The sequence below is a fragment of the Canis lupus genome, chromosome 31 (assembly GCF_003254725.2).
Source record: "Canis lupus dingo isolate Sandy chromosome 31, ASM325472v2, whole genome shotgun sequence".
Taxonomy (NCBI): Eukaryota; Metazoa; Chordata; class Mammalia; order Carnivora; family Canidae; genus Canis; species Canis lupus.
This window is the reverse complement of record NC_064273.1, coordinates 26333299-26477477: the sequence shown is the minus strand read 5'-3', so window position 1 is coordinate 26477477 and position 144179 is coordinate 26333299. Positions and strand designations below refer to the sequence as shown.

The following is a 144179-nucleotide window of genomic DNA, read 5'->3' as shown; positions in this document are numbered from 1 at the left end:
AAAGGTAAGCCACTGGTCTAGCATGACCCTCTGAGGACCCTTTCAGAAAAAAATTGCACTTCTAAACTTAGATCCCAGGGAAGTTCCCAAGGCTCTGCTGGAAGATGCCTCAGGAATCGGATCTCAGTATCAAGGAGAGCTGTGGAACACAATGGAAAGCCCAGGGAATCCCTAGGTGGCTCAGCAGTTTGGCACCTGCCTTCGCCCCAGGGTGTGATCCTGTAGTCCCAGGATTGAGTCCCACGTTGGGCTCCCTGCATGGAGCCTGCTTCTTCCTCTGCCTGTGTCTTTGCCTCTCTCTCTCTTTCTCTCTGTGTGTCTTTCATGAGTAAATAAATAAAATCTTAAAAAAAAAAAAAAAAAAAGAAAGCACAGGGGCAGCAGGAAATGGAATCGTGAAACAAAAGAACAGGAAGCTGAGCAGGGCCGGAAGTTGATCTGAAGATTTGCCAGAGATCCCTGGATGAATAAACTTGGAGTTCAGATTTCTGGACCTTTGATTCTCTAGCAGATTATATCATTTAATCTCAAATTTAATATATGGGAATTATTTGCACCATTCTATAAATCAAAAAGAAACTCAAGAGTAGACGTGGGATACCCACTCCCTGGGTCCCTTGGCTGGTGAACATAGTGATAGTAGATTCCTTCCCTTCTGAAGAACATGGCATGTGACTCATTGACTCCACCTCTGCCTCCCCAACAGCTCGCTATGCTCTAGTCCCCCATCTCTGTAGAGCCTCCCTCAGTGCTCCTAGGTGGTCAGCCACCACCCTGAGGGCACCGGCCATGCTCAGCTGCCCCTTGTTTTGTGCCTTTCTTGGGGCCACCAAGTATGGCAAGGCTTTGCTCTGCTCCTCTGTAGTAGAATTGTACCATAGCCATCTCTATGTTTATGCTTATGCCCCATATGGTACGTGGCATAAAGTAGGCACCATTTGTTTGTTACCTAAAAACAAAGTTATTCCTCAATTCCCATGAAGCTATTTTATTCCTCAAATGACATTGCATTAATTAATGCAATTCACTTTAAAATGAACATTTCCTTTGAAACTCTATAATTTTTTTAGGGGTTAGAGAGGATAGAATAGATTAAAAGGGTGCTGAATGCCTGACACTGGGTAAAGTGCTTTCTCGACAATATCTTATTTAATCCTGAGTTTAATATATGGGAACGAGTCACACCATTTTATAACTCAAGAAACAGAAACTCTGTAGTGGAAGTGACACACTCAAGTAAGTTATGGAGTTCAGTTTCAAAGCTAGTTCCTGCTGACTCCAAAGACTGAGCGTCACTATGACCCCATATGTACGATGAAGAATTTTCAGTGTATGATTTATTAAATCCTGAATCAGACTTTTCTCTCTAACTGGGTAAGTCCTCATTTCTAATTCTTGTAAGAACTGGTTTTAAGCATAAGAAACTTAGTATGCATGCACAATATATTTAAAAAGATAAATGTGCCTACAGAAATTCATGCTTGAAATGCAGAAAACTAGGGTACTTCCTAAATGAAATTCTTTCTTCCCCTCTATTAAAAAAAAACAACAACAGCAAAAAGTTTCTTCTCTAAGCCAAGTTAAAAGCCGAGTAAAAGAGAGGATCTTAGTAATGGACCATTCCTTTGAGAAGAGTGATTTGTCTTTATTAGTATTCCACTTTTTAGTATGCAAATTGTATGCACTTTTTCTTTCTGTCATTTATACCAGTAGCAAATTGTAATTCGTTCCCATTGAAGGAATGCCACTGAAAAATGAAAAGAACTTAATCTTTAAAATTAGCCAGACTTTCTCCAATTTGGGTGGGGCTCTAGTGGTCTCCCTGAATGCATGAGGTCAGCTAAAGGACTTGCCAAAGATTTTTTTTCTAGTCTAAGAGCCATTTAATTTTTCTGCTTTCTTGTAATGTTTCCTGCCTCACATTTTAATATTTATCAAATCAGAAGGCATCTTCTTATTGATATAGATGTTTAAGGTGTTGATATTTCTTTATTTCCCCCAATTTCTTTGGTTGTGTCTCACAACTGATGGCATCTTAGAATTGAGCGAATCCTAGGAATCTGTATGGATAATTTGGGAGCTGTTCTGATTCTCTGTAAGCTTCTTTTCCCCCAATGAATGGACGACTTCCTGGAGTGAGGGCTGCTCTGGTAATATTTCCTTCCAAATTTTCTCCTGGATGGGTAATGTCACAACCCTCTATCATCCGTTAGTTGCTTGCCTATTAAATAATATATTGTGATAACCTTCTGCCCCATTACATTTGGAATACTCTTCTTTTGTTGACTACTTCGGGTCTGCATAATTTGGGATCTTTTTTGATCTATTGATGCTGAGTGTGAAGAATCCAAATGCCAAGACATAGAGGTGAACAACACAAGATCCCTGGGCTCTGGAGAAGATAGGCCTCAAGCAAAAACATTGCCAAATTTGGGCCAGCCCAACTCCTCCTGGTTATCATGGTGGTGGGAAGAAGCTAATTCAGGGGACAGTTTGGGAATGGGTGGACACCCCATGACCTCACTCAAGGGCCAGGCTTGCTCTGTGAAACCCACCTGAGCCTGAAACTTACATCAGATGAGTGAGTCAGGTCTACAGGAATCATTTCATAAGTCATCTCTTCTTACTACTGAAATTGGCCAAAAAGCTCTATTGTTTGTCTGAGGCATCATCAAGAAGTGGGAACAGAGCTCAACCAAGGCAGGTTGGGAGTAAGGGACCTAGGAAAATAAGGCCTGTTCCTGATAATCTCATCAAGATCAGCTGTTCAATAAGCTGGTTACCTGGCTGAGGTCACAGATGCAGATGTTAGGGACAAGCTGTCAACCCACACTGCATTGCTTTCCTGAGCTGCATCCACTATTAAGATTTGAGGGCCTGCATCTTAATTCAGAGGCTCCTCACATTTGCTGGTAAGGCATCATTAATTTTTCTTGGAGTGAGAAACAGAATTATGAAATAATTATGAGAAATTATGATAACATGAAACACATAATAAATTATAATAACTAGTATCTGACAATATCAGGAGGCATATTTGGTTGTCCACTGTGGGATGGAGGGGATATTGGGTTCTACTAGCATCTGGTGTATAGAAGACAGGAGTGCTGTTCACCATCCTATAAAGCACAAGGACAGTCCCCTCAACAAAATGTCAATAGTCCTGAGGCTGAGGAACCCTGTATTAGGCCCTCATACCTTTATCACAAGAATGTAGCAATACTACTATGTTTAAAATAACATTTTAATTTTAGAATAATTTTAGATTAACAGAACAGTTGCAAATTCAGTGCAGGGAGATCCCTTACATTCTACATCTAGTATTTATATCTTACATCAGTATGATATGTTTGTCACAACTAAAGAACTAATATTAATACATTATTATTAACTAATGTCCATACTTCATATTTCCTTAGTTTTTACTAGTGTCCCTTTTCTGCTCCAGGATCCAATGGTCCATTTAGTTGTCATGTATCTGTAGGCCCTCTCTTTAGATTGTGACAATTTTCAGGCTTTTCTTGGTTTTGATGACAGTGACAACTTCAAGAAGTACTGATTAGGTATATTGTAGAATGTCTTTAGGTTCTGTTTGTCTGATGCTTTTCTTATGGCTAGACTGGGGTGACAGGCTTTTGAAGGAAGACCACAGAGTTAAATATGATTCTTAGCATGTTGTTTCAGGGGGACTTACTATTCACCTGACTGTCCACTGACATTAACCTTGATCACCTGGCTGAGCTAGCATTTGTCAAGTTTCTTTATGGCAGTTACTCTCTCCATCCTTTCCATGCTGTATTCTTTGGAAGGAGTTCACTATGTGCAACCCACACTCAAGGAGAGGGGAGTTATGTGCCACCTCTTTGTGGAGGGAGTATCTATCTACATAAGTTATTTGGAATTTTAAACTCTAAAGATTTGCCTACCTACCTCCCCCCCGCCTTATTTACCTATGTATTCAGTCATTTATTTATCTGCACAGTGGATTGAATGATGGCCTCTAAAAGTATATGTCCACATCTTAACCCCTGTAACCTGAGTGTGACCTTATTTGGAAAAAGGTCTTTGCATATACAATTAAATAAGAATCTTAGATGAGATTATCCTGGTTTATTTGGGTGGGCCCTAAATCCAATGACAAGTATTCTCTAGCTGACATACAATTTTATATTGTTTCAGGTGTGCTGTGTAGTGATTCAACATTTATATACACTATGAAATGATCACCATGATAAAGGACAAGTATTTTTATAAAGAAAGAAGACACAGACACAGAGGAGAGGCCATGAGAAGACAGAGGCAGAGGTTGAGGGGATGCAACCATAAGCCAAAGGCTGTCTGGAGCCACCGGAAGCTGAAAGGGGCAAAGAATAGATTCTCCCAAAGATCCCCACAGGAGCATGGCCCCACTGGCCCCACTAACATCTTGATTTCCAACTTCTGGCCTTTAGAACTGTGAGAGAAGAAATTCCAATCATTTTAAGCCACCTAGTTTGTGGTCATTTGTTATGGCAGCCAGATTTTATTGCTCAAATTGTTTCAGCTTTGGACATTGGGAGCTCTTTTTGTTGGCTGCAGAAGCTTTTCCTGGGCCTCTTTACCTCCTGTCCTGGTGTTTGTTGCTGAGCCTCTGAGTGCCACCTGGGAGGTCCAGGGCCTAATCCTGCTCGGCAGAGCCTCTGAGTCAGTTCTGCCTGGAATCTGGCCAACTCTGAATCCTAACCAGAAAGTGACCTTAATGCTTTATTATTCTTTAATCATTCTGCCACCTATCAGCTCACCTAGGAGTTTAAGCACCACTTTCCAGAAGGCCTGCCAGAGGAGGAAAGAATTAATCAAGAATGTTGGCACTGTGCAGGTTTTTCTTCACCCTAATTTTTTTTTTTTTTATAATCTTAGCATCATACTTGCATAGCATTAATGAGAGGAGGCAGAAGCAAAAATGTGCTTTCAGATGGCTTCAGAGTTGGCCTCTTTAACTGATAGGTTTTCATGAGAAGACCAAGGGAAGGAAAGGTTTTCTGTTGGTAAATTCGAAATTTCAGGTACCTTAGGTCAGGTGCACACGCACGTTAACTGGGGTGTCTTTAACTAGCTTAAATGAAAGCTAGCATCCTGGTTTCCCTGAGGAATTTCCTTACAGATTTTGAGGATTACGATCGAATGCTCTCCAGATGCAATATGAAGAAACAAAACCTTTTTTTGTAATTTTAGACTTCCTCTCTTTGTAAGCCGGAGGGTTTGGTATCTAGTTGCTACACATCTTGTAGTATTATTATGTATGTCGCCTTCACAGCAGACTGATTTGTTCTGAGAATTGAAAGTGATAACAAGAGTGGGGATGGTACTGAAAGGTCATAGGAAGGTCCAATCTCTGTTCCCCCAAATCTGCACCCCTCAGAATTGCCCATGTTCCTAAACACTCCTGGCTTATTAGCCTTGAGCCTGGGCTGTCACCTTTGGCCACTTCCTTTCCCTGCTCTTCTTCATTCTCCTGCTGCCCCATCCACAACCAAGTGCACGCTATTTTTCATTCTTTAAATTTCCTCTACCTATTTGGTAATTATACTCCTCAGAGCCGTCATCCTAACCTAGACCTTTATCATTTTATTTCTGTAATATTACAAGACTGTATTTAATTACCTGCTTTTAGACTCCCTAGTGTGTTTCCTTATGCACACTAATGCATAACTGCACTTCCTAAACACAGTCCTGTGTCTTGTTATGCCCCAACCCATCATCTTTCAATGCTTCGTCAATGCCTGAGCAAGCATACTCTTTACGGTTACTTTGAAGTTCTCCTAGATCCCCAGCTTAGCATGCCTGGCCAACTCTAATTCTTGTCACTCAAAAATGGCCCAAAATCTTAGTGTTCACTGAGCTGATTATTAACCCCAGGAAGATGCCTACTGTTATTATAATTTTCTCTCATTCTGCCCTCTATCTTGAATGCCTTTTCTTCTTCTTCCCACTAAGTAACCCATCATTTAAATGCCCTGCCCTAAGCCTGTGCTCCTTTCTTAAGGGCCTACATGTTGTCACAGCTTTGGATGATGGCTTCCTTCTTTAAATTCTTATGTCCTCACTGGCCATTCCAATACTTTCCAAACTGAGCTCTGCAGAAGCATGCTATGGCAGTGGTTCTCAAACTTTGGCTTGCATTAAAATCACCTGGGTGGCTTCTCAAACAGAGATTGCTGAGTCCCTGCCAGAATGTCTGATTCCATAAGTCTGTGGTGGGACAGAAAATGGGCATCTCTACTGAGACCCAGGTGCTTTGGATGCTGCCAGTGTGGGCCCCACCCTCAGAGAACTGCTATCCTATTGCTTTAAAATCATCATGTCCATTAGCATCTCTTGGGGTGCTGGTAAAAAAGGTAGATTCCAGGGCCCTCAGCTTTATGGTCTGATGTGGTAGGTCAGGGATGTGCCAGATCTTTTTTTAAAGTCAGACTCAGGGTAGTTCTGACTCAGATGGTCTTCATGTCTGCCTGAGAAGTCTTGTTCTGGAAAATGCAGGAGTTCTCATTTCTGAGAATAGTGGTGATCTCATTTGGCTTTTACCACTTAGCATCTTTGAGAGTTTGGTCCATTGTTTCAATTAGAGCCAGTGTCTTGGAAAGAGTTTCTTTTTATTCTCAGGCTCTAGCACAATTATTCCCATGGGATAGATACTCAGGACAAATCTTTTAGATTTCATACAGTTAGAAAACTAAGTTTTGTGAATTATTAATTCTTATGAATTCTTTTGATGTAAGCAAGGAAGCATTAAATTAAATGAGTAGGAGAGCTGGGGCTGGGCTTTGTGCAAAAGACTCAGGCCATTTTGAATTCCCAGGGTGCCTTCACTTTTCCTGATGTAGGCATATGAAGGGCACACCTCATATCTCTCTTACCGATTGAGGTGAGACCGAAATCGCCATATGCCTATGTTTAAGGTACATTCTGATCTCAAAGTTAAAACCAAGTCATTTTGTTTCTTATGAATGATGAGCTCTAAAAAGTGACTCCAAATGTCACATTCCTTTCAGCTTTAAGAGTAAGAAAGATTGAGGGCACAGGAGAAGTAAGGAAGATGAACTTTTACTTCTATCTTGAGTGATGACTTAAGGTTTGATCAAGAACCATGCATGTGGGATGAAGGGGAGCATGGAGAGAGAGGGGCAGGAGAGCGGGCAGTGCTGCCTGTGTTTGCCCCATGACACTGTGCACATGGCATAGAGGGTTTGCAGTATGAGGTTCTCTCTCTCTGGTGAGGACCAGACTGCTGCAGGTATGTCCATGACTTCTTGGAGAAGCTAGGGGAAGAGATTAGGAAATCTCTTCACAAGGAAATCGGAATTTTAAAAAATGATATATTTAGCTTTAAACAGAATTTTCCCAGACTTACTTTGGTCATTAGTAGTATTTCTCTGGCCAGTCATCCCCAGAACACCCTGTAGAAAATGTTTGTGTAACTGTACATATCAACAACTGAATTTCTGTGTTGTAGTAATGGAAATGTGTTGGCACTTTTAAGCCCTTATTATAATTATATTAAAGGAGTTAAAGAAGTGTGCACATTCCCTGTTTCAAAGAATAATTTTAGAACATCCTAATGCTCCTCCGGAATAGCTCAATGCTTAAAGTTCAAATCCAAGGTAGTTTTAAGAAATTCAATTCAATAAATATTTATTAATTTGACCCAGAAAGTAGTTTGGTGTTTTTCTGAAAGAGCTGAATTTTATTTTAGGCAAATTCTAAATTTTAGAGTTGGAGGGAAGCTTCCAGTTGCAAACTGAGGTCCAGATGAGTGAAGTGAAATGAGTGGAAAAAGCTTGAATGGTCACGGGAAGGAAAAGAGGAAAAGAAAGGTGGGGGGGGGGGAATAAGATAGTGCACCTATGCAAAGGAATCTAACAAATGTATTCAAAAGAAGATTGGCCTAAAAAGGCATGCCCCTTTTTGAATAAAAACAGAGCAAATTACAAAGTAATATGTATAGAGTGATCTTAACTTTGCAAAAGAAAACAGCACCAAAACACCCAAACAAAACAAGAAGCAAAACCACATGTGAAGAAACATGTTTTGATATGTTTGAGCATCAGAAAAAGCGTGAAAGAATACTTCAAAATGTTGGTTCTGGAATGAGGAGGAAGCTTCAGTTTTTCCTTTAAATGTTTCTGTGTTGTTTGCTCAGGGGCACTGACTCTATATTGGTTTTGTAGATAAATGGAAAATTCAATAAGGTATTTCTTTTAAAAAGCATTCAAGAGAGGGAGGCCTTGAAGTGTTCCAAAATATTTTGTTAGAAAAGCTACTGTTTTTTCCCCCTACCCTTTAAGTGATCCATGGTGAGCCATCAAATGTGAAGCAAACAAAAGCTTAGGAAGTTCTTGGATATACTTGCTTTGTTCTCAGATACGGACAGAATGCTCTTTCACGAGATGTTGTTGAAATGGTTAACCTGCCTTATGAAATGGGGACTTTAAGCAAAAGTGGAATTCACTTAAATGCCACCTAAATTATCTAAAAAAAAATTGCTTGAAGTGTTCAGAATATTGAGGTTGGAAATGTTTAATTAGATAATCCCATTTTAGAACAATTTCATAGCACAATGAATCTACTTAATGAGCATTACTATGTTAGTCCCAGAGTGATCCCAACGCAGTGCCCTTAACATTGTCCTTGGTCTCTAGGGAGTTTGTCCTGGGATGAAGAGAAAAGATTAAATACACATAAAAATTAGAGAATGTAGTGAGACAAAATGTAACCTATCTGTGCTCTGCTTACTTTCAGCGTTGTAGACATTTAAAAACTGGATAGATGAGTGAAGCCTGCTGGATTTGGATAAACACAACAATGCAAATTTTTGCATAACTAGAAATAAATAAAAATCTGAGTCTGCAAAATGCCACAATTACTTCAAGGAAAGTGATTCATTCAAAAAACCAGGATGTAAAAGAATCAGAATTCCCTTTAAAATTGTGCTGGTGGACAACATCTACCATTTGACCTTCATGAAGTCCTTCTTATTCACATTTATTGTGATTATGAAGGTGGTTGGCCATGTAGTTGAGCCTTTGGTATTATTTAAATATTTTCTCAGTTTCTTCTTCTTCTTCTTCTTCTTCTTCTTCTTCTTCTTCTTCTTCTTCTTCTTCTTTTTCTTCTTTCTTCTTCTTCTTCTTCTTCTTCTTCTTCTTCTTCTTCTTTTCTTCTTCTTCCTCTTCTTCTTTTTCTTCTTCCTCCTCCTCTTCTTTCTTCTTCTTCTTCTTCTTCTTCTTCTTCTTCTTCTTCTTCTTCTTCTCCTTCTCCTTCTCCTTCTTCTTCTTTCTTCTTCTTCTTCTGGCTCTGAAGGGGAATATTTCTGTAAATATACAAACAAGATTGCTGCTGCAAGTATTCATTAAGGAAATGAAATGATTTCCCTGGCAATGTTTGTGTCTTCTGTGGAACTCCCAGAAATCATCTCAAGAGCTTTGTAGGCTTGCCTTCTATTCTGGGCAGCCATCCAACCAGGGCAGGGATTTGAAACATTTAGTGCCTAGCTCTTTGGATGCTAGTGTTTTCCCTGCCAAAGCTGCATGTGTGTAAACTCCTTTTTGGATGTCGTGATTACATAGAGTACCAGTTGTAATGATAGGTACTCATATCGTCTTCTCCATTTGCAAAGTGCTTTACACTGGTATTCACTTATTATTTATTAGATGTTAATGCTTAATTACAGGATGCCTTTGCCAAGCCTTAGAAGGGTTGCCTGGGTATGTTTGGCTTCTGGGGTGGAGTACCCAGCCCCTTTCCCCTACTGGGCTGAATGAATGTGGGTTCATCCAGTATACTGGATTTCATCAGCACAGTATACTACCAGCCTCTTGTGTGTCTGTGCCCTGATGACAGGAGAGTGGAGAGCAAAGCAGGGAAAACCTGACCTGATCCTGAGCTGTATTAAGTCTTTTGATACCAGGTTACCAACTTCTACTATGAAGATTGGGTACTTGCTACTTTTCTCAGGAGCAAGGACCACCTCCTTTCCTTGGATCTGACAAACACAGTTGCAGTTACTAGGAAATAATTCTCCAGTCAAAGACATATGGATAGTTTAAAGAGTATTTTTAAATAATATAGTTGGAGGTATGTACCATACTGCTATGTATATTGTGCTGATGAATGTATATCTTTTCAAAAGGGGGTCATTTTTCCTCCAAATACACAAAGCCATTCCTCTTGTCTTGTTATCTATCAGTATTAACCGTCAAAATTCATAACCCAGTTGAGCAATGAGTAAACAAAACATTCCTTGTCCAGAGAAGTTTAGAAATGCAGTCTGAGTTTCTTTTAAATTATGAAACAGAAGCAATTGGGAATTGCTCTCAATTTTGATAAACTCTGGGATTGTGAGGGTCCTTTATGTGTGTGGTCTGAGAGAGTCAGAGACCATGTAGCCCAAGGCAAAAGTCAGTGTGTTGACCTCATATAATGGCATTATTGACTAGCCTTCCATATCTGGAATGGTGAGGAGTTGACAAGGAAACATTGCTGCTTTGAACATCTGTAACTGTTCCATTGCTAGTTAAGGATGCTCCAGTTCTGGATCACTTTCCTGCTGTTGCAGAGTTGAAGCAGAATGGTTCTGCACATGTCTCTCCATGCCCTTCATTATTAGAGTGAACATGGACATTTAGGCCTTTCTTCCTTTTACTGAAGCTTAATCCTCTTGCTGTCCTCTACCATTTTCCTACACTACCCAAACTACTACAGTTCAGTGGGACCAGAGCGCCTGTAGGGACTGTCCTGAAGGGATTTCAGGACATGATATGGACCTCGCTGGCTTCAGTTCTGGAAGGACTAAAAAAACATGAAGAAGTGAAGTGCTATTCCTCTATGAAATAAGATTGACCATGGGGCAGTTATATAGTTCTAGGTATATAGTTCCTAGAATCATAATGTTTCATTATGTATTTCCTCTCTAGTGTAATAGTGATATTTGTATTTATTTTGCAATTCCTTGAGAAAGGGGAGGCACCTCTAAAATGGACATTAGTCCAGCATCTGAAAACCATCTCTAATTTGGGGAAAGCTTAAGATTAGTGGATGCAGAACCCTGATTCCCACTGAAGTCTATTCCAGATGCTCTTCTCTCATTCCTTTGCATCTAGGAAACAGGTCTTTGACCAAAGCTAAGCTTATTGTCTTTCCTTAGACTTTGACTCTAGGAAAGTGATGCAAAGAAACAGGAGGGGTTTGGGAGTGAAAGTTTTTCTTCTACCATTTAAGGTTCTTCAAGCTGGTCTAAGAATTAACTTGACATGAGACAGATTAACATGAGAAAAAGCCCCAAAATGTAATTACATGTATGTGGAAGTCCAATAATAAAGTTGAGACCTAAAGAAATGATCAAGGCCGGCAGTTTTTATGCTTTTTAGGTGGAGAGACAAGACATCTGTGGGGAATTGACAGGGAAAATAAAAGTTGTTTGGGACCTTCTATTAGTGAGGAATTCTAAACAGAATTTGGGGTGGGGTAATAAATTAGTAGAAAGTAACAACATTTGTTTGAACACTCTTCTCAACTCCAAATTCCCTATCTCTATTCCTGTGTCTCTTTATCTCCTGGTACAGGGAGTGTACCCTCTACAAGGGAGATTTATTCTTGTTTTCTGGAGACAAACCTGGGGTCAGAGTGTTCTTTTTACACTGGCTGTTTCTTAAGCAAATTTTATTTAAAAATAATCAATATGCCAAAATGGTACATTTTTGGGTGACCTGACCTTGGTCCCCTCCAGGGGCATTCTAGAATTTGACTTAGAGGGATGGCTGTGGCTTCCAGTGTCTAGTGGCAGTGATGCCTGTGGCAGCATTCCCTGTCCAGGGCCAGCAGTGGGGCTGATAAAATGGGGCCATGGTAGGATCCTACATAGAGTCTTCCATTGTCATGATTTTGGTTATGGTACTGGCCACCTTTTTCTGCCCACTTTCTATGTCTGGTTGACTAGCCTTCGTCTGAATCTTGTGATCTATCCCACATCCTGCATACAAATTGCCTTATGCTTTTCAGTAATCAGAGTTTCCATTACGGAGCCAAGAATCCTGAACAGCACCCTTGCTCTGTGCCCAGTATATTGATTACCAAGGTTAGTAGAATCTGTCTGGCCCAGCACCTCTCTGTAACAGTAAGAGAAAGTTTTCTTTGAACTTGGGAGTGAGACTTTGTGTCAGCTAACATATGTTCCAAGTTAAGTCTCTGAAGTAGAAAGACCTTTAGCTACTGAGTTTCTATTATTTTAATGTTTGATGCTCTCAGTGACTAATTGCACATTGTACACAGATGCTGATGGCACAAAATTCCTCCAGATTCTTAATGCTACAGGCTCCTCTAATGCCGCTTGTAGCTCACCCTGCTGCAATTGTCTATGAATTCATGCTGTGATGAGAAAAATTCTACAGATTTTCTTGATTTTAGGAGGGAAATTAATAACTTCTAGTGGAGGGTTATCCAAAGAATATCTTCACCATTTGGAGATGTATTCTTTGGTTTGTCTTACTCCCAAATGCTCATTCAGATTCAAAAGTTGGAAATGGTCTGTGTTGTTTCTCTAGGAATTTGGTGTTTGCTTCATGCATATTTACAAATGGATTATATTTACTTGTCCTTTGTGGGAACTATTTTCACAGTGCTTATTTCACATGACAGATTCTCACTTAGTGACTGGATATTATTTTGGTCCATGTGGCACAGTATCTCTGGATTGGCCTTCCGGGACAGGTGGTATGTCTATTGTAGTTCATTCGTATGTTTAGATTCCTTTTGTATTCCATAGTGCTGCAAATCCTTATTTAAATGAATATAACCATATTAAAAATATGAAAATATCTGGAATTATGTTATGAATTAATACAAAATTGCAATAGGAGATGAAAAATAAACTCTCTGAATAAATAAAACATTTATTCACCCAGTATTTATGACTGCAGCTTAACCAAGTACTAGGCTCTTTGAGCTTAGCAGAATAGCTAATGTGCATCCCACCCTTGAGGAGGTATTTATTTAACTGAGGGAATTTACAGTTTCATTGAGAAGCTTACATTCTCATGGAAATTATGGGTTGATAGTCAACTAATAAGTATGAACTCCTTGTTCATTTACATGTTCCAGACAAATCTTCAGAAGTGGGCATTTGGAGACAGAAAAGTAATATCCTTTTAAAGTTTTCAGGTCTCTAATACAAAAGTCCCTGATATCTCAAAACTAATATTCTGAGGCTGACTTTTCATTTATTTTCATAAATAGGAAACAGCAAGGTTTCAAAAATCTGAGGCCTAAAGAGAATAAAACTAGAGAGGAATTCAGAGCTACTTTGACTAATTTGGTTAGTATAAAGCACGGGTCATGTTGCTTACCAGAAATTCAGGGTTTCAGTTTTTTAAATCATTTGTATGTAAGAAACGACTAAGGCAAATTTCTTGATTTTTTTTTTCTTCCACCCCTTCTCCCTACTCCATTTTATTTTTCTGGCAAACTCAAAGAGATTCCCTGGGGGTGTCTTAATTTAGAGTAGAAGGCAGAGATGCCAATGCCAATTTGGAGACATTGGTTTAAGGAGTGAATTAGAGACTATGGTTTAAGGAGTGAATTGGGACACAGACTACCTCTTCCTACCAATGCAACCTCCTTGTCCATGGCATTCTTACTAATTATAGAGCGATGTTTTCTTTCTCTGTAAAGGGACAGAAAAAATATTCTGGGTTTTGTGCACCATTTGGTCTCCTTCAAGATTACTCCACCCTGCTGTTGTAGTGTGAAAGTAGCCCTAGACAATACATAAACAAGTGAGCATGGCTGGCGGCCAATTAAACCATTTATAGAAACTGAAACTTGAATTTCACATAGCTTTCACATGTCATGGTTCTTTTCAACCATTTAAAAACAAAGTCACTCTTGTCTCATAAGTTGTTCAAAAACAGGCAGCAGCCTGGATTTGGCTGGTGGCCAGTAATGTGTCTGTTTGTGTGGTAGGGAATCATAGAATGTTCCTTGTATGTGCCCTGATGAATCTAGTTAGAATTGGTGCTCAAAGAAAACCAACAGAATGAAGATATAATCATTTTCAACATTATGATCTCAGCATTTTTGAAATCTTTTTTTTTTTCCTCATCCCTGCATTTAGAGATGATTGGTGGTGGACCAGATACCTACACAATGTGACCCTGCTTCTTATGTCCCCTGTCAACCTCTCTTCTATGTTCATTCTAGTATCCAATGTACTGAATTATGCCCCATATTTATTTCTGCATTAAAAGAATTCTTCTCTTTATTTTCCTTTCTCCTCCTATTTGAGATTCTCCTTGGGTGATGTCTGTCAGCATTTGGGGAAGGCGGATGCCTGTTTGTCTAGTGGCCCCTCAATCATTAAGGAAGGTTCCCAGGGGAGAATTTTGGATGAAGCTCCATATAAAGAGGTGACAACGTAGTGGTTGGCAGGGCTTCAAACTGCTGAGTCATCACCATGTCATCATTTATAGGTTGCTGTCTCTATTACAAGGCAAATACGAGGGTGTGTGAATTTACATACACTTTATAAGATCAAAATCGTAATACATTTGCCCATAGCTTTATGCAGGGTGGATCAAAGTAAAGTCCAGAAGCCTAGAGACTGAAAAGAAAAATGAGATTAAGATTTCATCATGGTCCCAGATTTTAGCTATACTTCAAAGGTGTTTGTTCTGTTGGCTTGTTTTAAAAACATGCTTAAGTGGGTTATTATACAATTTATTTCCAAGATTAAGGATTATAAACACTGATAAACTAGAAGCATTATGAGAAAACCACATGTTTTTTGGTTTTGGTTTTTATTTTTTTGCATCTATTCTCAAATAAAAACATTACTAGGTAAATTTAAATGTGTGAGACAAATCGTATGCCTTTGATCAGGACTCTTTCTTGTCTCATTTTTGGTTGAGACTCCAAGGTAATAAGTCTTGTCTTCTCCCGTAGTCCAATAGTGAAAGACTGGGCTTCCTCATCAGGACTTGCAAAGAAGGTAGGCAAAATCCCATTTTGTGACCTTTAACTGGCCACCTATACCAGCCTACGAATGAGGTCATGGAGTCTGAGAGAAGAACCAGGAAGTCGGAGAGAATTTACTTGGGAAACCTGGGCTTTGCATTTCACATTTTGCCCATGTTTTATATCCCTATTATTTTCTACCTCCCAACATTAAAGGGATTTTTCTTTCTCAAGGCAAAAGAGGGGGCTTTAAGGAGTTCATTTGCAGAGTGTGAACTAAGAATCTTGGTTTATCATCTATGCCTACAAAAAAACCTGCATGTGCAAGAGGCTGGCTGAGTTGGCCTTTGGCAGCTAAGGACAGGGCTGTGTGTGGGAGGTGATGCACACTCTCTGATGGCAGGTCAGAGGTTCCAGCCACCTGGGGCCCAGGTGAAGGCCACATGTGAGAGTACCAGCTTGGAGTTGTTTTAGATCTTGCCCTGAGTACTTCTGGGAGAAGCAAGAAGCCATCACCAGAAAGAGGTAGAAGTGTGGTCCCAGATGCCAGTGGGTGAAGGAGCAATCTTCAACTTTCTGTGAGACAATAAATTTGCCCTCACCACAGCAACTGCAGGTGAGAAATCCTCAACTTGGAGATGTTGTCCAAAGAACTCACAAAGCATCCCACAACAGAATCAGCTTTAAGGATGCCTGGGTGGCTCAGTGCTTGAGCGTCTGCCTTCTGCTCAGGGCATAATCCTGGGGTCCCGGGATCGAGTCCCACATCAGGCTCCCTGCACAGAGCCTGCTTCTTCTTCTGCCTGTGTCTCTGCCTCTCTATCTCTCATGAATGAATGGATAAAATCTTAAAAAAAAAAATCAACTTTAAACACCATCTAGATTCAAAACTAAAGCATGGAGGTGCCAGTTCAGTGGTTTCTTCCGTGTTTCCTTCCCTCCATTTGCTTTTGCTCCAATGTCTTTTGCTCCATTCTGGGTGGACGTAGCAGCCACAGTGGAGAGAGCAGGGGGATTGAGGATAGAGGTCCTTTCTCCCTTCACCTTCAAATGAACTCCAGGATTCTAGCTCCTGCCTCACCATAGCATCCCCAGAGCCATCATTGCAAAAAAGTTGTCAGAAAAATAATTTTTAGAGGAAAAGTAATTCCATCAAAATAATGAAAAAAGAAAACAGTTAAACAAGTAGACACTATATACATGAACAGAATTTTCTATCATATTGTTTTTAACTTTGCCTCAGCAAAGTGTAAGACAAGATTTTATGGGTGACGGGGAAGGCACAAGTGGGAAGGTGAGAGGACATCATGACGGGAAAAGTCTAAATGTGAATATTTTAGTATCAAAGTGTGAAAAATAACCTGGAAGCCTAGGTACAGGATTATTACTATTGAGAAAAGAAAGAACAAGTTCTTGGGGAAATGAGCAGAAGCCTGGAGACAAATGAGACAGTGTGTAGGTGAGGTAAACTTATTTCATGCTTCATCTTTAATTTTTCAGATTCAAACTTGAACTTTTAATACAAGAATAAACATGCAATGAATTAAAACAAGAAAAAAAAAACCAGCATTAGAGCTGGTAGTGCAGGGTGATCGGAGTGGTGTTTCCTCTACATTTTTAGGTACTGTACAAAATTTTTATTAAAGATTTATTTATTTATCTCAGAGAGAGAGAGAGAGAGAGGAGGGGAAGGGGCAGAGGTAGAGGGTAGGGAAGCAGATTCCCTACTGAGTGTGGCCCTCCGTGAGGGGATTAGTTCCAGAACCCTGAGATCATGACCTGAGCCAAAACCAAGAGTTGGCTGCTTAACTGCCTGAGTCACTCAGGTGCCCCTGTACAAAATTTTTATGATTAAAAACTGAGCATCTATGATATGAGCTCAGATAATTTCTTATTATTAAGAATAATCAAACCTCACAGAATCTACAAAATTTAGTTTATAATTAAAATTGAGGGCACCTGGGTGGTTCAGTAGGTTATGCACTGCCTTAGGCTCGGGTCATGATCTCAGGGTCCTGGGACAGAGTCCTGCATTGGACTCCCTGCTCAGCGGGGAGTCTGCTTCTTCCTTTTCCTCTCCCTATTTCTCCCTCTCCCTCTGCCTGCCGCTACCACCCCTCAGCTTGTGCTCTCTGTCAAATAAATAAATAAATAAAATCTTAAAAAAAATTGAACCTATAGTTTCAATGAACATCTTTGCCGCATCTTTCCTTAAACTCAGAAGGAATAATACTAAGCAGGTAAATTTTATCTTTCCTGAGTATAAAATTTCCCTTTTGGGATCTCTCTGGATCTCCCTCAGTTTGCTGGATTACTTTGAGTCCACCAGTCATCTATACTAGGGGCTGGCAAACGTTTTCTCTGAGGGCCAGATATTAAAGACCATTATTTGTGTCACAGCTAGTGAACCCTGCCTCATGTCCTTCAGGAGGCCACAGATGCTATGTAAATGAACGGGCACTGCTAGGCACCTAAAGTGACACTTTACTCATGGACATTGAAACTTGCATTTCATATAATTTCCATGTGTCATGGAATAGCATTCTTCTTTTGATTTTCCCTCCCCTTAAGCCATTTAGAAATGGAAAAGCCATTCTTAGCTTGCTGGTTGTACAAAAACAGGTAGTGGGATAGATTTGGCCCATGTGCTGTACTTTGCTGAGCCCTGATTTGGAAACAGGAAGGGGGAAAAAATGAAAGTGAGTTTTTATCATGAAACTGCTATAAAAATTATTTTTTGTCCTTGCAGGATCAAGAGGAAGAATTTTTTTTTTTTTTTTTTTACATTACTGTAATAGTAACAACAGTCAATACTTGCATAGCACTTCCTGTGTGCCTGGAACTTTTTGACTTTACCTCTACTTTACCTCTACTTACTCAATTCTCATGAGAAGGCAATGAGATAAATACTATTATTACCATGCCCATTTTACAAATAAGGAAACTGAGGCACAGCATTTAAATAATTTGCTCAAATTCTCAGTGTTAGTAGAAATAGTAGTGCCAACATGGGAACCCAAACTGTCTCATTCCAGCCTGGGTGCACTTATCTCCAGTTGACCCTTGAACAATGTGGGGGTGATGGGTACCCACCCACCTCTCCTGACACTGTCAAAACTCCATGAATAACTTCTGACTTCTCAAAAGCTTAACTATTAGTAGTCCACTCTTGACCGGAAGCTTCACTGATAACATAAACAGTCAATTAACTCACATTTTGTGTTTATGTATTATGTACTCTATTCTTACCATAAAGTAAGCTAGGGAAAAGAAAGTGTTATTAAGAAAATTATAAGGAAGAGAAAATACATGGACAGTCCTATACTGAATTTATTGAAAAAAAAATCCACATGTAAGTGGATCTGCTTAGTTCAAATATATGTGGCTCAAGGGTCAACTGTACTGTTAGTTTCTCACTTATTTTAGTCACACATCTGGTAAAGCCTGCCACGTGTTTCTCTGCAAGATGCAGACAATTGAGTAGGATGTTTTCATCTGGAACCTGTCTTTGAGGTGGTCTTTGAAGTCAGAGGGAGAGAAAACTGCTGAGCCATCTTTTATTTCAAGTTAATACATATTTTTAAAAAATCATTGCATAAAAAAATTCTTAAGAGTTTTAGCAAATAAGTCAGTCACCATAGGGAGGCTTCCAAAAATTTTTTGAAATGAAAATTAATTGGTCAATTAATTGATTGATACTGAAGATAGGGAAGGCTTCAAGGGTTTATGTCTGTTATTTGAATTTATAATAAAATGTGCTGTTGAGGTGGGGTCCACTGGGGACCTGGTGGGAATGGTTGTCCTTGGGGAATTCCTAGGGGAATACAGGCCCCGAACCAGCAAAATGTTTTAATTTCAATCAAGTTGCAATTCACTCAGTAATCAAAATAAGGGCTATAAACCATAAGGAGAAAATTGGTCATCAAAGACCCCAAGCCTGTGAAAATTTTCTCAAATATATGGCCAATTATAATCAGTCTCCGAAACAAGCTATGTCTTAGGTGTGTGTGTGTATACGTGTGTGTGTGTACACCCTTGTGTGCGTTGGGGAAGGGCACTCTTCGTTTATGTGGGGAAGACAAGATGTGCCCTGTAGAAGCCTGTTGGTGCTGCTAAATTTCAGCTACACCACTTTTGAGTTGATTAACATTTGGCAAATTCCTTTCCTTCTCTAGTGTCCAATTACTTCTCTGAAAAATGGAGATGATAATATTACAAAACTCACAAGCTTGCTGGAAAGGTTGAATGAGATAATGGATGTGCATTGTAAACTATGAAAGAACCGTACATATATTAATCTCTTTTAATAAAGTCAGTGGAAAAAGACAAATCGAGCTGTACCATTTGGTTTAAATGCAAAGGAGCTATATTGCTGCTTGCATCAGCAAATTCAGATAAGACATTTGCTATTTATTTATTTTTCAACAAGAGCTGGAAGGCAGCTAATAATACAACCACTATCGCAGATGGTTTTGGAGATCTGTGAAATTAGAGAGTTGGTGTCACCTCAGAAATGTCTTAGGGGATAGATTTTATTAAAATATTTGTTCTACATTCCTTTTGATGACAAGCATTTTTCTAGTTTTGCTCTAAACTTTTTTAGAAGAAAACTCAAGTACTCAAGTTAAAAATGTGTGTGGTGGCTTCTCGGGGGAGGAGGCATGCTATTTACTAAAAATCTCAATACTTTTGGTGGTTCTTAATCTAGGGTTCAAGAATGCTATTCTAACATTCAAGAATAAATTGATGTTTTATCCTTCTGCTTGGTGTTTTTAAAAACTGCCATGTTTATTGTATTATTATTTGCAATATATAGAAACCAAATTATGGAAGCAGCCCAAGTTTCCATTGATAGATGAATGGATAAAGATGATGTGATATATATATATATATCACAGAATATTATTCAACCATAAAAAAATGAAATCTTGCCATTTGTAAATAAATGCCATGGATGGAGCTAGAAAGTATTATGCTAAGTGAAATAAGTCAGTCAGAGAAAGACAAATACCATATGATTTCACTCATATGTGGAATTTAAGAAACAAAACAAATGAACAAAGAGGAAAAAAATGAGACAAACCAAGAGATACACTCTTAACTATAGAGAACAAACTGATGGTTACCAGAGAGGAGGCAGGAAGAAGGGATGGGGGAAATAGGTGGAGGGAATAAGGAGGGCACTTATCTTGAGTGCTGTGAAATGTTTAGAATGGTCGGATCGCTATATTGTACACCTGAAATTAATATAACACTGTATGTCAATGACACTGGAATTAAAATAAAACTGAAAAACTGCCAAGATTGTTTTTCTTCCAAGGTTAATCTTTATTTTTACCAGCCCAATCCGCTATCATCTAAAATTAAATTACTGGCTTTTTAAAAAACTGTCTTATATTTAATTGATAAAATTTGCCTTCCCCTGGTTCAAGATGGGTGGAGTATACATAGGATTTGGGCTGTGCATTATTTAGAAGTGCAGCTCTTTGGGGATAAGGATCATACTGAGTGATTTCTGTTACATGCAAACACACAGAGAAGAAAGGGAAATGGACACACACCTGTATGTTTCAGCTCAGATTGTCATAACAAAATACCATAGACTGGGTGTTTTAAACAACAGACATTTATTTCTCATAGTTCTGGATACTGTGAAGTCCAAGATCAAGATGCAAGTTCATTTTGTTCCTGGTTAGGGCTTGCTTTCTAGCTTGTAGATAGCTGCCTTCTCATTCTTATTGTGTCCTTGCATGGGAGAATGATGGAGAGAGAGAGAGAGAGACAGACAGACAGAGACAGAGACAGAGAGACAGAGAGAATGTACTTTTTTTTTTTTTTAATAGAGCACTAATTCTGTCATGGGATTCAACTCTTGTGACCTAATTATTTCCTAAGGGCCCCAGCTCCTAATACCATCACACTGGAGAGTTAGGCCTTCAACATACATATTTTAGGTAGGGGAGCACAATTCAGTCCATAGCTGTAGAGGCAGCTTCTTTGCAGCAGATCCTCAAATGGGGTTGTTCCTACTTGCTTTGGAGACAGAACAAAAACAATTACTCTAAAGCTGATTGAATAGTCACTGCAAATTGAACTGATGTGGAGAAACCACATAAAATTTTGTCTACAACTTTTGAGCACAAGCTAAGTGGTCCTAGGACTCCCCTGGTATGAAGATGATTTGGGTAAGCAATAGCTCGTGAATACTGGTAAAGTCTCGTTTTAATGAATTTGAGGGAGTTGCAAGTAGTTTCGTTATATTCCAATTATATTTAAATGGAACCCATTAAACAGAGCACAGAGGTGGTGTTATTTACTTGATTTAGTTTATCTGAATAAAGCAGGCATTTCGTTTCTAGGTCTTAGTTTTGCTATCTCTTTCTTTTTCTAAATAATACTTCTTTTTTTTAATCTCCCTTCCTCTGTACCATATTAAGGTAACTGCCTTGGAGATATTCTATCCCTGACCCTTAGTTCTGGCAATTTCCTCACTCTCATTTCTCCCCAACCTTCTTTACTCCTCTGAGACCCTAATATAACAATACTGTAACAGTATAAAGCACTAATTCTGAACCATAGCAGTGTTTTCATTAAGCAGATCAACTGCTATGTGGACAGGGACTTGTGAACACATCTGTTCTACAGGATTTTTCATTTAATATGATTTTCTGAAACCACATCAGCAAAGTACTATTATAATAAGCCATCCCCAAAGACATGGATATAGTTTTGCTAAACAGAACTCTAAATTAAAATGCTATATAATCATGGGTTTCTGCTCATATTTACTTGCTGCACTCCTTGTATGAAGGAGTGAGCTGTGTTATTTAGATACAGATTTCATGTTTTGCTCTCCTCTGGTTATTGCTCTGGGTCTCTGTGGAGTTGCTTGTTTTCTCTTGCAGGGTCCCTCTGGATCATTTGGCACATAATCGCAAGGCTGTTGGGCTTGGTTAGGGAAGAAACTTTGTGAAAGAACAAGCTTATTTATGCCAAACTATTAACTGGTCCTTTAGAAATTGTATCTGTTTTAACCCCATTTAATAAAATTATGATTGAGTTTACAAGAGCCAAGAGCATAAATAACATTGCTTCAATAGTTTTGCCATTGGTTGGCTTGACTGATAGCATTATTTCTTGAGTAATATCCCTTATTTCTTTCCCAAAGTCTTGTAAAGTGCATTGTAGACCAAAGACACAATACAACTGTCTCTCTGACCCTGAATTTCAGAAAAGTGAAACCCTAAAGATACTGTAATATTTTATATTTGCCTGGAACAAAGGTTTCCCATGAGAAGAAATTTGACTCTAGGTGGGCAGTCACTGAAGTTTTTAGGATGGATTTTAGCCATGTCAGTTTATATCTGTGGTTCTTTTTTCCCCCCTAAGATTTTATTTATTTATTCATGAGAGACACAGGGAGAGAGGCAGAGACATAAGCAGAGGGAGAAGCAGGCTCCCCGCTGGGAACCTGATGTGGAACTCAATCCCAGGACCCCGGGATCACGACCTGAGCCAAAGGCAGATGCTCAACCACTGAGCCACCCAGGTGCCCCTGGATTCATGGTTCTTAATTGGGAGCAACTTTGTTCCTTTCCTCCTCTGCCAGGGACATTTCGCAATGTCTGTAGACATTTTTAGTTGCTGGAATTTGGGGGTGATGGTGTATCTGGTGAGCAGAGGCCAGGGATACTGCTAAACAACCCGTAGTGCACAAGACAGTCCCCCACTACAAAGCATGATATGACCCAAAATGCCAGTAGTGCTAAGGAAGAGAAACTCATATTTTGAGAAGGAGCACGTTTGATCCTTAACAGTCAAAAGGCTGAAAATAGCTCTGACAGTTTATGCTATGGACTATAAAGTGGCTACTAAAGAGTGACTTGGATCCATGTGTTTTAATTTTGTAGAGTCTTGCATGATGTAATAAGTAAGTAAAAGCAAGTTACCGAGTGAAAATAATAATTATTGTAGCCAATCTTTATTGAGATGTTTGTTACCCTTGGTCAGGCATCGTGCTAAATGCTTTAATTACATCATCCCATTTAATTCTTCCAACAATATGGGAAAAGCATTATTAGCAATCCTACCTTATAAATGAGGTCACTGAGGCAGGAGATGTTCGATGAAGTTACCTAAAATCACACAGATGGTAAGGCCTCCAGAGTTCATGTACCTTATCACCTCATCCATATGCATGGAGTCAATTAGATGGTACCAAAGATTTTATAAAAAGCAATAGTCTCTCCCCTACATCTCTCTAAGCAGGGGTTCCATTCCTCAGAGAAAGTCCTTTAATCAATTTTGTTTTACTTCTATTTCTTAAGTCCAAAACTCAAAATAATTACTTCATTAAAAAATTTGGTGCAGTTTATTGATTTATTTATCTCAGTGATGATAAAGGTTTAGCTCACTCACACCATGTGATCCCCTTGTTTCTCTCATCTCAGTGCTTTTGGGTATTATTTACTGCTATTGGTCATCGATGTAACCTTAAATTATAGTGCAGTCCTTCATTTTTGCATTCCATAAATCTTATCACAGCTCCCTTCTCTGTATATTATATATTGTAACACTCCTGTCTGTTCTCCAACTTATTCCCTGGTCTGGTCACATCATTGCCAGAATCCTTAACTTTTTTTTTTTTTTAAGATTTCATTTATTCATGACAGGGAGAGAGAGGCAGAGACGCAGGCAGAGGGAGAAGCAGGCTCCGTGCAGGGAGCCTGATGTGGGACTCGATCCCCGGTCTCCAGGATCACACTCCGGGCTGAAGGTGGCCCTAAACTGCTGGGCCACCGGGGCTGTCCTGAATCCTTAACTCTTATATTGTTCTGCAAACATCGTGTTCTGCGGGTGTCTGGAAGTTGACATGGAAAGGTGAAAGCCACTAGCTAGAGTTTACATGGCTGTGAGGAGGAGTTATTCCTGACCTCTGCAGGGGCTAAATTACATTTCCCTCCATGTTCAATGTCTCAAGCCTGTGCAGAATTGGGTGAGCAGGGTTTGGGTGCCAATAGGTGCTGTTCAGTGTAAAGACCATTTAGGAATCCCCAGTTTTCAGCCCATTTCCTCCTCCTGTTCACTCTGCACTCATATCTGCAGGCCCCTGGATTCCAAAAAAGCCAATCTTCTCCAGATATGTCTGTGGTTTCTTCATGGGCTTAGTGCTTTCAAAAACTCTATTGGAATATGTATTTTACTTTCTTTCACTAATATTTTATTTCTTCACATTTAAATTATTTTAATGGATAACAAAGTGTGTAGGAGACAGCCTCGATTATAGTCTCCCAGAGGGGAGTTTCGATGTCTTTTTTCCCTCTGATTTGTGAGCCCAGCGTGGTCCCTTTTATTACTTTGAGAGAATTCCTCAGGGTCCTTTTGAACTTTGAAGAAGTCTCTGTGGAGACTTGACAACCACACTTCTAAGATTGTTGCTTTCGGCAACCATTAAATTAAAAGCTGGAGTGTTCCCTTAAGATAGCAGCATGGTGCTTCAGAGGATTCCCAGGTGAAGGGGATTTGGCTCTGTACAGAAAGTCTGTGCATGAAAGCTTTGGAGTCCACTGTGCATCAGTTCTGACCTTGGACCAGTCTCCACGTAAGCTATGTCATGCCCCCATGTAAGCTATGTCATGCCCTGCAAAGTGAAGGAAATCACACCAGGAGGAGACCCCTGGGGTCAGTTTTCACAAGTTTTCCTGTCAAAAACAGGGGTTCCAAAAGACTTCTGTAGGGCTCTGGGAAAGGAGACTTGAGATCTATCTGTTCTAAAGTGGGTGATTGTCAGTGTGGGAGGGGATATAAACTGGCTAGGGAGATGTTTCTGTTCCTGTTCTTCTACCCCCACTTGTAAATAATCCTCTATAATGATTTATAGACATTCTATCACAATTCTCCTGACATCAGCAGAGCTTGAATATGTGCATTTAATTTTTAAAAAAATATTTATTTATTTGAGTGAGAGAGAACTAGTGCAGATGGGGAGGGCAGAGGGAAAAGGAGTCCCAAGTGGACTCCTCACTGAGCATGGAGACTGATGTGGGGCTTAACCTCATGTCCCTGAAATCATGACCTGAGCCAAAATCAAGAGTCTGACACTTAACCTATTGCATCACCCAGGTGCCCCAAATGCATTTAATTTCTATTCAGAAAGACTTTCAAAGAGTTTCCTAATATATAGAACCTTTTTCCTCCCTGTGGGGGGAAATCTGGCAATGATTCTCTCTAAAAGGAACTTTAGAGTAAAGTAGTGGCTTACCTACTAGTTTATTTATCTAGACAACACATAGTAAACTGTCACAAACACAAAAAAAGAGACTTGAGAACAGAACACATATGATATCCTGTGACCATGCAGAGCTCTGGTCTCCTGTGAGGAGGTCTCTCAGTCCTGGGAGCAGCAGAAGAGGAACTTTTGTTGAGTTCATTGAGGAGAGCCAGCCGCCATCTTGGGGGAGCTGGAAACCATCTAGCAAGAATGACAGTCATGTGAGAGACAGGTCATCATCGGAAACCCGGCTAGGAAGAGCTTATTGAATCTCACAATCTGATCCTGTGCTAAATTACTGCTTGAGATGCCCACCTGGAACATTCTTACACCTGTGGAACTTTCCAGAGTAGCATCCGTGCACCAACACATCTCCCCTCACTTTCCCTTTACACTTTCTCTCTTTTGAAGTTGTAATCCTTTGGAGGTGTTTTGGGACACAGTCTCCAGTCATCAAAAATTCTCTAGTGAGAGGACCAGGGGGAAAAAAAGGAAAAACTCTCCTACTTTGTAATTTTAAGTTTTAGTATCATGTAATTAAAAGACCTCTGACTTTGAAAAGCCATTTCTCTCATGTTTGAGGTTAAAAGTCCTTTTCGTAGGCTCCTGGAAAAGCAATTTTGATGGAGGCTCAGAGTAGGTAGTTGCTCTTACCTGAGTGAATATTCTAAGGAGAGCTTATGAGCTTTCAGATTGACTCCTGATTCTGCTTTTTGGTAAGACCACCTTGGCATATCCAGAGCAATAATTTTTTGACCCAGCTGCATATCAGAATGACTTGTGACACTAATGGAATTCTCAGGTTGAGAATACCCCTGAGACCCAGATCTACTGAATCAGAATCTCCAGCTTGTGGGGCAGGAACCTGCACAGTTTACAATATCCCCAAAGATTCTGAAGTGGAGATATTTGTAGGTCGCTGTCTTAATATATATTAATCCCTGCTAGCAATCTGTTTATAAGCCTCCAAGATCTGGATGCCATTTGATGAGCTTTTGAATTTTATTTACTCTAAGCATCGGGACTGACTACATAATTTGTAGGGCCCAGCGCACAATGAACATAGGGGCCCCTTTTTTAAAAAGTAAGAATTTCAAGATGGGAGCAGTAGAGCATTAAACCAAGTGCGGGGCTTGGGGCCACTACACAGGCAGCAAGCCTATGAAACCAGCACCGCTAAGCATCTAACAGCTGGCAATGATTATAGGAGACATGAAGGCTGGGATTAACAACACTTCCAAAATTCAATTAGCAGCAAACCTGGAAGGTGAAGACCATTTATCTATGGGCAATTTTCATAGAAGATAGCTCCCTGTGTGAGCGAACAAAGTATTTAGCCAAGTCAGGCTAGCAGGTAGGGCTGGGTTGTTCTGCTGTGTGTTGCTCTAGAGGATGTCAATCTGTGTGATGTCATCCTCTTGTGTATGCAGTGCTCAGCCTGCATAGCCACACAGGGTAACCCTGAGTCAAGATAGATGCTGACTGGTAACCTGTGGGACATGGCTGGGAAGGAAAATGCATGGATGTCTCTGGTCAAGGTTAAGATGGATCGATTATTTAAATTTAAAGTCCTTATTTATTTACTTCTGTATTAGATAATTAACCAAGACTTCACTGAAAATGATTACATCCCCTTCAAACTTGTTCTTTTAAAGTCTGACCAGTTGTGTAACAGGAGTTTAGAAACTATAGGGAGAGAGATTGAGCTGGACACAAGATATAAAGTTTCTTTAGGAACGTTTCAAAACCTAAAGAAGATCCAGTACTGTGCTTGAGGTATTTTGGAAAGGGCTTCTGCACTAATAATACCAATTGAGATTCACATGATACTTTCAGGATGTTTTCTTCTTATACCATCTTATTTAATTATATCTATATCATATTTGCCATTATCTCCTTTTGATAGATGAACAATCGAAGGTTCAGAGAAGCTAGAGTTTAGAGGTTAAGCAACATCTGGAAGGACTCTAAAGCAAGCGGGTGGGAGATCTGGGGTAGGACCTGAGACCCCCGATACCAGACCCATTTCCTTCCCTTTTAGAAGGGATTTCTTCTCAGCGAGGGCAGTTGGCTCATCCACTTTAAAATAGCAGATCAATCATAAGGAACTGAATAAGACTTCAGGAAAAATCTCTCACCATGAAAAGAGATTATTTAGATCTTATCCAGAATGGTGGGTCTCAATTCTTGCCAACTTAATTTATCCCAATTTAGAAACCCTCTGGTATAATCCTCTTGGACTGCCTGTAATTGAACTTCACTTTATGTCTTAGCCCAGGCTGCTATAACAGGTATCACAGGCTGGGTGGCTTAAACAACAGACATTTATTTCTCACATTTCTAGAGGGTGGAAGTGAGGTGCCCACAGATGTGTCAGATGAGAACTATTTCCCTGTTTAACAGACCTTCTCAATGTGTGCTCATGGGTCCTTTCCTCAGTACACACCTGTGAACAGAGAGAACTCTCCGTCTTCCACTGCTTCAAAGGGCACTAATCTCACCCTCAAGACCTCACCTAGATCTAATTATCTTTTCAAAGCCCCACCTTTGTCCAATACCATCATCCTGAGGGGTAAGGCTTCAACATACGAATTCTGGAGGTGGGGAGGAGCAAATATTCAGCCCAGGGCACTTGGTTCATACACACGTAAAATTTCTCTGATCCCAGAATTGCCTTATCTACATTCATTTTTGCTTACATTTACTGAGTGCCAACATTGTGACAGATTATTTTATTTTTATTTAAATCTTAGTTAACATACAGTGCAATATTGCTTTCAGGAGTAGAATTCAGTAATTTACCACTTACATGCAAAACTGTGTGCTCATCACAAGTGTCTTCCTTAATACCCATCACTCATCTAGCCCATTTCCCACCCACCTTTTTCCATCAACCCTCAGTTTGTTCTCTTTTTTTTTTTTTAAAGATTTTTATTTATTTATTTATTTATTTATTCATGACAGACAGAGAGAGAGAGAGGCAGAGACACAGGCAGAAGGAGAAGCAGGCTCCATGCAGGGAGCCCGACGTGGGACTCGATCCCGGGACCCCAGGATCATACCCCTGGCCGAAGGTGGCACCAAACCACTAGGCCATCAGGGCTGCTTCCTCAGTTTGTTCTTGATTGTTAAGAGTCTGTTATGGTTTATTTCCCTCTTTCCTTCCTCCACCCTCCCATATATTCATCTGTTTTGTTTCTTAAATTCCATTTGAGTGAAATCATACAGTATTTGTCTTTCTCTGATTTATTTCACTTAGCATAATACACTTTAGCTCCATCCATGTCATGGCAAATTGCAAAATTTCATTCTTTTTAATGGCTGAGGTAGTCCAAGTAACATTATCAAGAATAGCCAAAGGTCCATTGACTGATGAATGGATAAAGAAGATGTGATATATATATAATATTTTATAATTATATATAATTATAATTATATATTAATATATTATTTATATATTTATATTATAAATATATAATTTATTATAATGTAAATAAATATATAAATAATATATTAATATATAATTATATATAATTTATATATATGATATATAAATTAGTATAATATTATTAGAAGAGATGACATTTTGTTTTGTTTCTTAGCAACACTGTCCTACATGCAGCCTGATGTGTGTGTGTATATATATATATATATATACACATATATATATATCATATGTGATCCTTTGGGTAAATACCTAGTATTTACTAGCACTTGCTGGATTGTAGGATAGTTCTATTTTTAACTTTTTATTTTATTTTATTTTTATTTTTATTTTATTTATTTATTTATTTTTTATTTTTAACTTTTTGAGGAACCTCCAAACTGTTGTGCAGAGTGGATGTACCAGTTTGCATTCCCACCAATAGGGAGAGGGTTCCTCTTTCTCCACATCCTCACCAACACCTGTTGTTTCTTGTGTTGTGAATTTTTGCCATTCGGACAGATGTGAGTGGTATCTCATCTTGGTTTTGATTTATATTTTCTTGATGATGAGTGATGTTGAGCAGATAGATAGATGTTTTTCTTAAGTACTTAGTACTTTATGCACATAACTCATTTACTTCCCATGACACGGCTGTGAAGTAGTTCCCATTTTTATCCCCACTTCAGGGATGAGGACATTGAGGCATATAGATTAAGTGACTTGCCCAAAGTCACACAGCTAGCAAGTGTTTGAACCAGGATTTGTACTCAGCTTTTAAAAGCATATATATTGGAGTACCTGAGTGGGTCAGTGATTGAGCATCTGCCTTCAGCTCAGGTCGTGATCCTGGGGTCTTGGGATAAAGTCCTGCATTGGGCTCCTCACAAGGAGCCTGCTTCTTCTTCTGCCTATGTCTCTGCTTCTCTCTCTGTGTCTCTCATAAATAAACAAATGAAATCTTAAAAAAAAAAAAGCATATATAACAACACTACTTCAGAATCATCATCAATAAAGACAATCTTTTAGCAAATCAAATTTCAGTTTTAAGAGGCAAAGAATAGTGATTCTCAACATTGGTTGCACATTAGAATTGTCTCAATAGCTATTAAAAAATACCTATGCTGGTGCCTCACCTGAAACTAAATCAGAATCTCTAGTGTCTTAACTTTCATTTTTTGAAATATGAAATTTAAATAATTAGAATAGCTGTTGGATTATTTGGTGTATGCACAGCTGCATTTAATGTCCCATTTCATTCCCTTTAAGTATACCTGGGCTGGTCACACAATCACACTGTGGAAGAATATAAAATCATCCGGAGATAAATGTACTTCGTTTCCGGGATCCCTGTAGATTAGTATATCCCTAATCTGAGTATACATACAGATTGCTTGGGGATCTCATTAAGATTCAGATTCTGATTAAAGAGTTCTGCAATGGGTCTGGGATCCTGAATTTCCTAGATGAATCCAATGCTGTTGGAATCCATAGCAAACTTGTAACCAGATTTTGCTTTTCTACTTCTAGTCTTACTTCCTTTGATTCATCAGCCCTCTTTCCCCCTTGGTTTGGCTCCACACTTGAACTTCCATTCTCTTTCTGTTCTCTTTTATTGATGAATCTGTTTGCACTTGATATGCCTGCAATATTTTCATAGCACATAAATTCTAATATAACCATCTGGTTCTAATACTTTACCAGGCATCTTAGTAACATCACCTCATGGCCATCCTAGACACTGTTTAACTCCTGCCAGTCCTGCTTTTTATCAGTCCTCCCCAATAGGGGAGAAGAATGGCCCAGCCAGAGCAAATAGGGATATAGATATACTTCTTTGTACTGGTGATCAGATTTTTGTATCAATATATCAGTCAATGTTATTGATCCTGGCTGCACATTTGAAATCACCTGGGGAGCTTTAAAAATGCTTTATGCCCATTAAACTTTTAGACATTATGAAACAATTGGTCTGAGGTGGGGTCCTAGGCAGCCATAGTTGTAAAAGCTATCCAGGCAATTATGTTGTGCTCTCAGGGTTGAGAATCATTGATCTATGCAAAGGCTTAAGAAGCTACTGAATGTTTGGGCTTATTAACAATGGATTAGTCAGCTACTGCTGTGTAACAGACATCCACAAAAATCTCACTACAATAAGCATTGTCTACTCATGTATGCATCTCTGAGGGTGACTGGGCAGCCCTCATGATTGTGGTTGGCTTCAGACCACAGGTTTAGTTTGTCTTGGGTTCATGTGACTCTTATTCTTTGGAGACCTGAAGGTTATTCAGAGCATGCATTCTTCATGGCAAAGACAGAATTGCTAGGAAAGTGAGTAGAAACGCGTGATGTCTTCTAAGGCCTATGCTTGTACTGCCACACTTTCACTTATGCTCATGCTCGACTGGCCAAAGTAAGTCACATGGCCTAGCCTAACAACAGTGGGCTCTGCAATCTAATAGTACTTTTTTTTTTTTAAAGGATTTATTATTAACCAATACGATTTAAGGTTCTTAACTAATTCAAGTAAATGTAACTTCATAACTAAAATTGTAAATATAATTGTTAGATAACAACATTTAAGTGGAAGTTCTATTGAATGCCCTCTGTGACCTCAGAACATTTATGAATATTTAGTTTTAATCAAGGATGATACATTTCTAGATAATACTACTAAAATGAGTTTTTTTAAGTCAACTTTTGTCAAGAATCTTGACAAAAACTTTTTTTTTACAATATCAAACAAAAGGATTTATTTATTTAGAGAGAGAGAGTATGTGAGCAGAGGAGGGGGAGAGGGGCAAAGGGAAAGGAGAGAATCCCAAGCAGATTCTCTGCTGAGCATGGAGTCTGATGTGGGGCTCAATCCCAAGACCCTGAGATCACACTCTGAGATAATGGCCTGAAGTGAAATCAAGAATTGGACATCCAACTGACTGAGCCAGCTAGGTGCCTCTAATAGCTCTTTTAGGCTACATTCCTTGGCTGTGGCCTCACTGGAGATATTTTGAGCAGAGCTACAACTGAGTTATTATCTCATGCTGCAATTCCCTCCCAGGCTTAACAAGATTCCAGGAAGGTAATTATTGTTTCTTCCATCTAGTGAAGCTTGTAATTTAAAAATAATCTCCCAAATCACCATCTTTCTACAGCCATGCATTCACCCTCCTTTTTTTTTTTTAAATATTTATGTTAACTCTCCATTGGTCTCGTCCAAAACCATATTGGATCCTGAAGCAAAAGGAAAAAAAAATTAGTAACACTAATCCTGTGATTATTATGATATTTCATCAGGAACTTATTTTCACCACTTTTTATTTTTTTAAGTACTGCATTAAAATATTATTTATTTTATGGCTGAGTTTTTCCCTCTCCCTTAGTTTAGGCCCTGTTCTTCAGAAATGTATGCCTGGGTGAATTGTGGCTTCCAAGGATCTGATGCTGCTCCCTCTCAAGAGGATACTGCTGAGTGTACCCAAGAGATTACTTTCTACCCCAGCTTTTTATGTAAACTGCTTTTCTAGAACAAAACTCTGAAGTCTTTTCATCTGACAAGTAAATATGTTCATGTGCTATGGCCCCCCTTTCTGTGTTAAGATGAGACAGGACACCCTCCCTCATTCACCACAAGGCTGACTTCCAGAAGTTCTGGTGTCTGAACTCAGGAATCTGGAAAACTCAGCAGTCAGTTGACACAGTTCTTCATATGTCCCTCCACAGGGCACCAGGGCATATGGTAGGTACAAATTAAACATGGTAGTAACCTGGATAGCTAATTATTCCCTGAGGCAAATATGTAGATGAAGCATGCTGAAAACGCTGGGTTACATACTTAAACCCTTTGCTGTTAACTTTATGAAATATATATATAGAAAATCTTCATCATTTGAATAGCCCTCAGAAAGGTGACTCTTGGATAAATAAAGTCCCGAGGTATGATGACACAACATGGATTTTGGAGTCAGAAAGAGAAGAGTTTGTATCTTGGATCAATCAGGTATCAAGTGTGTGACTCTGAGAAAAGTTCTTAACCTCTTTGAATCTCAATTTAGTGAAGATAATGCTCTCTCCCTCTGAGGAGGAGGAATAGGTACATAGCTCATGGCATATGACAGAGCTTAAGAAATGTTAGTTATGAGGTACTTGAGTTTTTGACCTAGAAAAAATATTGTTGATTTAAGCATCAAAGCTTCTTAAAAGTATAACCCTTTAGATAAAAGTCCTTAAAAATTCATTACACATTCGCTTTCCTCCTTACCTAGAATAGACTGAGTTTACTTTATCTCCATGCTCCAAGGCTGTTAATAAGCACAGCTGTTCTTGAGCTCTGATGAAATGCCCCAGGACCTATTGATTCATGAAGGCCAATTTGTCCTTGTGTACATCGTTTAAGATGTCAGTGTGCTTATCTGCTTTTTCTGCTCTTTGGCCTTCTCCCTTGCTGTCACCAGTCTGCTGTCACTCGTCCTTGCTACCCTATTTGCCTCTCTTTACTTGTGAGTCCTGACTTGTGGTAGGTTTGCAAACCAGATGGCTAACTTACTATGCTTATGGGCATTTCAAAAGCATTACTAGGTTATGAGTAAGGACCAAGGGAATCTCCTCCAGGTAGGGCATGCATTTTGTGGCATCTATTTTATAAGGAGTTTGCTTCTTGGCTGGTTCCTAAATAGATAAAGCTGTCAGGCATTGGGATTGGGGAGGAGGAAAGTGGAATTATTTCATGTGGTTTTGAATGGATGGAAGGGCTTAAATAGTTTCTTTTCTTTTCTTTTTAAGTTTTATTTATTTATTCATGAGAGACACACAGAGAGAGAGAGGCAGAGACATAGGCAGAGGGAGAGGCACACTCCATGCAGGGAGCCTGATGTGGGACTCAATTGCAGGTCACTCCCTGAGCCAAAGGCAGATGCTCAACCGCTGAGCTACCCAGGCATCCAGGGCTTAAATATTTTTTTCAGTGAGGCAGATGGCTGCTTCATGAGAACCAGGACTCTGCTTTGTGTCACTTGCCATCATTCACAATGCCCAGCATATTCTGTATTCATAATCATTGTTAAATAAATAGTTGCTGTCTTAAAGTAATTTTAATATACTTGTCTAGAGAAAAGTAAATGCCCTCAAATCATATTAATAAAGAGTTATAAAAAAAGAGTTATAAAAAGCATAAATAGTTTTAAAGGGACTTACTTCTTCTTTTGAAAAATTTAAAAGTGATTTAAGAGAAACACTGTTTGTGAAATAGTGTTGATGGGTACAGAGATGCCACCTCTTCACCATGGTGTTCAGTTTGCCACTAACTGTACTGACTTATGTGGGAATGCCCCAGGCAAAAGAAATTTTAAACTAGAACAACACGTAGATCAAATATCCTGGCCTTAAATTACTTCCTGTATGTATTGCTAGAGGTGGGTAAAAGTGAGCTATTGAGCTGTCTTGGAATTCAGGTAAAATTCTGTGCCTAAATATGCTTCTAGAGAAACTCATACTTCTTGAAGAGACACATGTCAATGAATGTTCCCAAAGGGAGATTATGTAAATGTCCATCAATGGTGAAATGGATAAATCATGGTACATTTACGCTATGGAATGCCATGTAGTTATGAATATTACATATAACATGATTGAATTTCAAAATATAATATTGAAAAGTCACAGCAGAGCATTCACCACACTTGCTTTTATGTAAAGATAATGGGCAAGCAAATGGAACTATATTTTACTGCAGGTGTACTTACCGGTGATGAAGCTCTATTGAGAAACCAAGGGTTGTATCAATCAGTGTATCCTTTATTCTCCTGCAGCCACCAACAACCTCAAAACTTCTGTGGCTGGAAATAAATTTTACCACTCTGCTTTCACATTATTATCTTCATTTTAGGATCCACACTGATGGAACAGCCACCATATGAACCATCGCCTGTGGCAGACAGAAAATGAGAAGGTGGCAAAGCACACACTGACTTTCAACACTTCTACCCAGTCCCTTCTGACCACATTTTATTTGCCAAAAAAGTGATATGGCCAAACTAAACTTCTAATGTGTGGGCAAGTGCAGTCCTACAGTGTGGCCAGAAGGAGAGAGCCAGCATAATTGTGAGCAAATCTGACAACAAACAAAGGGATGATTTACCTAAAAATCAACATACTTTTAGAGGCTATAAGTAAAACACAACTTGGGAGGGACATCTGAGGGCTTCTGATATACTCAATGGTCTCATAATCTGGTTGGTGAGTTTATAAAAAAGAGTATTCTTTAAGCTGTACATATATATTTTCTCATATTCCTCAATATCCTATTTCATAACAAAAGATAAACTATAAAAGAAGAACTGTTCAAGATATATAGATTATATATATGATAATATAGTTAAAGTATTTGAAAGTATTTAAGAGATACTGTTAACTCAGAGAGGGAGGAGGTATTGGGAGATGAAATGGAAAATTTTGCATTTCATAGCTTATGCTTCTGTCTAAACTTCTTTCTTATGGTGTATATGGTTTGCTTATACAATGAAAGACTGATTTGAAAAAAAGAATGAAAAAATCAAGACATGGGATAAAAATACGTTCCTGGCCTCTGTGTGAGACATGTGTTTGCTCTCCAACTCTAGATGATGACTGGTGCTGGAAGAAGATGGAAGAAGGCTCTGAAAGTGTTTCTTGAAACTAAGAGGAAGGAGTGGACAGTCTTCACGGTGGATGGGAAAGTATCATAACAGCAGGAAGAGGGGTGGATGTGATTTGGCACCAAGCCATCCCAGAGTGTGGACCTCTGAAAACCCATCCTTGGGGGTCACTGTCCAACAACTCAGAGCCTCGCAAGTCCACAGGATGTTGAAGATGAAGGCATTGGTCAATTTGTGAGGATGGGTATCCATCTTCTGGCCCTGGTTGACTGAACCACATCAACTGGAAATTTCCTGCTGGAGCAGTAGATTTATTATACCTGTAATGAGAAGTCAATTTACATAAAAATAGCATTGAGGAAAATTAAAAACAAAATCTTTATTTAGACATTGAAATTTGAGCCCAAGATGTGGAGAGCATGACTTTTGAATTATTCCTTGAAGTCTGCATATGTTTTATTTTTGAGAAATAGGGCGGGCAGAGTGTGCTAGTCAGGAAGGCATGGTGATGGAGACATGGGTTGTATGACAGTGACAGGGATGCCACTGTGGCTGTCCTCAGGGGGCTTGAGGAGGAATAGAGAAAGAAGGAGGGCTTGACTCCCTGTATTAATTTCCTGTGGCTTATGTAACAAATTACCACAAACTGGGTGGTTTCAGAAACAGAAGTTCACTTTCTCATGGTATTAGAGGCCAGAAGTGCAATCTCAGTTTTATCAGGCCAAGATCAAGGTGTCCACAGGGCCATGCTCCCTTTGGAGGCTCTAGGAAAGAATCTGTTCCTTATCTCTTCTAGCTTTTGGTGGCTGCCAAAATTCCTGTATCAAAGGTGATACCTGCTTGTACCTGTATCACTCTGAACACTGCCTGTCTTCACATTGCCTTTCTTCTCCATGCCCAATCTCCTTTTCCCTTCCCTTTAGAAGGACACTTGCGATGACATCTGGAGCCACCTGAATAATCCAGGATCATCACTCCACATTGAGATCCTTGGCTTAATCACATCTGCAAATATCCTTTTTCCTTTTTTTATTTTATTTTTTATTTTTATTATTTTTTTTAAATTTATTTTTTATTGGTGTTCAATTTACTAACATACAGAATAACCCCCAGTGCCTGTCACCCATTCACTCCCACCCCCCGCCCTCCTCCCCTTCTACCACCCCTAGTTCGTTTCCCAGAGTTAGCAGTCTTTACGTTCTGTCTCCCTTTCTGATATTTCCCACACATTTCTTCTCCCTTCCCTTATATTCCCTTTCACTATTATTTATATTCCCCAAATGAATGAGAACATATAATGTTTGTCCTTCTCCGACTGACTTACTTCACTCAGCATAATACCCTCCAGTTCCATCCACGTTGAAGCAAATGGTGGGTATTTGTCATTTCTAATAGCTGAGTAATATTCCATTGTATACATAAACCACATCTTCTTTATCCATTCATCTTTCGTTGGACACCGAGTCTCCTTCCACAGTTTGGCTATCGTGGCCATTGCTGCTATAAACATTGGGGTGCAGGTGTCCCGGCGTTTCATTGCATCTGTATCTTTGGGGTAAATCCCCAACAGTGCAATTGCTGGGTCGTAGGGCAGGTCTATTTTTAACTGTTTGAGGAACCTCCACACAGTTTTCCAGAGTGGCTGCACCAGTTCACATTCCCACCAACAGTGTAAGAGGGTTCCCTTTTCTCCGCATCCTCTCCAACATTTGTTGTTTCCTGCCTTGTTAATTTGCCCCATTCTCACTGGTGTGAGGTGGTATCTCATTGTGGTTTTGATTTGTATTTCCCTGATAGCAAGTGATGCAGAGCATTTTCTCAGGTGCATGTTGGCCATGTCTATGTCTTCCTCTGTGAGATTTCTCTTCATGTCTTTTGCTCATTTCATGATTGGATTGTTTGTTTCTTTGGTGTTGAGTTTAATAAGTTCTTTATAGATCTTGGAAACTAGCCCTTTATCTGATATGTCATTTGCAAATCTCTTCTCCCATTCTGTAGGTTGTCTTTTAGTTTTGTTGACTGTATCCTTTGCTGTGCAAAAGCTTCTTATCTTGATGAAGTCCCAATAGTTCATTTTTGCTTTTGTTTCTTTTGCATTTGTGGATGTATCTTGCAAGAAGTTACTGTGGCCGAGTTCAAAAAGGGTGTTGCCTGTGTTCTTCTCTAGGATTTTGATGGAATCTTGTCTCACATTTAGATCTTTCATCCATTTTGAGTTTATCTTTGTGTCTGGTGAAAGAGAGTGGTCTAGTTTCATTCTTCTGCATGTGGATGTCCAATTTTCCCAGCACCATTTATTGAAGAGACTGTCTTTCTTCCAATGGATAGTCTTTCCTCCTTTATTGAATATTAGTTGACCATAAAGTTCAGGGTCCATTTCTGGGTTCTCTATTCTGTTCCACTGATCTATGTGTCTGTTTTTGTGCCAGTACCACACTGTCTTGATGACCACAGCTTTGTAGTACAACCTGAAATCTGGCATTGTGATGCCCCCAGCTATGGTTTTCTTTTTTAAAATTCCCCTGGCTATTCGGGGTCTTTTCTGATTCCACACAAATCTTAAAATAATTTGTTCTAACTCTCTGAAGAAAGTCCATGGTATTTTGATAGGGATTGCATTAACCGTGTATATTGCCCTGGGTAACATTGACATTTTCACAATATTAATTCTGCCAATCCATGAGCATGGAATATTTTTCCATCTCTTTGTGTCTTCCTCAATTTCTTTCAGAAGTGTTCTATAGTTTTGAGGGTATAGATCCTTTACATCTTTGATGAGGTTTATTCCTAGGTATCTTATGCTTTTAGGTGCAATTGTAAATGGGATTGACTCCTTAATTTCTCTTTCTTCAGTCTCATTGTTAGTGTATAGAAATGCCACTGACTTCTGGGCATTGATTTTGTATCCTGCCACACTACCGAATTGCTGTATGAGTTCTAGCAATCTTGGGGTGAAGACTTTTGGGTTTTCTATGTAGAGTATCATGTCATTGGCGAAGAGGGAGAGTTTGACTTCTTCTTTGCCAATTTGAATGCCTTTAATGTCTTTTTGTTGTCTGATTGCTGAGGCTAGGACTTCCAGTACTATGTTGAATAGTAGTGGTGAGAGTGGACATCCTTGTCTTGTTCCTGATCTTAGGGGAAAGGCTCCCAGTGCTTCCAGCATTGAGAATATTTGCTGTGGGCTTTTCATAGATGGCTTTTAAGATGTCGAGGAATGTTCCCTCTATCCCTACACTCTGAAGAGTTTTGATCAGAAATGGATGCTGTATTTTGTCAAATGCTTTCTCTGTATCTAATGAGAGGATCATATGGTTCTTGGTTTTTCTCTTGCTGATATGATGAATCACATTGATTATTTTACGGGTGTTGAACCAGCCTTGTGTCCCAGGGATAAATCCTACTTGGTCATGGTGAATAATTTTCTTAATGTACTGTTGGATCCTATTGGCCAGTATCTTGTTGAGAATTTTTGCATCCATGTTCATCAAGGATATTGGTCTGTAATTCTCCTTTTTGGTGGGGTCTTTGTCTGGTTTTGGAATTAAGGTGATGCTGGCCTCATAGAACGAATTTGGAAGTACTCCATCTCTTTCTATCTTTCCAAACAGCTTTAGGAGAATAGGTATGGTTTCTTCTTTAAACGTTTGATAAAATTCCCCTGGGAAGCCATCTGGCCCTGGACTCTTGTGTCTTGGGAGGTTTCTGATGACTGCTTCAATTTCCTCCCTGGTTATTGGCCTGTTAAGGTTTTCTATTTCTTCCTGTTCCAGTTTTGGTAGTTTGTGGCTTTCCAGGAATGCGTCCATTTCTTCTAGATTGCCTAATTTATTGGTGTATAGCTGTTCATAATATGTTTTTAAAATCGTTTGTATTTCCTTGGTGTTGGTAGTGATCTCTCCTTTCTCATTCATGATTTTATTAATTTGAGTCTTCTCTCTCTTCTTTTTAATAAGGCTGGCTAATGGTTTATCTATCTTATTAATTCTTTCAAAGAACCAACTCCTGGTTCTGTTGATCTGTTCCACAGTTCTTCTGGTCTCGATTTCGTTGAGTTCTGCTCGAATCTTTATTAACTCCCTTATTCTCTTGGGTGTAGGATCTATTTGCTGTTTGTTTCTCTAGCTCCTTTATGTGTAAGGTTAGCTTTTGTATTTGAGTTCTTTCCAGTTTTTGAATGGATGCTTGTATTGCGATGTATTTCCCCTTTAGGACTGCTTTTGCTGCATCCCAAAGATTTTGAACGGTTGTATCTTCATTCTCATTAGTTTCCATGAATCTTTTTAATTCTTCCTTAATTTCCTGGTTGACCCTTTCATCTTTTAGCAGGATGGTCCTTAACCTCCACGTGTTTGAGGTCCTTCCAAACTTCTTGTTGTGATTTAGTTCTAATTTCAAGGCATTATGGTCTGAGAATATGTAGGGGATGATCCCAATCTTTTGGTATCAGTTCAGACCCGATTTGTGACCCAATATGTGGTCTATTCTGGAGAAAGTTCCATGTGCACTTGAGAAGAATGTGTATTCAGTTGAGTTTGGATGTAAAGTTCTGTAGATATCTGTGAAATCCATCTGGTCCAGTGTATCATTTAAAGCTCTCGTTTCTTTGGAGATGTTGTGCTTAGAAGACCTATTGAGTATAGAAAGAGCTGGATTGAAGTCACCAAGTATAAGTGTATTATTATCTAAGTATTTCTTCACTTTGGTTAATAATTGATTTATATATTTGGCAGCTCCCACATTCGGGGCATATATATTGAGGATTGTTAAGTCCTCTTGTTGAATAGATCCTTTAAGTATGATATAGTGTCCCTCTTCATCTCTCACTACAGTCTTCGGGGTAAATTTTAGTTTATCTGATATAATGATGGCTACCCCTGCTTTCTTTTGAGGACCATTCGAATGGTAAATGGTTCTCCAACCTTTTATTTTCAGGCTGTAGGTGTCCTTCTGTCTAAAATGAGTCTCTTGTAGACAGCAAATAGATGGGTCCTGCTTTTTGTCCAGTCTGAAACCCTGCGCCTTTTGATGGGGTCATTAAGCCCGTTCACATTCAGAGTTACTATTGAGAGATATGAGTTTAGTGTCATCATGATATCTATTCAGTCCTTGTTTTTGTGGATTGTTCCACTGAACTTCTTCTTAAAGGGGAATTTTAAGAGTCCCCCTTAAAATTTCTTGCAGAGCTGGTTTGGAGGTCACATATTCTTTTAGTTGCTGCCTGTCTTGGAAGCTCTTTATCTCTCCTTCCATTTTAAATGAGAGCCTTGCTGGATAAAGTATTCTTGGTTGCATGTTCTTCTCATTTAGGACCCTGAATATATCCTGCCAGCCCTTTCTGGCCTGCCAGGTCTCTGTGGAGAGGTCTGCTGTTACCCTAATACTCCTCCCCATAAAAGTCAGGGATTTCTTGTCTCTTGCTGCTTTAAGGATCTTCTCTTTATCTTTGGAGTTTGCAAGCTTCACTATTAAATGTCGAGGTGTTGAATGGTTTTTATTGATTTTCGGGGGGGATCTCTCTATTTCCTGGATCTGAATGCCTGTTTCCCTTCCCAGATTAGGAAAGTTTTCAGCCAGAATTTGTTCAAATACATATTCTGGCCCTCTGTCCCTTTCAGCATCCTCAGGAACACCAATTAAACGTAAGTTTTTCTTCCTCAGGCTGTCGTTTATTTCCCTTAATCTATCTTCATGGTCTTTTAATTGTTTGTCTCTTTTTTCCTCAGTTTCCCTCTTTGCTATCAACCTGTCTTCTATGTCACTCACTCGTTTTTCCACCTCGTTAACCCTCATCATTAGGACTTCTAGTTTGGATTGCATCTCATTCAATTGATTTTTAATTTCTGCCTGATTAGCTCTAAATTCTGCAGTCATGAAGTCTCTTGAGTCCTTTATACTTTTTTCTAGAGCCACCAGTAGGTGTATAATAGTGCTTCTGAATTGGCTTTCTGACATTGAATTGTAATCCAGATTTTGTAACTCTGTGGGAGAGGACTGTTTCTGATTCTTTCTTTTGAGGTGAGGTTTTCCTTCTAGTCATTTTGCTCAGTGCAGAGTGGCCAAAAGCAAGTTGTATTGGGAAAAGGAGAAAAAGAGAGGAGAGAATGATGGAAAGAAAAGAGAAAGAGAAAAAAAGGGAAGAAAAAAACGAAAAAAAAAAAAAGAAGAAAAAGAGAAAGAAAAAGAAAGAAAGGAGAAAAAAGGGGGGTGGGGGAAGGAAACAAATCAAAAAGCAAAACAAAAAAAAAAAAAAAAAGAAAGAAAGAAAAAAGAACCACTGGGGAGTATCTTCTGATTCTGTGTTAAGTCCCTTGGCTTCCCCTGGAAGTTGTCAGTCTAGCTGGTCTTCTGGGGGAGGGGCCTGCTGTGCTGATTTTCAGGTGTTAGCAGTTGGGGGAGCTGCTGTGCCCCTGCCTGGTGCAGGGCTCAGTGGGGGTTTACCCCGTGAGGCCCCAGGAGCAACAGCCCTAGTGGCGGGGCCGCTCTGGAAACCTGGAGTCAGCTCCCGCAGGAACTCCGGAGCTCTCCGTCTGCAGGGCCTGGAGGCTCCGGGCGGGGCCGCTGATCTGCTCAGCTGGGGCAGGAGCGTCCTCGCGGTCCTGGGCCCTCCCGGCCTCTGCCTGTCCCGGGGGGAGGCCGGATCCTGGGCTGTGTCCCGGCGCCCTGTGCTCCGGAGCCTGCGCTGGTGGATTCGCGCTCCCGCCCCGCAGCCCCCTCCACGGAGCCGCCCCCGAGCCCCCCGAGCTGCTCCCGCCCCGCAGCCCCCTCCGCGGAGCCGCCCCCGAGCTGCTCCCGCCCCGCCCCCCCTCCGCGGAGCCGCCCCCGAGCCCCCCGAGGTGCTCCCGCCCCGCAGCTCCCTCCACGGAGTCGCCCCCGAGCCCCCCGAGCCCCCCGAGCTGCTCCCGCCCCGCAGCCCCCTCCGCGGAGCCGCCCCCGAGCCCCCCCGAGCTGCTCCGGGTCCCGCCGTGCGCGCTGCAGCCCTTAGGGAGCTCGGCGCACTCCCCCGGGGCGCAGGTGCCTGTTAGCGTCCCCGGAGCCCGAGGGCATCCCCGCCCTCCTGGGGTCCTGCTCCACCTCCCTGCGAGCCCCTTTCCACCCGGAAGGTTGGTGCAGCTCCTGCTCCTCCGGGACGGGGCTCTCCTGTCCTGGGGACTCTCGCCCCGGCCTCAGCCCGGCTCCTCGCGGGGCCCCTCCCCCTTGGAGGCCTTTGTTCTTTATTTCTTTTTTCCCGTCTTCCTACCTTGATAGAAGCGCGAACTCTTCTCACTGTAGCATTCCAGCTGTTCTCTCTTTAATTCTCAGGCCGAATTCATAGATTTTCAGGATAATTTGAAGGTTTTCTAGGTAATTTGGTGGAGACAGGTGATTTGGAGACCCTACTCTTCCGCCGTCTTGCCCCTCGTCGTCCTTTTTCCTTTTAATGTGACATTTATAGGTTCCAAGGATTAGGATCTGGTGCCTTGGGGACCATTATTCAACCTATAAGAACCCAGATCATGAAAGTGAGCCCTTGAGCTTTCTGTGCCTAGAAAATGAGGATTTGGACCATGCAAGGATTTATGAATGTTATTATAATGTCATCTAGTAAATAAATCCTTCTGCATTCACCTTGGACAGGTACTTTTTATTGGCTTATTGCACCTACCTTGTGCCTTTGGGCAACAACAAGTATGTGGCCCTTGGACCTTGTAACCCCTTCAAGTTACTCTATGCCTGAGAAAGAGTTTTTATTTGATAGCTCCTGGTACTATTATTATTTCTTTAAAAAACAGGGCAGGGGACATTTGTTTTAGACTCATTTGGGAGCCAGCTGCTGTGTACATTTAAATGAAAGGGCACAAATCTTTTCTGAGTTCAGTTTCCTTGTAAGTGAGCATACAGCATATTTATTTAGAATTATAATTGCATTCCTTGGCAGAACCACACGAGCTGGTACAGGACGCTGGGGAGATCCTGGTATACATATTCCATTTATTTCTATCTCAGTTGGAATCAGTAGTGCAAATCACAAATAAGAAAAAAAAGCAATTTTACTAAATGTGTTAGTATGGGAAGATAGTTAAGTGTTGAAAAAGAGAATAGAACAATTGTTTGTAAGCAGGGGCAAGTGATATATATATTTCACATCGTGATCAATTTTTGATTCAGTAAAAAGTTGCTGCCTCTTCCATTATTGTTTCTGATGCCTCAATCTTTCATCCCTTCTGGAAGTGATTTTGTTCATCTCTCAGTTGAAAGTCTTCTTTAAACTTCTAAAATAGTATTGTTGGCAGTATTGTGTGTGTGTGTGTGTGTGTGTGTGTATAAGATTAATAAGGCAGAAATGGAATTAGTTCTTGTTTTCAGTGTTTCCTTGGTTACAGTGTTTAAATGTGCATTCCTTTTGCATTTTCAGGGTTTGCAAAGTGCACACCAAAGACTCCAGAGAAGACGTTGCCAGTTCATATCACAAATGTTGTTCTCTTGAAGCCCATGAGTGAGTGAAAGAAGGTAAGACCCTGTGTGAGGCCACAGAGTGGAAGGGACAGCCCTTGTAAAATTACCAAGTCCCAGAAGATGTTGCATGCAGCAAAGATATAAAATTAAAAAATGCTTCAATATCATGGGAAAATAATTTGATAAATCAGCATCAGGGAAGAATATTCTTAACATGTTATCCAGTTTACAAGTTTCTTTCATATATGAATATATTATAGTAATCTGAATATATACAGTTCTATGAGACAGGTAGAACCCAGTGTTCTTTTCACTACATTACACTACTGTGATGGTTGACAAAACCCTTCTCAAAGGCTTAACACTGACACACACACACACACACACACACACACACACACACCCCTACCTCTGCATTTCTTGTCTGAATGCTTTGACTGGAATGTACAACTTGCCCCAGTAAGAATGGCATGTTATAACAGGGAAATGATCTTTGTTGTTTAATCCAAAAAGATAGTGGGGCAACACTGCGTCAAATGATAAAGAAAAGGAATACTTTCTTCCTCAGATAAGTACCCCTCAGGCATAAGCTGGGATGCTTACTAAACATTAGGATTTTTCTTTGTTGCCCAGACCTCTGAAGCAGACGGTAATTAAGCATACTAATATTTGAGTAGCACTGTCCTTGACTAACTTGCTCTTTGGTTGATATATGTATATATATATATACTCTCCCTTCCCTATTACCTACCATGTCCATTGAAGATACCAATGTTGCTATGGTAGAGATCAATTACAGACTTATTTTGCTGTGGGCACTTAGCCCATAACTCCTTCATGTTTAACTAGTGATAGGAAAAGGAATTATAGTCTGATCTAAAAAACCTGCAAAGGGTGCTGAGTTATGCCCTAGACATCCATGTGGCTGCATCCCCGAGTCTGTCTCTTGAGTGCATTCCACATAGAGGATGGAGGTCAGACTTTGATGGGGAGAGGGAAGATAAGAGGGAGTCTCAGAGAGACTCTGGTAATTATCTGGGGACTGAGATCTGTTTTGATTCCTATGTGTGCTTTTTGTAAGTGGTGTCCTTTTAGATAAAAAAGACAAATTTTCTTTTGTTTATGTGACTTATGTTTGGGATTATTGTTTTTTTTTTCTATTAGCTGTTCTGCTACTACTTCCGTATCAGATTACTCTCCATCTCTTGCCTCCCCTCTCCCTTGTTAACCAAACACTATCTTGCACAAGTTTCTGCTCTTTACATGAAAGCAAGTGTTAGAATCAGCCACAAGGAATGGAAAATGGTTGGTCTAAGTCAATCAAAGAGGATCTGTGTCTTTGTCAAAGATTGGTCTAGGCAAGGTCATGTGACATCATTCTGGTCAATGCCATACAAAGGGAAGTCTGTGGAGGGGGTTTCTGGAGAAATGTTTTCTTCATTCTCAAAAGCAGATGTTCATGAAGAAGCAGATATTTTCTGCTGCTGACATATTTCTTCCTGCATGTGTTGCTTGGAACTGTGGCTATCATCTTGAGATAATAAAGGAACTAACCTGAGGAGACCATGCTAAGTATGACTGAGCGGAAACATAGAAGGAAACCTGGGTCCTTGTCAAGCTCATGGGGCTTTCTGATTGACTAAGCCTACAACCTCCTCATCTCAGGACCTCTTGTCATATGAAAATCGATTTTGATTCATGATCTGAGTTGGAAAGAAAATGGCACCTACTCACATTTGGAGTTCATGGACACAGCTCAGAAGTTTGAGGAGACAACTTGTACGTTAGCATGGAGATTCCAGGGCAGCATTTCCAAAAACTTAACGTGCATTTGAATCTGAGGAACTTGTTAAAGCACAGATCTGATTGAAGAGTTCTGGCCTCAGACCATAAATTCTACATTTTTTGTGTGGTCCCAGCAGATACCACTGCTATTAGTCTACAGACCACGATTCCAAACATTGGAGGCTAAAAACCCATTCAACTCAACTTTCCTCTACCAGGGTTCCATTTAGGTCAGGCCACCAAACATTGAGCCAATTACTATTCTGGAAAAAAAAAACACCAAACCCCTTTTTTTTTTTTTTTTGGTAGAAAGTTTGAGATTGAGTTCTCTAGGATACAATACTGTAGAAATGCTATTTGACTCAGAGAATAGAAACCTGAGAAGTCTCATTTTGATTTTATGCTATCTTGTATCTGTGACAGAGACAAACTTCACCCCTCCTAAAAGGAGAAAGATTTTGAAAAAGTAATGCTCTTTTCCTTCTATGCATAAAGTGCAATAGGAAATGAGTGAGCACACGCCAGCAATTGAATGTAAATGTTTAGACAGCCATAGCAAACCTAGAATAATGGATGTTTCAACTTTAAGAAAATATGTTGTCATTTAAACTCAGGGATAATGCCACCATCAGTCCCTGCAAGCAGCACCTTTTCTGAATAGTGGTGAGGGAATGACACAGAGTCATTTAATATGAAATCTGACTTGTCTCATGTAAGTTATGAGGGCATTGGACTGGTCAAGGGTGCAGATGCTGCTGTTAAGGAAAATGTGACTAATGTGTCTATATGAATCTTGAAAGTGTCACTTTAGTCTCAGGAATACTCTGGTTCAACTAAATTACAGTCCTTCAGTTTATTCATTAATTCATGGAACAAATATTGAGAATTTTCTATGTGCCAGATACTGTGCTAGGTGCTATAAAAAGCTATAAACAGATAAGTTCTCTAATCTTTAGGAATTTAAATACAAACAGTGAAAAACACTGACATGGAGGTACATTATAGTAAGTTATAGTGAAGTTATAGTGAAGTTATAGTATAAGGCAGTCTGTGGATGTAGAAGCTGTGGGGTTCTGGAGAGTATTTGCCTCATCTAAAGGCACTCAACGGAAATGAAAATTAAACTCTGTCTCCCCATCGTATGCCTCACAGCACATCCGTGGCAGGATTTGGCTGATAGGTTTGTTATGTTTTGGTTACTCTTTTGGATTAATATTATTTTAAGGAGGAATATTCTGAAGTTAATACTATTTTGTTTGAGGCTAGGAGCATTAGGAGGCTTCAATCAGGAACTTGAGGGGCCTATTTTGGACCCTGTGATTACATTGGAGTCTAGAGATAAAATCGAGTGGTCAGAAACCTAAAACCTACATTGGATTCAGCAGATTGGCAAATGGTATCATGGCTGTAACTGGGGTCTTCAGATTTTAAGCTAACATTCCTACCCTCTACTTGCTTGGAAATAAATTTAATAACCAGCCTCTCATCACTGGAGTCACTTGGTAAAGCAAAAACCAACTTCTGTCTCAGAATGTTTTAGCATTCCCCCGGGTAATATGCAGGATTTCCTAAGTCTGGGTATCTGACTGTTCTGCTGGTAGGAGCATGGAGATGGGACCCAAATGTCAAAAGGGCTAAATCCTTCAGTGCATTTGAGAAGTGTTAGGGAGAGATTATAAGGCAAGTGTAGGAATGGACCTCCTCAGAAACAGTCTGTGGATACCTACAGTGTTAAATAGGTGATGGGGTTGAAAGAAGGCACCTGTGGTGATGAGCAGTGGGTGTTGTACGGAAATGTGGAATCACTGTATTGTATATCTGAAACTAATATTACACTGTATATTACCTAGCTGGAACTTAAATAAAAACTTAAAAAAAGAGAGACACTTGCAATAGTAATGTGATCTATTCATTCCACCGTGAGCTACCCTAAGGGATGTGTCTTTAGGGACTTGAATCTGGGAGAGATTGTAAAACGTACTGGAAAATTTTTTTTTTTCTTTCTCATAAACTTTGGTAAAATTATCCATTGGAATACAGGCATATCTGATCTCCTGTGCAGTTGTAGGCACTAGGATATTAATCAAGTCCAGTAGGTTTTCACTATCTAAATCTGTCTCTGTTTTCACTGAAGTTGTCCCAGAAATCTGCAGGACCACAAGCCACAAAAAGAGGATCCATGCACTGCTGGAGAGTAGGGCTGCCAGATTTAGAAAATAAAAATATGAAACAGTCAAACTTGAATTCCAGAAAAATAATAATTTTTTTAGCATAAGTGCATTCTACATACTTCATTAGACTTCGGGTCATTGAACATTATTGTATTCTACAGAGTTCTACCTAAGAGAAATTGTACCAGAAAGCCATTTGGAAATTGACTTTCACCTAATATGGGAATTAGCTATCAAGAAGTTCCTGGAGGGATCCCTGGGTGGCGCAGCGGTTTAGCGCCTGCCTTTGGCCCAGGGCGCGATCCTGGAGACCCGGGATCGAATCCCATATCGGGCTCCTGGTGCATGGAGCCTGCTTCTCCCTCTGCCTATGTCTCCGCCTCTTTCTCTCTCTCTCTCTGTGTGACTATCATAAATAAATAAAAATTAAAAAAAAAAAAAAAAAAAAGAAGTTCCTGGAATTATAATTACCCATTGTAAACCAGAAGCCTTTCCATCATTCATGTTCATAGAAGGAATAAACCTTTTATGCTACAGAGGGGCCTTTATGAAGGAGAGATGACCTGACTTGTAGAAAGTGTAGGAGTCAGTAATTAGGATGGTTTTATGACCTCCTTTCTCAGGAAAGAGGAGCAGTTGACAATTTGGCTTCTGATCCCCATTTACAAAAGGTGTCGGAAGTTACTGTTTTGAGGTTTATAGCATTAACAATTTTGTAAGACTTCGAGAGTCTTTGTGATTCCTCATCTCTTTTATTTTAGTAATCTCTGATTTCCCAGAGCAACTGGCAGTGAAACCCTTAAAAAAATTAAAGAGTGGGTTTCTGGTCCAGGAAGCATGGCGAAGTAAATTAACTAAAAATTCGCTACTACGGTTTTCAGAAGTGTGGGGTAACATCTAATGCATATTATTCTAAATGCATAACTGAGAAAAGCAAGAAAATAAAATCTCAGGTGTTGGAAACTAAGCTAGAATGGGAAACCAGAGCAGAAAACATGTGAATTGCTGTGGCTGACTGAGTTGAGGCTGTCAGCTTTGATGTTACAGCATGGATTTTAACCCTTGTGAAGTGAAAGGGGATAAGTGTTGCTCCTTTGTGAGGTGGCTCTTACACATCTGCCCTAAGTTAGACACTTAAGTGACCCACCTGTGGACTAGAAAATTATTTCCCACTGGGACAAACAAAACACAAGGTATTTTTCCTGTTTGTTGGGTTCTTAGTAAGAAGTCAAAACTATGGATGTCAGCCTCCATCGTTTTGGGGTTTGAGTTTTATAACCACTGTAGTCTGAGACTTCAATTCTTCCACTATACAAGTGAGCAAAACAGATTTTGGTGGATATTTAAGCAATTTCCTCTGCATTATTCTTTTATATTTTAATAATTTCAGATTGTGGAAGGCCATTTTTATATAAGTTGCAAAACCCCTAGGCCATAAAGAGAATTGATTAATTTAGCTCTATAAATATAAAAAAATTATTATCTAGCAAAATCACCATGAAGAAAGTAAAAAGATATGATTAATCTGGGAAAAAATAAAACTCATTCTGTTAGAGAAGGTTCTAACTCCCAGATGTATGAGGATGGCCTGAATCAAAACAAAAGAACTATGTCTATGTATTCTTCTAAGGGTTTTATAGTTTTAGTTCTTACATTTAGGTCTTTGATAATTTTCTGAGTTCATTTTTGTATATGGTGTGAGGTCGGGGTCCAACTTTATTCTTTTGCATGTGGATATTCATTTGTTACAGCACCATTTGTTGAAAAGGCTTTTATTTCCTCATTGAATTTTCTTGAAATCTTTGTCAAAAATAAATTGACTATAAATGTAAATATTTACTTTGGATACTCAATTTTATCAAATTGGTCAATGTTTGCCCTTTTGCTAGTACCACACAGTCTTGATTATAGTAAGTTTGTAGTAAGTTTGAAATGAAGAATTATGAGTCTTCCAAATTTTCTTTTTATTTCTTTTTAACTGTTTTAGGTATTTTGGGCTCCTTGCACTTCTACATGCATTTTAGGATAGGCTTATTCATTGCTGCAAAAAATATAGCTAAGAGTTTAGTAGGGATTGCATTGAATCTGGGATTAATATGGGAAGTATTGCCATATTAACAATATTAAGTCTTTTGATTAATGGGCATGGAATGTCTTTCCATTTGTTTAGGTCTTTCATTTCTTTTAACTTTTTAAAGAAATTTTCAATGTAAAATTCTCACACTTCTGTTGTTAATTTTATTCCTGTTTTATTTATTTATTTATTATTTATTTATTTATTTATTTATTTATTTACTTTTTATTTTTGAGAGAGAGAGAGAGGGAAAGAGAGAGAGAGAGTGTAGGTAGGGGAAAGGAGCAGAAGGAGAGGAAGAGGTACAGAATCCCAAGTAGGCTCCATGCCCAGCATGGAGCCCAACACAAGTCTTGATCTCACAACCTTGATATCATGACCTGAGCTGAAATCAGTAGTTCAACACTTAAATCTATTGAGCCACACAGGTCCCCCATTTTATTCTTTTTGGTGTTATAATAAATGAAGTTGTTCTCTTTTCTTTTCTTTTTTTTTTAAGATTTTATTTATTTATTCATGAAAGACAGAAAGAGAGAGAGAGGCAGAGGGAGAAGCAGGCTCCATGCAGGGAGCCCAAGGTGGGACTCGATCCCCAGTCTCCAGGATCACGGCCTGAGCCAAAGGCAGGCGCCAAACCGCTGAGCCACCCAGGGATCCCCTGTTGTTTTCTTAATTTCATTTTCTTAATAATAGCTTTCTTAATTTTTTATTGTAAAGGTGTATAAAACTTCAATTGATTTTTGTATATTAACCTTGTATCCTGCAAATGTGCTAGATTCATTTGTTAGCTTTACTAGTTCTTTGTGGATTTCTTAGGATTTTCCTCATACAAGATCACGTAGTTTACAAATAGAGATAGTTTTACTTCTTCCTTTGCTTATCTTTTTTTAATATTTATTTTTTTTAAATATTATTTTAATATTTTAATATTATTTTAAATGAGCAGAATTCATTTATTTGACAGGGAGAGAGAGAGAGAGAGAGAGAGAGCACACAAGTAGGGGGAGTGGCAGAGGCAGAGGCAGAAGTAAGCTCCCCACTGAGCAGGGAGCCCAGGATCATGACCTGAGCTGAAGGCAGGGGCTTAACTGACTGAGCCACCTAGGTGTCCCTCTTCTTCTTTTTCAGCTGGATAGCTTTTACTTATTTTTTACCCTGGCTAGACTCTCCAGTATAATGTTGGATAGAATGGCAAGCATAGATATCTTGTTTTGTTCCTGATCTTAGAGAAAAGCACTTTTAGTCTTTATTAAGTATGATGTTAGTTATAGCTTTTTTGTAAATTTCCTTTATCAGGTGAAATTCTCTTCTATCCTTTGAAAGTTTTTTTTTAAATAATGGAAAATGTTAGATTCTGTCAAATGCTATTTTCCGTAGCTATTAAAGTGATCACGTGATTTTGTTCTTTATTAATATAGTATATAGCATTGGTTAATATTTGCATGTTGAACAAACCACGCATTCCTAGGATAAATCCCACTTGACCATGGTTTATAATCTTTTTAATATGCTATTGGACTTAGTTACTGGTATTTTGTTGATAATTTTTCATCTATATTCATTAGGGATATGGGTCTATAGTTTTCTTATAATGGTTTTGTCTAGTTTTGGTATTGGGATCTTCTATTCTTCATAAGAATTTGTGAAAGATTGGTGTTAATTCTTCTTAAACATTATGTAGAATTCACTAGCCATCTGGGCCTGGGCTTTTCTTTGTGGGAATTTTTTTGATTACTAATTGTTTCTTTACTTTTTTGTGTTTCTTCAGAGTTTTATTTCTTTTTTGGGTCAGTTTTAATCTTTTTATATGTCCAGGAACTTGGCCATTTTATGTAGGTCATCTAATTGGTTGTCAAGTAACCATGATTAGCATCTTATTTTCACAGGCAGTTGTAAGAGTTGCTGAAGGTTGTAGTATGGGAACATATGATGAAGATAGTTATGGATTAGGGGAAAATAAGAAAGAACCCACCAAAATTGATTTGTCTATAAGCGATAGGGGGAAAAGTGTAACTATGATATTTAAGAATGTTTTGGAATAAATATGGTGCTCACATGCAGATGCCATGCAGTTGTACAGGTGTATCAGTTGCCCAGTCTACATCCATGGGAAGTGAGCTTACTTTCATTCTGATTGGTTAGTGCCTGCACTGTACCAATCTTAAATTTTTAAAATATGACTCTTGGATAAATACTAGAAGCAAATGTAGGATAATTAGAATAATAGTAATGTTCATTTAATAGAATGCTTAATTCTAGAGTATGTGATGTGAAGAACTAGACATTATGAATTCTCTGCTGGACAAAATGAGAATGCACAAAAAGTTAGACCATTGATAGTCAGAAGTAGGAGAAGCTATTGCTAGAAACTAGAGCAATAAGGAGCATTTAGAATAGGTAGTCTTGTTAAAGGAGAAAATAAACAGTGACTAGAAAATAAAATCTTTTAGAACTTCAGAGAAATAAATGTAAGATGGTAAATTAGTTTAGAGTAGATATAATGGAGATAGCAGAGTTGATTCTTGTTTTATATATTGATGAGCTTTCCCAAGTAGGGTTTTCCCTTATGTATGACACTTAGAATTACAGAAGGGACATCTGAGGTCATGCAACTCCTCCATCTCTGATGAACAATATATGTTTGTAGTTATAAATACCAGCTCCTGACTTCCACACTTTCCATACTGTGTAAGGCAATGTGCTTCTGGTTCTCACCTGTGGTTGAAGGATCTGTTAGCCTTTTTGCTTTATGCTTAATATTTCTTGAGGCCTTCCAAGGAAAAAGCCATCTTTGCTATGATTTCTATATAAGATTAACATATCAATTATATTCTTAGACTGGATTTAAGACAGCTAAGAAAATGATCCCAAAGCATTTTGTGATTGGTCCACTTCCTAGGATACCTTACTTGTCTTAAATCTTGAAAAATTGAGCTACTCCATGTAACTTAAGTTTTCCCAAATGTTATTTAAGTATCATACTTTTTAATTTTAAGCATCTTAAACAGCATCTTTCTGAAATCTGTTACACTTCTCAGCCTTGTTGAATAGAATATATAGGACACGATTTTATCTTTTTTTCAGAAGAAAAAAGATTTTTTTATGATTATATAAAATATTTTTTATGATTATATAAAATTTTTTTTATTGTTCACACCACTTAAAAGATTGTATACTATTCACTTGCATGAAAATTTATAACTTACCAAAGAGTTTTTTTTATTGTTGGTTAATAAGTCTATTTCAACTTTTTTCCCTCCTTTTCATGAATGCTATCATGATGAGCACCTTTATATAGGCTATTATTAAGCATATATATTATGTGGTGTTACTTAAAATCTGGTGTCTTTCAAGGTCACTGAAGAACATGGGGTTACTTGGCATTACCCTAAAGGTATAGTTAATTATGCTTTTATTCTCATAATTTCCTATTTTAATGGTTTTCTTTTCTCCCTTGATGTCAGACTGTTCCTCCCTCCAAATGTTCCTGTTTTCTTAACATTTATCTCCTGAATTCTATTTTTTCATATTTCAAATTAGTTGTAAAATGGGAAACCAGGTAACTGAGTATGATATACTTGCATATGAAGAAAGGTAGGTATAGTGTAAGGAGAAAATTACTCATGTTTTATTAAATAGAATTATTTACCCAGACTAGAAAAAAATTTTTAAAACAAAACTTCTGGTTTGTTGGATGAGGTTCTTGTTACTTGACAAAATTAAAAAAAAAAAATCTAAAAATAATAAGAAGGTTTCAGTTGAGGCATGCCCCTGGTCACAAGAAAGTCCGTTGAGATTTGTGAGTGAGGAGAAATATCTTATTTTTATGACCTGGTGAAGTGGTGTGAATCCAGGAGGGTTTAGGAAGAAGGGAAGCATTAGAATTTATGGATTTGAGGAGATTGGGATGATCTGCTTGGTTGCACTCTGGCACTGCTCACTCCCTAGATGTATAAACTGCCACCTGATTTAATGTGTCGTTGAATAGTCATTTCATCTAGGGCTCCATGACATTTGTTCCATGACACACAGGCCTCTATCTGATCTATTTGGAATGTAATATATTATCAGTCATGGCGGCTAATGCTAATTGCTGAATATCAAAGCTTATAAGCTAGCTTCCACTTCCTAGGTGATTATCCCAGCAGTTCACAAGGGAAAGTACAAATGTACAAATCATTATACATGACTTTGAACTCCCTTGCAAAAACCCTGGGGTGGTATTTTTGAAGTAGATTTGGCTGAATACAGGGCACAGAATTGCCAAATGTAAATTTGAAGATTGGATGCCAGGGGGTTTCTTACATGGCTAATGACACCTAGAAAGCTTTTCCATGAGAAACCAGGATGTATCTTCTAGAATAGAGTTGACCAATAAGGCAGGCTGGGATGGCCAGAGAGTTCATATGGAGGCTGTCTCTTGTCCTCGGTAGACCCTGTGTTTGGCAATCTCTGTTTTACCCCAAGATGCCCCTAAATTCATTTGGGTGGGGATATGAAATATGACATCTCTGAGTGAAAATGATACGAGAAAATGTTATATAATATGAGAAGACAGCTTTTGAACTATTTTACTAAATGTGAAACTCACACATATATAGAGACACACACACAAACAGACAACACACACACATACACACTCACACGCACCAAACCAGAAGATCTGAGTTTTAGTCCTGGCTATAGCAATCATTTATTCTTTGATCTTAAGTCACTTAACTTCTCTGTGTCTCATCTATGATATAAATTGGAATAGATAATGGGCAATAGTTCAGTTTATAATAGATTAGAAACCATGTGCTAACTAGGGAGTAGGTGAAGTAGTTATAGCAAAAAGATGTTACTGGACTTCCTTTAAAAATTATGGGGGCACCTGAGAAGCTCAGTTGATAAACTGTCTGACTCTTGGTTTTGGCTCAGGTCATGATCTCAGGGTCATGAGATGGAGTCCTGCATTGGGCTCTATGTTCAGCAGGGAGTCTGTTTCCCACACCCCGTCCCTGGGCTCATGCTCTTTCTCTCTCTAACAAATGAATAAATCTTTAAAAAATTATGTAAAAGCTTTGATTTCCCCAAACTATATTTCATAAAATTTCATAGTACTCACTAGAGTGGTCAGTCTAACAGAATGCAATGATAAGATATTCTTTATTGACTTTGTGTTCATCCATTCTTTTTTTGATTCTATATAAAATAATTATATTCACAGATTCACTTATCTTAGTACATGCAGATTTACAATCCATACTCATGTTAAGGTTCTGCTCACCTTTTGTGTTTACATTATTTTGAATTCCATCATTCATAGTCCTTTAAAAATATCTACTTATGCACTTAAAGGACCCTCCTTTGAGTCAGTGGTACATGTACTTTAATTGGGAGAAAAATGTAACCTAATGGTAATGATTAAAATAAAAAATTTACCCTCAAATATAAGCTAAGGATAGGAACCCCACACCTGAGATAAACTGCATCTTGTTAACTAAATCTAATCTGGAGCATAGTGACTAAACTAGTCCTTGCAGGGTATGCATAACCTTTGAGAAAATGACAATTAAGAAATTCATGAGATGTCTGTTGAAATCCTAAATACATTTACATTCAAATTTGTAAACCATAGTTGAACAAAAGAGTATCATTGCCTTTCTCCTCTGAAATCATCCCTTTATCCACCATAGTCTGGTTAAGAAACACCGGTCTTCACACAATACCTTGAGACAAACAAGAAGCTGCATTGAAGGCACTGCTACAGGTCACATGGTTGAGTCCCACATAAACCAGTGGTTCTCAAACATGGCTGGATGGCAGAACCCTGGGGGAGCTTCTAAAACATATGGATTCCTGGATCTTATTCCTATCTTCTGAGTTCAAATCTTGGGTTGCTGGGTCTAGAAATTGGTACTTTTTTAGAGGCTGGAGAGCTAGCCTAGCCCTTAGCTGCATGGAAAGAGGGGCATACACATTATTTTGAAAATTCTATAGGAACTTTTTAGTTTCCTCAGATATCTTTGGCTGCATGACTTCAAACTTAACAACTCTTATAGTTTGGAAATTCTTTTTCAGATCTAACCCATGTCCTTCATGCTCAGATTAAGTCTATTTTGTTTTGGAGACTAAAGAACAACTGATGATATTCAGGCATCTTTTGCATACGGGAGCCTGGCAAGCCTCACTATTTCTTTTGTTTAGATAGCTAGTTTTATTTCCTTTACTGTACTTTTTGCATATCATTTCTATTTCCTAACTTTTAAATTATTTAATATTCTCTTTCAATGCCCATTCTTCTCCAGCTGGAGAGAAACAGGGGGAGTAGAATAAGCAAGAGACAGGACTCAGAAAGCCTTCCATGTGTAAGTTGCTAGGTATCTTACCCTTGTCAAGTCATTCATTTAATCATTCATTCTTTTGAAAAATATAAATTGGCTAGCTATTGCTAAATAACGAACAACCACAAAAAAAAATCTCAGTAGCAGATAATGAATGTATTTGGCTTACATATCCATGGTGTCTGTTGATCTCTGCTGAGTTTGTTCATTTTCCTGTGGGTTGGTTCAAGGTTACCCATGAATGCTGGGTCCAGCTAATGTGGTCCTACAATACACATCTCTTGTACTCCTGCCTGGCCCAGTAGACTGACCTGGACATGTTCTTCTCATGGAGATGATAGCGGGACAAAAGACTAATGGAATTATACATTGTCTTCCAGCATTTGGAACTGGTAATGAAACAATAATTTAATTTGCCTCAAGTGTCTACCATAAATGTCTTCCAGGGCCATTTCTTTTTTTATCTTTTGTAAAATTGAGACAGTGATGCCTGCTTTTGATTCCCAACCTTGGAAGTTTTTTGGATGAAATCTGAAACTGGTTCCTGTATGCAGAAGACAGAGAGAGGCCAAAGAAAGAGACCACTGCAGATCCATAGGTAGCAGGTGGGTTTTTTTGTTTGTTTTTTTGCTTGTTTTTTTTTGTTTGTTTGTTTGTTTGTTTTTGTTTACAGAGAGGGCAGAGAGGAAGACAGAGAAAGGGAGAGAAAGGAGGGACAGAGGGAGAGAAAGAATCCTAAGCAGACCTGTGCCCAGGACAGAGCCCAATGCAGGGCTGGATCTCACAACACTGAGATCATGACCTGACCCCTGACCCAAAATAAAGAGTCAACACTTAACTGACTGAGCCACCCAGATGCCCCTATAGGTGGTATATTTAGTAAGTAAGGAAGCTGACACATGAGGGTTATTTTGGGGGCTGCAAGATGAGTAGATGTCAGTACCCACCTGCCAGATCTTAAGTTTATATAGAGGACTTAATGGGGTTAATTCATGTACACGGGGCAGATGGACTTAATAACACATTATTCTCTCAAGGCTGCATCTTTGAAAATGGCTCCAGCTATGGGGATGGTGGGTAGAGCATCCATTCCAAGGACAGGGGCCAGGGTGGGGAACCTGTGATTGCCTGTGTGCAGCTCTAGTGTCAACTAGAGGTCATGTCCTCTCGATGTCCTCCTTCAATACCTACTTTGGGAACTTCATTGTTTTGTAATAGGATTGAATGCGATGTTAAATAGCTTAGTCAGCTTTTTTACCATGGAATCTTTGGGCTTTCCAGACCTGGTTTTCAGCAGAGCCTACTAAGGACAGTGGAGGGAGGGCAAAGCTGCCAGACACTAGGTAGATAATGGTCAGGATGGAGGCCTCTGACTTCATGGAACTTATAGACAGACATGCATCAGAGAGTCATAAATGAAACGCGCACACACAATTTAAGGTGCCAGGAGAGTATATATTGGGAGTGATTAACCTCCCAACACAGAGAGGTCAGACAGGTGTTCTCCAGGCCATTGAGATAGAGATGAGCCCTTAGAGTTAACTAAGACCTCACTTAATCAAAAAGGTTGTGCTGGGGAGGGGATTGGGAGCCTAGGAACATGGCCAAAACTGATAGGTGAGAGGGACCTACAAGGCATGAGGCCAGGCAGGTGAGGCGGGGAGGAATTTGAGGGACATAGATGGGCACTTTTGTCCTGTAGCGTGAATCCTAATGGGCTGTTTTCTAGATTGCATGCTGAGGTGCTCTGGGATGCCGTGATGAATTCACAGGGGTGTCGTGTTTTAAAATCTTGAGGGAAACAGCAACCTCTGTTGGACACCATGTGAACTACTACTCTAACTTGCCTGCACCTAATTATTTGATAAATGGAGCAACTAGGTATTCTTTCTGGCCTAGGGGCTCTGGGGAAAAAATGCTGGGACATAAAGTCACTGTGAGCTGAGCAATTTGGGAACCTGTCCTAAGGGTGACCTGTAGCCATAGAGGGTGACTTTTGTTCTAAAGAGGATGCTGATAAGATTTGCATATGGAAAAGAGGACTCCAACTAAAGGTGGGGAGTGGCTTAAGGGGAGCTGATACAGAGCTGATGTGGAAGCACAGGGATAATGAGACAGAAATAAGAATGAGTCTGGCCTGGGAGGCCCTGAAAGCCAGGTCAAGGGTACCCTTGGCTCTTCCTCTATGGTCCAACACATAGGTTCTAATCCTTATTTGACCTGCACAGAGCATGTGTCCTAATGGGTTTTTTTTTTTTTTTTTTTCAAATGGGAAACTTTATCTTGGGTGTTTTTTCCTAGATATAACCTGAAGTTGAGTCTAATTGGCCTATAATAGGCTTGCAGAAAGTTCTGAGTTGGTGCAAGTTCCTATACCCTATGCACAGTCTTCCTTTACCCATAGTAAGGAAAAGGACATGAGATATATGACATATTCCAGACCAGATCACATGAATTGAAATTCCAGCTCTGCTACTTACAAATTCTGTCACCCTTGGGATGTCATTATGCTCTCCTGCCTCATGCACTTCACAATTGCAAAGATTAGAAGACAGCCACATGAATTGCTGAGAGCAGAGTCTGGCACACTGTTAAGATTTTGCAAACATTAGCTATTGTCATTGTTAGAATCATGCTTACCTCCCCTGGATACTTAGGTCTCATAAAAATTCCAGAGGCATATAGGGGTGCCTGGGTGGCTCAGTTGGTTAAGCGTCTGACTCTTTATTTTGGCTCAGGTCATGATCTCAGGGTCATGGGACCAAGCCCCGCATTGGGCTCCATGGTGGATATGTATCCTGCTTGGGATTTTCTCTCTACCTTTCCTTCTACCCAACCCCTCGCTGTCTCTCTCTCTCAAAAAGAAAACAACAACAACAAAAACAAAAACAAAACAAAACAAAACCAGAGGCATATAATACCACGTACAATCTCATCCACAAATGAGAAATAATAGTTGGAATGGGTATAACAAGATTGGAGTACCGTGTTATGGGTTTTGATACCAGTGATCTGGGATGCCTTTCTTCTAGGTCAGGTTGGAGCAGATTCTTCTTGAGTTTGTGGTGCTCACACACCATACTGTGGTAGAGGTGGCCATCAAGACTCCATGTTCACTGCAGTGTAGGCTACAGGTTTGGGCATTTTCATCTGGGCAGCCAGTTTGCTCAGCTTTGTAAGTATGAGACCATGAAAAATCACGTCTGTTGTTTTTTTTTGGGACAAACACATTACTGCGTTGCTTTTGATCTGTGAGATTACAAAGGATGCTGTACTGTGTCCATGTAGTTAAATTAGGTAATTGTGATGAGTGGGAAACACCAGGCTCCTCACATTCTGTATAAGGTTGAACAGGGATTAATTTGAATTTTACCCAAGCATCTTTACTTCCATCAATCCTTCCCCCAAACCTCTTTAAATAAAGGGAAAACAAAATAAATTTCCTGATACAAAAAGGATAGTAAAAATGCTTTAAGAATAAATCCTTACAATTGTTCCTAATATTTAGATACATAAAAGATGTCAGATAAGACAGAGTCTCAATATATTCTGGTCACAACTGGTGGGTTGAAGACTCGCTTTTCACTGTTCTTTGTTCATGACCTTGTGACCAAGATTAAATAGTGTGAGAGTCAGCAAATGCCAAGGGTGACATTTTGAGCGGGTTGGCCTGCCAGTGAAGTGCCGTAGCGCGTCTCTTCACACTGTGCAGCTCCTCTCAGCCTCGGCCAGCTGCTTGGCTGTTAGATGTTTTTCTTGTGAAAAAACCAAACAAACAAGCCTGACCCTTAGAATGGTAAATAGGAACAGGCAATCACTGAAAACACAGCTAAAAAGAGAAACCATTTGAACAAATTCCAAGAGAACAAATGGCCTTGGACATATTCTCCTCACATATGGAATGAAGAGAATTATGTTTTTAGAGTAATGGTTCTTAACCCTGGGGCACATGTTAGAATCATCTAGGACTCTTACAGAGCACCAGTCCTGGAGCCATAGTGCTATGAAGTCAAGGGATGGGAATGGAGGAGTGGGAGGGGGAACAGGGGCACCATGTTCTACTGTAACTAGGGTTGGGTGCCCCCTCCTGATACAGGAATGTTTATGGAAGTAAGTAGTAACAGACGATCGAGAATCCTGAGATCTCCAAAATAGAGGGGCATGTATTTAGCATCTTGGAGTCTAAATCCTTATTCAGCCGATCATTACCCGAGTTACTTTGGGAAATTGTCCAACATCTGTTAGCTTCAATTTCCTCCTCCAAAAAATGATAATGATTGGCATGAGAATGCCTATTCCAACAGGTTTTTGGAGATGCCCATGAGATGTGGCCAGGCAAGTCTCTGTCCTCACCCCCCCCCCTCCCATATTTACCACAAAGCAGGACTCTGGCATTTTCTGTACATTGTTGCACACCCCAAAGCAAATCTAAAGTCACACAGCATTAGCAAGGGGGGAAAGATTTTGCTGACAGCCTCCCAGAGGGTAAGAATGATGTGGGAAACAAAGGAAAAAGAAAAATTAAATTTCCTACTACCTACAGCCCACTGACAAGTCCTTGAAATAGGCAGAGTGACCTTCCTCTAGAAACTCAGCTGCCTTCAAGTTAATACTTTGCTAAGGGCAAAAGGCAATCTTAGCCCAACCCCCGGGATCCTGTAAGTCTACTTTAACATATAAAAATTCCTTTGGAAACTTCCTTTATCTCCCCTCCTCCACCCCAGAAATGTGCTGGCAATCATCCTCCAAGGATACGACCCACTGATATACCTCTGAAGGGTCTCATGACTCAGGTTTTATTAGACAATAATATCTAACCTTCTCCCAACAATAACTAGCCTCCTCCAGATCCTGGAAACCTTGCCTCCAAATTCCCTAGAGACTTAGGCTATCCCTAACCTCCTCTTAACTTGAAAGGATATAATGGGCCACTCCTCATGACCCCAGGGCAGCTCTTTCTGCCCAGGGGTCCTGTCCCCATGCTTTAATAAAACCACCTTTTTGCACCAAAGATGTCTCAATAATTACTGATCCTAGGCTTCTAACTCTAACATCTTTCCTGCATCAAGAAGACATGGCTTTCGTCTTCTTCATGTAGCAAAACTTAACAGTAACTTCTCTCTGACCTCTCTGACCTTCTCCAAATCCCACAGCTGTCCCACCTCCTCAAATGTCCCTCCTCCAGGAGATCCCAGTCTGTTTGGAAGCCTCATGGCTATCTGCTCTGTACCCCCCCTCCCCACAGCCCAGGTAGCTGGCTATGTGGTTGTTGGCCTAGAGTAGAAGAAATGTGAGGTACAATCTGAGAAAGTGGAAGGTCTGGAAGTTTCCTCCTTCTATTTCTTAAAAGTTTGGGAGACTGAGGGACATGGAGAACACATTTTTCCTGTAGGGTGTGGTTTCTCAGCAGAGGCACTGTTGATATTTTGGAGTAGATAATTATTTGTTTTGTGGGGGATGTCCTGTGTGTTTGTATTGGTTTTCTATGGCCATATAATGAATTACTACAAACCTAGTGGCTTTAAACCACATCCATTTATTATCTCACAGTTTCTGTGAGTCAGAAGTGCATATGGCTGGGTGCTCTTCTCTGGGTCTCACAACGCTGCTTGGGACAATGCTCACCTGAGGCTCTGTGGCCTCACGGTTGTAGGGCAGTGGCCTCTACTTCTTCCTGGCTGTTGAACAGGGCTTGCTCTCAGCTCCTTGAAGCCGGGGGCAGTTCCTGCCTGATGGGTCCCTCCATGGGCTGTTCTCAACACAGATGTTTGCTCCTTCCAGGCCAGTAAAAGCATGTCAGCTGCAGCTCCAGACCCACATGGATATTCTCCCCTTTGCTCAATTCAAAGTCAGTTGATTAGGGATGTTCATGCAAAAAATTCCTTGTGCTATATCAAGAAACAATCATAGGAACCATGTCCTATCATATTTGTGGGTTTCCTCCTAGTTAAGTGGAGGGACTGATGTAGGACATATGTAGCAGCAGATGGAAGTGGTGTCCACCACAGCATTCTAGAATGTTCAGCAGCATCTTTAGCCTCTGCTCCCTAGATGTGAGAGCAAACCCTTTCCCTTTCCAAGTTATGACAATGAGAATGTCTCTAGACATTGTCAAATGTCCCCTGAGAAACAAAAATACCACTATCATGGAGTCTAAAATGAAATTACCTCAAAGATTTCCTCTTCACCAACCCAGGACAGACTAGCAAAGCGAAAGCATATAGAGATGCAAATGGGTTGAGCTTTCCTGAAGCATTCGTGGCAGGCACAACACTCATAACCTCTTCTATGCACCCACCTCTACTGGAAGGGAACCAAGAGCCAGTCAGCCTGCTGGGTGGGGCAATGCCAGACTGCACCTGAGGCCAGATACTGCCTGGAGAGCACTAGAGACTCCAAAGTCTTAGGGAGTGAGATGGTTCAAAAGTCCCATAAGGTAGTGGTCAAAGCAAGAGGAATGAGACTTTAGATCACACCAGCCACCAAATCCAGCCATGCGTGCCAACAGGAGGACTAGGAACATTGGCCTAGAGACCACAGGAGCCAGAAGACTCCTTCACCCCATTGCCAAAAAGTCACATGAGCCACCCATCTTCAAGAGAGTGATGCTGAGACACAGCACTATAGTTAAAGAGGCTGAGAAATCCAAGAGATGTGATTTAAACCGGCTTTGATAGGGATTGGACCCTGAACAGACTAACCAAAAAGAGACAATTTCAACCAGAAAAGACCAAAATGTTGATTGGCTGTTCTGATTTGTGCCTTTGTGCACACAAACATCATTTAGAAGCATAGGGGGTAATAAGGAATAGGGGGCTTTTAGTGAAGAAATGCTGACATGCATTTTTTTCTGAAGTTTTATGTGTAGTGTGAGTAACTTGTGACCCTGTAACAGTGTGATAAGTATTGTTAGAAGAAAAGTTCTGTGTAATAAACAATAGAGAGATAATGCTCATTGAGTTTTTTTTTTTTTTTTTTTTTTAAGATTTTGTTTATTCATGAGAGACACAGAGAGAGAGAGACAGAGGGAGGAATATGCTCCTCACAGGGAGCTGGATGTAGAGCTCAATCCCCAGATCTGGGATCATCTAAGCTGAAGGCAGACTCAACCACTGAGCCATTCACGCATCCCTGCTCATTAAGATTTGATACCATTGCTTTGTATTAATCCGGCATCCTTCCAGTTGAAAATAACAGAAAACACACTAACAATAGCTGAAACAAGTGGCTTCCAAGTTTAGTTGCATCAGAATCACCTGGAGGACTTGGTAAAGCATGGAATTCTGGGCTCCACTGTCAGAGTCTCTCATTCAGTAAGCCTGGGGTGATGCCCAGAAATTTGTATGTCTAGCAAGTTCCCAGGTGTTGCTGATGCTGGTCTAGGTACTTAATTTTCAGAACCACTGGCTTAACTCATTGGACATTCATGGTTTAATTAGCAAGAAGCTGCAGACAAGTGATTCTCAGAGTTGGCTTATCAGCTCAGTGATGCATTGGGGACCCAGCTTCTTTCTATGTTTTGAGTCCACCAGGCTTCATGTGCTAACTTTTCATGTCACGCATATCCTGTGACCGTTACAACACAGCTGCTGCTGTGCCATCATGTGGTCATCACACTCTTACCTGGCCTTCAAAGGCAGGAAGAGGGGAAAGGAAATGGGAAAAACCCATAAATATTTTTCAGGCTAGTTCCCTGGATACATGTGTAACTGGAGATAGCTAATGAGGCCATTTTAGGACTGGCACATTATCACACCTTGGGCATGTTTTCCTTGTCAGAGAGGGTAAAAATTGGGTTATTAGTTGATCTATGGTCATGTTGCTTTTATGGAAGCCACATTTACCTCCCCTGCTATTGTTTTGGAATTATGAACTATTGATATCCTTGAAGGAACTGACCCTGTCAATAGCTTCCCATAAGTTAGAGTCTTTGGATCTTTTTAATATAGCCTTGAGAACATCCTTGAAATGCTATTTCTGTCCTTATCTTGAACAGACATTGATTGAATTGGGAAAATAAAACCTCTTTGAGAAAACCTCTTGATACATGTACTAAATTTTATCATATGCCATATCTTAATATCTCATGTTTTTAAATCAGAAAGTCTTTGGCTTGTTTTGGTTTTGCTTCTGATTTTTCTTATCAAAACACTGTAAACATTTTTCTCTTAATCTGATCAAAACTGGCTAAGTCTGAAATTATAAATAATTCTTGTTTTTATATGTTTGGGATGTCATAAAATTGTGCTGTAGGCAGAATGCTATGGACTGAGAAGATAAGTCTGCTTGAAAGGGAAGGAAATATATGGTCTCTGAACTCCATCATTTCCTTAAAGGAAAAACTGACCTGTGCCTTTAAGATTCTGATTAATTCATAGGCTTCTGTTCAAAAATTTCAAGGGGGAAATGTGTCTTTGGGTTGGGTGTTTTGCTTCCTAGTTTGGGTTACTGCCAACTGGAGAAAATGCTGTTCTAGCAGTTTATAGGCCAACTGGAAGCACAGGATCTGTGTACTCTCCTGGGAAAGTATTGTCTTGAAATTCCCAGGGGTTGGTGTACATTGAAGCTAAGAGATTGACAGGAACATCTGGCTGGAACTGGTGTGTGTTTCTCTGCTGGGGGAGCCCAGCTAAGCTGGAGCCAAGTAGTATGTGCTCTTAAGGTGCTTACATGGGACCCCTGAGTTGGCAGTGGCTTTGTCTGGGGGCCACTGAGGCAGGGACTGTGCTTGATTCCAGCCAGATTTCTTTCTGTGCTCTCAGGACACTTACCGGCAATGTTTCTTTAATGGGCCCATTGCATCTCCTAAATTGGGAGTGGGAAGGCTACTTCTGAAGATGGACTGGGAACTTGGCTTCTCATTTCCAGTTAAAGTCTCTGCTTCTCAACCTAATGCAAACTCACAGACAAGGTGTGTCTCCTCTTCTCTTGTTTTATTAGCTCCTGTGGTTAAAGACATTGGCTATTGATTGAAACGATAGGAAAGAGGACAAGACCCTCAAACTTACAGACTGGTGGAGAAACTTGGTATGGGAGATTTGTAGATTAGAAGCAGGAAGGGTGGTGGGGAGACTTCTCTGGTGGAAATCAGGAGGAATGAGTCAAGAGTAGCATTCTTTCTAAATTGTATTTGTGGAATTTGAATCACAGGGGTGTTCTTTTAAAACAAAACAAAACAAAACAAAAAGAAACCCACAAAGGATCTTTGACCCCTGTTTCAGATTAATTGGATCAAAATGTGGGGGGTAGAGAGGAATATCTTACAGGCTGAATTGTGTCCTCCCAGAATTCATATGTCAATGCCAGCCCTGATCCCCAGGACCTCAGGATCTGATTGTATTTGGAAATGGGGTCTGCAGAGAGGGAAATGAATTAAAATGAAACCATTAGTGTGGGCCCTAATCAAAGTGATCTGACTGGTGTCTTTATAAGAAATGGTAAGACCACCTGAGGACACTTCGAGAAGGTGGCCATTCAGAAGCCTAGGGGAGAAGCCTCAAGAGAAACCACGTCTGCTAACACCGTGATCTTGGACTTCTAGCCTCAGAACAGCAAGAAAATAAATTTCTATTGTTTAAGCCACCCAGTCTGTAGTACTTTTTATGACAGCCCTCACAGACTATTACAGGTGGAAATGCATTTTTAAGATATCAAGCAAGTGATTTTTATGTATGCTAAATTTAAAGAATGAACATTTTAGGGTTTAGAGAATGGAATTGAGTGGAGCCCCATTTGTTTTTTAAATTCACCTGGGCAGCTGATTAAAATGATCAAGAAGAGTAGAAGGTCGAGGAGGGGTGAGGACACTCAAGCTCACAAATCCCTATTGAGTAATGGCAAAACACAGGTCCAGGATTATGTGGGGTTTGTTTGGCCTTCAAACCAAGAGGAACCAGGAATTCAGCAGACACTAGAACTTGGCAAAACACAGCAGAAATAAACAATTGGCAGTGTCCTTAAAGGTGGATGGGCTGGTTCGTGTCACACCGCATCAGGGCTTGGACCAGGAAGAGGCAAGCAGGTGACTAGGGCACAAGATTTCAGAGACAAGGTTGGACAAATGCCGACCACCTATGTATACACCAAAAAGCTTGGGGCAGAGAATATAAAAAGACACTCACTTCCAGGGTCCTACAAGGACAGGGTAAGCCCTAGTGTGACCTTGCCTTTTTAAGTTGCAGGATTCCTCACCTGCTTGTCTCATCCTGGTCCAGGGCCTGGCACTCCTGGTCCATTTCCCTCTGAAGAAATTGCCCACTGAATGTTTATTTTTGCAGATAAAGAAGGCAGTGTGTGGATCTGGCTGAGTCATAGAGGGTGGCAGGGACGTTGTGTCCCTGGAAGCTGTGTCCCTCTCAGTGTTGTGCCAGGGCTGGGTGTCTGCTTAATCCCCAGTTCTTTTTGGAACTGAAGACCAAACAAAACTCAGCATGTTTGTTGACTGTGTTCAGGTTAAGTGACGGCTTAGGGAGAGGTAGGGACAGTTCCTCACCCATTCTTTGTGCTTTGTCCTGGCGGCATCTTTGCCATCCTACCTGCTAAGTTTAAGAGAGTGCAAACAAAAGCTGGCAATGGTTTTTGTGGAGTTTTCTGTTGCCTGGGGTGTGTTTCTCCCACAAGGTAAAGTGTCATCTAGGGATTATCCAGTCCAAGGACCAACCCCAAGGAGGTTTCCAAGTTCATCTCAATATCAGCTCTCACAGTAAAGGATTCTAGAACTTTAAGGGACCTTAGGGATCATTAAGCTGATCCCTTCATTTTGTGGATGAGATCATTGAGACAGAAGGGAATCAAGATACCAAGCAACATAGTGGAAAAAGAGGGCCTCACAGCTACATTTAGACAGACCAATATCGCCTGTCCTACACTAGGCAGAGTCAGACCAAGCAGACAACCAGGTGGCTTCTTAAGGGATCCAACTGATATCTTTATATGTTAAGGCCAAAACAGAAGGACATACTCTGTGCCTTCCTGATAGGCCTCAGAATCACATGTCTTCTCATGGGAGGTGCTTCTGAAATACTGTTGAATGAGTTAATGTGCTACGTTCCCTCTCAGCTGTCACCAAATAGGTGATTTCTTCTGAGAGTAAGCAAATGAATTAATTCGTCAAGAATGAAAGAATTGTCCTTGAGTACTACCCTAGAGTATTGCACCTAGAGACTCACGATTGCCCTAGAGCCAGGGGCTCATACCCTGCTGCAGGCAAGGAGTCTCTGGGCCTGTGGAGACCATATGGACACTGTTGTATGTTTTGCAGCTTGGGGTTCTGTTGGTGAATCTTTTGCATCAACTTGACTGGGCTAAAGGGTGCCCAGACAGCTGGTAAAACATTATTTCTGGGTGTGTTTGCCAGGGAATCTCTGGAACAGATGAGCATTGGCATCTGCAGACTGATAAAGACGAGGCCTCACCAGTGTGGTGTGTCTCACTTAATCCATCAAGGGTGTGAATAGAATAAAAAGGCAGATGGTGGGATTCTCAGCTTCCATAACTGCATGAGTTAATTCCACATTAAAAACAAAATAAAACAAAACCTTTGTCCAGGGGTGCCTGGGTGGCTCAGTCAGTTAAGTGTTTACGTTCAGCTCAGGACATGATCACAGGGTTCCTGGATGGAGTCCTGTGTCTGGCTCCCGGCTCAGCAGGGAGTCTGCTTCTCCCTCTGCTTCTCCCCCTGGCTCGTGCTCTCTCTCTGTCAAATCAATCAATCAATCAATCAATCAATCAGTCAATCTGCTCTCTTCCTCTCTATCTCTGTCAAATCTATCTATCTATCTTTCACAAAAAACCCCGAAAACCTTTGTCCATTCTATATATATATATATATATATATATATATATATCCTAGTAGTTCTGTTTCTTTGGAGAACTCTAATTCAAGTTATTTCTTTATTTGCATTTTCTTCCTCTTCAACAGCACTGCGCGTGCCTTCAACAACAACACTTCAAAATCATGCCACAATTAACAGAAGCAAAGTAAAGTTTTATTTGTCTTGTGGATGCTTCACTTGGGAAGGTGAGGCCCCTCCCTGCCCTCAGTGTGTGGACTTAAGTGAGTACCCTTGGACCTGAAATGAGGTGCAAGCAACCTCCTGGGCCTCAGCTAGGAAAGATGGCACCAGTGGTGCAGTGGAGTAGAAAAAGAAGAATATCTGATCAGGGTACAAGGGCTTCCTGGTACGCATTCAAGGTGACCTTGCCTCTGATTGAGAGACAGCCCGTTGGGAGGAGTAGGGAAAACTGCACCATTTTCTGAAAGCTGACTCTGTTTGAGACCAGCTTTGTCACCAGGGAAAACTGTATGTTACAGTGGTTTCAAAGTGTGGAACAGAGAATTAGATTGATCGGGTCTCAATCCAATTCTGCTACTAGTTGGAGAGGTAACTGGGACAGCTTATCCAGCATCTGTGTACCTTTAATTTCTTATCTGTGCAGTGATGACAACCCTAGCACCTATACCTCACTTGAGTGTCCTGAAGCTTAAGTCAGTGACAACACAGAGCTTGGTACATGGAAAGCAAACAAACATTAGCTGTTCAATTGCAAGGGACAATGATGTACATGTACCGATCCTGAGGGGAACCATCATTAGCTCTATAAAAATATATAGTCTTGTCAAGGTTTACGTGTCGTTTTTATTTTTTAAATTTTTATTATCTACATTTTTTATTTTCTTGAAAAGACTTTATTTATTTATTTGAGAGAGAGCACAAGCGTACAAGCAGGGGGAATGGCAGGCAGAGGGAGAGGGAGAAGCAGACTCCCCACTGAGCAGAAGACCGATGTAGGGCTTGAACCCAGGACTGCAGGATTATGACCTGAGTCGAAGGCAGATGCTTAACCAACTGAGCCACCCAGGCGCCCCATTTTTTTTTTAAGATTTTATTTTTAAGTAATCTCTATACCCAATATGGGGCTCAAACTTACAACCCTGAGATCAAGAGGCAAATGCTCCACCAGCTGAGCCAGTCAGGAGCCCCTACACCTCAAATTTTCAAGTTAAATTACTTTATTTTATGCTTTCAGTAAGATAGTTTGGTTTGATATATTAAAAAAATTCTCATTCTGAGTAGCAAAAAGCATTAGAAAGGGGCCCATTGTATTAACCAAATGCATTACTTTGTCCTCATAACTTGGATTCTCCGAAAAGAGGAAAGTCTGGTGGCAAATTTAAGTGCTTGTTTCTAAGATTGTTGAAGTGTTATTTCTCAATCAAGTTCTGGCAGCATTACTGAAACCACCGAACTCTCCAGGGCAATTCTCTTCATCTTGCTTTTGGCCAGCGTGATGCCCAGTGGGCAGCTGACACGCTAGCACTGCCTCCTTAATCCTCCACAGAACTCTGTTCCCGTCTTCTCTATCACCCGCAAGCACCAACTGGGATGCAGTTAATTAAGTTTGCCCTTTGGAAAACTCCAGAGGTCAGGAAATTTAACCTGCTCTCTCCCCTCTTTGTTCAGGTAAGGGACCCAAGCTGCCAGGTTTTAGAACACTGAAGCATTTTGCGCCATACCACCTGCTCCTTAAATGTCAAAACCAGCAGCGGTGTTTACAGTTCTATACAACAGATATTCTCTAGCAACCCCAAAAGCAAATTTCAGGGCGTTATGTATCCACTGCCAGGTGAGAAGGTTAAAAGACTAAGAACCACGAAAGTAAATATTTGGCTCTCTATGTACACATAACACAAAAATCCTCTTTTCTTCACAGTAGCAGTTTTAAACTAAATTGTTTTATTAATGCTGATAAAATTAAATGATATATTTCTTTGGTGTTTAATTTTAAGACATATAAGAAGAAAGCTGGGGTTCTGTATTTTGCTATTGTATAACACTCTTGTTCATTTTTGTCCTTTGCTTTAGGCCTGGGCAGAGTCAAGATAGTGCTGAAATTTGGGGAAATGAATGTCTTTCCAATGCTGCCTCTGGTTTACTGATAACACTGATGCAATGAATAAATTCTCATGCTATTTTGTGTATCCTTCTTTGACCCCAGGAGAACCTTCCAATTTTATGTAGTAAGTCTGTACATCACAGGTGCTGTTGAAAGAGAGAGAACACCTGGGGACAGAGACCGGCCAGGTATCCAGTCTGCCAGCCTTCTGCATGGGTTTTGGGAGCCTGCAGAGAGTTGCTTGGGATGCAGCAGTGGTTCTGATGCTCGGAGTTCAAGGTGAGGTCAGATACTTACTTCACTTTCTTTCTTCCATGGGGACGGTGTCTCTGTTCTGGGCTGCTTGGGCTTGGGGAAGGGAGATAGAGGAGTATGAATCTATCAGTGAGTCCTTTCTTATCCCTGTGCTTCTTCCCTCACCTGGAAACCTCGGCTTTTGTAAAAGTATTTTTCTTCACGGCTAGTTGTTTGTGGTAATTCTGGGATTGGGGAGAGGGGAGAGAGAAAACACTGGAAATTTCTATGCTACCATTTTGCTCACATCACCCTTGTACATAGATTTTTGAGAGAATGTTGGAAGCAGCAAGAACTGATGTAGTCACAGAGTTTCAGGGCAGTGGTGGGGCTTGAATCAAACCTTGAAGAGTAATTAAGACTAATAGGAATATAGGAAGGAAGAAAACCTTTTGGAATTGAGATCAGCCTGAAGAACAGCCTGAGAGTGGGAAATAAGATGAAGTATTTTGAGGAAGATTATTGATTAGAGAAGAAATTGCATCATGAGAAATAATGGCTGATGACAGATTATAAATAGCCTTGAACAATCAGGCACAGTTGTTTGGAGTTTGTACAGAAGAGAAAAGGTGACGCTTTGGGTTCTTAATATTTGGAGTGATGTGAGAAATATTGTATTTTAGGAAGAATACTGTGAAAGCATTACTCAGAACATATTTCTAATGACGTGGTGGGGAGGATCTGGGATAGAGGGTAGAGAGACGGGTAACAAGAAGATAAGCATAACATCTGTCTCCCTGAAGCAGCAGTCTTCCTAACCACCTAATTTATATCAATTGAAGGTACTTTTACATCTTCTAGGCAAGAAAACTTGGAATCATCTTTGCTTCTCTAATCTTTATTTTCTGAGTCAGTGGAGTCACCAAATAGTTTAAAGTGGCACTTTGGCACATACATCTCTCTTTCCATTCCCAGTGTCTTGGATCATTAGTTTAGTTAGGATGAGAAGTTCATTTGAAAGTTCATTGAGGGCAGCCCCGGTGGCTCAGCGGTTTTAGCACCGCCTTCACCCCAGGGCCTAATCCTGGAGACCCGGATGGAGTCCCACATGGGGCTCCATGCAGGGAGCCTGCTTCTCCCTCTGCCTGTGTCTCTGCCTCTCTTTCTCTCTGGGTCTCTCATGGATGAATAAATAAAATCTTAAAAAAAAAAAAAGAAAATTCATTGAAAGTTTAGTTAGGATGAGAAAGTTCATGAAAGAGTTTCATTCAAAAGTTCATTTGAAAAATCACATCGAGACTGGATATCTAAATGGAGAGGTCCTCTAAGGAGTTAGAAATATTAGGTGTAATCATAAATCATATTTTCAGACTAGAGATGAAGACGTGGGAATCATCCACACACCCTGCTAAAGGAGTAGATACATTTATTGGAGAGTGTGTATGCAGGGGATATTTGTCCTGACAGACACCTATACAAAAGCATGTGTAGAGAGGGCAAGGTCCAGGCAGATAAGAGAGGAAAGAATATAGAATGGTTAGAGGACTAGAAGGACCATACAGAGCAAAAAGAAAGGAAAAAATAAATTGAAAATGCATTTGATGAAAATGAAAAGGAAATCTCGAGTAAAGAATTAAGAGTTGAATGTTTCAGAGAATTTAGGAAAGTGATGATGGAAAGAATACTGGGTTTTATTTATTTTTTAAATTTTTAAAAAGATTTTATTTATTTACTCATGACAGAGAGAGAGAGAGAGAGAGGCAGAGACACAGGCAGAGGGAGAAGCAGGCTCCATGCCAGGAGCCCGACATGGGACTTTGATCTCGGGTCTCCAGGATCAGACCCTGGGCTGAAGGTGGCGTTAAACTGCTGAGCCACCAGGGCTGCCTGAATATTGGGTTTTAAAACAAATACATTTTTGTTCTCCAGCAATGAACAAGGCAATTTGAATTAAACCTCATGCTAAGAACAACTAGAAAATCTGAACAAATATTTTTTTAATGATTTATCTATTTATTTTTTGGCATAAATATATTTATTTATTTATTTTTACATATATATATTTAATTGGAGTTCAATTTGCCAACTATAGCATAACACCCAGTGCTCATTCCATCAAGTGCCCCCCTCAGTCAGTGCCCGTATTTATCTATTTAAAGTCATCACAGAAACAACAGGGTTGACTCATGCTGAAAGGTGAGCCTTACATTCGGGCTGTTTTTCCCTTAGACAGATCTGCTAAATCTGGAAGAGATAATTGAGAAGTGAGGATACTGGGCAGAAATTTTGAAACCATTTGTGGTGAGGGATAAGAAAATTAAAGTTCAGAACCTTCTGGTAGGACATGGTAAAATTCCTTTTTTGGGGTTGAGAACCCAAATGATTAAATCCTGGGAGTTAAGGGGAATTGGAGGTAGATCAGTCTGGGAAGCGACTAAAGTCATGCTTTGGATGATCTCAATTCATGAAATTGAATCAAAGGCAATTCCATATGGAAATTAAGTACATGGGAAACCTACAGCTGCAAAATGCAAAGTGAAGTATGAAGAGTTAAAATTAGAAACAGGAGAAGAGAGTGTAAACAATACTGCAAAAGAGTTGGAGCCCCTGGAGCAGTGAAGACAGATAATGAGCCAGAAACACTGTGCAATCTGATCAAATCTGAGAATTTTCTAAGGTTAGCAAAAAGTATTGTCACATATTCAATCATCTTTACAGACTCCAAGCAGGAGAACAACCAACAAAACAACCAACTTAGGCTCCTTAAAATATAGCATCTGAAACCAAAAACAAAGAGGAAATCACAAAGGCATCCAGAGGATGGAAAAAGCCAAACTACTCTCAAGGAAGCAGCTATTAGAATGACAAGCTGACTTCAGAATAGAAACAGTCAAAGTTTGAAGGTAATGAAATGTTATCTCTAAACTGTTCATGGTAAATAAATGCTGCTAAGAATTCTCTTGCCAGTGAAAATACCTTCCAAAAATAGATAAATAACATTTTCAGATAAGTAAATACTGGGAGAATTTATCACCTGTAATCTATACCAAAGACAGAGAGAACATTATTCAGGTTCCAAATTTGAGATACCGGAAGAAATAAAGTACAGTGAAAATGAGAAACAGATGAATAGGTTTAAATGAATAATGACTATGTTAAAAATAATAGTAGAGCCTTATGAGAAAATATGACAATATCACAGAAGAAGAAAGGGAATGAATACAATTAAAATCTTCCAAGTTCTTTGCACCGGTCTGGAAGAGGGAAAAAATACCAAAGAATATCAGACTTTGATAACTCAAGGGTGAGTATTGTCATCTTTAGGGACATCACCAAAAGAATTTTAAGGGCAGATATTACTACTAAAATAATAGTAAGAAAGGAATGGAATAATAAAATGCTTAATCCAAAAGGAGAAAAGAGAAAAAAAATAATGAGGAATAGGTGAGGCAAATAGAAGGGACTAAGTCTGAAAGCAGATGGAAACCCAGATATGTCACTAAATATATTAACCATAAATGAACTAATCCTCCCATTTGAACACAAAATTTGTCAAATGAGATAAACAGTTAACTATACAGCTTATAAGAAAAACATCAAAAATACAAAATTAAAGATAAAAAGAAAGATGAGAGAAGATACACCATGCAAACTCCAACCAAAACAGAGCTTGTGTGTGTGTGTGTACACACACATACACCTGACAATATACATTGTAGGCAGAAACATAAACAAAAGAAAGATAGAGGGTTCAAAATAATATAATACTTCAATGAGAAGATATAAAAATTCTATTTCTGCGTACATCGAATAACTGAGACATGTAAGGCAAAAATTAACAGAAGTGGAAAAATTCCCAATCATAACAGAGAATTTTATTTTTATTTAAAATTTTTAAAGATCTTATTTATTTTAGAGAGAGAGAGAGTGGGGAGGAGGGGGAGGAGGAGAGGGAGCGGGACAAGCAGACTCCACACTGAGCATGGAACCCAGTATGGAGCTCAGTCCCATGACCTGGAGATCAAGACTTGAGCCAAAATCAAGACTTGGATGCTTAACCATCTGAGCCCACCCAGGCATGCTGTAACAGAGATTTTTAAAATGCTTTGTTCAAAAAATGTTTGAGGAAGCAGACAAAAAGAAAAAAAGTAAATGGAATATTTGAAAAATGTAAATAACTACTATACTTCCTAATTAGAGATATAAAAACTGTAACCAACAACTATGAAGAATATACATTTTTTAAGCACACAAGGAAAATTTACATAAATTGACCATATGCAGGGCCATAAACCATTTTCAACAAATTTCAAAGCACTAAAATCATATGGAAAATGTCACTCAATACAGAGCAATTCAACTATAAAAATAAGTAACACAAAGTTAACTAGAACATCTCTAATTTGGAAATGAATACAGTCCAAATGACCTATGGCTCAAAGAAGACGTCATAAGGGAAAATAGTACATCTTTTGAAATAAATAATAATAAAAAATACTACTTATCAAAATTTGTGAAATGCCATTAAAGCTGTGTTTTAAGGATAGTTGAGAGCCTTAAAAACACATATTTAGGAAAAAAAAAGTTTGAAAGTCAATGACATAACTATTTCCAAAACATGTATCTGACAAAAGGCTTGTATCTAGAATGTACAGTGACTTCTTACAACCTGGAAACAACCTGAAAGTACATCTACAGTATTATGGGAAAATTGTGAAGTAGTCAGTTATATAGTACAAATGCCTGCAAAACTATGAAAATGGAGGAACTTGTTCCTTACATACAGTGGGATGGGTGCATCCAATGGCATAGGTGAATCTCGCCATCAGAATGTTGAGTGATATGAGCCAGACACAATTCCATGACAAGGCCGACACATGATTCTGTCCATAAAAAACTGAAAAGCAGGAAAAACTAACCGCAGAGGATAAGGATAGATATCTTTGGGGAGGAGGAAGGCATTAGTGATTGAGAGGAAGCATGAGGGATTGCTTATGGGAAGTTGACAGTGTTCTATTTCCTGGAAGGTGGTGCACGGCTGTTTTCTTTGTGATAAATTATTGATGTTTTTGTTTTATTCAATTTTCTGTTTGTGTTATACCTTACAATAAAATAAGGAAATACTATAGGGCAGTCATTGGTGATCTTCAAGAGAATGATTTCAGCAATGCTACAGAGACAGCTTCATGAAGGGGAAAGCTGGGCAGAATGTAGAAACAATGGTGAGCCGACCCCTTTCACCGGTGTTTGGCAGTGGAAGCAAAGGACAGAAAATAAGATTTGCTCTATTCATTATTGTGGAATGTTTTAGTTTTTAGTAAACTCTTTTTTTGTCCAAGAGTGGGAAGACATAATTCTGTGTTTTTACTTCCTGATACTTTTCTGTGAAATCTTAATGCTGTTGGTTCCTTATCTTTTATTTGAATGCCTACTTAAATCGCACTAATATTAGATTTTGGAAGAAACAGACTTTCTGTTATAAAGAGCTATTTGCTGTCATATAGAATGAGCGTAATTTTGCTCATTCTGTATGACAGTGAGGACAGAAAATTGAGGGAAGGCAGGGGATATCTCAGCTGCACAAAAGAAAGATAGTTGCTCAAATTTTTCCATTTTTCCTTTGAGGATTGCTAAAAGGACCTAGTATTCCTAGTGTTGCATAGGATTCTCTCTGGGCGAGGAGACTTTGCTGTATCCGATGGCCCCTGAAAGCATCTCAGCTCAACCAGCTGTCTAAAACAATCCGTGTGCTGATAACAAGGGAAATTGAATAGAAGGGTGCCTACTGTTGTTAGGGCTTTTATCACATTTTATTGTATGAACTGCTTCCATATTTAAGTCTCGGAAAAAAAAAAAAAGGTAAAATGAGAGTTAAAATTGGTTACACAGCAGTTTCTTAGAGAAAGACTTCTATCCTGGCTTGGAGATGAAAACAAAGTGGGTCAAGAAGAAGGAGAAAAGAAACTTCACAGATCCCCAGCTAGAAAAGAATTGAGCCAGAAATGGGTAGAATTCTGAGGGCTCAATAGAGGAATTGTTTTATTCAAATTCCTTTTGGTTGAAAGGAACCATCATTACCATGACTTTACTGTTTTGATCAGAGTCAGAAAATATTAGGAGATATGCAAAATCTAATCAATTGTCATTTAATTGTCTCTATGTGGTGAGGCCCTGCCAGCCAAAATTTCATCTGACCAAACATCTAGATCAGGTGACTAAATTAAGAATTTTGCCAGTGACCAAGAAAATTTATTACGGGTTTTATTACAAGAACATTAATATTAAGAATTTGATTTATTCCATCATTTTGTACCATGGAAGCACTGATACCATTCCAAGCAATTTGGGCTTCCTATCTCAGCAGATTGAAGTAGGAAATTCATTCTAAATTATAACTCAAAAACTTATTTCACCTGAAATATATGAGTCATCAACTTTTCAGAGATTAAGTTTGATCTTAAACAACTCCATGCAATAACTAAGGACCTATAGCTAAGTATTCTGTGTTAAACATCAAGCATTTAGATGGAGGGAACAGAATTTGTTTCAAAAACATTCAGTGCAACTTGAGCTATGAGAATCCTTAATGCACTGATCTTCAGTCAGTGACACATTCCTAACCATTATTGTGAGGAAAATATATCTTTGATTTCTAATTTACTATGGCACATCATTATTTAGAATCCTGGTGACCTTGCACTGCACTTCTAAGCGTTGATTTTATGTTGTCATTTCAGAGGACCTTACTTTGTTGTTTCCATGTAACTTATATATGTCTACCTCCAGGTACAATCCTGATCCAACTCTCGTTCTTGTCCAGGACTTGCTATTTTGTTAGAGAATAATCTTGCATTGCATCAGATTAGGGCAAAGATAGATTTACCACAGTCTCATGGGTTACTGGGCTATGAGCTAATTGTGTTTAACTATTGGTAATTAAATCTCATCTATTTATAATCATGATTATTCAGTGACTCAGTTTCAACTGTTTTGGGGTGAGTTGACCAGATGTTCTCATTTGAGTGAGTAGTGCTAGATTTTAGGGCCCTCAATCAGGGATGGGATGTGTTAGAAAGTAATCATTCAGCTGAGGATCATGGTTCAAACAGTAGAGGAACTGGCAGAAGGGAGTACAGTAGACTGACGGCATTAATGGCCTCATTCTACACCTCTCCCAGTTCCCACTCCTTTTGCCTTGTCACTCTGCAGTGTCCTCTTGATTGGGCATTCTATCCCATACCTCGACTCTGGGCTTAGCCTATGTCTTGCCTTGGACAATGGCATGCTTGCAAATGTGACCCCCCCCCCCCCAGCCCCCACGTGGAGATCTGAACAATGCTTACATATTTTTCCTTGTTCTGTTGCTCCTCTCTGATTGTGGTGACCAGGTGCCTGGCTGGCCTGCTGTGAGGTGGGACATGTGGTCCAGAGCCCAGTTGTTCCAGACATCCCAGCTTGACCCCAGAGCAGCCAATAACCTGCTACCACCAGACTGGAGAAATCAGCCTAGCTGAGGCCAGAGCTGCTCAGCTAAACCCAGCCCCAATCAACAACACACACACACTCTTAAACAAAATAAGTGCTTATTATTTTAGGACCCTGGGAGATTTGCCATATATCATTATTGTAGGTAACTGACAAAAGGTAGTACTGTCAACATTGAGTTTTTGGTTCCGTTGGTGGTGTAGCACTTCCCAGACTCATTCATTCTGCTTACCTGATGGTCAGAGAGGGCGAGTAAGGACCTTCAACACATTTGAAGCTTAGTCACTTGGAAGTACAGAAACGTAAGGCAGAGATCATTTTGCCCCTTCTCAACCTAGCTTAGTTCTGGGTTTGGGGAACAGTGGGTGTCAAGTCAGATGAAGGACTCCTCCCCGAAGCTGTAGGCTTTCTTTTCAGCCCACCAGCAAGTCCAAATAGAAAATGATTGTTCTTCCTTTGTGTTTCATGGGCTCCCTTCTTCATTGATGGCTCAGAAGCCTCCTTACTTCATGTGAAGAGGAAACCACCAAGAAGCATTTGAAATGTGTACATCATGCCTTTCCAGTTGCTAAATAACTATTCCAGCTGGTTCAGTACATTATGGGGGACCTAGGATCACATACATTTTAAGATTTTAGATTTTAAGAAAGATGTTTAAGTCCATCTCGATGTTTTTACAGTGTAATGTGGAACATGGTGCAAATGAATTTCTATAAGTGGATTCTTATTTAATGATCCTAATAATACTTATCTTTTTTTTTCTATATTAGCACCATAAATTTCTGCATACTCATCTCAGTTAAAGTTATCAGGGAGAAAGGAAAAGCAAAAGCTCAAAATAACCCTGAGAAATACTGTTTGGGTGATTCTGCTCACAAATCATCTTATTTCACAAGATTTTGGAAAGCGTCATCACTCCCTGCTGCAACTGGGCCATTTTGCAGCTTGAAGTTTTGAGGTGAGTCACCTGAAAATGGAGCTAACAGCCGACTGAATGAGAAGGCTCAGCAAAATGACAGATGTGATGTGTGAGACTTACCAAGAGAGAGGCTGTGCAGTGTTCTCTGTACCTCACTGTCATTGCTTGTCTGTCTGCAGGGTTGGCCCACTTGGAGAACTTTGGAATTTCTAGCTCATTAGGTGGTTTAAAAATATTTATGTTATGACTTTCAGATAATGACGGCTATTATAATTTGTACACTATTCCACTTCTACTATCTTGACTGACAGAATAATGGAAAAAATTATCAGGAATCAGACATCACCACTTGGAAATTATAAAAAGGAAATGCTAAAAAGCTGGAAACACTTCTTTTCTACTTAATGCAAGTTTTTCCAAAATGAAGCAGGGCAAGGAGGATATAGGGTTGATTGATACGCTCAGAAATGTTCCACCAGTGGCCAGTTTGGCAGGTGAGCCCTACAGACCATGGTGGACCTTAAGGAAAGTCAGGTATATCCACTGGATGCCTGTTCGTGGATGGGGATCCACACGAGATGAAAGCACTGCAGGAGGGAGACTTTAGAGTTCACGCAAGATTCACATGAAGCTGCTAGTGAGGTGAGATTTCTTCTGGACACATTTCGTTTTCTATTTGATGTAGTAAATAGCAGCCTGGGAAAGCAGGTTGGGCAAGATTTTCCATGAACCTGGCATTATGGGTAAACCAAAAAGAAGAAAAGACCAGAAGCTGACCCTTAGCAAAGTGGATCCCTGGAAAGAGTTTCTTCTCCATTTCCTCAGCCTCTGACAGCTAGCTGCACATGGAATTTATAGACAGCAACCTTGCTGCCTAACGTTTGCAAGGAAATTTTTAAGAAAAATAGAAGAGTCAGCGATGGGGATCCAAAGAGCATGAACCATCCTTATTAACTATGGATGCACTGAACAGGGCAACTCAGCGTCAGACCAAACCAAGTGTTCTGAGGCCTGAAAGGAAGAAATGCTCAAGTTTTATTTCTAAAAGAAATAATTTTCCAGAGGAAGAAGAAAAGATTCACAATAAGCTTTTTGTGCTTTCAATAAAACTCTAGAAAATACAGAAGCATACAGTAATAAAACAAAAGACTGGGTTTAAAAAGGGAGCCGGGTAGGGGTACCTGGGTGGCTCAGTCTGTTGAGTGACCTACTCTTGGTTTTGGCTCAGGTCATGTTCTCAGGGTTGTGGGATTGAGCCCCAAGGGGGGCTCTGCATTTAGTGTGGAGCCTGCTGGAGATTCTCTCTTTTCCTCTCCCTCTGTCCCTCCCCTGTTCTTGCATGTACACACTCTCCCTCTCTTTCAATAAATAAATGAAATCTTAAATAAAGGGGAGGGGGGTAAGCTAGGAGACAGAGCACAGAAACACACCATTGGACAAGGTAGGGAAAGAGGAAAGGAACTAACATGTAATAGCTGATTCAAAATCTGAAAATAAGTCAGAGAAAGACAAATATTTGATTTCACTTATATGTAGGATCTAAAAACAAAACAATTGAATAAACAAACAAAAAGCAGAATCATATCTATAAATACAGAGAATAAACTAATGGTTGTCAGAGGGAAGGGGTGGGAAGAGCAAAATGAGTGAAGAAGAGTAGGAGATACAGGTTTCCAGTAATGGAATGAGTAAGTCATGGGAATGAAAGATACTACATAGGGAATATAGTCAGTGGTATTGTAATAGTGTTGTATGGTGACAGATGGCAGTTATACTTGTGGTGAACATAGCGTAAGGTATAAACTTGCCAAGTCACCATGTTGTACGCCAGAAACTAATGCAACATTGTGTGTCCACTCTACTCATATAAAAATATATTTAAAAATCTGTCTGAGGGGCGCCTGGGTAGCTTAGTGGTTGAGCATCTACCTTTGGCTCCGGTCACGATCCCGGAGTCCTGGGATCGAGTCCCGCATCAGGCTTCCTGCATGGAGCCTGCTTCTCCCTCTGCCTATGTCCCTGCCTCTCTCTGTGTGTCTCTCATGAATGAATAAATAAAATCTTAAAAAAAAAAATCTGCCTGAGAAGGACTAAAATTTGCATTAGGAGAATTAAAATGGAAAGGCTTTTTCCCCCTGATGCAAGGAGTTATAAAGGAGAGGACAAGTTTGAAAAGTTTTTTCAGAATTCAGATGAAGAAGATAAAGGGATGACATTCAAGAGGAAGGAAATAATTTGGTCCATGCATTCTAAAGATGTAATAGAAAGACCATGATCTTTCTTTCTTTTCTTCTTCTTTTTTTTTTTTTTAAAGATCTTATTTATTTTAGAGAGAGTGTGTGTGAGCAAGAGAGAGAGACATACAGAGAGAGAGCCAGCAAACATATGAGCAGGGTCAGTGGGAGAGGGAGAAATAGATTCCTCCACTGAGCAGGGAGCCCAATGTGGGGACTTGATCTCAGGATCCTGGGATCATGACCTGAGCAGAAGGCAGATGCTTAACTGACTGAGCCACCCTTGTCCCCAGGACCAGTCTTTCGAATGTCCTCACTTTTGGTGTCTTCTCCGAAACACGGACTAAAAGAATAAATGAATTAAGGCTTTCAGATTTTAAGGAAAAAATGTTTGTCCTGAGAATTTTATGTTTAACTGAGTTTTCATTCGAATGAGAATTAAAAAGTACATTTTTAGATGTTAATCAGCTACAAAAAGTATATCACTAATAATGTAAGTTATTTTAAGCCACAAGAGATTTATAAGAAGATAGAAAAATAAAGGCAAATTTAGAATGGGACTATTTTTATAAAAAACAATTAATGGCAAATATTGAAAAACTTTGCAGCAAAATAAAATCGAAAGGATTACTGTGATTATAGTATAAAATCAGTTATGGTTACTGAAAGCTGTTAAAAAATTTTTTAAATTAGAAACGAGGTCAGTTTAACAAAAACAAAGTAGGAGGTGAAGATAGGGTATAGGTAGAAAGATAAATGTTTTCAGTTATATGTAAGAGAATACATAGGTATATATTTTCTGATATGATTTTTGAGACTACAGTTATATGTGAGGTTTTTCTTCATTGTGAGATACAACATTCTATACAGAATCATGCACACAATGGATGTGTAATAATTGTAAAGTAAATACCAGTGTAACCACCAGTCACTGAAGAATGAACTTTATCCCAACCACTCAGAAACCTGCTTTGTTCTGATTATACTTCCATTCCTTCCCACTAACTTCCCCTCATCTGAACTTCCCTTGCCTTCAAATAAAATAGCATTGCCACCTATACCATATGGTGCACTTTCACCTGCTTTTTAGCTTTATGTAAATAGAACATAAGCATTATTTTGTATTTTATTTTTGTGTCATCCATATTGATATAGGGCAGTTTGTTTGCTTTTATTACTTTGTAGGATTTTATTATCTATTCATACAATTTATTATTCTTCTGATGTTTGTGAATTTTTGGCTTATTTGCAGGCCTTGGCTCTTATGAGAGGTAGATCTTTAAATATTTTAAAAGGTGATGATATAGAGAATTGAAAACAAAGATGAATAGGTGAAAAAATGAAACATAATTTAAACATCAAAATAATGTTAAAACAGCAAGGAATCTTAAAATGGGCGCTATAAAGTGGAATGGCAAAAGTAAACCCAAACACATGGAATAACAGAAGATGCTACTTTTTATTAAAAGGTGAATACTAGAATTGGGTTAAAACATTATCTGAGAGCCTCTGATCACAAGTACTTATACAATGAAATAATTTAAAAAGGTTAAGTATGAAAGGTTAGGAAAATCTACATAAGCAAAACATGAACAAAACAACTGGAGTTACAATAATAAAATTAAACAATTAGGATTCATTGTGAAATCATTAAATAGGATAAAGAAGGTCCATAATTTTTTAAAAGAGTATAATAAATTGTGTGCTTCAAATTAAAAAACCTCACCAAATTATATAAAAACCAAGGTCCATAATTTTTTTAAAGAGTATAATAAATTGTATGGTTCAAATTAAAAAACCCCACCAAATTATAAAAACCAAGCTGTTAGAAATTCAAGAATAATTTTTAAAAATATTTTATTTATTTATTCATGAGAGACAGAGAGAGAGAGAGAGACAGGCAGAGACACATGCAGAGGGAGAAGCAGACTTCATGCAGGGAGCCTGATGTGGGACTTGATCCCCGGTCTCCAGGATCACACCCTGGGCTGAAGACGGTGCTAAACCGCTGAGCCACCGGGGCTGCCCCTAGAATAATTTTTTTTCAAGAATAATTTTAAAACACAATAGAAGTGTAAGATGTTAATATGTTTTCCTCAGTACTTGACAGATTAAGTAGGAAATAAATGGCAAAAACATATCCAAATAATAAAATAAATTTAGATAATTTATTAGATATATATTGAGCTATTTTTTCTATAACAAAGGGTGAAAAGAAAAGGTACTCAGCACATAACTAAAAAATTAGGTAAAGAATAACAAAATATAGCTTACAAAGGAGAATAAAAATTATGCAAATAGCAAAAATCAATGAGGTTAAAAAACATAAAAATAACTGATGCCTCACTACAAATGAGGACAGATATTGAGAGATAAAAAATTATAAGCAAATATTATTTGATTCTGCCCTAAATAATTTTCAAAACTCAAAAAACAATGAATAGGAGGAAATATAAATCATAAAAGGGATTCAATAAGGAGAAAAAAACAGAGTCTGAGCATATAAACAAACAATTGAACTACATATTGAGGATGTTTGTCAAAAATAACTTTCTGAAGGGGTGCCTGGATGGCTCAGTCAGTTAAGAGTCTGAGTCTTGATCTCAGGGTCATGAGTTCAAGCCCCCCTTTGGCTCCACATTGGGTGTGGATTCTACTTAAAATGATAAAGCAACAGCAAAAACCTATCTGAAAATGCTTTGGGCCAGAACACTGGAGTTCTGTTACTCTGTGAAGGATAGGTAAGAACATTCATCAGTACTGTGCTCTATGAACTCTGCTATGGCACAGAGATAACTGAAAAAACTAGTTATTTTACAAACCAGTATTTCCCAAATTGGATCATGAAAGCACAAACAAACGAAATAAAAACTAATTTCATTTATAAATATATGATCAACATTCAAAGTAAATTTATGGTAAGTTAAATCCCAGAAAAAAATCATACAGTTAGTTACATATTAAAAATAATTTTATTACAAACCTAGTAAAAAGTGTGGATGAAACTTTTGGAGTGGGCAAGGTCTATTTAAACATAACAACAAAGGTAGAAACTATTAAAAATAGTTCATAAATGTGTATCAACAATAGAATGATCCAAAATAAAATATAACAGCCAAAAAGGAAAATAAATGGCAAAGTTCTGTCAAAGCACTCATATGCTTAATATGTAAAGAGCTCTTACAAATAAAAAAAAAATGCTTTAATAGAAAATTGGGCATAAGTGCAAGCAGACAATTTACCAAGAAATTAATGAGCATTATTAATAAACAACTCAGTTTCTCTAGTAATTGAAACATTAGAAATTCAAACAACTATTTGGTATCAAGCTATGGTCAGTTCATTTTGACCTTGTGAAATTCAAAGCTATTTAGGAGATCCTGATGTATTCTTAGGGTTTATATTCTCAAGTCATCCCTGACTCTGAGTTTTCATTTCCAGGAGTTGTTTTGGGAATCAATCTGATGCATGTTGATTTTGTCAACATAGGGAAAATTAGGCCCTTTTCAATAAGCAGACAAACACATACACACATGCACACATACACACACCCTTCTCCACCATTTGGTGGCCTTTTTCAGGAAGATGCCTCAGCATTACCATACCAGGTTGTCTTATTTCTTCCTCCCCCACCGGCACTCTCTCTTTTTTCTCTGCACCGTCCCCCTTTCTTCCCCAGCAGTTCCTCCTATGCCGGTGGTAGAGCAGGTTAGCAGCCTGCTGCCTTAGCTTCTGCCTTCAACTGTCCTGTGAGAGTCTCATCTTCTATACCAAGGAGTTTATCAAAGCAATGTCCTAACAAGACAGTTCTTTAAGAAAAATCTGTTGGCTTTTAGGGTAATAATGCTTCTGCTACTGTATTAAGACCAAACGCAAGATTCAAGGAAAATGTATTCGCTGTGGGCTACTTTAGATTACCTCCCACAGATCTCTACTAATATTTTCTTGGGACATTTGTTTGCTTTCTACTATCATCAGACAACTTTGAAAATCCCCCAAGTGAAGTATTATTTACCAGTTCAGGAATCTTCTTTCAGAATTTTGGTTTCCAAAGTTTAGGAGGACCGTTCTTACCTTTGTCCCCATGGTGACTAGTGACAACCTAGTGAGCTGGTCTTGGTCGTAGTTATGGCGATTTATATTAAGAGATCTAATCATCTTTAATTATATGGAATTTAATTATATGGAATTCGAGGATTTATGTTGGAACCCTGAGTCCTATTCATGGTGGTCCAAAATATGGAACTGTAACTATTAAGCATTTCAAGTCATTTGGGCTCTATATTCATTAATTGCATGTTATGTACATATGGCCAAAAAGTTATATGTGATTAAGACTCTACAATTTTAAATAAATTGAAATTTTTATTTGGGAGAAATCAGACCCCTGCAAATCCTTGACTTAAAGAAAAGAGGAAGGAGCATGGAGAATGATTATTTCTTGGTTATCTAAATGTCCCAGGTATTACTTTATTTAATGCTCACACAAACTCTATGTGGAGGGTCCTATTATCATTTCCATTTACAGATAAGGAAAGAAGTTTTGGGAGGTTACTGCTTTGCTCAAGGTCACACATCTAGTTAAGTCAGACAGCCTAGTTTTTGTATGTAATCTTCACAGGAAACTCTAAGATAATTTAGACAGACAGTGGTTTTTGTTTGCTTCATCTAAATTACAGAAATTACCTGGATGAGTGGGTTTTCTGTAATGGAAATCTAGCAAGGCTATTGAGAACCTGGAACCAATTTTCCAGAAGTCTCTTGGTCACCCTGAATCGTATTAACTACCTTTGCTTTAACTTGTTTTTTTTTTTTTTTTTTTTTTTTTTAATCATTGTATTGGCTGCTTTTTAAAAAAAAAATTCCCTCTTTTGTTCTTTACTTATTGCTGACTTCTAGTCCCACTTTGTCTATTACAGCCAAGACACTGACATTCACCAGTAGATCATTGCACTTAAGACACCCTCTTAATTGGAAGAGGGTGAATGTTAATCATCTGAATTATTATTATGATATTTTCAGTACCAAGGGTGCCCAGGAGGCTTTTTAATATGGAAATCCACCAAATGATAATAGGAAAAAATTTATTTCTTCCCTGTGCAGTTATAATTTAAAGGTGAAAATAAGTACAATACAGCTAAATGGAATTATTAGTTGGTGTTAAACATTATAACTTTACAAGCTATGAATAATGAATTTCCCCACAGCCTCCTCCTGAGCTGTTTGTAGGAAATTGAAAGCACAGCATAGATACCTCACCATCACTATATATAATTTAGAATTCAGTTTTTTGGATTTAATGTCCTTGAGTATAAGAACAAATCTACTAGGACTAACTCTTAATTTAGTTACCCGTAAGACATGAAAATTACTGCTTCAACTTCAGGAAATGTAAAGTCAACATCAGATTTCGGTAGGTGGCTGATGATTAGGAAGGTTTCTCATCTATAGCTCGCTTGGACTATATTCCAGTGGGTAATTGGGAAGTGGCACTTTCTTATTGCCAGATCCCAAAGCCAAGAGTTTACTTTATGGCCCTCTCAGTTTGTCTCCTTGTACTGATCTGTGAGTGATGTTTCTAGTTCTGGGGGAAAAAACCCCACAACAAACCAAACCAACAACCATGAATCAGCAATTGCCCACCTTAGTTTTGAAAATTCTCTGGCTCATCATGCTACTTTCATATCTTTCGGAGGCTTAGGATATTCATCTCTCCTTACTTGAAAACAATTGGGATGAACACGGTTGGTAAGGCTCAATGACAGCTTGCTTTCTTATAGTACCTTTTATGTATGAATCACAAAGCCTTTTCTAAATCATAACTCAGTTCTTGCAGCTCCTCAGAGAGGCAGGTCCCATTAACACTGTTTTACAGATGGCCATGAAACAAGTCCAGGGAGTGTCAATAAGCAGCCTAAGGTCAGGCAGTGAGTCAGTGGGAAAGTCTGGGGACCAACTTGTGGTACTTTTGACATGTGCCTCGAATTTGATGCCTTAAGAAGGGTGAAGAATTAATAAATGAGCAAGATAAATGGACATCCACTTGAAGAACTGTTTTGCAATAGGCAATAATTGTTCCGATGAATCATTCAAATTATGTCTTAGCTTAAGAGAATCTGAAATTGCAGAACATTTTTCCTGGCAGCCCACCATGGCATACAATTTTTTTGGTAAATTAACCTTTGGGTTTTAGCATTTAAGTTTATAAGTATATAAATGTGAGATCACAGGATCACTGCTAGGATGGTATTTGGTAGTTTCTGTTATGTGATGTAAATAACTAAAGAGGGAGATCTTTAAAATACCCCACAGTAGAAAAATGCAGTGGGAGACACAAAATAATTTCAAGTAATACAGTGTAATATTTGGAGATGCAACAATAAACAATTAAAAATTGGAAGCTACTTTTTTCTAGAGGTCATTTGGTTTGTCCAACCTCTGCTACCCGTAAACCATTTTACTTAAAAGAGGATTATTCTATTTGCTAAGAGCACTTGGAGAAGGAGGTCTTCTTTAGACAATGTTATAAAATGGTCTATTAGCAGGATGTGTAGCTCTCTGGTGCAAATAAAATTATTTCATCATTGAGGGAGGTAGATTGGCTATCTAAATTGGGTCTGTTGTCTGCACTATGTTTAGAGTCACTAGAAGGCCAGGGCCTGCTCCTCAACTTTACACGCTAGGCCTTTTAGTTTTGTTAGTTTACCCAGGGTTAGCAGCCCCTGGAGGACTGAGTCAAGTTAGCCAAACCTTAAAGAGACTGATGTATAAACTACACTGGCTATTTAACTCACATGAAAATCAGATTAGCTTATTTGTGCTGGATACTTGGTACATTTTATTTCTAATAGGCTAGGCCAATTGGAAAACCAAATTAATATCAGAATTCTATTTGAGAGTCCAGTTCGAGAGGTGAATGATCTGAATGACATGTTTATTATGTCTGAAAAAGATGTATTTGCCTAGTGGCCAATAAGAACACCTTCTTGGCTCTCAGATGCCCTGCAGGTCTCTACCCTTCTACAAAGATCACATTACCCTTCAGATGTTTGCATTAGTTGAAATGCAGTTTCTCAAATAATAATTATCATTTTGCCTCAGTGTAGAAGATGTAGATGACAATTTAGTCTAAAGAAAAAAAAAAACATTTAGAACCTATCTCTTCCAAAATTGATTAATTCTGAAGATGTCCACACATTTCATTCATTTTATCTCTTTCAGTTTTGATGGATTCAATTAACCTCTATTTCCATTCCCACCTTCAGATTCCGGGTCAGCACTACATTGGGGACTACTATTATTCTTTTTTTTTTTTTTTTTTTTTCTATTATTCTTGAATTATATATAATACATAATTTAATCCCTTACATTGAAAATTAATCATTGCTTTTAGCTCTTCTTAGTTATTTTTTAGTTTTTTTTTTTCTTGTGCCCATTTATCCTCCAACACATTAGCTATTTTTGCATCCCTCTTAGAATAGTATCTCTATCTGAAAGCTACAGACTGAAAAGTTGTTTTGGCTGTGGAGCCCCCAGTGGGTTTCTAGGCAAAGAAAGAAAACTTTGTAGCTGTATTAATATCAAGAGGGGAAAAGGATGCTGAAGTTAAGAGATGATGTGAAAGATGAAAATGGCTATCTCGGGTCCAGTTGATTCTTTTTCTGTAGGGTCATTTTTTAATCAACCTTTAGTTCTTTTGTTATTTAACAAAAGTAATTGCTGGCTTTAGGTTCACATCATAGTTCAGTAACAGAGATAACTGTGGTCAGAAAAGCAAGGACTGAGCAATAGTCTATGGTTAGTTTAAGAAGACTGAGCCTTGACCTTGAGCGGCCATCTTAACTATGGCTAAATTGCATGTGGGGAAAGACATTATCTTAAAACACAAAAGATACTTGTGTTGTTTCACCCTATCCCTAAATAATAGGAATTCAGTAACAGTAAGAGACATCCTGAGGACACCAACTCTTAGAATATAAAATTGAGGCCAAAAATGAAAGGGCAATCTAGTAGTTGGGAACAATTCACTCTTTCTGGCATTACTGCTGGTATTGAGTATTTCTAGTGTTAATTCCACCTTCATAATTTTCAATCCACAACAAATTGCAAAGCAATTTCACTGAAAATCTAACACTGCATTAGTCTTCCAAGGGCTGACCTAGATTGGTAGAGTTCCCATAGTTTTGAGTAACACCTGGGGGTCCCATGTGTCTCACTACTCCTTCTGTTGTGGAAGGCCTTGAATTCACATATTCTCCATAGATTCTGGAGTTTCATAGTGTTTCATGAGAAATAAAACCAGAAGAAAGATTATTTCGAAGGGCTGAAGCTACTTGAAGCACTGAGGACTGCCTTTAGCTAGACTCACTGCCTTTGGAGCATACACCTGCAGCTAAGTGGACTGGAATCCCAAGGCAAAGCCTTGTCAAACTGGGGAGTCAGAGAGAGCTGTTTAATGCACAGGTACTAATTCCTATAGGAGTCCCCATCATAGGAGATTCATGGAGGTAATGAACCACCTATTCACTTTGAACATTCTAATAATGAAGAACGTGAAATCCAGATTTTCTGAGAGGAAACGAAGTCTCTCACAGAGATTTCTAGTTCTGGCATCCTGGCAACTCTGTCAGCACGGTAATTTTGATTTCATGGCCAAAATGACATTTTCAGTCCCATGTACTCAGCTGGAATTTTGTTCCTCCCTCACCAACAAGGAGTCTATTTTGCCTTCCCCTAGACATGAGCCTCTGGGACACCTGTGACAGAGCATGTGGAAAAAGGAATGCCCCATGACTGTGAAGCCCAGGTCAGAAGAAACACTAAAGCTTCATCCTAATTCTCTCTTCTGGGACTCTGGCTTTTGAAAGTAGCCACTATGTTGGAGAAGTCCTTCATGGTCACATGAAGGGCCACACATGGGTATCTCAGCTGCCAGTGTCAGGGAGTGAATGAGCTTTCAAGTGAATAAGTCCCCAGATGCCCCATCTCTTCCTTGTGTGGGCAGCAGAGGCAACCCAGCCTTGCTGTGCTTTGCCCAACATCTTGAGCCACAGAACCCCAGGGCACCCCAAATTTGCTCTTTTAGCCATTAAGTTTTGGGATAATTTGTCACAAAGTAATTGATAAGCAGAAAAGAGAGAGGGGTCTTTTGGAATATATATGCATGTGTGAGCGGGTCTTATTAAGTGGTCACATTTTCTGAATACAGAGTGAGTTGAATTTTTAAAAATATTTATGAAACCACTTAAAATATTTATTATTTAGATATTTATTCAACCATCTTAGTACACCATTAAACCATTTAAATACTTTTTAAAACACCATCATGATTCTTATGCTAACATTTTTGCCATATTTTTATATCAAGTTCATCATTATCCAATTAATACTCTTATTTATATTAACTCACTTTCTAAACAAAAAAGCTTGCTTCAGCCTCAACCTATGTAATGATATCCATAAAATTGTGGCTTAGATAATTCAGCCATATTTTATTAATACATTTGAAAATAAATATGTGACAATTAAAAGTAAAAAGTATTTATCCATTATTACCTAAAATGATCTTGCATTTCATAGTTAGCTCACATCTCACTTTGGGAAAAATGGGTCCTAAATCTTGAAAAACAACTGTGATATCAAACTGACAATAATAATGTCTTTGGGGTGTCAGTTCTTTCTTTTTAATTTTTTTTTAATTTTTATTTATTTATGATAGTCACAGAGAGAGAGAGAGAGAGGCGCAGAGACACAGGCAGAGGGAGAAGCAGGCTCCATGCACCGGGAGCCCGACGTGGGATTCGATCCCGGGTCTCCAGGATCGCGCCCTGGGCCAAAGGCAGGCGCCAAACCACTGCGCCACCCAGGGATCCCTGGGGTGTCAGTTCTTAGGGACTAGCCTATATTGAGGAAATAACACAGTGTGATTGGCATTACTTGGAGGAAATTTTTATAATCTGCTTATGATCTAGCTGTGTTTAAGAAATCTTGTAGTTTTTTATTTGCTCTTTACAGAAACTCCTCTGGAAATCCAACTGTTACTTGTTTGATGCTCAGTTTGCATACAAGATTTTTCCTAGGGTTGCATAGATAGAGACATGGATGTTTCTTTAGGGGCTCTGAGTTAGGGTTTAGGACTGTTTTTTTTTTGTTTTTTTTTTTTAATCTTTCAGATGGAAAGTGTTTGAAACATGGTGTCTTGGTCTGATTTCCCCTAAAAGCAGGGCTTGAAATAGTTCATTTGGAAATTTTATTTCAGGGACTGCAGCACATGGGGAGTGACACAGTGGAGGGGGAAGACACCACAAGAAAGTTTTAGCAAGTTGGCCATGATCGTGAACAACTCATGTGCGATTCCAGGGGACTTTTTGGAAGAATTTCATACCTGTCTACCTGGAGTTCAGAAGGTGGAAGGATCTGCCCATTGGTTTGCATTCCCCATTGCTTAAGCATCGGTCCACTTCTGGGTGGGCCCAGAGCATAGGCTTCCCTTGCCATGACATAGAGAAGACACAGGACAAGAAGCAAGAAGTAGACAAATGACCTTGACATGAAGAAGCAGTGTACTGGTGCACCCCCATGGAGCTGGCTTAGCCTGTGCAAGAAAGTACTAAGAAATGGAATGACACGAGTTTGAACCAATGCACAAGAAGATCTGATACACTTGACAAAGATACTCCCTCTCTGGGACTTATTTTGTTATCAGTCAGAGGACAGCATTGGACTTTAAGACCCAGTTCTGATAGTCTAATTATTAGCGTGAGGTAGCGCTAGCCCACACTACGCTCCTAATCAGGCAGATGGGACCAGGGAGGCAGGAATGTGTTGAAAGCACAAAAGCATGGGTGTTGGGAAGGTCACCGAAAAGACATGACCACCGACTGACCCGAGAGCTGGACTCGGGCACTCAGAGTCTCCTCACCCCCTCCCCTATCCTTTGATGTGGGTTCTATTGTCCTCTCCCACTCCCAGAGGCTGCTTCAAGGACACAGCCTTGAGATAATGATATGGTGTTGAGAACACCTACACAACATGTGTGAATGAACCCAGTTAAGGCCTCTTTATCAACTTTTAAGATTTGGTGGGCGGATGCGGGTACCATTTGTCTTGCTGCCGCCCAAGACAAGCCTTCTATATAAGTTCCCTTTGCTCATTAAAACTTGCTACCTGCCAGGTTGGAGTGGCCCGCCTCACTCTTTGCTCTCTCCCTGCCCTCCGCATTGGGGGTGCCGATTTGGGAAGCTCTGAGAGAGTTGCCAACCAACAACTAGGTCAGCTAGGTGATGTGAAGAGCAGATCTACTTTACACTTCTGTGTCCTACCTAGCTCCTAGCATCCTGATCCTGCTAGGTACCTAGTAGGTCCTCAGCAATCCTGAATCAGGGAAGGATAACACATTTTGAATGATTTGGAGTCTTTTGTCTCAGGCCTATACAAAAACATTACTCATATGTGGTCACAACTGGGTTTACCTCTCATATTGAAAGACTGGGAAGGGAACAATGCCAGCTACATACACATGGGACCCTCCCACATGACAGTGTGTCATACCCCAAACTTGAGATTCTGCTCATTTTTGTTGACAGCACCCTGATTTTGATCCCCAGTGGAGGCACATATGAAAAATTACATGAATTTGCAGACAGGTATCAAGAGTAAGAGAATGGTGGTTTAATTTAGGATTTTTCAGCCTTGACGCTGTCCTTGGAAGGTTTATTTTTATAGAAGTCATGTAGCTGGTGACTGGTATTCTCAAGTTCTAAATGCAGAAGTTATTTTGCTGGTTTTCATTTGTGTCTCTCACCTTCTGCTTTCTGCCCTCCAGTCCCAAAGACTCAGACGTTCTGTGATTAATGCTTTTTGAAAAGAGTTTGGAAAATAAATTTCAGTTCAGTTTTGTGGTGCAAATCACTCAGCCTTTGGGGGTTCATAATGTCTTGGTTAATAAGGATTCTGGTGATTCAACTCAGAGGTCTGTGTGAAGTGGAGAAAAAAAAAGGCAGAACAATTCAGCCAAGATGTATTTAATTTTTAAAACAACCATTATGTTCTGTGCTTAAATTTTGAGTTCCTTTTTTATATTTCTTAAGAGATAATGAATAGCTTCAATTTGAGAGTGTGAGCATCCTGGAAAAATACAGAATGACAAAATCTCATTTAATTTTTATTAATTTTTCAGCAAGTCCACTCTTCTCCCATTGATGAGACTAAGTAGGTTTTTTGAACTGGCATTGGTCAACATTATTACCAACTTTGTGATGAATAATATCCTTCTTGCATATCAAACGTTCAGCCTCCCACACATGCTTAATTCATTTTATTCTCAAACGCTTGGCCTTGTAAGTGATTGCTGTGATTCAGTTTTGAATGAAAGAATTGCTCAGTTGCAGCCTGTGATAATTATTGTATAAGGCTTAGATTGTTTTTTACAACCGAGAGCAAATTCTCCATCAGTGATGAAGATAATGGGTAGCAGGTCTTTAATCTCTCCTCACCAGCTCTCACCACACCTCCCTCACTTCACACTCTACAGACATGAGGATAATCCTCCTAAGGCTTTTCCTGGAGTTGAAACTTCATGTTGCATGTAACTACATGGTGATAGCTGCTGGCCAGATCTTTCTTACATGCCAAAGAAGGGATGATTTGTTGATCTCATATAACAAGGTTGTAGAATTGTGTGGAGTTTCTTCACTGTTGCAACTTATAGTCAGTCAAAATGATGTGTCTAAATGGTTGCAACTAAAAATAGAATGCACATGGGCATTAGTAGCTTTTCTCACTCTGCGGTGGATAGAGTAAGACACCAGTCTTAGCTGTTACCTAGAGAGCCTGCCTGCCCTTTTGCAGGTGTCAAATAGCAATCTGTTGAGTAGGTCCCTAAGATTTAATTACTGAATGAAATAATTGATTTGGGGTACCTTGTGAGTGGAAGAAGACTACTTATGTAGTCTTCCATGTAGACTATATGTAGTCTATATGTAGACTACCTATGTAATGATTTCAGAGTTTGTGAATCCTGTTGCTTTTTTCCAAAAGGTCTTACAACTTAGACCTGCAAACTCAGTTCACTTCTCTGCTGTTGCTGAACAATTAGTTGCAAGTCTTTGCTGTTATAGATAATTGTAATTTCAAATTGTGGCTCCAAGCTATTGATGGCTCTCTGTCTTTTCCTGCTTGCTTTGTAGTAACCTTGCATTTCATTCTAATGAAGGAAAAATTGTCAAAGGTGTATAAATGAAACAACACATGAAGTACAAGGACAGCAGTGCTTTTAGCTTACTATTTAAAAGTTTTACTTATTTTTTGTTATTGAGAAGCTGGAAGAGAAATGAAGACTATATTCTTTGTAGTATCATTAATGGAACATCGATCGATTGGTTCTTTTTAGAACTTTTTGCTGGAGCTTAAATGAAGGCATCTCATCATATTTAAATATACCCAGTGCAGGTTGATAGTTCGTGGCTCTGTCTTACTTGAATCTCAACTTAGTCAAATATAAACTGCGTGATCTTGGGAAGGCATTCAACCTCCCTGAACATTAGCTCCTTTGCGTGACATGATACCTACTCCATAGGGTTGCTGGAAGCATTTAATGTGATGGAGAATGGAAAGCCTCTAACTCGCTGCCTGGAGGAGGGTCATGTGCACAAAAAATGTTAATTTCCTTTTCTCCTAAAAATGTTGGAAGAGATTTTCTAAGATGCTTTTATTTGCAATTTTCAACTTTCAGTGGAAAAGAGGAATCAGGACAGAGTAATGTTATACAAAAATCTCTACCATCTCAGAAATGTGGTAATGGGTCCTGCAAACCAAACTTCTGTGTAACCTTACTACTGACTCTCTTTTTTGCTTCTGTCACTCGATTAATTTGCATGATTAAGTACTTTTCCATCGCAGGCAATGAATTCATAGCTGGTAGAAGCCTGTAAACTACTCATCTATTTAAAACAAGGAAGCCAGCCCCTGTGACCAGGGACTCTGACCTTCAAACACTAACTGGGACATTCCCCAAAGTGGGAAGAGCATAGTTATAACATTGTGGAAAGCAGTCATCTTGTTAATTTCTCCCTTGGCCTGAGAACACGCTGCGAGTCACTGAGGGAGAATTGGTCTGATCCCTGGGAATTATAATACAGCTCACAGCACAGCACTGTCTTATTTGGGTGTGTTACTGGCTTCCAATTAGAAACTTGGGGAGCTTCCGACATGGCTTTAGAGTAATGAGTAGCGATGGATGAAGCCTCTTGCAAAGGGACTTCTAATGAGTCCTAACATAAAGCTGTTTACTTTGTGGATGTCTAAAACATAGCCTATCTGTAACCGTCAAAACTATGTAAATCCTTGATTGTCCCTCTCTCCTACTCGCCCCCCCTCCCGCCCCAAAAGCCAGTTTACAACACAAGTTGGGTCTTACAGCTGTTTTGATATAGAAATATCCCTGACCCCTTAAGCTATGACAGTGAGCTATGTTAAAGTGACTTATTTTGCCAGAGGCAGAATGGTTGTGAACAGGTAGGTGGAGAGGATCGGCCTTTTAGGTGTTCAGAATTGACTGTCTTGTAGGGAGACGAGATAAAGGAGAATGATATCCTTATATGGTTTCCCCAGGAATAAAAAAGAATAATTAAATATTATAGGGCACTGTTCACACATTCATCCATTACCAAATACTGACTAAGTGCCTGCTTGTTTACGTGCTCCTCCCCATATCCCTGATGTAGACAATCCCTTCAAGAGCCTTTCGTTTGTCCACGATAAAAATGCATGCTATCTACATGTGTCTGTGCAGAAAAAAAAAAATCTTTTGGGTATATTGAGCATCTTGGGAGAAAGACACTGTACCCTTTTAAATTAACATTATAATAATTTTAAAATTTAAGCCTGTTTCACTGGCATATTAATGAGTCTTATGAGTCACTCTTATCCATTGTTATTAGACTAAAAATTTTAGGAATAAAGCTCATCCGATTTATTTAGAAAGAGACTTGGCTACAAACGCAGACCCACTTAATTAGCTTCTAATTTGTTTTGCTGCTTGAACATAATAGGTGAGTCCCACTGCCCTCTACCCTTCCTGAATGTGTCTTGCTCTGGTCACTTGATTTATCTTCTGAGCCAGCTCATACTCTAAATCTAGGTCCTTGTGTCCTTTTTCCTGACAGGTGTTCTCATGGTCATCTTGAAGCCTATTCAAGGAGGTTCCATGTCTATTAGAAGCCCCGTTAGCTATGGAAGAGTGGCTGATTAAGTTATACTTAAAACATATTAAGTGCCAACAACAAACCAAACAGGGCGTGGGTTTGTAACGAGTCCTGGCTGGAAGGGAGAGAGTGTGTGATGGTAGGATGGTGGCATGTTTGGTGTTACCATCAGATCACCACTCATTGTATCCAAGCGAGATGAATAAGGGACAAAGTGTGGGCTGGGATGACCTGTAGCTTTGAAGCTGTCAAGTAACCTTCTTAATCCTGAGACTGAGTGCAGTACAGAAGCCTTATGATTTAGTTACCAAACTACTAAACTGTCTTTATGAGGATGAAGGCTTCTCAAGACACAATTAACCTAGAGATTCACAAGATGTTCTAAAGCATGCTGGTCTGAGCCAAAGAGGCCAGGCAGACCAGGGCGGGAGCCCCACCCACCTGCAGGGATATATAAAAGCTCAGGACCTGAAGGGACATTCACAATTCAGGAGCTAGCTTCAGCAAGTTACCCACTGCTCTCTCTCTCTGGCACCATGTCCTTCAACTGTTCCCCAAGGAACTGCTCTTCCAGGCCGATTGGAGGACACTGCACTGTCCCAGTAGCTCCAGCTGCCACAGCTTCTACCCATGATGCTGACTGCCTGAGTGGCATCTATTTGCCCAGTTCCTTCCACACTGGCTCCTGGCTCCTGGACCACTGTCAGGGGACTACCTGTGAGTCTGCTGTTTGCCAGCCAACCTGTTACCAGCCAAATTCCTGCAGCTCCAGCTCTGGACAGGTGACCTGCTCTCGACAAACCACCTGTGTCTCCAATCCCTGCTCAACTACCTATAGCCGACCACTCACCTTTGTCTCCAGGGGCTGTCAGCCCGTGGGTGGCATCTCTACTGTGTGCCAACCAGTGGGAGGAGTCTCCACTGTCTGCCAACCAGCCTGCGGGGTCTCCAGGACATACCAGCGGTCCTGCATGTCCAGCTGTCGAAGAACTTGCTAAGTGTGTAGGAGCCAGTGAGCGAATCAAGACTCCAGGACCTGCCAGCGGTGTTTCCAGGCTCGTCCAGCATGCTGCCTGTCCCTGAACAACTCTTCATTGCTGACCACTGTTCTGACTGCCTGACTGCTTTGGCTGCTAGCTCTGAAGAAGCTGCCTTTGGCAGTCTATGATTTTTCTGGCTAGCACCAAGCTTATTTTAAGGGTTGATCACTGGTGGCGCATATGCCTCTGGAAGTTTCCAGAAGCTTTACTCCCCATATCCCAGTCTCTGGTGGTTTTAACATGTTTTGACCTTGCTGCTGTGTCTTCTGGCTTCTGTTTCTGTGCCTCTGAGGAAGGGAACTTGTCTCGCTCTGTATTTTCTCAATAAACCTGCTTACTTGGCATTGCAAATGTACGTCTCAATAGAGTTCTTTATTTGCCAGGGTTTTCGCTGTCTATGAATCATCCTTGCGGATCAGAGTTTGACTTTCTTTTCTGAGCATAGAGTATGGGTTCAGTCATTGTATTTCATGACAAGCAAAGGAATAAATGATATTTTACCTGGTAGGAGAGTCTTTGGACATGTAGTGATAGAGAGTGATGGGTCCTCTACATTTACTCTGGATTTTATGGGTGCACAGAAGGACTTCCATGTAGGAAAAAGAAAAGTTACCCAAGTAGTTTCGGAAATTATAGAGTGAAGGAAGCAGCAGAATCAGAGTCTCAGAGTCTTACTTTACCAGAGGACTGCAGTGGAAAACTCTGTAGAAGATGCCTCCATGATCAGACGAGATGGAGGGAAAGGAGGAAGGGTGGAGAAGTTGTTTTCATGGCATCAAAGGGTGGTTCCAGCTTTCGATATTCCCCTCACTTCCTGCAGAGGTTCAGTAGATCCCCCACACCCTTCCCCTGGCCAAATGCTCTGAATAAATCCAAGCTCCAGGTATTAGTAAATCTGGGCAGGAGAGACTTAAAAACAAACTTCAAAAACACATAGGGGTTTATTTTCATAAGAGCCTTGTTTCATGCTTATTTTCCCCAGGAACCAACCCGTGTACTGATAAAACAAACCATCTAGACTGGTGGTCCACACCCTAACTCCTTTATTTTGTTTTGTGTTATACACATAAGGTGTGTGTGTGCTGAGAGCAATGGGCACCTTTTCTTATAATGAGGAGCTCAGTACCTGGAGCAGACTGATCTGCAACCCCTGTTGTCAGCAAAATGGTTTTCTCATTTCACTCATGGTTTTTCAGAGAGGTACGGATGATTTCTGGATAAATGGAATATTTTCAAATTTTTCCTACTGCTCATTCTATGCTTAGAATTAAGGCTCTCTTTAATCAGACATGTTAGGATGTCTGACTCACAGTAATATCTCATTAAAGTAAGATATGGTTTTTGTTATATATTATTCCCAGCCCCACTACCTTTATTTTTTTTTTATTTTTTAAAGATTTTATTTATTTCTTCATAGAGAGAGAGAGAGGCAGAGACACAGGCAGAGGGAGAAGCAGGCATCATACAGAGAGCCTCACGTGGGACTCGATCCAGGGTGATCGAGTGTCTCCAAGATCACACCCTGGGCTGCAGGCAGCGCTAAACCACTGCACCACCGGGGCTGCCCCTATCCCCACTACCTTTAAAAGCAAAATTCTAGGTTTCAGATACATTCTGGTTTATTCTAAATTATAAGTCACCAAGAGAACCCTTCATGGTTGCTTGAAAGCTGTTGCTTACATGACTGAGATATAGTCATTTCACATATGATCCGGAAAATTCAGTTTTTTAGAGGTTGAAACATTATTTAATTTTTTTGTTTTTTATTCTTTAGCTTTCTAAGCTTCAATATAAGTTATAAGGATGAAGATGCCTTCCTTTTCTTTCTTATTTAGATGGCTAATCCTCTTAATAGATCCATGTATTAGTAATTTGTAACTACAGGTTTTATGGGCTGCTATGAATAAACTTTTGCTTGGGCAATTTATTATGATGGTGTGAACATCCAAGGATGATGTAGCTATCCTGCCAAGCTGCTTCCTTGCCTTTATTTCTGTTCGGGGAATTGTTCTATTTGTACTTGAACTTTGAAAGTTCTATTCTTTGCTTTATCTCACAAAAATGATAAAGTTTCTGTGTTTGCCTTTGAAGACCATCTTTTACAAGATAGGGCAATGATTTCTTTCTCTTCTTGGTCTGGGGCAAGAGAATATGTATGTATGTATGTATGTAATATCCCATAGCTGTGGGGAAGCAGATCCAGGGCCTTTGGTTCAAATCCTTGTTCTGCTGCTTGGCTGCAGGTTTGTTAAGCTACCTAAGCCTTAGCCCATCTGTCAAATGGACATGATGGTGGCATCTCCTGCCTCTGTCTTTGGGAATAAACTGAGGTAACATGTGTATCTCCCAGCTATCAGCTGAGGCATCCTACATTTTATATTAAAGTGAACCTGGTGTTCTTGGGGCACCAGAGTGGCTCAGTTGGTTAGGCATCTGCCTTTGGCTCAGGGCATGGTCTTGGGGTCTTGGGATCAAGCCCCAAGTCAGGCTCCCTGATCAGCAGAGAGTCTGTTTGTCCCTCTGCCCCCCCTCCTGATCTCTCTCTCTCAAATAAGTAAATAAAATCTTAAAAAAAAAAATAGTCAACCTGGCATTCTCAACTCCTTTGCCTCTTTCGTAGAAGTCCTGGCTCTTCCTGGCATCTCTGGGGGGTCTGAGTCCAGAAGCTGGGAGGAGTTGATTTACTGTTTTCTTTCCTCATGCCTTTGGCTCTGAACTTATACTTTAGAAGAATGAGTTCATTTTACAGGTCTTCTGATTCCATAGTCTGTTTCTGTTCAGACTATAATGATTCAGACATCTTAGCACTACTTCTTTCCCTTGATGTCCATGAAATCCATTTACACAGGGCATCTGTGTTTCTAATAGACTTTATAGAAAGTTTGAGACCTAGATGGCATTTATGTTTTAGTGAGGGAAACAACTTAAAATGGAATTTTAGACATTAAGAAGTTCCTGGGCCATTGTCTCTGGAACATTATCATATTCAGTTCAGAAGCAAACCTTTCCTTCCCTTCTTCCCCTCCTCCATCCCACCCTTCTTTCCTCAAATCCCAAACCTCTAGTATTCCAGCTTCTGTGCTGAGTTTGGCTATGTGGTGGTAAAGAAAACCTCTGGGATTCTTGCCCTCATGAAGTTCATAGCTGAGCTTGAGTAATTTCTGTAGAACTTTAATATTTTCTTCTGTATCTTCCTCTACAAATGCTTATCATTGCTTAGCAAGGTGCTGTATTACATAAGTAGGTTCTTTGAAAAGGGTAGGTTTTTTCACCTTTTTTCATATATGATGCTTATTAATATTACAACTATGATAAAAGCTGAGAATACAACCAACCCCTGGGACATTTGGCTATAAATCCAGGAGACATAAACTTGTGAAAGTCAAGGGAATGTGCTGGTAATCGATCAAATGGCAAGAATAAAAGGTTGACAAACTGGGATGTGGACTAAGACTAGTGCCCTCTAAAACAGCACTCTGCCTTTTAGAGAAGGTAGGCTCTGCTAGAATATCTGCTTGGTCTCTTTATATTTTTTGGAAACTACCACTCCTGCTTAAGAATTTATAAATGCTTTCATATCTGAAGGGCTTTGTACTAGCTTTCACGGGGTCAAGATCTTTATTTATTAGGATCACTAGCTCCAACTTCTTTTATATGCTCTATTTTCCTATACCTAACTGCCTGCTAGACATTTCCAGAAATATGCTTTATAGTAAAATTAAAAGAAATTTTCAAAACTCAGATTGGTCATAATGTAACATTAATTGGGGATATAATTTGTGTTGCATATTTCAGATTATATAACAGTTGTGATCAGGAACCAGCTCCCATTAGCACAGGCCAAGAGCTATTATAAGCAAATATGAAGGCTTTATGGAAGTTGTTCTGTGCTTTATTATGGAAATGGATGATAAAAGGGACAACACTAAGAATTGTGTAAGAATTGTGCTAATGGTAGTCCTGGTGACTGTGAGAAAGGCTGGTGATCATCTTGAGCAAAAACTGAGTGTGGTCAGGGTAGGATTTATTTAGAGGTGTGCTGGTTTCATAGCTACAGACTTTCTACCATGAAACAGTTTTCTATTAAAATTCCTTCAGAAAAAGTGACTTTATTAGCTTGGATCTGAAAGTTGAGTTCCACTAAACCACCTTTTCCAACAAACGTTTTATTTTATTTTATTTTATTTTATTTTTATTTTATTTTATTTATTTTATTTTATTTTATTTATTTTTTTATTTTATTTTTTCCAACAAACGTTTTAATACAAGTTTTCTTGAGAACACATCAATTGCAGCGTGGCAGAGAAGACCTATCACTCAAATGAGATACTCTTTTACAAAAACTTCTCATTATATTAATTCTTGCCTCTTGGTTAATGCTGCCACTATCTTCCAAGTTAACCAGGATGGAAATCCCATGACTGTGTTTTACTTCTCTTTCCCCTAACTTCACACATTTAATTCCTTTTTTTTTTTTTTAAACATTTTATTTATTTATTCATGAGAGACAGAGAGAGAGAGTGAGAGGCAGAGACACAGGCAGAGGGAGAAGCAGGCTCCATGCAGGGAGCCTGACAGGGGACTCGATCCTGGGTCTCCAGGATCATGCCCTGGGCCAAAGGCAGGTGCTAAACCACTGAGCCACCCAGGGATCCCCACACATTTAATTCCTAAGGGATGTAACAATTCTTTGTTTCCTCAGCATTTCCTCTACCTCAGCCTGCTGTGGGCAGTCGTGACTTACACTACAGTAGAGAATTAAGCTCATAAGAGATTTTAGCATTTCTATGTCCTTTCTGGAGAGCTCTAACAGATCTGTCAGTATTAGCTCACCAGGGCTGCCATAACGAAACACCAGAAACTGGGGAGTTTGAACAATAGAAACTGATTGTCTCCCGGTCTGGAAACTAGGTATCTGAGATCAGGTGTCAGCAGGGTTTGTTCCCACTGAGGCTGTGAGGGAGAATCTGTTCTATTCCTCTTCCTGAGGTTCTGGTGGTTTGCTAGCAATCTTGGGTGTCCCTTGGCTTTTAGAAGGACCCTGATATCTGTCTTCATCTTCATGTGCCATTCTCCTCGTGTGTGTATGTGTCTGTGTCTGTGTCCAAATTTCCTCTTTAGATAAGGACACCAGTTATGCTGAGCTAGGGGCCCACTCTACTCAAGTATGACCTCATCTTAACTAATTATATCTGCAATGATCCTATCTATTTCCAAACAAGGTCACGTTCTAAAGTCCTAGAGGTTAGGACAGCAACATAGAAATGTTTGGAAATAGAAAGCAACTCATAATACAATCAAGGCACAACTCTGATAATGTCACTTTTGTACTAAAAAATATCAAAACATGCTTACTGCCTAATGAATGCTGTTTAGGCTTGCTAGCCTAGCATTCATAATTCCCAGCAGAGTACTTAATAAATGCTCAGTAATCATAAGAAGAGTATAATGTTTGAGTTTTGGGATATTCATTTCTATAATTGAAAGTCTAATTAATATTTGATATACTATATTCGTTGTGGTTCTCCAAAAAAATAGAACCAATAGAAATATGTAAATATATGTTATATATATATAGATATATATATATATACACACATACACATATATTTATATTTATGTTTCTTATATATAAAAGAATACTTATGTTCACACTCCATTGGCAAGTTCCAAGTCATATGACTACACTAAAGTGCAAAGAATTTGTTCATATGGTCCAGATGTGGGTGAAAAAGGAAGAGAAAATGGGTTTGGTGAACAGAGACCCTGTGTCTGCAACATTTCATCATGTGGTTATAAGAATGAAGAGTGTAATATGGAAGTCTGACTCATTGCAGGTACCCAGAAAGTTGTGAAAAATCTGAATTAGACTTCCATTTCCATCTGTCTATCAGAGGAGACCTGTTGCAGGAAAATATCCCTTTATGGAAGGGATGTTTGAGCAGTAATCTAATATAGTCAGGGGTTGCTTGTAGCAACAGATTTAAGGATCTGTCTTTCTAGGAGACATTTTTTTTTTTTAAATCCAAGGAAAATCCTTCTAGACAAAAATTGAATGTAAACAATTAGTGCTCATTTAAAAGGAGTTAATTCTCATAATGGCTACAATGAGTGGGAATAATTGAGATGTTTCTAACTTGAAATAAAATGGAAATTGGCCCAGCAACAGTTCCGTAAACGAAACACTATTCTATTTCCCTCTAGTTAGCATAAACTACATAACATTATCTGAAATTATCTAGTCCTCCATTTTGGCCCCTGTTTTCATTGTTTAACTATTTTCTGAGAGATGTCAGTGCTAGAAGAGACTTCCAGAGTTACATACAACTCCGTTATTTAAAAATGAGGAAATAGAAAGGGAAGGACTTTCTTGTCCAATAAACATAGTTAGTAATAGATCCACTAAATGCCTTCTGATTTTTTTTTAAAGAAATATGAAGATTTTGTGGCTTCTTATTCATTCTCCTTTCTTGTCGAGTTATCCTGCAAGTAGTCTATCCAGGAGTATCATGTGCAATGGCACCACTGTTAGTTTCTATATTCTTCAACAAGAGCTTCATACACTTGTAGTTTATCTCAAATTCAAATGTAACTGGGAGTCATATATATATACACATATGACTTTATTTAGCCAGCATGTGAGCAGGGGGAGGGGCAGGAGGAGAGAGAGAGAGAGAATGTCAAGCAGACTGAATTGAGTGCAGAGTCTGATGCAGGATTTAATTCCACCACCCTGAGATCATGACCTGAGCCCAAATGAAGAGTCAGCTGCTCAACCAACCAAACCACCTTGACACCCCGGGATTGTATATTTTCATTTGGTAAACCTGGCCACCCTAGATGTGGCATCCACATCTAGCGTCAGTGTACACTTAGGGAGCTGCTGTACTCCAGAGGACTTAGCCAACTATCCAACACAAAGGCTGACCAACTCTTCTTGATGTTCGGCCTATCCTGTTTGACATGACCCTCAATAGTCCTCAGGGGCATATGAAGGTGTAATAAGACTAAATGGACATACAACTGACCAGTAACAAATTGGTCAAGCTGAAGATTCTGTTGTAGCTTGTTGTCCTTACCCACCCAGGACATCTTCCCTATGCTCTTCATCCTCCACTGTGTCTAATTATCTGTACATCTAGCCTTAGTCTTTTTTTTTTAATTGAAGTTTGATTTGCCAACATATAGTATAACACCCAGTTCTCATCTCATCATGTGCCTTCCTCAGTGCCCGTCACCCAGTTACCCCGTCCCCCTGCCCACCTCCTTTTCTGCAACCCTTTGTTCGTTTCCCAGAACTAGGAGTCTCAAGATTTGTCTCCCTCTCTAATTTTTCTCACTCATTTTCTTTCCTTTCCCTTATAATCCCTTTTACTATTTCTTATATTCCCCATTTGAGTGAAACCATATGATGATTGTCCTTCTCTGAATGACTTACTTCACTCAGCATAATACCTTCCAGTTCCAACCACACTGAAGCAAATGGTGGGTATTTGTCCTTTCTAATGACTGAGTAATATTCCATTGTATACATAGACCACATTTTCTTTATCCATTCATCTATTGAAGGACATCAAGTCTCCTTCCACAGTTTGGCTATTGTGGACATTGCTACCTAAACATTAGGGTACAGGTGTCCCAGTGTTTCACCACATCTGTATCTTTGGGGTAAATACCCAGTAATGCAATTGCTGGGTCATATAGCCTTAGTCTTTTTTAAGTAATTTTTTTAGTATTGGCATGCCCATTTGGGACAAGTACCAGGACATACTTATATTAAAATTTTGTTGCTTATCTGAAACTCAAATGTAACTGGGATTCCATGCTTTTTTCTGCAAAATTCAGTGGAAGTCTTGTTTGATATCGTGTTAATTTTAGAATGGAAAAAAGGAGTCTGTTGGGCAAATGTTTGAGAAGTTCAGATTCAATTACTTTTGCATGGTTTGTTTATTCATTCCTTTCAGATTTTTAATATTGCTACAATGTGCTGTGAATCTCTACTAGAGAGAGCCATATGATGCAGGTGTTCATCTATTAACTATCTATTATCCATCTAATTAACCTATTTTCTTTTCTTTATTACTTCTTTTTTTTTTTAAAAAAAATGAAACCTTTTATTGCAGAACATCTGGCAGGATGATCATTTTCTGAAAGTATTTTGGAAAACACCGATGAGGAGCTACAACTGGGTGACTCCGGGAAGTCAGCCAGCAAGGTAGATTCTATGCTTCCTGTAATGGAAGGTAACAGTGAAAAGACCAAGACAGTTACACCAATCTTAAGATAAAATAGAAATATCCATTTGATTTGCACAAGAGCCAGTGCAGCAAAATTTTGATGAATCATTAAATTGTTCTATCTTCTACACTGTGTAATATGAAGAGTCAGAGACAGGCTGGTTGATCAAATTCTTCTCAGATTCAAAGTTAAGGCCATTCCACAGGTACTGCTAAATTAGCATGTCTAAACTATGTTCTCTTTGAATGGCTCTCAAGGCTGCCTATATCTCTGGTGCAATGGCAATTGGAAAGGCAAGCTGCATTTATGAGTGAATAGTGCTGACTGAGCTATGTAATACTTTGATGGGTAGTTTTGGGCCTTTCAAAGTGAAATGTGACATTTGAATGCCAAATAACCCCTTTGCAAAACAACCCCAAACCTTTGGCATTTTAGAATAGTTTCCTGATTCTTTTTCTTCAGAGAACTTATTTTTGTGTAGAGCCTATCAAGTGAGTGATTTCTCAAAGCTGCTGACTGGTCTTCTCAAGGTCAAGGGAAAAATTGATGGTTTAGAATTATGATTAGATTCTCCACCTACTCCTTTCCTTCTTTTATTTCTTACTTGATGGCTTTATTTTCTCATTTTATCTCCTAAGTTTGCATATTTCCCTGGGATGGAAGGTGGCCTCAGAGACTTACTGAACAGAGAGTTTCCAGTATTTTTGAGGTATCATTTACACATTTAAGATCAGAGGACGCTAAAATGACCTTATAGTTTAAAGCAAATGTTCAGTTAATCATTCATTCATCTAGCTAATATTTTTGAATATATGATAGCTCTTTGACAGTCTCTCTTATGAAGATTTAAATATAGTGAGGAAGCAGATATATAAATAACCAAGTAGCATGAAGTAAGTGTTATAATAGGGAGGCATATATAAAGTGAAATAAATTTAAAAAATGCTGAGTGAAGGAAAGTTAACTTGGTTTCTCTACTGTAGATTTTATCTAAGTTTTTAATAGAGTAGTATACGATATGACTCTCTAAGAGTGGAATAGAGCTTGGAACGTATCTAAAGCATTTTTCCCCCCTGGAATATCTGGAAGGACCAAGGTCCTGTTAAACACATTCTGTAAAGCCATACATTAAGGTGTATATACCCAATTGGAAATGGATGATTTTTATTAGAATGTGGCTTTCTATATTAGCTACCATTTTTTTTTGAGTTTTCAAGGTGTGTCCAATCTCAATATTTTAAATAATTACTGTATAAAAAAGTAGTTATTTTGAATTTCAGGGTTCAATCTTAACTTACTCTCTCTCACGCTCTGCCAGACCAGAAATAGTTTCTTTTAGTTCTTTCTATATGTGTGGTACATGTCATCAAGGAAAGCTTTTTGCTCATATAGGTACAATATGTTTAGGTATTGACCCATGTGTATATATGTGTGTCCAACCGATTTTAATAGTAGGATTTTTTTGTTCGATTTCAAATAGGCTAAATCCAACCTAATATTAAAGGGAGGTTAGGAGTTGCTAGTCCTTCTGGCGGAAAAAGAGACATGTATTAAATTGCTGGAAGATTATGCTAAATGGATAATCAGGAAGAAACATACTATAGTCCAGTAGAAATGAATGCACATAATGTTTATATACAATTTGAAGTGGGAAAAGGATTTAAGAGAATGTGACAAAATTTAGGGAGACAGAAGACACTATTTAAAATATGTTGGCTCTTTCTCAACATTTCCCTCATGCACACTTGTGTATTGGCAGTAACACCGCCTTGACTCGGGTCCCTTATTATCTCATACCTAGCTGTTATAATAGCTAGCTAATAAGTTTCCATAATTATAACCTCTTATCCAAATTAATTTTCTTACTGCACTGTTGTGATCTCATAATCAAGCTTTATGAGCTCTAATAATTTATTAAAATCATCAAGGTGTAATGGATAAGACATTGAACTTCGAGTGAAAAAGTTATGTTTTTGAGAGCTACTTATGAGGTGTATAACCTTGAGCCTCTTTCTCAACATCTAGAGGCAAAACTTTTTCTACCTATAAAATTCATATAATAATACCCTTGCTACCTAATTAATAAGTTTGCCATAGAATTTCAATACAATGTGAAGGGTCTTTATAAATCTTGAAGCAAAACATACATATGAACTTATTGTTTTTGCTCCACAAAATCTACATTTCTTAGGCTGGCAATCAATGCCTTCCAGGCCATGATTTCCTTTCCACTACATATTGACCCTTTGCTTGCATGAATAGGGCAATTCATTCAAACTAGAATGCCTCAGGCTTTCATAGCTAAACATCTTTGTTAGTTCCTTTCCTTTCTCCTGCTGATTATTCTTGCATCCTTTAAAGTATTGTTATATCTCCATGATGCCTTCTGTAGAAGTTTCCTGTGGCTACTGGAAAAAAACTACTCCACTTTGGATAGTTGAAGACAACAGAAATTTATTCTCTCACAACTGTGGAGGCCACAAATCCAAAGTTAGGGTGTTGCTGGGTCATGCTCCCTTGGGAGGCTCCTGGTAAAAAAAAAAAAAAAAAAATCTTCCCTTGCCTTTCTTTACCCTCTGTTGGCCCCTGGCATTTCTTAATTTGTAGAAATATCTCCAGTCTCTGTTTCTCTCTCACTTGGACTTTCCCTGTGTCTGTGTCCTCTCTTTTGCTGTCTTTTACAAGGAAGGGTATTCGTCTTGGAGTTAGGGTCTACCTTAAATCTAAGATGATCTCATCTTAAAATCCTTAACTTGATTACATCTTCATAGACTCTATTTCCAAATAAGGCCATATTTATGAGTATTGGGGGTCAGGACTTGGACATATAATTTTAAGGCCACTATTCAAACCACTACACCTTCTTTGGTTATTCCAATCTGGTTTGTTGTTGTGTGGCTAGCATGTACTTCATACACAAACTTGAAATAGCTGAGAGGAAACCACTGATGATGAGCCAATTAAATGGGCAAATTGCAAGAACTATTTATGAAGGAAGAGTTTAGTGTTTGGGTCATCCAACTTTTTTGTTTTAAGATTTTTATTTATTCATGGGAGACACACACAGAGAGAGAGAGAGAGAGAGAGAGGGAGAGAGAGGCGGAGACACAGGCAGAGGGAGAAGCAGGCTCCATGCAGGAAGCCTGACTTAGGACTCGATACCGGGTCTCCAGGATCACGCCCTGGACTGAAGGTGGCGCTAAACCGCTGGGCCACAGGGGCTTCCCTGGGTCATCCAACTTAATTGTTTCTCAATCATAACTACATCCCAAATAAAGAAGTAGCACTATTTAACTTTCTATCAAGAAAGTTGAATTATGTAAGTACTTTTTAGAGCTTTAAACACTAGAAAGAAATTTCCTCATTTTTCACACACAATTAGTAAAGCAGAACTACACTTAATTGTAAAATATAAACCTTTTAAAAGCGTTATGGCTCAGCAATTTAGAAAAAAAATTGTATTATTATTATATTATTATTAGAAAAGCTAATGCTATTACTCTCACAAAATTATCTCTGAACTGGGTACAGATGAAAAGCCCAACCTTGACATTGACCTTTTATTGAGATAGCATAGACTGCATTAGCTCAATACACTAGGGATTCATGCTTATTGTGAGCAATACTTCTTGTGAGCTCAAACCCATTGCCTTCTGTAATGGTGGCCAGAACTCCTCCTCTCTGTTCTCATCCCTTTGGTGGGCTTGTTCCTCTTTGGTGGCATTAAAGACCAGAGAGTACATCTATGGCTACAAACCTTGAAATTATTCATAGCCCAAACCAATTTACAAAGCTTGGGTTTCTGTAGAAAGCTGATACCAAGTAGAGAAGGGGGCAATGTATGTTCATGATTATTTTGTTTATTTACATGGAGTAGTCCAATATTCTAGAACTTGCTGTGCAGTATAATCCTTTTTATTTGTAATAGATTCATGATCTCACCCTTTGCTACATTGCAAACCTGTCCCCAACATTTTTTCACTTGCTTTCCTAAGGTAGAGTGAGGTAGGCAATGAAGCTTAAGAGAATCATGTGGTTTTTGTTTTTATGGTAAGTTCAATATGGAATGTTGCTTTTATGACACTTCACCAAAAGTTAACATTTTCGTCACTCACAAGAATGAAAATACACAGTAGCTTCTTCATCTTGTCTCTTTCCTTGGCCTTGGTAAATGATAGAGAGAGGTCTTGCTAAATGATAATCTTTTGTATTTACTTAGCCAACATTATATTTCTACTAATACATTTCCAAGAGCTTTCCCAAGTGTCCATAAACATGTAACTTTTAACTTTACAAATCTTCTAGCTAAACACATTGCATTGCTTAAGTTACTCTAATGAAATAAGTTTCTCTTTGGTTTAATACTAACAGTCCTTTTTGACCTTTCCTTTCCCCTGCTGAAACATAGGGAGGTGTTGACCAGAGGTGGAGTGATGAAGAATGGTGTCTGGCCACTCACAATAATGGCCTTCATGATAATATTTCAAACATTATCCTCTTGCTAGTAAGGAGTGGATGACTGGAGAAGAGAAGCCAGGGTACAGGTGGCAGAGACATGGCCCATGTGTATCTTTTTCTGTTCCAGCCACAAGAAAACCATACCAAATCCCTAACTGGAATGAAGTGTAGAGTCCTTCTTCACATACCTTGAGAATAAGATATTATATTAGCCTAACTTTGAGTTTCTCATTTGAATATATATATAAAATTGTGTTTTAAGATGTAACAGGAAGGAAAAATAAAGTGCAAGTAAGTTAGCCAAGGAATTAAAAAATTTGCTTCTGAGGAAGGGCAGAGTAAAGCATTGTGCCTCTTCTCCCTGCACAGATGAAGGTTTGTAGATGTTTCCTTTTAAATGTTATATATTTGATTTATAGAAGTTAAAAAATTTTAAGTCCAACTTTGCTCTTGAGATTTTTCAATTTTATGCATAAAAAGCATTTCAAAAGTTATTCTGCTTATTTTCAAATTGTTTTGGGAGCTTGATATTTTTAATTTAACTTCAAATCAATTTATAATTTAATATGGTTTATGGTGTAAAGTTATTTTTTCCCCTTCAAAAGTTGACCAGTTATTTTGGCAGCATTAAATGAGTAAATGCTTTTCTTACTGATTTATGGTTCTGCATTTGTCATATATTAAAATTTAAATCTATGAGAGTATATTTGTGTGTTTTGAGGCTCATAATCTTAAATAATATAATAATAAATCTTTTTTACGTCTTTTCCTGATCTTTAACTAACATTAAAATATGATAATCAGCATTTAAAAAAACATTCAAAAATTTAATCTAAGCAATCATGCAAATTAAGCAATTAAATAGCACAGGGTGACTTTTAATATAAAGTAAGAACCATTTTCTCTGCTCCTTTCCAGGCTTGATCCCTAGAAGCAGCCACCTTATCTTATTTCTTTAATAGTTATTACACTAACCTTAATTAATATAGTGTGCTATTATTCTTTATTTTTCAGATATAAGATTATCTATAGACTTCCTATATGATAGCTGAAAATTTAGCTCTCTTACAAGACCCATTCCTGGATAACTCCATTAACAAGTTCTTCCTTTTTTGCTATTATTTGGTGAGTCAATAATCATTTTTACAGATATTTTGTAGAGACAAGTAGTACACTACTATTATATTGCTTTTCTTAAATAGCTTTTTATTTTTCATGTACATTCTAATCTTGTTTTTTTTCTTGCACTATGTCCTTTATCATATCTTATTTTTGACGTCTCTTTTTCATTGAATTGCATGTTTTCCCATTTCTTCCAGTGAACTCCGTATTTTCTGTCTTCTTTCTGCTCAAATGAAACTGCTGCTCTTTCTGATGCTCAGGTGTCATCCTAGGATTCTACTCTTTGGTTAAATCCTTCAGTTAGTTGGAGCACGTTCTCAAGGCAATCTCTAAGGGTGTGTAGAGAATAACTTTCTGAACCATTGGGTGCATCTGACAGTGACTTATTATATTTCATACTTGAGTGAGAGACTAGTTATCAAATAATAGGTTGAAAATAATTTTCTATCACATCATAGACAATTTTCCTTCTCTGTCTTTAGCTCCCTGTGTTTTTGATGTACTATCTGTTGTCAGATTGCCTCTCTTTCCTTTGTACTCACAAAGTACACAGTCACTTAAAAAACATTTTTCTCTGAAAGCATTTAGAGCTTCCTTTTTGCCTTGGCATTCTGAAATTTCACAGCAGTGCAGGTAGGAGTTCTTATTTTAAAACCCAGCCCCCAAATTCTTTGACATTTTTCTTATCAAGCCATGGGGTCCATATCCCCTCCTCTTGAACCTGTATAGGATTGGGACTGCTTCCACAAATAAAGTCAGTCTACAGAAAGTGACACTGGGTGGCTTCTGAGGCTAAATTATAAAAAATTTTGCCCTTTTACCCTGGTTCTCTGGAACCCTTGCTCCCCAGAAACTCCAACTTGGAATTCTCCCTCTTGAAACCTTACTTGCCCTATTGTAAAAAGCCAAGACCATGAGAAGTCCTATGATCTCTTGATAGTGTGAGCTGAGATCAATCATTGAGTTATCCCAGTTCAGGTGGCAGACACAATGAGTAGAGAAATCTTTAGATGATTATACCCTCTAGCTGTTTGGGTCACTGTCAGCCATTCAAATCTTCCCAGCAGAGGCTCCAGACATCATGTGGCAGAGTCAGGCCATCCCTGCTGTGCTCTGTCTGAATTCCTGACCTGCAAAACCATGAGCATAAAAAAGTGGCTCTGGTTTTAAGCCACTGACTTTTGTTGGGGTGAGAGGAAGGTTAGTAATAGATAACCAAAACTCTTATTGTGGGCAGTTCATAATCTGAAAGCTTCTTCATTCATGTATCTGGCACTTGGGGTGTTATTCAAAACATTTCCAATTACATACTCAGCCTTAATATTCTACAAGGCAGAGCAGTATCATCCTTGATTTTATTCTTCTCGTGAATTTAATATTATTCTTCTTCCCCATCAGTTATGCCATCTTCCAGAAATATGTTGAAACATTATATCCTATGATGGCCCCTAAGAACAGTTCTGCATTATTGCAGACCCATTATTGCAGTCTATTATTGTGGATCAATGGCTGTTTTATTCCTTTACTACCATTTTAATGGACTCTCAGAAGGGGAGGAATATAAATTCATATGATACGTCTATTATCTTGGAACTTCTGAAGATTGCATAACAGCAGTGTTTTGGGGATTATGAAAGACTTCTAGTTGGTTATCAATATCCATTCTCTTTATTTTCCATGACAACAGAATTTACCTGGCCTGTGGTTGCCCAGTTAAAGCCTACATTTTCCAGCTTCCTTTGCAACTAAATGTGACCATGTGACCAGGTATTGACCAATAGAATGAGAGTAGAAGTGATGTGTCCTCTTTCTTTAATTTTCTTAAATGAGCTGGGTAGTGTATTCCTTTGGCAAGCTACTTGTTTGCTGAGAGGTGGCAAAAGTTAGGATCAACTAACTTGGGCCTCTATGTGGAATCTATTTTTGGAGATGGGAGAGCTGTCTATCAACCTTGCCTACCTTTGTAATGTTGTACGAGAGGAAAAAAAAAAAACTTCTAACCTTTGAAATCATACTTATATGGCCTCGGTAAAATATAACTTACATCATGCAAATATAAACCTCACTAGCATAATGTTTTGTGATCAGAATTTAGAGGCAAAATTTAGGATAATAATTATAGTAATATAATAGTAATGCTAGCTAGTGCTCGTTTAGAACTTACCACGAGCAAGCACTGTTCTAAGACCTTTAGTGGATCAACTAACTTACTTTTCACACCCCGACCCTACAAAGTAATGCTGTAATTGTTCCTATTGTGCAATTGTAAAATATTGCAAAGATGGTTAGCTAGTGTGCGAAAACCTCCATAACTAGTAGTATTGAGAGAGTTAGGTTCAACAGGTAATCTGGTTCTGGAGCCCAAACTGTCAATCACCTTGATACAGTGTTTGTTCTTTGTGGTATCTGGCCTTTGTAGATTGGAAATAGATGCAGTCGGGAGCCATTTTACCAAATGTTATAGTCAGATGTTAATTTGAAACCATCAGTGATAGGGAACACTTACGTCCAGGGAGATATTGCTAAACATATTAAATATGGGCTAAGAGAAGCTAATGAATAAGAACATACTTGATCTACTAAAATCACTCCAGTGAGGAGTGAACTGCAAGTTTATTCCCTTCCCTTGACTTTTTAAATGTAAAATGCATTGAAATATAATGTGAAAGCAAAAAAGTACACATTAGTTCGGCAACACAATCAATTTTCACAAAATGAACGCACTCATGTCATTTGTACCCAGGCAAAGAAACAGGGCATGACCAGCCCACAAAGGATCCCTGTGCCCATTTCCAGGCAATACACATTTTTTGAAGGGACATTCCTTTTTTTTTTTTCAAATTTTTATTTATTTATGATAGTCACACAGAGAGAGAGAGAGAGGGGCAGAGACATAGGCAGAGGGAGAAGCAGGCTCCATGCACCGGGAGCCCGACGTGGGATTCGATCCCGGGTCTCCAGGATCACGCCCTGGGCCAAAGGCAGGCTCCAAACCGCTGCGCCACCCAGGGATCCCTGAAGGGACATTCCTAATTTATTCTGTCAGTAGTTAGACTTCTATCTTGTTGTACATTTGTATAAACTGTATATGTATTCCTGTCTCCTTAAAGAGATAAATCTTCCAAATAAGCCAGATATGGACTTTGAGAAAGAAGAGCTTCAGATGAAGTCACATCTCCAGTGACTGGGAGAAGAGCTCTAATAACCTGGCTCCACAGACCTCATCCCCGACTCTGGATACACAGAGCCAAACCTCATATTCTGGGAATGCCATGCTTTTATGACACTATTTTCCCCTCTGGTTCTTCCATCTTGGGTTTTCTCTATGCTGAAGTTTATCAACCTGGCTATATCAGCTCTGCAGGTTTTTGATAATTTCTTCTTGGGCTATCGTTTGAGTTTGGCAGTGTTAACTCTGGTTTTTGTGGCCTTGGCTCTGGTTCTAGAAAAAAGAGAAATGATGGCAGTGCTATGTCTTTGGGATCTGGCTCTGGCTTAGGATGTGGCAGTTACTGAAAATTGAAGATTCAGCTGAATTTGAGCCAGTGGCATCTATCAAGTTCCATGCTTTGGATTTTAGGGATTCTGGATATATATAGATTTATCCTATTGTTTTACATTTACCAAGCTTCAAAAACCATTTCTTAGCTAATGACAGACTATCATCTTGGTCTTTCCAATGTAATAGGAACAATCTGTGATAGTCAAAATCTGGATTTTATTTACTCACAGCTGAGCTGCATGTATGTTGATTGATTAATAAGGTCACTGTTCTTTTTTAAGAGAGAAAGTGCAAGTGCAGGGGTAGGAGAGGGGCAGAGGAAGAGGGAGAGAAAATTTTAGGCAGGCTCCATGCCCAATGCAGAACCTGACTGGAGGCTGGATCCCAGGACCCTGAGATCATGACCTGAGCTGAAATCAGGACGCTTAACCAACTGAGCCACCCAATGCCCCAATAAGGTCACTTTTTCTAAAAGGAAATTAGGAGCATGTCTCCATCTTCATTTCTACTCTACTTCTCAAATAAATATATTGACCTCATCATACTCAAAAAGATAATCATATTCATCTTTATTTGGTTAGTTTCATTAGCAGATTTTGTGTTTTCCACGTAGGAGTTTAAAATATGTGATAACGAATGTTGACTACAACTCTGAAGGAGGACTTTTTAATTGTGACCTTGGACACTTGCTCAGGCTTCCTCTGACATTTCTGGCATTTGAGAGGGTGTGTGTAATTCCAGGCTCTTGCCATGGCCCAACTGGGTCTGGAGTGGGGTTGCAGGAGGTCCAGTCCTGCCCAAAACTGTCAGGGTAAGGAAAAGAAAGAATTGTCAGATCAGCTAGAGGCTCAAGAACATCAAAAGGAGCCATGAATTACTTTCTTTTACTGGACTGGGTTATTGGTCAGAACTCAGTTTTTATATTAGAGGTTGACAATCCCAAAAGAGACACATAAATCATTTCCCTTCTAACTAACAACTTTGTTGACTTACATATTAAGATTATGAGAGATTTTAGTACAGAAAGTTTCTATTCTGTTTCTACCAAAATCCTAACTACAAATTTCATGATCAATGTGTCTAAGCATAAGAGATCAGCTAACTTTTAGATCTGGGATCATGGAGCTCTTCCAATAGTCTCTGTGGCATTGGGAACTTCAAGTCCATTCACTCTAAATGGAGCTAGTTTTGAAACCAACATTGTATTCAGGTGTTGATCATGTTTTTTTTCTTTTGCTTGGGTTTCTGAGCCCAGCTTTTCTGTTTCACCCCTTGATTGGATACAACTAATTTGTTCAAAGTGAGACTGTGAATTCTCTTCATATTCTTCCTTTTGGCGAAGTCACAACTGATAGATCTTGAAGTATGATCTGATTGGATTCCACACATCTTTTCAGACCTTGTCCCTGATTCCAAAACTGAAGCCCAGTTAAAAGAGAGCCTGCCAGGAGCTCAATTCAGTGCTCATTATGAGTCAACAAGGCTTCAAGATGCTTCTTTCACCCTATTGTGTCACATGGCTCTTGTTTGCAAACTATATTATAGCAGCCCTTTTATATATCTATACTTCTTTTGGAATTAGTTCAATAATTCACACCATTTTAGAAGTAGGTATGGTCATATATTTATAGGAAATATGTGCGGTATGTATGTATACATGGGATTATAGCTATATATAGTTTTATACTATTGTTTTATGTTTTCTGAGCTTCAGTAACAATTCTTGGTTAATGACAAACTGTTGTCTTGGTTTGGGTCATATGTATATATATGTATGTAGGATATATGTGTAGGATATATATAAATATATAATATTTGTATATATAAAGGAAAGAGAGAAAGATAAAGAAATTTAACATAAGAGAAATTAAGTTTTGGGCAGGGGTTGACAGTTGGCAGACAGTAGGCCTCATGTAGCTAATCTGCATCCTCTTTTGTGCACGACATTTGTAAGATTTAACTTTTGAGGGTGTTTAAATAGAGCATGTGTTCTCTCATTTGCTGGAGTCCCTAAAGCCTTGATCGTCTTTCATTCACCACAACTCAGGTATTTATATTTTTGTATAACTCTTACAGATATTTAAGTTTATCATCATTGTTCCGGAGCTTTTAATAAAAAAGCAAGCATTTTTATTTTTTTAAATATTGAGGGTGGGATTTCAGACTCCAGAGTTACATCTTCGTTCCATTCTGTTGTGGTTCATTCATTTCCAGGCAGAACTAGGACTATTATTACTTTTCTTATCCTTTAAAACAAACAAACTGGAGCAGACTGCTCAAGTTCATCCTTTGTTATCCAGACTTACTTTTATATGCTGTTAATTCTGCTCTAGATTCAATGTAATAAAGATTCAAATGCTACTACTCCATTTGGGGGGGGGGGATAATATTTTATTACATTTTTGGCAAACTTTTTGTTGCTACTTGCATCACAAGAAAGCTCCCCCACTCATATCATTTTGTCTTTTTTTTATCTTATTTTCATCTTTTACTTCCTATTTTATTTATTAAATTTTATGGAGAGCACATTTGCATTCTTTAAATTTTTCTTCTCTTTCCTACAAGAGGTCATTTGCAAAAGAGTTGGCTTTCTTTCTTTGAGTGCAAGAATTTTTTTTTTCTCATTTGTCACAGAATTGTTTCATAGGCAATAAAACAACTTCATTTTGTGGTGAGATTTTAGCATTTCTAAGACCAGCTGCATTTCACCCAACCATTTATAGTAAATCTGCACTAAACTTTTTGCCCTAAGTTTACGCAAATAGCTACCATATATAATTTTTCATAATCCAAATTGTATCTATATAAGGAACAAAATATTCACTGTATGCTGAATAAGGATTTGGTTTTTTTCTTTTCAAATTTAGCATGTGTCTATTTCTTTCCTGCTTTTTTGGGTTTTGTGAATGTTTCTGTTTCCCAAATAAATATGCTTACTCCAACAATGCCACCCTGGGTTTGCATATAATGTGCTATATCCCTGTCATTTGGGCAAAACTTGTGTGGGTTTTGGAAGCAAATGATAAATCATCTCTCTTCCCTTCACCACATTATATAGAGCCAATTTCAGAAAATAAACATAGGTTGCTGACAGATGGGGATTCAAGCAAAAGTCACAGCTTTGTTACTTATAAATAAAATTAGAAAGTGCAGCCCAGCCACACCTGGACTCTAATGCTTCTCTGCTGCCACCTGCAAACAATGCTTCTGGCATGGTCGCAGGTAAGTGCTGGACACCTGCAAGTCACTACATTAGGCAGCTGGAAAGCCACATGGCAAAGGAGAAGAATGTATGTATCTTCTGAGACAGAGCACTAAAAGAACTGATTCTCAGGGCACCTGGATGGTTCAGTTGGTTAAGCAGTTGACTCTTGACTTCGGCTCAGGTCGTAATCTCAGGGACCTGGGATTGAGCCTTGAGTCAGGCTCCACATTCAGCAAAGAGTCTGCTTAAGGATTCTCTCTCTCTCTCTCAAATAAATAAATAAAAATTAAAAAAAAAAGAAGGAACTGATTCTCCCCTGCATAGGTTTGAATTCCAGCCTCATCGATAAGGTAATCAAAGGGAATGAATGGGGCTAGAAGTGTTATTCCTACACCTGTCCCTCTCAAGAAGGGGAAGTTTTATTATTCTTAAGGAAATGGGAGGATTAGGGAATAATTGCTCTCCCTCATAGCACAACAGATCATCTAGTTTTGATTAGCAGTGGGGATACTGAGGGACACTCTGCAGCAGGGAAAGCCTGCAAGGGTCCTTTGTATGTATCTCATGGAAGGACATTTAGCATATGGCCTGGTTGTGTGTGTTTGTGTTCTTGTGTGTATCAGAGCGAGATAGAGAGAGAGAGAGGGAAAGAGAGATATAGGAGTTTTTTCATATTTTAAGTTTGTGAAAGGACAGTTTTTTCTACCTACAAAGCATAATGTCATCTCTAAGTTATAGAGCTATGCCAGTAAAAACTGCAAACAAGGACCACATAAATTGTTGCCACACTTCAATGGAATATATACTGTATTTCTTTTACATTAGATTGTTAAAGAAACAAGTTACAGCATCATAAAATCTGAATTGTGAGGGACCTGAAATGCGAGGGAATGTGGCATAATTTTTTCCTTCCTCAATTAATATTTAAATTCCATCAACAGGGAACCCTGGGTGGCGCAGCGGTTTGGCGCCTGCCTTTGGCCCAGGGCTCGATCCTGGAGACCTGGGATCGAGTCCCATGTCGGGCTCCCGGTGCATGGAGCCTGCTTCTCCCTCTGCCTGTGTCTCTGCCTCTCTCTCTCTCTATCTGTGTGTGACTATCATAAATAAATTAAAAAAAAAATTAAATTCCATCAACAACATCCACATTGTCACCCATCCTCTTCTTCAATATCATTCACTGCTCTTGAAACAGATGAGATCTATGTGCCTATAGTTACCTGCAGTTATTCCTAACTCTCTTGTTAGGGAGTAATTATAATGGCTATTTAAATATTTGGAGATAACTGTTATTTCTTCCTTGTTTGAAAACCTAGACTCAACAGTCCAGTCCCTTTAATCTTTCTGGACCGCATTAATGTTCATTAATTTTCGTATTAAAGTGTAATTCTAAGAACTCACCATAGTGCTATAGCTATTTTCTGGCACAAACACAATATAACTTTGTACAATATGATTCTATAAATAAAATCTAAGGGAGAGAAATAACTAAATCTTAAAGATCATTTTAATTTTTATTCTCTTCATAACATAAAATCTATTATTGAAGCCTATCTAAATAAAAGTTTCATTTATTTTGTCTTTGTGATGTTTGTATTATATTATTAGAATATTAATTATTATATTTAATAAGAATATTATTAAAATCTTACCCATTGATCAAACTTTGCCAGATTTAATGTTTATAAAGTTTAGAATTCTTTTTTTAAAAGATTTTATTTATTTATCCATGAGAGACATAGAGAGAGGCAGAAACAGAGGCGGAGGGAGAAGCAGCCTCCTCACAGGGAGCCTGATACAGGACTTGATCCCCAAACCGGTATCATGGCCTGAGCCGAAGGCAGATGCTCAATGGCTGAGCCTACCCAGGAATCCCAAAGTTTAGAATTCTTAACATTGGATAACTTATTTCTGATTTAATATGATAAAAATTTATTAGACAGTGACTGTTTAGGTTATGCCCTATCTCATTTTCTAGTTAATATGAGATTTTAAGACTCATTTTTTTTTGTCCTTGAGGTTTAAATATATAACACAAATGAATTTTATTCACCAGGTTATAGAACTCACTCTTGGTTGTAGGAGTCCCGCATTAGTTATGAGTAGTTGACAACAACAAATTATGCTTCACTATTTGTAAGATATAGTTCATTCCTAATCATCTCATTTAACTGTTAACATTTTCACATTAGAGATGAGCAAACAATGGCTAGTTAGTGTCTGATTTAGGGAGACTTCGACCCCTGCTTAACCAGTTCAGACTCTATGTTTTTCCTTCTGCCACTGTGACTGCTCTGAAACACGGATTTGAATTCATCCATCCATTACTAATGCCTTCAATGGGATGTCCATGTTGTTAGCTGCTGTTCATGGGGCTGTGGTATTGTGGGGCTACCGTAGGTTGCAATGACCTTGAGTCCCAGGTCATGCACAAGGTGCTTCTTTGACTAGCTAGCACCTTTGGCTATGTATTCTCTGCAACAGCATTTTCCAAACTGGCTCAGTTTCAAAGATCAATTTTTAGTTAATCGTTGGTGTCAGCACATTAGCTGCATTCATAGTTCTTAAGAATTCAGCTTGTCTTTATCCAGAAATTATCCAGAAATTAATGTTGAGTGACCAAGGACAAACTGGAAATTTTCCTGTTTATCTGTTTTCTCCATTTGCTCTATTTAAAGGATTTTTCTGTTTCTGTTCTCTAGTAATCACCAATGGTAAAGCAACTGTGGTGTTCACATCTTTTCACTTAAATTGCTTCAAGTGGTATACCTTGGGCCTGCCGATTGCACCCAACTCAAAGAATCATTTTCATTTCTATTTTCTTCAAAGAGTTTACTCTTAGGTGACAATAATGAGCAGTATGCTAGAAGTATATACTTTATATAAAAGATCAAGCCTTTATTAAATGTGATGTGCACATTAATTCTCAACTCCATGTTGTGAGATCTTGGATTTATTATCTCAGTCGAAAGATTTTTAATCTTGAAAGTGTAGAAGCAAGTATGCTATTTTAAATGTCAGCATTCTTCATTAGCCAAGTTTTTGACCGGGCTAATTCAGTTGCTAATTCAGTAGACTGCAAGCCAGGCATGGAAGAGAATGAAGAATATTGCAGATTTCTTTCCTACAAAGCCGTGCCCAGAGTCAACTCAACTGAGGAGGGAATAGTACCTAGGAGGCGATTTACAGTGCTCTTAAGGTCCTTTGAAATGAAATTTTCACCTCATCAAGTTCTTCCCTTCCTCTATGACTAAAATTTCCCCAATTAGAGATTGATGGTCAAAAAATTAATTCAATATAATTGATTTATTTAGAGTCTTCTGCCTGTTTTCCAAATCCCACATCCCACCGTTCATACCCAACTGGCCTTGAGAGAATGGAAATCTTCTGAGGAAGGAGAGATGCGATTTTAGATTAAAGTGTTAAGTATTAAAAATAATTGGCTGTGAGGGACTTGCAGTATCTTAGGGTTTTCTTAGAAGACAAAACATAAATTTATTAATATAGTGATGGATAAAAACCTCATTGACTTAAGCTCCTGTTAAGTTCAGTTATGATTCTTGCTTGAGACAAATGAGTTTGTTTTATTCATTTATTTATCCCTTAGTGAATCAAAAAATAATGACCTTTGCTAGGGTAAAGTACAGCCCACCCAAGTAGAGCTAGACCTTGTCCAAACACAATTCTGCTTCTTAGGATTCTGAATATTTGATGGAACATGATGGCACATATTAATTCATTCCTTAATTCAGTTAAGCTACTGTTTTTCTTTGATGATACCTGATGAGTTTCATTTTATATAGGAATCTTATAAAGACAATGACATTAATAGTAGGGAATGAATGAAACAGTATCTAAAACCTAGTTTTAGCAGAGTCAGCCTATACACCCAAACCAACCAATGATACACCAATGTTGACATTGTGTGATTCTGATTGAACCAAAACACAATGTAGCTGGATTCCCTTGTATCTGCTATGTTCTCACCAGCACTGACCTAATGCCAAAGTCTTGCAAGATGTCACATTATCACACATTTCAATGTTAAGGCATTTGATGGAGAATGAAGAGAAGGGGATTATATTGCGCACCTTGCAATTTCCCAAATCCCTCTTTTCATCATTCTCTCCTTTTCCATGTTTCTACTGCTGTTATCATTGTCACTTGATGTCTTCTCATCACCAGTGTTTTCATCTTTTCACCCCTTACTCTGCATCCTTCTCCTCCACTTCCTCCTTGCTTTCTTCTTCAATCATAATTCCTCCAGTCTCCTTCCTTCCTTCTGAGCCTTCTCCTCCATGACACTTCCTGTTCTCCCCATTGTTAGGTAAGTTAGTTCACAATTCTCTCTCTTAGTTTCCCAAAATTTCACCCACATGCCTCAGTCAGTCAACAAAGCAGCAATAATTCAGAGGTATCTACTTTTAGAGCATTCAGTTAGAGAGGATGGGTGGGTCTGTTTTTTATTTTTAATTTCTCTTTTTCCTGTTGCATAACCCCCTTTCATTAGAACTTTTGCAAACCCACAACTGAGTGAATCTAAGAAACAAGTCTGCAATCCTCCCTTTAAGGAACCCATAGTTTAATTCAGGTAGAGAAAAAAAACAGAAGAGGGGTGCCTGGTTAAGCATATAATACTTGATCTCGGACCACTTAGATGGCTCAGTAATTGAGCATCTGCCTTCAGCTCAGGGCATGATTCCGGATTCAAGTCCCCTGCATCATGCTCCCCACAGGGAGCCTGCTTCTCCCTTTGCCTATGTCTCTGCCTCTCTCTCTCTCTGTCTCTCATGAATAAATAAATTCAAAAAATCTTTAAAAAACCAAACCAAAACAAAACAAAACCACTTGATCTCAGCTCAGGTTTTGCTCTCAGGGTCATGAGTTCAAGCCCTGTATTGGGCTCCATGCTGGATGTGGAGCCTACTTAAAACAAAAAACAAAACCCAGAAGAGGTACATTTGTTCTAACAGTGGTCCAAAGAGCTTGGCAAAATCATTTATGTTGGATTGGTCAGGTTACTTTCATAGAAGTGGCATTTAAGTGAATTATGATTTAAGTGGGGGCATCTCAAAGGCAGAGATGAGTTTAGAGAAGGGGCCTTCCAGTAAGCAGAGTCAGTGGGAACTAAATTTTTTAGAGCAGGAATCAGCAATGAACATATGGAAATGGTAATAATTCTGGCTGCCTGGTGCACAGGAAGGAAGAGGGATAATGGATGATTTGCTTGGAAAGTCTGGCTGGGGATAAATTCTGATGGGGCTTAGCAGCTAATGAGAAGTTTAGACTTTAGTAGCAATGGGGAACCAATGATAGGTGTTGAACCTGCAAATAACATAATAATGCAAGGCTTTACAAAGACATATTTGAATAAATTAAAGGACGGGTAGGAAGAGGAAAGAGTCTGGAGGCAGAGGTATTAGAAGTCATTGTGATATTGCAGGATAGACATAAGATTTTCAGTAATTTCTCACTGTAGTATCTGATATTTCTTCATCAAATGTGAAGAAGAAAGATTTTCTTTTTTTCCCCTCACAAGCTGATTTAGAGCTCACAAATTTTGGCTTCCTGTTTGAACAGATGTGTTGGTTCATTTGTTAATATCTCCTCAAAGTTCAATCATTTACTTGGAAAGATGTTTTAGAAGTTTCATATTCCCTTGAAAGGAAATAAAAGGATAAGACTACAGTATTTCTTAGAATAGTATTTCAAAAGTGAACAAATGACTTGAACAGTACATGCCAAATATGTAAAAAGTATAACCTATTAACTGTTGTCGACTATTTAATCAGTTTTTCTACTAAGAGATAACATCCAGAAGAGTGTTTCTGGGAATATTAGAAAGTTAAATGAAAAATCTTTATCCTTTACTTAAGTGTTAGAACATACCATGTCACACTATTATGCCTGTGTAAGTTCCTGAGTTTTTTGCTAAAGATAGCAAAAACTTTAAAATGTAAGGCAGGTTTCTATAATTCAGCGATTATGATAGCTGACTCTGGAGGACTGTTCATTAAATTAACATTTATTCACTTATTTATAAAATAAAGCCATTGTAAAAAAAATTTGTTAAACTTTTAAATTTCTCAGATGGTTCATCATTCATTGGTAGAAGCCAACGTATTTTAAGGAAATCTTTCATTTAATGGTAAGATACTGATTTTAATTTCTCACACTCCATACAAAATACCCCTCAGAAAGGATCCCTAGTCATTGACACAGGTCCAAGTACTCTTATAGCACAGGATGCCATTTTGCCTCAATTTTTCAAAGAGAAACTACGGGTATTAAAAATTATTAATGAGGGGAGGAGGGGCGAGATGGCGGAAGAGTAGGGTCTCCAAATCACCTGTCTCCACCAAATTACCTAGAAAACTTTCAAATTATCCTGAAAATCTATGAATTTGGCCTGAGAATTAAAGAGAGACTAGCTGGAATGCTACAGTGAGAAGAGTTCCTGCTTCTATCAAGGTAGGAAGACGGGGAAAAAGAAAGACACAAAAGGCCTCCAAGGGGGAGGGGCCCCGCGAGGAGCCGGGCTAAGGCCGGGGCGAGAGTCCCCAGGACAGGAGAGCCCCGTCCCGGAGGAGCAGGAGCTGCACCGACCTTCCCGGGGGGAAAGGGGCTCGCAGGGAGGTGGAGCAGGACCCAGGAGGGCGGGGATGCCCTCGGGCTCCCGGGGACACTAACAGACACCTGCGCCCCGGGAGAGTGCGCCGAGCTCCCTAAGGGCTGCAGCGCGCACGGCGGGACCCGGAGCAGCTCGGGGGGGCTCGGGGGCGGCTCCGCGGAGGGGGCTGCGGGGCGGGAGCAGCTCGGGGGGCTCGGGGGTGGCTCCGCAAGGGGGCTGCGGGGCAGGAGCAGCTCGGGGGGTCTCGGGGCGGCTCCGCGGAGGGGGCTGCGGGGCGGGAGTGCGAATCCAACAGCACAGACCGGGGCACAGGGCGCCGGGACACAGCCCAGGATCCGGCCTCCCCCCGCCCGCCCCCGGGACAGGCAGAGGCCGGGAGGGCCCAGGACAGCAAGGACGCTCCTGCCCCAGCTGAGCACATCAGCGGCCTGACCCGGAGCCTCCAGGCCCTAAAGACGGAGAGCTCTGGAGCTACTGCGGGAGCTGACTCCAGGGCTGCAGAGCTGGCCCCGCCACTGGGACTGTTCCTCCTGGGGCCTCACGGGGTAAACAGCCCCCACTGAGCCCTGCACCAGGCAGGGGCACAGCAGCTCCCCCAAGTGCGAACCTGGAAATCAGCACAACAGGCCCCTCCCCCAGAAGACCAGCTAGATGGACAAGTTCCAGGGGAAGTCAAGGGACTTAAAGTACACAGAATCAGAAGATACTCCCCCGTGGTTCTTTTTGTTTTGTTTTGTTTTGCTTTTTGTTTTGTTTCCTTCCCGCACCCCCTTTTTTCCCCTTTCTTTCTTTTTCTCTCTCTTTTTCTTTTTTTTTGTTTTTTTTTCTTCCTTTTTTTTCCCTCTTTCTCTTTTCTTTCCTTCTTTCTCTCCTCTCTTTTTCTCCTTTTCCCAATACAACTTGTTTTTGGCCACTCTGCACTGAGCAAAATGACTAGAAGGAAAACCTCACCTCAAAAGAAAGAATCAGAAACAGTCCTCTCTCCCACAGAGTTACAAAATCTGGATTACAATTCAATGTCAGAAAGCCAATTCAGAAGCACTATTATACAGCTACTGGTGGCTCTAGAAAAAAGCATAAAGGACTCAAGAGACTTCACGACTGCAGAATTTAGAGCTAATCAGGCAGAAATTAAAAATCAATCGAATGAGATGCAATCCAAACTAGATCCTAACCATGAGGGTTAACGAGGTGGAAGAACGAGTGAGTGACATACAAGACAAGTTGATAGCGAAGAGGGAAACTGAGGAAAAAAGAGACAAACAATTAAAAGACCATGAAGATAGATTAAGGGAAATAAACGACAGCCTGAGGAAGAAAAACCTACGTTTAATTGGTGTTCCCGAGGGTGCCGAAAGGGCCAGAGGGCCAGAATATGTATTTGAACAAATTCTAGCTGAAAACTTTCCTAATCTGGGAAGGGAAACAGGCATTCAGATCCAGGAAATAGAGAGCTCCCCCCCTAAAATCAATAAAAACCGTTCAACACCTCGACATTAAATAGTGAAGCTTGCAAACTCCAAAGATAAAGAGAAGATCCTTAAAGCAGCAAGAGACAAGAAATCCCTGACTTTTATGGGGAGGAGTATTAGGGTAACAGCAGACCTCTCCAGAGAGACCTGGCAGGCCAGAAAGGGCTGGCAGGATATATTCAGGGTCCTAAGTGAGAAGAACATGCAACCAAGAATACTTTATCCAGCAAGGCTCTCATTCAAAATGGAAGGAGAGATAAAGAGCTTCCAAGACAGGCAGCAACTAAAAGAATATGTGACCTCCAAACCAGCTCTGCAAGAAATTTTAAGGGGGACTCTTAAAATTCCCCTTTAAGAAGAAGTTCAGTGGAACATTCCACAAAAACAAGGACTGAATAGATATCATGATGACACTAAACTCATATCTCTCAATAGTAACTCTGAATGTGAACGGGCTTAATGACCCCATCAAAAGGCGCAGGGTTTCAGACTGGACAAAAAGCAGGACCCATCTATTTGCTGTCTACAAGAGACTCATTTTAGACAGAAGGACACCTACAGCCTGAAAATAAAAGGTTGGAGAACCATTTACCATTCGAATGGTCCTCAAAAGAAAGCAGGGATAGCCATCCTTATATCAGATAAACTAAAATTTACCCCGAAGACTGTAGTGAGAGATGAAGAGGGACACTATATCATACTTAAAGGATCTATTCAACAAGAGGACTTAACAATCCTCAATATATATGCCCCGAATGTGGGAGCTGCCAAATATATAAATCAATTATTAACCAAAGTGAAGAAATACTTAGATAATAATACACTTATACTTGGTGACTTCAATCCAGCTCTTTCTATACTCGATAGGTCTTCTAAGCACAACATCTCCAAAGAAACGAGAGCTTTAAATGATACACTGGACCAGATGGATTTCACAGATATCTACAGAACTTTACATCCAAACTCAACTGAATACACATTCTTCTCAAGTGCACATGGAACTTTCTCCAGAATAGACCACATATTGGGTCACAAATCGGGTCTGAACCGATACCAAAAGATTGGGATCGTCCCCTGCATATTCTCAGACCATAATGCCTTGAAATTAGAACTAAAACACAACAAGAAGTTTGGGAGGACCTCAAACACGTGGAGGTTAAGGACCATCCTGCTAAAAGATGAAAGGGTCAACCAGGAAATTAAGGAAGAATTAAAAAGATTCATGGAAACTAATGAGAATGAAGATACAACCGTTCAAAATCTTTGGGATGCAGCAAAAGCAGTCCTAAAGGGGAAATACATCGCAATACAAGCATCCATTCAAAAACTGGAAAGAACTCAAATACAAAAGCTAACCTTACACATAAAGGAGCTAGAGAAAAAACAGCAAATAGATCCTACACCCAGGAGAAGAAGGGAGTTAATAAAGATTCGAGCAGAACTCAATGAAATCGAGACCAGAAGAACTGTGGAACAGATCAACAGAACCAGGAGTTGGTTCTTTGAAAGAATTAATAAGATAGATAAACCATTAGCCCGCCTTATTAAAAGGAAGAGAGAGAAGACTCAAATTAATAAAATCATGAATGAGAAAGGAGAGATCACTACCAACACCAAGGAAATACAAACGATTTTAAAAACATATTATGAACAGCTATACACCAATAAATTAGGCAATCTAGGAGAAATGGACGCATTCCTGGAAAGCCACAAACTACCAAAACTGGAACAGGAAGAAATAGAAAACCTGAACAGGCCAATAACCAGGGAGGAAATTGAAGCAGTCATCAGAAACCTCCCAAGACACAAGAGTCCAGGGCCAGATGGCTTCCCAGGGGAATTTTATCAAACGTTTAAAGAAGAAACCATACCTATTCTCCTAAAGCTGTTTGGAAAGATAGAAAGAGATGGAGTACTTCCAAATTCGTTCTATGAGGCCAGCATCACCTTAATTCCAAAACCAGACAAAGACCCCACCAAAAAGGAGAATTACAGACCAATATCCTTGATGAACATGGATGCAAAAATTCTCAACAAGATACTGGCCAATAGGATCCAACATACATTAAGAAAATTATTCACCATGACCAAGTAGGATTTATCCCCGGGACACAAGGCTGGTTCAACACCCATAAAACAATCAATATGATTCATCATATCAGCAAGAGAAAAACCAAGAACCATATGATCCTCTCATTAGATGCAGAGAAAGCATTTGACAAAATACAGCATCCATTTCTGATCAAAACTCTTCAGAGTGTAGGGATAGAGGGAACATTCCTCGACATCTTAAAAACCATCTATGAAAAGCCCACAGCAAATATCATTCTCAATGGGGAAGCACTGGGAGCCTTTCCCCTAAGATCAGGAACAAGACAGGGATGTCCACTCTCACCACTACTATTCAACATAGTACTGGAAGTCCTAGCCTCAGCAATCAGACAACAAAAAGACATTAAAGGCATTCAAATTGGCAAAGAAGAAGTCAAACTCTCCCTCTTCGCCGATGACATGATACTCTACATAGAAAACCCAAAAGTCTCCACCCCAAGATTGCTAGAACTCATACAGCAATTCGGTAGCGTGGCAGGATACAAAATCAATGCCCAGAAATCAGTGGCATTTCTATACACTAACAATGAGACTTAAGAAAGAGAAATTAAGGAGTCAATCCCATTTACAATTGCACCCAAAAGCATAAGATACCTAGGAATAAACCTAACCAAAGATGTAAAGGATCTATACCCTCAAAACTATAGAACACTTCTGAAAGAAATTGAGGAAGACACAAAGAGATGGAAAAATATTCCATGCTCATGGATTGGCAGAATTAATATTGTGAAAATGTCAATGTTACCCAGGGCAATATACACGTTTAATGCAATCCCTATCAAAATACCATGGACTTTCTTCAGAGAGTTAGAACAAATTATTTTAAGATTTGTGTGGAATCAGAAAAGACCCCGAATAGCCAGGGGAATTTTAAAAAAGAAAACCATATCTGGGGGCATCACAATGCCAGATTTCAGGTTGTACTACAAAGCTGTGGTCATCAAGACAGTGTGGTACTGGCACAAAAACAGACACATAGATCAGTGGAACAGAATAGAGAACCCAGAAGTGGACCCTGAACTTTATGGGCAACTAATATTCGATAAAGGAGGAAAGACTATCCATTGGAAGAAAGACAGTCTCTTCAATAAATGGTGCTGGGAAAATTGGACATCCACATGCAGAAGAATGAAACTAGACCACTCCCTTTCACCATACACAAAGATAAACTCAAAATGGATGAAAGATCTAAATGTGAGACAAGATTCCATCAAAATCCTAGAGGAGAACACAGGCAACACCCTTTTTGAACTCGGCCACAGTAACTTCTTGCAAGATACATCCACGAAGGCAAAAGAAACAAAAGCAAAAATGAACTATTGGGACTTCATCAAGATAAGAAGCTTTTGCACAGCAAAGGATACAGTCAACAAAACTAAAAGACAACCTACAGAATGGGAGAAGAGATTTGCAAATGACATATCAGATACAGGGCTAGTTTCCAAGATCTTTAAAGAACTTATTAAACTCAACACCAAAGAAACAAACAATCCAATCATGAAATGGGCAAAAGACATGAAGAGAAATCTCACAGAGGAAGACATGGACATGGCCAACATGCACATGAGAAAATGCTCTGCATCACTTGCCATCAGGGAAATACAATTCAAAACCACAATGAGATACCACCTCACACCAGTGAGAATGGGGCAAATTAACAAGGCAGGAAACAACAAATGTTGGAGAGGATGCGGAGAAAAGGGAACCCTCTTACACTGTTGGTGGGAATGTGAACTGGTGCAGCCACTCTGGAAAACTGTGTGGAGGTTCCTCAAAGAGTTAAAAATAGACCTGCCCTACGACCCAGCAATTGCACTGTTGGGGATTTACCCCAAAGATACAGATGCAATGAAATGCCGGGACACCTGCACCCCGATGTTTATAGCAGCAATGGCCACGATAGCCAAACTGTGGAAGGAGCCTCGGTGTCCATCGAAAGATGAATGGATAAAGAAGATGTGGTTTATGTATACAATGGAATATTCCTCAGCCATTAGAAACGACAAATACCCACCATTTGCTTCGACGTGGATGGAACTGGAGGGTATTATGCTGAGTGAAGTAAGTCAGTCGGAGAAGGACAAACATTATATGTTCTCATTCATGTGGGGAATATAAATAATAGTGAAAGGGAATATAAGGGAAGGGAGAAGAAATGTGTGGGAAATATCAGAAAGGGAGACATAACGTAAAGACTGCTAACTCTGGGAAACGAACTAGGGGTGGTAGAAGGGGAGGAGGGCGGGGGGTGGAAGTGATTGGGTGACGGGCACTGGGGGTTATTCTGTATGTTGGTAAATTGAACACCAATAAAAAATAAATTAATTAATTAATTAAAAAAATAAAAATTATTAATGAATTACAGAGTTCTCCTTTTGGTGTCTGACATTCTAAATTTCTTTCTGAAATGTTTTCTTACTTTCCTCTCCTACATTATAAACATAAATAAATGTACCTCTCTCTCTTTTTTTCCTCTTAAGTACACTCTCTTTAGATTTCTCTTAGCTTAAATATTTTAATAGGAGTTAGATATTTAGGTCGAGTCAGAATAAAAGTACTGTTTCAATCAGATTCAAATCCTGTGTGTAGCATAGAAATGTAGAATTATGTAATTTTCATCTGTTACTTTATTAATGGTGAGGGGAATAAGCTGAGGAATATTTGTGAAGCCTCAATACTTAAGGCAAATGAAAGAGATGGAACTCTCAGAAGTCAACGGATTCTTGTAATAATAAATAAAATATAATAGTGGTTAGTGCCATTATTTTTTATTAAATTTTATTATGAAAAATATAAAACTTACACAAAACTAGAGACTAATAATATATACACTCTTAAATTCTTGTACCCATCATAGCTTTAACAATGATCAACACTTGCCTATATTATATTGCTTATCTTCCCTCATTTTTCTTGGCTTAAGTATTTTAAAACAAATTTTAAGAATCATTTAACTTTAAATAGCAGATGTCCTCATGTCTCTCTGCATGTTGCCATACACCAGTCCCTATAATCTCTGGGACTGAGTGCTTGCTTTCTTTCCCCTGGAACTGCGGGGAGCTGTTGAACTCTTGCATGAACAGATTGGAATGATACAAGGAAGTCAGTGTGTAACAACTCCAGCTTCCTTTTTTCTTTCCTCTCCACCCTCCTTTGCTTCCTACTCCTTCCCTGTGGGACTGATGTCTCAGGCTCATTTTGTACATTTCCTGTTCTGGACCCGGAATGTCATTTTCTTTAGAATTTCTTTCTTTTTGATACAAAATGGTGCTAAGAGCACATAGTCTGGATACTATGTGTCCTCATTGCTACTGATCTGTCATTGTAGACATTTTTAGTAGATGGAGCCAGGAAATATTTTTTAAAGAGAAAAATATGTAATGAATTTCTTTCTGATATTTCTAATTCAAATTGTAAGCAAATATGGATAAATTCCTTGTAAATCCCCATTTCTTACTCAAAATGTAGCATAATGACAATACTCTGCAGTGATCTTTTTTCCTTAGTAAATTTTGGATACAACTCCCTATGAGAACATAGAGCTGTTACCCCATATTCTTTAAGTTGCTTGCTACCAAATTATATGGATGAAGCATAGTTTATTCAAGCAGTCTACTGTTGGTAGATATGTGGGTTGTTTCCAATATTTTACATTACAAGTAATGATGCAGTGAATTGCTTTGTGCATAAGTCATTTCTAATTTTTTGTCATCCCATCATTGGGATGGATACTTAGAAGGAAATCCCTGAGTCAAAAAGTTAATGCATGTGAAATTGTGCGAGAAAGTGCCAAATAATCCTGCATGAGAGTTGTGCCATTTTGCTTTCCCAATGATGACATTATTAGTCATTTACAGTATTAAGCAAGTTCTTCTACTATGAAAGTTGCACAATGAAAGAAGGCTATTTTCCTCTTCCCTATGTACTTACATGTCAATCCAGTTTTATCTAGATACCACTGTTACTCAACTTAATTAGACTTTTAAAAATTAGTTTCAGAGGTAGAATTTAGGGATTCATCAGTTGCACATAACACCCAGTGGTCATTACATCAAGTGCCTCCTTAATGCCCATCATCCCATTATCCCTTTCCCCCCACATACCTTCCCTCCAGTAACCCTCAGTTTATTTACTAGAGTTCAGCATTTCTTATGGTTCACGTCCCTCTCAATTTTCATCTTATTTTATTTTTCCTTCCCTCCCTCTGTGTTCATCTGTTTTGTTTCAATTTAATTAGGCTTTTTTGAGGTAGCTCAGCATCTCTTGCCATCCTTAACTCCTTTCTTTGTCACTAGAATTCAGACATAGGGGATTCACCAATCCCCATCTTCTATTCCTTCTTGCTAAACCACTGTTTATTGCTAAAAAGTTCAATAAAGTCAGAATACAAAATACAGATTCATGTGACCCAACTCAAATTTTAACCTTGATTTTGTTCTAAAATATATATATTTTTAGACTCTTATTTATCCCATCACTTCTTTTTATCATTCCTTTAGAATACTTGGGTTCAACTCCTGGCTCTGATGGTTAAGAGCTATGGGACCCTTGGCAAATTATCTCACCTCTGTATTCCTTAATGTCCTTGACTGCACTGTGAGAATAGTACTAGTAGGTACCTTACAGGGATTTTGTGAGTATTAGAAGAAATAATGCATACCAACTACTTAGAGGAGTGACAGACATTATAGTGTGTTCAATAAATAACCATTTTTTAATTGTTATTGGGGTCCATTTTAATATTAGTAATAATGAGTCTGTCAGAAAGACTTCTTGGGTCTATGGGAACTCTACTGATGCTCCAAATACAGCCAGAAGGTGTTTGTGTTGGGAAGGTAAAATCATAATTATTAAAAATTAAAAACTCCAGGAGCATCTGGGTGGCTCAGTCAGTTAAGTGTCTGACTCTTGGTTTCAGCTCATTTTTTTTTTTTTTTTTTTTTTTATGATAGTCACAGAGAGAGAGAGAGAGAGAGAGGCAGAGACATAGGCAGAGGGAGAAGCAGGCTCCATGCACCGGGAGCCCGATGTGGGATTCGATCCCGGGTCTCCAGGATCGCGCCCTGGGCCAAAGGCAGGCGCCAAACCGCTGCGCCACCCAGGGATCCCTCAGCTCAGTTCATGATCTTGGGGTTGTGATTTAGAGCCCTGTATCTGGCTTCAGGCTCAGCAGGGAGTCGGCTTCAGATTCTCTCTCTTTCTCCTTGCCCTTCCCCTGCTCTCTCTCTCTAAATAAATATATCGAAAGAAAGAAAGAAAGAAAGAAAGAAAGAAAGAAAGAAAGAAAGAAAGAAAGAAAGAAAGAAGAAAATCCAGGTCTTCATCTTGACAAATGATCACAATTTCAGCTTTTTTTTCCCTTTTTACTTCTATCTCTACCTTTCTTCCTGCTGAATGAAATAGTGATATTTCTACTTCCTTGCTTTAGGGAATAATCTGAATTTTATAGGTTTTTGGAAGACATCTCAAAAAGCTATAATATATTAATCCAGTGCTCAGATTCTTTGTGTAGGAACAGTTCTCTTTTCTATCCATGCCATGAGAGAGTGCTCAGCAAAGAAAAGATGAAAACAGCCTATATCTCAAAAACATTTGGGCAACTTGCCTGGGACTAGTGAAAAGTAAGTATGGTTTTATTGGTAAGGAGATGTTTCAGTTTTCTGTTAGACCTCCGAAGACAGCTTGCTTCTTCAGGCTTCATAGTAATACTCTATTCCTCTGTGGGTTCATTAAGCCAACTATTAGTATTATTTCAAAGATCAAGTTTTTCTGGACTTGCTACTTGTGTTACTCTAGTTTATAGAAGTGATATTTTATCTTTATTTTTATTTACATCACAGGTATCATCATGCCATCCTTCATTGCCCTGTCTGCAAACAATTTTCATGAATTTCAAGTCACTAATCTGACTTGCATCCACCCCCACTTTCAACTTAGACGAGTGAATTTTCTAATGCTACTTGGTGTTCTTACATATTAACAGAATTTTGATCTATCTCCTTCATTCCCTGCCCCCTTTCCATCCCATTCACAAATTTCTTTGAGATTGTGACTGTACTTCTTAATCTTGATATTCCTAACAGTGATTAGGAAAGTACTTTGTACACAAAGAATGCTGAATCAATATTTGTTTACTGTATGATTAAATACATTTAATGATTATTTTTCTTTTGAATTGTAAACCAAACCTTTTTTTTTTTTAAATCTTTTAAGGGTTCTTTAGAAAAAATCTTTACTTATTTGATGCTGGTTTTGAAGTGTCCAAATTTTTCTGTCAAACTTCAATTTTATGGAAGGTGTCAAGCCTGGTGTAAGAAAATTCTTACAGTTTTGATGTAGTTGTGGGCACTGCAAGAGTGTTCTGTTGATTCATATGAAAGAATGCAGAGTCACAAAACCAATCACTGCAAGGTAGCCTAGGGCTTACTGTTTGGGACATTTAGGAACTCTGATAATCTGTTGTTTTTAATTTTAATTTTAATTAATTTATTTATTTTTATTAATTTTTATTTTTAAAGGAATCTCTACATCCGACGTGGAGCTCAAACTCACGACCCAAGATCAAGAGTCCCATTCTCTACTGACTGAGCCAGCCAGGTACCCTGTTGTATTTTAAATTAGCTTGTATCTCCTCTTGGGAAACTGGGGAAATTGGATATTTTTAGACTAAATGAGCCAACAGTTATCTTTCAGTCCTGGCTAAAGCCCAATGCTATGTTGTTCACTAGCTGAGGAATGGAGAAAAATAGGAGAAGGGATAGCAAGGGACAATATCATGACAATTGTTCTAGGACAACCTCTTCTTTAACAGATGGATCAGAGGCTCAGAAAGCTAGGTGAGTTAAAGTAAAGGTATTTAATAAGGATTTATGGATTGCTTTTGGAGAGCTAACATTTTCTGGTCCTACAATCTATATGATGCCTATGGAGATACAGGGACAAGGAGATCAGGGCTAGTTCAAAGTTAGCTGACTTGTGAGGACAGCTCATTGACTGAAGACTGCCCAGTGCTGTGTGGCTCCTGTGAGTGGGGTCTGTGATAACTGCTCTGTCTGCAGAGGGCCGTGGGCTCTAGGACAGGCTCCTAAGAGAGTTCAGCGTTAGTATCACCCGGCTGCTATTGAAATGCTATAATATTGATTATATTCAGAATAATTTCTTTTTTCCTTTACCAATTAGTAAATTAGCACCAGTTTATTAATATATTTTAAAAATTATTATTGGGCCCTTTTGTGGGTCAGGTTCTATGATGCCAGTGTCTCAATGCTTAACATTTTAGCGCTTTTCTCATGTTCCTCTTTCTTCCATTGTTCCCTTGATCTGTTGTTCCTTTGTTCAATTCTCTTGGGTCCCTTCTGCTCAGGCCCCATTCTAGTTCTTTAAGAATCAGCTTACTTGTATCCTACTTCAGGAAGCCTTCCAAGATGTCCATAGCCTTGTTTAGTTACCCCCCCCACCCCTTTCCACATCAGCTTTCCCTCTCTCTGCATCTCCTCTCAGTCTCATATGCTTTTCCAAGATCTGTTCTCAGCCCCCCTTTCTATTTCTCTGTGGATATCATTCTTGTGGACATCATATGGTTTTAAATTTTGTTTCAACTAGGAGGAAGACTCAATATACAGGTTTTGTACCGTGTTATTAGTTATCATTGTTGTGTGAGGATTTGGCAATGTCATTAAATATTCTTCATAAATATAATTTGTAGTGGCTGCATAGTGCTTGCAGGAACCATTATGAAAAAGTCCCTGCCAAAATTCAGTTCCAAGAAAAATATCTACAAATGGATTTTGGGGGAGGCAGCATAATACAGTAAAAATTATTCTGGAAGGGGTTTTGTATCAAAATGACAGACTACACACAGATGCCTACCTCCTACTCCTCCATATCCCTAGAAATGATAGAGTTTTTTTTTTTTTTTAAGAAAAAGAGAGTGAAAAAGAGAGTGGGTGTGCGAACCAGTCAGGGGCTGAGGGAGAGGGAGAGAGAATCAAGCAGGCTCCACACTCAGTGTAGAGCCTGATAGGGGGGTTCCATCTCATGACCTGGAAATCATGACCTAAGCCGAAGAGTTGAACACTTAGGGTGCTTGGGTGGCTTAGTCAGTTATGCATCTGCTTTTGGTTCAGGTCATGATCTTAGAGTCCTGACTGAGTCCCATATCAGGCTCGCTGCTCCCTCTGCTTGTGCTTTCTTACTCGAGCTTTCTCTCATAAATGAATAAAATCTTAAAAAAAAAAAATCATATGCTTAACCAACTGAGCCACCCAGGTGCCCTGAAAAGATCTTTTTTTTTTTTTTTAAGAAGAGGACAAATCATAACAATCCTGGAAAAATAAAAAGATCACCATCAGAGGAGAGGAGAAATATAGAATTCTTTAAAGACAGAAAGTGGCCAGGGTTGGCTGTGTGCTGGACTGCTGAGACAATGGGAGCAGTTTTGATAACCCAGCACAAAGGTGAGAGGACAGTTATTTAGGAGCAAATGGGTGAGCTGGCCTGTGCCTTTTCTTTCTTATGCCAAGAAATGTGCAGAAGAGTAACTCACCTCAAGTTTGAAGCAGTGAGTAAAGAGCAAAAAGATGGGCAGCCTGGGTGGCTCAGTGGTTTAGCGCTGCCTTCAGCCCAGGGCATGATTCTGGAGACCCGGGATTGAGTCCCATGTCAGGCTCCCTGCATGGAGCCTGCTTCTCCCTCTGCCTGTATCTCTGCCTCTTTCTCTCTCTCTCTCTGTCTCTCATGAATGAATAAATAAAATCTTTTTTTAAAAAAAGAGCAAAAAGATACTGCCTGTTGGTGGCTGGTTATGGTGGAGGTGGAGAAATGTGAACAGATTTGCACATATTTCAGAGCCTATTGGACAGTGGCAGACTGGATCTGTGTGCGTGTGTGTTGGGAGGCGCATCTTAGTGTTCTCTTGCTGTGTAACAGCATCACCACAAGTAGTGGTTTGAAACAGCACACAGTTATCCCAGTTCTTCTGGGTCAGGATTGTGGGCACAGCTTTGTTGCTTCTGTGTTTCAGGGTCTCATCCGAAAGCTGCAACCAGGGTGTCTGCTGGGATTGCATTCTCATCTCAAGATTCGATTAGAGAAGAATCCAATTCCAAATTCATATAGTTGTTGGTAGAATTCAATGCCTTGTAGCATTGGACTGAGGGCCTTAGACTCTTTTGTTGCCTGCTGGCTGGAAGCGGATTCCTGTTTCCTGCAATGTGGGTCTCTGCAACATGGAACTAGGTTTCCCGCAAACCAGCAAGATCTCTTGGCAAGACAGAGGTTAGTCTTTTGTAATATAACCACAGAAGTGACGTCCTGTCATTGTCATTATATTACAAAACATCATATTCTATCCATTTTATTCATCATATTCTATACATTTATTATATTCTACTCATTCTATTTTGTGCAAGTCCCAGGTCCCACACACACTCCGGAGAAGTATTTCTCAAAGGTGTGAATATCCGGAGACAGGGGTCATGGGGCCACCTTAGGTCTGCCCACTACAGGAGGGAAGGTACACAAAAGGAACCAATAATTTTTTTCTGAGAAACTGGTTGGATTCAAGTCTGTAATGGAAAAGGACAAAGGCTTTTTGATTTTAAGCTCAGATCAGCACAGACAATGCAACAAGGGTATGACACTTTCTTTCCTGAATCTCATTTTCCGTGTGTATAAAATGCAAGAGTTGGACTAATGTTTCTAACATTCAGATGTCTTACATCCTATATATATAAAAGACCCTACAAATAGCAGAAACTACTGCTTGATCCTTCTACCATTTAAGCTATCTTTTCTCATCATTTTTCTTCCCTGCCTTGATGACCATCTGTGAAGGATAGTCTTCTTAAAATTAGTGCTGCCAGGGCAGTGCCTGAGTGGCTCAGTTGGTAAAGCATCTGACTCTTGATTTCGGCTCAGGTTGTGATCTCCGGGTGGTGAGATTGAGCCCCATATGGGGCTCTATGCTGAGCAGATCTCTCTTCTCCCTCTGCTGCCCTCTCCACATCATGTATGTGTTCTCACTCTCTCCAAAATAAATAAATAAATAAATAAATAAATAAATAAATAAATAAATAAAATTAGTGCTGCCATTCTTAATCACTTATGGTGCAGATTCTCACCCTTTAACTGAATATTTTTTCTCAGAGATCATTAGTAACTATTTTTGCCAAATTCAGCGAAGTGGTCTCATTCCTCGTCCTCCTTGATTCTATTGCAGCATTAGGTGCCAGTGACTTTTCTGACCACGAATTTTCCCACTTATTATAGCACATATTGGCTTTCTGCTACTCTCTGAGTCTTATTGACTGACATCTCCAAGTTCCCTTGTTCCTCATCCCCCTGGAAACAGGTGTTCCACATGTTCTATTCTGTCTTTCTTTTATCTGAGGGATCTTTTTTTAAAGATTTTATTTATTTATTCATGAGGCACACACACACACACGCACAGAGGCAGAGACACAGGCAGAGGGAGAAGCAGGCTCTACACAGGGAGTTGGACATGGGACTAGATCCCTGGTCCCCAGGATCAGGCCCTGGGCTGAAGGCGGTAGCTAAACCGCTGAGCCACCTGAGCTGCCCTTAAGATTTTATTTATTTATTTATTCATGAGAGACACACAGAGAGAGAGGCAGAGACATAGAGGGAGAAGCAGGCTTCTTTTGGGAAGCCCGATATGGGACTCGATCCTAGGACCCCAGGATCACGCCCTGGGCCAAAGGCAGGTGCTAAACCGCTGAGCCACCCAGGTGCCCTCATTTGGTGGATCTTATTTACCCACAACATTTGAAGTATTACCTTAAGGAAGTCAAAGGCACAATTGTTTCATTTAGCTTTTTTTTCTTCTAAGCTATTCTTATTTATTTTCAAGATTTAATTACAGGCATGCCTTACTTTATTGCACTTCACATAGGTTTTTTTATATGTTGAAGGTTGGTGGCAGCCCTGTGTCGAGTGAATCTATCAGCACCAATTTTCCAATAGTATTTTCTCACTTTGTGTCCCTGTGCCACATTTTGCTAATCCTCACCATATTTCAAATCTTTTCATAATCATTATATTTGTTATGATGATCCGTGATCATGCTTACAACTTGCAGAAATCTCTGATGATGCATTTTCCAGCAATTTTCAGCAATAAAATATTTTTTAATTGAGTGTGTACATTGTTTTTGTAGGCAAAATGCTATTAAACACTTAACAGACTGCAGTATAGTATAAACGTAATTTTTATATGCACTGGGAAACCAAAAAAAATCATTTGACTCATCTTACTGGAATATTTGCTGTATTGTGGTGGTCTGGAACTGAATCTGCAATATCTCTGAGGTGTATGACTATATCACTTCCTTGGCACAAGTGACGCCTCAAAATTAACATCCTCCTCCTGACTTCCCTATTGCCATAACCAGATGTGCATTTGCCCTGTGCCAGGAGTGAGTCTTTGGGTTCTTTTCTTTCCTTCATGGTGACATCTTATTCATTGCTAAATAAGTCTTATACAGTTTTCCTCTACAGTGTCACTCAACCCTGTCTTCCTACCCTATTTTTATTGCTACCAGCTTAATTCAGATTCTCAATTATTTTTTGAATTAAACAATTCAATGGAATACTAATAGCTGTCCCTCCCTCCATAGCTCTCTCCTGCAACCTATCATTCACAAGAAGGCAGGTCTAATCACATCATTTCTTCAATTAAATTCTCTAGTAACAGCTCTTTATCTATCCCCACACCTGTCAAGTACATAAGGCTATCCCTTCTCTAACACTGACACTCATTTGCCAGAATTTTCTTCTTAATTCCCTGCATAGTACAGTCCTTCATCTGAATGGATCAGCTCACTGATCCCCAAACAAACCAAGACAATCCTGCTCTGCCTTTGCCTGTGATATTCCTTCCTCCTAAGTACCTTTTTCCTTTTAGCCTTCACCTATTGATAGCATGCTGGTCTTTGATGGCACACTCCAACAACCATCTTATTCATTTCTTCACTGAAGAGATTAAGATATCCTAATGAGTTCCAACTATGTGTTAATCAGGCACATGTAAGACAAAGTGCCTCCCATCAGGGCATTCTAGTGAGGAAGACACACAATGAGGATCCATTGTGGCTGGATGACAGGACGGGAGGAAAGTAATATGAAGTGAGGTCAGAAGGTTGACAAGAATCAGACCTCGTAAGAAGTTTGAATTTTGTTTCCCTAAGAGCACTAGGAAATCACTAAAGGCTTTTTGACTAGGGTAAAACACACCTTATTTTGAAAATGTCCTACTAGTTGATGTTTAAGGAAAATTCCTTGGAAGAAGAGTGAATGTGGGAGAAGGGGACCCAGTGAGGATGCTATGGCAGGAATCCTGAGTAGAGACGGTGGCAACCTGACTAGGTGATAGCAGATGGGAAAGGAGAAATGTGCATGAATTTGAGGTGTATTTTGGAGACGGAACTGACAGGTGGGATGAAAGAATTATAATGAAGAAAGAAATTAAGTTTTTGTTCTGAGCAATTAGATGGCAATGCTATTTTATGAGATAGGAAAGACCAGGAAAGGAATAGGGATGTAGGAGAAAATTAGGAGCTCAAGTTTTGACATGTTAAAATCATTAGTACATGAATGTTCATGGCAGCATTTTTCATAGTAGCCAAATATTGGAAACAACCTAAATATCTGTCAAAACTGATGAATGAATAAACAAATGTGGTCTATCCCTACAATGGAATGCTATTGGCAATAAAAGGGAATGAAATATCAACTCATGCTGTAACATGGAAACTTGAAAACACACTAAGAGAAAGAAGCCAGACACAAAAGGATACATATTATATGATTAAATTTATGTGACATGCCCTGAATGACTTAACTATTCAGGTACTTAGATTAGTGACCGTGAATGGGGAGTGACTTTTAATGGTTATGAGATTTCCTTTTTTAAAAAATATTTGTGTGTGTGTGTGTATTTTAAAGATTTAATATTTATTTATTTATTTATTTATTTATTTCGATAGAAAGAACACAAGCAGGCAGAGAGGCTGGCAAAGGAGAGGGGGAAGCAGACTCTGAGCTGAGACCTCCTCCCCTCGCTCCCCACCTTGGGCTCTATCCCAGGACCCTGGGGTCATGACCTGAGCCAAAGGCTGATGCTTAACTGACTGAGCCATCCAGGCACCTCGGTTATGAGATTTCTTTTTGGGATGATAGGATGATGAAAATGTCTGAAATCAGATAGTCGTGAAATGGAAAGGTTGCACAAATCTGCATATACAAAAGTCACTAAATTGCACACTTTAAAAGAGTAAATGTTATCATGTGAATTATTTCTCAAAACAGGTATTATTTTAGACAATTTTTTGAGCTACCGTTCTGATCTACGTTCTCCAGAAAACAGTTTCAGATAAATGGCTTATGCATTACTTCTTTTTCAGGGAACAGCAGTGAGGGGCAAGAGGATGAAGCAGAGAAGGTGTGGATAGTACCAATCAGGATGTGTTACTGAGTCAACCTCAGCTAAATACAACTTTGTGCTTGATTCTATGGAACCATTCACCAAGAAGATGTCTAACTGTTAGGACATCCCATCTGCAGAGCAGATGGGAAGCCTATATCCCCTGACTCTCATCTCTCTGGATCAAATAGAAACATTGATTCCCCTACACTTCCAGATTATATACATGCCTGGGCACCACATAGGCTTGCCAGTATCTTTCCTAGATGTGAAAGGTGAAGTCCCTGGATGGGAGGTATGAGATGTCTGATGATGGAATGAGGCAAGTACTATTATTTTATACCAGCTTGACATAGGTTGGAACCTATACAAAGATGATTTCTGTAGGAACAGAAAGTCTGTGAAGTGGAGCATCCCTGTCTGATAAACATGCCCATTAAATATCCGAGTGACTATGTCAAGCATGCCTCTTCTTCCTCATTTCTCCCTCATAGACACTATTGTGTTGATTCATTTTCTCTTTTCCTTAAATTGAATATACACATTCAAATAAGTAAAATGAAATTTGGTAGTAGAACTCATTTCTTTTTTCCCAAATCAGTTGGTATTGAGGGGTTTTCTTTGTAAAACTATTTCTTTTTTTTTAAAGATTTTATTTATTTATTCATGAGAGACACATACAGAGAGAGAGAGAGGCAGAGACACAGGCAGAGAGAGAAGCAGGCTCCATGCAGGTAGCCTGATGTGGGATTCGATCCCAGAACTCCAGGATCACGCCCTGGGCCGAAGGCAGGCGCTAAACTGCTGCACCACCCAGGGATCCCATAAAACTAATATTTATGACAACTGTCCCCTCAATTAGATTACAAAGTGGCCAGGCCGATAAGGAGGAAAGAAGAGAAAGAGAAAAAATTAGAAATATCAAGCAATTTACGACCACATGAAGACTGACGGTGAATTGCTTAGAAAGCTGTATATTTAAAATTGCCCAGTATCAGAACTATTTTAAATTATACTCTTATAATCAAAATAAAATAGTAAACTATGCTATTTTAATTCTATGGTTGTATAATTATGTTAGTCTTAAAAAAAAACCCTTTTTACTTCTGTGTTCATCTTATCTTCTAAACTGTGGGAAATGTGTTTAAAAACATTAAAATATGTTTTACAAATTTCTTCATGTGCGTCAGGAGGAATAGAAGCTCTCTGTGGAAGACATTAATGCTGTTCTGTGAATTATGGATTTCTTGCTTCTGGGTATGTAGCATTGTACTTCAGGAACCGAGAAGCTTGGTGTGGCTTGGAACTGACTTTACAGAATGAGAAGACTGTGAAGCCAGTGCATGGCATTTGGCGGAAGTCTTTGGGAACTGGCACGTGATTTACCACTTTCTCTTCCCCTGTCAGCAGGATTCTAGATAATGAAGGCTCTGTCAACTTGCGTCTGTGAATGAGAACGATGCCTATCCAAGACACCCACCAACCTGCGAGAGATGTGTCCTGTGAGCAAGAAATAAGCCTCTGATCTTAACAAGCATTGAGATTTGGGGTGGTTTGTTACAGCAGCAAAACTAGCCTTTCTTTATTGATGTGTTCTTCAAGAAAATAACAAAGTGATCTCAGGCACTTTATAAGCTGAAGCCCTTTCAAGTATTAATGACATATCAAAGGCATTTCAGCAAAGTCGCTAAGAGCATGGCTTTGGAGCTTGATTCTGCTTATTAGCCATGTGACAGTGAACAATTTATTTAAACTCCCTGGCTTCAGTGTTCTTATGAAATATCACAATACCCACATCATAAGATCACTGTAAAAATTAAATGAATTAATACGTGCTAAGTGCTTAGAAAAGTGCATAGTAAGTCCTCTCACTGTGTACAGTGATAAAACATAAAATAGTACATGTGAAGGGTTCAGAACAGAATCTAGCATACAGTAAGCCTTCCATGAATATTGATTATTACCAATATTTATTATTTATTTATTTATTTATTTATTTATTTAAAGTTTTATTTATTTATTCGTGACAGACAGAGAAAGAGAGGCAGAGACACAGGCAGAGGGAGAAGCAGGCTCCATGCACCGGGAGCCCCATGTGGGACTCCATCCTAGGACCCCTGGATCTTGCCCTGAGCTGAAAGCAGTTGCTCAACCACTGAGCCACCCAGGTGCCCTGATTATTACTAATATTTAAAATAAAAACAAATAACGATCCAATACTTGGCTGGGAATTTTTCTCTGGGGATGTCTAAAAGGAGATAGGAAATGAAAACAAGCAAAAGGGGAGTGAGTAGGAAACAAACTCATGGTTCTGCTCTGGTGGGTTTTGCCTCTGGGGAGATGCCTGGCTACATCCCTATTATTCCTTTTCTATTCAGGTATGTCCTGAGAAAAGAAACAGAACACAGGGGAATGGAAAACACAAACTAAGTTTTTTCTTTAATTATCTCTGTCACCCAGAGTAAAAGGAAACAGGCCACCTGTGACTGACACCGCACATGCCTGTCCACGGCAGATAAGCAGCTCCGGGCCATTTCACATAGCCAAGCAAAGACAAATTCCTTGAAACCTCCTGAAAGGCTGGCTGGGAATTTATCAGGATGATTTATTCATGAGAATCACTTGAGATGTTCATTAAAAATATTGATTTCCAGTATCTCATGGTGGTAGTGGGAGAGGATTGCTCTGGAAATCCAAATTCCAAACAAGTTCTTTAGGACAATTGTTCTTCCCACTTTTTTGAGAGCCGGGGGCAAGTCTGGTTCTGCAGCTCAGACTGAGTCGCTGAAGTACCACTGCCACCAGGGGGCAGTAGATCCAAATTACAGGTTCCCATGGCATTGTGTGGGAGAATCAGAGGTTCAGTGTTTCAAGGAACCACCCAACTG

At 39.2% G+C, this 144179-nt stretch overlaps 1 protein-coding gene and 2 long non-coding RNA genes across 8 annotated transcripts; 2 read left to right on the top strand and 1 right to left on the bottom strand.

The window, feature by feature from the left end:
* The first annotated feature begins 69206 nt into the window (after positions 1 to 69206).
* On the top strand, positions 69207 to 142301 carry LOC112661783 (keratin-associated protein 11-1). Of its 5 annotated transcripts, none has more exons than XR_004811122.2 (5): positions 69207 to 69563; positions 70140 to 70275; positions 72949 to 73133; positions 78486 to 78673; positions 91127 to 95252. XR_004811122.2 is itself a non-coding variant. In XM_035709380.2 (5 exons), the coding sequence occupies exon 5, from the start codon at positions 96608 to 96610 to the stop codon at positions 97067 to 97069; it is 462 nt and encodes a 153-aa protein (XP_035565273.1). In that variant the 5' UTR covers positions 69227 to 69563; positions 70140 to 70275; positions 72949 to 73133; positions 78486 to 78673; positions 96033 to 96607; the 3' UTR covers positions 97070 to 97462. The 5 variants fall into 5 exon arrangements, 4 of the variants coding, with proteins under 4 accessions (XP_048960623.1, XP_035565273.1, XP_035565275.1 ...); XM_035709380.2 differs by lacking the exon at positions 91127 to 95252 and adding an exon at positions 96033 to 97462 and having other exon boundaries at positions 69227 to 69563; XM_049104666.1 differs by lacking the exons at positions 72949 to 73133; positions 78486 to 78673; positions 91127 to 95252 and adding exons at positions 134370 to 134448; positions 141272 to 142301 and having other exon boundaries at positions 69211 to 69563.
* LOC118353023 (uncharacterized) lies at positions 92451 to 100016 on the bottom strand. Of its 2 annotated transcripts, none has more exons than XR_004811123.2 (3): positions 99699 to 100016; positions 96922 to 98032; positions 92451 to 93609 (listed from the first exon to the last, which is right to left on the bottom strand). It is a non-coding gene; the product is annotated as an uncharacterized LOC118353023 (long non-coding RNA). The 2 variants fall into 2 exon arrangements; XR_007407594.1 differs by lacking the exon at positions 92451 to 93609 and adding an exon at positions 93634 to 94072.
* LOC112661909 (uncharacterized) lies at positions 100116 to 112734 on the top strand. Its single transcript, XR_003138080.3, has 5 exons — positions 100116 to 100369; positions 104559 to 104596; positions 105235 to 105326; positions 110822 to 110932; positions 112617 to 112734. It is a non-coding gene; the product is annotated as an uncharacterized LOC112661909 (long non-coding RNA).
* Positions 142302 to 144179: the final 1878 nt, after the last annotated feature.

Bases quoted from the DNA above. Each gene is read 5' to 3' on its own strand.
- LOC112661783 (XM_035709381.2), top strand. From the start codon at position 96,608: ATGTCCTTCAACTGTTCCCCAAGGAACTGCTCTTCCAGGCCGATTGGA.